A 120036-nucleotide genomic window follows, 5' to 3' on the forward strand; every position below is an offset into this window, starting at 1 on the left:
ATTATTTGTTATTTAATTAACCCAAGAACAGGGTTCCAACAGACACTGCCACGAAACTCCTCTTTGTTCAGAGTGTAGCCATACTGCTGAAGTGGCATTTGGCAATGTATATGAAACAACTCAAAGGATATTATTCTGAAAATATAAAGGTACTAGTGTAACCCGGCCTTCGGCCGGGATTTCACTGCCGCAGTTAAAAGGGGTAGGAGTAAATACCCGCTGGGTCAAAACCCGCATTAGGTGACCACATAGTATCCAACCAATAATTTTATAATCAGTTCATCTCGTGGATAATTAAGTCATAATTAGGCACCACATTCCATGATCATAAAGTCAGAACACCGACTAGGGGGGGGGGGGGGGGGGGTAATGACTACTTTTGGGGACTTGGGGAATTACGTCAACGATTTTACCCCGAGTCCCCATGATTTTTAGTCCCCAAAAGTCTCCATTAGTCCCCATTTAGATGATTTTTAGTCCCCATTAGTCCCCAAAAGTCTCCATTAGTCCCCATTTAGATTTATCCTACTCCTATCTTGGACAAAACATCTCGATCGTATCGTTATTAAACTAACTTGAAAACCATAAATAACTGTCAAAAATTCTGGGGACTTATGGGGACAAATGGTGAATTACGTCAACGAGTTGACCTCTAGTCCCCATGATTTTTAATCCCCATTAGTCCCCAAAAGTCTCCATTGGTAGTCATTACCCCCCCCCCCCCCCCACCGACTATTACACCTCATTACTCCCGACTTGAACCGCTTTCCATTTTTTCCCGATCCATGACTCAAAGTGCCGAAGGCACAAAAGAGTCAAGTACAAGGGTTAGCGAACGAGGTTTTTTTTTGATATGGTAGCTTTGCGACCGTGCGACCGTGCGTGCCTGCGTGCCTACATGCATGACATACATGCCCGCGCGCCAATATGTCGCCCACGTTTCTGCCTGCGCAAAGTTATTTTGCGAGATATTTTGAATTAAATAATTGTTGTCGCGCGGCGCTAAACTGACCAATTAAATTGTTAATTTCACCATGATATGTACGTACGTATCCCACTAGGCACTAATTTATAGCATATTGTTATCATTGTTAGTATCACTATTTTGCACAGATAAGAGCCGTGTCTGGTTGCATAAACAATGAAGCATATGGTTACACGATTTTCAACTTCAAGTTCAATATGGAATTAACTGGGCAGTGCTCCGCCTGTCACTCCGCTATATCTGTATACTTATAAACAGCAAAGACTGGGGACCCAGCTTATATTGAATATAATAAAATAAGCCATCACGGATCGGGAAATTGAGCGGCCGTCCACAAAAGAAAAGCGGCCGCATTTCTTGTTATTTAAATCGTTTTAGAAATTAACCCTTGTTAACTCCGCACCACACCCACCTATTACATTTGAAAACACGCATAACATTTTCGTATGAAAGTATGAACTCTCTCTGCAGTCCAAACAGACCCCTAAACACTAACAGTGCCCCCTCCCTAATAAGCTTATGGTATAACATTACAGCGAATCTTCCCGGGCTAACTAAATTATGCAGCTATAACATATAAATATACAGAAATGGGAAAAAGAGCGAGACCCGTAACTTTTACCATTCTGCTTAAGCCATTTTATTTAACATTTGTCATGTGGAACAAAACCATGCTATCAATTAAACCATTTACCACATACCGATTAAAAAACCCTTTACCCATTACCATTTGACTTCCTAATAGTTTTGTTGGCACTATACCGAAAAAAACCATCCCCGTAACTGTTACCGTTTTCTTGATTAAGCCGCTCGGAAATTACATACGCACGCACGCACACACAGAAAACACACATCTTGAAAATATTATTATATAAATATAGATTCGATTTAACGCTTGATTTTCATCATTTATACAACGCGCGGTATAAACAATAAACATGAACAATAAAATTGTAAAAACATATGGAATACGCGAGCTGTTGCTTTATCCAGATTCACTTATAAACCATGTACTTTCGCGCCACTGCAGGCGCGCTTGTTTCACAAAAGCAACTATCCAGAGCCCTTGCGTTTGCAGTGGGCCATTGTTAGCTATAGCCCCAAGCGTTTTGGTCCCTCATTCCTGCCACTCAGCATTGCCTACTGTAAAGTAGACATTTTTCTACGACAATAGAGAAACTGACCCTGTCTCACTAAATTCACCTAAATTCAACTTGTATCACGTACGTGGTGACCCCCACGGTCGTTTCACTATAGCGTCTTCGACGCTACAGGGGGAGCCGCGCACTTCGTGCGCGGCGGGTCATACAACGTATGACAAAATTCAACCACTTACCATAATAAAAATACTAACAACCAAATAAAGTTGTTTAAATAAAGAATATTTCCTCAAGTTTACGTCTAGCTAACTAATTCGTGGTTTAAGCTTTTATTTTATTTATAATTAAAGGAATGTAAAATAAAACTTTTCGTTTCATTGCGCGCCCGCCTCCCGGCGAATATAATGAAACTTGTCATACGTTGTATGACCCGCCGCGCACGAGTGCGCGGCTCCCCCAGCCCCCTGTATCGTCGAAACTCTACAGTGTGAAGCGACCGTGGGGGTCACCACGTGATACAAAATGAAACATGACAAGCGCGCCCGCAATGGAGCAAAAGAACATAGTTAGGTGAACGTGAGCTGCGTTGTAGGTTTATAACCTACCAGGGCGCGCGGCTAATATTAAATACTAGTGGACTCTATGCAGCTCCCCCAGACTACCTAATTTTACTGATCTGGAGGTCACATTTTATTGAGCCAGTACATGCTAATATTAAATACTAGTGGACTCTATGCAGCTCTCCAAGCGCACCTAATTTTACTGATCTGGAGGTCACATTTTATTGAGCCAGTACAGGCTAATATTAAATACTAGTGGACTCTATGCAGCTCCCCCAGAGTACCTAATTTCACTGATCATATCTGGAGGTCACATTTTATTGAGCCAGTACAGGGCTACAGGCTAATATTAAATACAAGTGGACTCTATATGAATAATTCTGCTGTCAAAATTTGTTCTCTCATCTGAAAACATATTAAAAAAGATGTAATAAAATTTTATTTGTTGTTACAAAAATATAGACGTTTGTTTGTTATTGTTTTATTTCGAGACGTGAGGCGCGGCGACATAATAAATTGCAGTAATTTAGATTAGATTAGATTAGATTAAGACTAATGACATAAACATCATCACTAGTTTTAAACATTTTGTCTGATTTCCTCATTATCAGAACTGTGAACATTTCACAGCCTTTGTCATTAAAAAACAAACAAATTCTATAATTAACATAATTGTCATAATTTGTTTACATATATAAAAGTTTAAAAACCGTTAAAAACCGTTAATTTTAATTTAAAAAATAAATAAATAAAAACAAATTCATGCGATATTTATTTCCTTTCTCTTGGCAACACACGGATTTTTATAAAAATATTGGACTTGTTGCTTCTTCTTTTCGATATAATTTACACCCTCTATTTTTGCCAAAACTATATTTGACACTTCCCAAAAGTTGCCTGTGTCTACGTACTAAATTATTAGTCTTTTTAAATTCTTCTAGATTAATTTTAAAATCAATAACAGACACTGAATTTCTAACAAAAGTAATGCCCGCGCATTTCGATGGAGCCGCGCAGTTTTGCCGCGGCTCCACTAGTATTTAACGGTTACCAGGGCGCGCGCCGAGTTGGACTCGTCGACGGTAATATTTTGTATCACGTGGTGACCCCCACGGTCGCTTCACTATAGTATCGTCTTCGACGATACAGGGGGAGTCGCGCACTTCGTGCGTGGCGGGTCATACAACGTATGACAAGTAATATTTGGAACAAATACATTTTTCGAGTATCACCCGTTAAAAAAAGTTCCACTACCGTGGTGCGTGGATTTTGGGTCGCGATTAGGCAAATGGCGAGGTGAAATACATTATGATCCTAGAATATGGACAACTCCACTCCATCACCGGAGGGATCCAGGATAGCAAACAAAAGAATGCATTCGTAATTTTAAACATTGGATGAAATAATACAGGTCGAGGGATTTGACAAAGCTCAAAACGGTATACCAATTTTAAATAATTATACTAGACAAAAACTTAAAATTCTACACTGTCAATCGTTATAACCATGTTTAGTCCCACTTTTGTCTTTTTGTACTCACAAACATCGCTTAAAAACCGCAACTCTAACAACAAATAAAATTAAAAAGCATCGAATTTGTTTAAATCCCGAGACTCGCTGGACAGGATCCCCTCAAAACACCAATGTGACACAGAGAGAACCTTTTAGAAAACCTGCTTTGGCAGCTGATGCTCCTATGGTTTTCAGGAGCACCACTCGATGAATGGGACATGGTAGTCACTTTCCAGAGTCTACCATGTCCCATACTCTAGGGGTAGAGTTACTCTGTTTGTAGAGGGTATCTTTGGACATCATACTGCGTGGCCAGCTGACATTCATGATCTTTCTGAGGTGGTTACGGTGACATGCATCTAGTTTGTCCCAGTACGATTTAGGCATTCCCCAGCAACTAGAGTTATACATGAGGATAGATACTACTTGGGCCTCAAAGACCTTCAGCTTCTTCTGTAGGGGGATCTTACTCTGGCACCATACCTTCTTGAAGTTCTGGAATGCTACATTGGCTAACATGATTCTTCTGGTGACATCTTTCCTACTTTCTAGCAGAGAACCCAACAAATTGCTACTGCACCATTCTTCATTCATTCTAAGGGGTTTACCATCATCCATGACCTCATCTTTCCCAGCTATGTAGACGTGTACAAACTCTGTCTTTGATTCATTAATATTCAGATTCCACTCTTTGAACACCTTAGTAGCGATAGGGAGGAGGGCTTCTAGAGCATCTTTGTCTTCACCAAGATAGTCGATGTCATCAGAGTATGCATCTTCTTCAGGCATGCTGCTAGGGCTTATAGGGGGGTTGGTCGCAGCGTCACGGCACGCAGGTGGTAGCAGGCACCAGCTAGAGTGATTGTGAAACAGAGGCCTGAAACACTATCACCTTGGGGTCCTCCATTGGTGCTGATGAATACAAGGGAGGTAGCGTCGTTGACTCGCACCTTGATCTTGAAGTAAAGTAAAATAAAGTAAAAATTATGACATAACATCATCACTAATGTCTACAAAATATCATTGCACTACATGGAAAAATATACAGTAACTATTTCTCCATCAAATTTAAAAGTAATAATTTTTTCAAATATCAATCATGAATAACAACAACATTAAAAAATTTAATTTATTCATACTTCCCAGTGGAGTAAAGATTTATAAAACGTTTCTTTGCTATATAAGGATGAAACCACAGATAATCATTGTGTTTTTCCTTATTACTGATATAACTGGTACCTTCAATTCTTGTTAAAACTTCTTTCGAAACATTCCAAAAATGAAAGTCATTTGCAATACATTTAGAAATCATATTCTTTTTAAAACTTTCCAATCCAATTTTAAAACTCAAAACTGTCAAGCAGTTCTTCACCTCCGAAGGGAGTTTGTTCCAATAAGGAACAACCCGCTCTGGAAGAAAAGAACACTGAAGATTCTTGACCTTTGTCACACTCTTACTACATCTATTGGATGAAACCAGATTAAGACCTGATCTGCTTGGTCTGAACAAGTCTGAACCATAATCAGTCAAGCCATTAATAACCTTAAAAGCTTCAATAAGGTCCCCACGTATTCGCGGCTCTGCCAGCGTTGTCAAATTAATGCTTGGGAATGGATCTCATTCACATTTCCTGTATAAATCATTTCAAGACAGTATACAATTATTGTATGCTTCGTATTCTGAATACATCTACAATAATAAGATACATTTGATCTCAAACCCCTACATCTAGCCATTGCATGAAGACTAGCTTTGGAGTTAATGGGTGGCGTCTCGTCGTTCAGGTTCATTGGTTTTTAAATAATGGTTCACCAGAAAGCTCCCCCCCCCCCCCCCCCACCGACAGGTCTGCTGCGTCTGCATCCACTTCCTCGTCTCCATTCATGTCCTCTACCAGCTTTTGTAGTGTCTCTTTGTGTCTCTGGTTAATTTGTATGTAGCTGAAGGCAGATTGGAATATGGTTATAATCGCTGCAGTCCTTGAGCAGGTAATATTTACGTTGTCCTTAAGCAGTGACATGTGAGGGTTAATGATCCAGTGTTTCTTCTCGTGAGGCCTTCTTTTTTGCTGTCCCCTGGAAGCATTTTTTCGCATTGACTGAATGTTCAAGCGACAGGATAATGTATAAATTCAACTTTCTTTTAAATACTGAAAATTCAGCTTGTCATCTATAATAACACCAAGAAACGTTTGCAGTGATTGTTCCTTATATAGGAGTGCTGTCTATGCTCAGTTCTAAATCAGGTATGGTTTGAGTACTGGATCTAGGTTTAACGCGTATATAGCAACATTAAGCCTTTTTTACGTTATATGTGAATGATCCCTAGAAGTATTTTATTTCCTGACATTTCAATTATATCACAGGCTATGAATTGATGGTAAAGTAGCCGTGAGCCTGAATGTGATGTCAAACGACACATGTGTAACCCTTCAACAATTACTGAATTTTGGTGGCAAATTTGAGCCACATTTGCTCTGGGAACTTCTTCACTCTTTATCTTTTTATCTCAAAACGGCCCTGAAAGGTAAATGATGGTGTGTATTGTAATTGAGTAATTGGTTTGATTCTAAAAGTTGAATCTAAATGATTTAAATTCACTGTGTAAATATGATACAAAACTCTTACTGTATTCAATTTATTGTTGTTTTGATGGAATTCCCACCAGAGAACTGAAATACAGGAATCAGCATGACATTGGAGTAACTAAGATGATCTACTATCTAGTCTTACTATTGCAATAGTGGAAAATCAGCAACTCTTAATAATAAATAAGAGATTAGGTTTGTAGTATGACTTATGACGATGTATTTACTGTTATATAAATTAAATCAAATATAAAACGATATTTTTCAGATCCTGTGTCGTGGCAACAAGGGCCAGTGTTTCTAATTTGTTCCAGTAAAATCAGTTTCTTTGCCGATGGAAATGTGTCCGTTAAACGAGGTTCAATTGGTAAGTGTGCTTCATAATTAATATCCAGTTTTATGCAGTACGATTCTTATCCTTTGAACTTCTGCTTATCTTACAGTTACATACTTCATATATTAACACAATTCTCGATTAATGAGGCATTTTCTTTCCCATAATTTCAACTCCCACTTACATCTGGTTTGTGATTTGTTGTCGTTCATCTCGATGTGAGTGCTAGGAATTTCTTTACCATGCAATCTTATTGTTTAATGTTATTTTCTCGATTTTTAGCAAACCAAAATACTTACATAATTAGTTATTTAGAAGACATTAAATTATTCTTTATTTCGCAATTTAACATACAGACTGAATGTTTGTCATCGAAACTCCGGTACCTAGCACCACTTCCCCTTGTACGTTAACTAATAAATGTAATGTCTGGTGATAGTAGAGGGCACCACTTCCCCCTTGTACGTTAACTAATAAATGTAATGTCTGGTGATAGTAGAGGGCAAACTCCCCTCCTCTATATTACCCAACCTATATTATTAATAACGGGCCAATGGTTTGTTACATCTAATGGGGTAAACTTCCGGGATTCTGTTGAATATGTTGACCTTACAAGCCCACTATTGGTCAGCTTGCACACCATTTTGTGTGACTTGTCCATTATTGTGGCCGGTGTTTGTTATTTGGCAGGAAGTTTTGGTTGTTGGTATGCTCTATAAGTTCGTCCTTATGCTTGTTACCACTGTAAGATCAGCATACTTAGCTCGTTATGCTGGAACTTGCATATTGTTCCAATGTTATACAAAAATCTTACATTAAATAGCTCATAATAAGTTATCATGTTGTATCATAATTAAATCCTTGCCCTTATATTACTATTTCACCCATTTTAGGGGAATACAACGACAGTCTGTATGTAGCACCGGAATACTACAGCTCAGAGACCAAGTTAGCCTCCCCAACTGCTACAGAACAGATATACGTCTACTGTCTGGGTATGACTGTGTACTCCGCTGCAGAGTTCGACTGTGAGGAGGTATGTTTTCTCTTGTCACTCAATTGGAACATTTTCATAGTCCTGAACTGTTATTATATCTTCGGGTACAGCTACAATATTTAGGAATAATATAGATAATAATAATAATATATATAATATAGATGATACAAGCCCACCAATTCTTTTAAGTGAGCTGAGATAGATTGTTTGGTATTGGTGCAATTAGGCGCATACCGAGAGGACGTGGGTAAATGAATACCGAACGCACAACCACGAATCTTGCAATGACGGTTTCATGGCTACTTAGCCAAAGAGATTATCTGCTTGTTATTTTCATTATGTGATTACATTACCTGTACTGGTATTATCTTGATATTATAATTACTAAAACTGGCTGGCAAATTATTGATATAAATAGAAGGAATATCCAAATGGAAGGAAGTTGGCTTGTTGCCATGGATAATGGATATTTAAGAAGAGATTAGGTAACTTCATGTTTTTCGTCCATGTTCATTGTTCAAACACATGTTGCAAAGTGAACCCCGTACAGTTGAAACTATACTACCATACTTGGGTTTTCCTCAGAAAGTGCTCTAAACAGGTTCGCTACAGTTAGCTGCTTTATAAAACTACTAGAAAGCCCGTGGTCACAGGGAGGAAGCTAATAGTTTTCTATTTCTTTGGCGGTCAGTTTAAATCGCGTCAAAAAATATCCTACACAACCGAAGATACAGCCTATAAAAATGTTGCTTCAACCCTCGTTAGTCGTTACCATGGTTACTTTGCAACCTTTTGCTTTTTACCTAATTTGCACGTGGGCGGTCATACAGTGTACAGAAATAATTCTTTGAATTATAGTAGAGATAAATAGTGATTAGACCATCCAATGTAAAAATATCGTACAAATGAAAAAGAAGGCTGCTAGAGGAGTCAAGCCAGCCTCTGTCCATAGAGACATGTAGATAGAATTTATTGATTCGTCGTTATTGACATGTTATTGACAAAGTCGTATCTACTAGATAAGACCTTGTCAATAATCTAGAAAATTCTACAATGATATCATCAATAAACCCAATACACATCTGCAATCTACAAGTGATATTTCATACCTGTCTGAAAATGTACAGGAATCCAATTTCACTTTTATACTGGAACCTATTTTAACTTACTTAGTAACCATGTTAAGAAGTGTTCTGGTTCTAGATCAGGTATTAAGTTTCATATTAGAACGGTCAAATTACCACAATATCGTTCGCTATTTTATGAGGAGGCTGTAAATCACAATTTACGAACCAATACTTAACAATCTATAAATACTGCCCCTAGCCTAAGTAAACCTCTATTTCCCTACAACTGAACATTCTGTCAGGAAGTTGAGTTACCAGAGGTGCTAGAAGAGGTGCTGATAAACATGGTTAACGAGGTGGCTGCTTTACGAACTAACCTCGCTGTTATTTCACAGGTCTGTTTAATCTCTAGTCTTACTTGATTTAAACAGGGTTTCATCTAACATTACTACCTATTCTTAATCATTGTTCATTGTTCCTGAATAATTTGTTCCGTAGGCGTGCCAAGCAAACATCCCAATGTCCAAGAAAAGTGCTCTCAAAGAACTCATACAGAGTTACTTCAAAAAAGTAAGTTTGATTTGGTCATTCTTTATTGTCATGATTATGACGTCACCAACATCAGATATTGCTTCAGCTAATCTTGTCTTACATTTACGTAATTCTTTTGAGTAGCAGTAAGTAGTTATTTAACGCGTCTATGCCTCATTATATAGCTCTAGACTGTGTTACTTACATTTGTGTCATAATATGTTGGGGGGGGGGGGGGGTGTCACGTCCGTCTATGTCCGCTTGTCTCATAGAATCCAAAAAGGACAGGACATAGGCGGACATAGGCGGACATAGGCGGACATAGGCGGACATAGACGGACATAGGCGGACATAGGCGGACATAGACGGACATTAGCGGACATTAATGGACACCTAAATTGCTAAATAAAATGTTCAATTTTTGCTGTTATAGGGGGATCATGTTTTTTGTCCTTTCGGAACCCATATTTTCAAAACAGACAAAAAATAGAGCGGACAAAAATGGACAAAAACGGACAAAAATGGAAATAACATTTAGATGCTTCCTCCTCCTACTCTTCCTCCTCCTCTTCCTGGGTCTTCCTGATCTTCCTCAGTCCTTTTCCTCCTCCCCTCCTCAGTCCTCCTCCTACTCCTCCTCCTCGTCCTCAGTCCTCCTCATCAGTCCTCAACAGTCCTCCTCCCCAGTCCTCCTCCTCCTCCTGAGTCCTCCTCCTGGGTCCTCCTCCTCCTCTTCATCCTCCTCCTCTTCCTCCTCAGTCCTCCTCAGTCCCCCTCCTCATCCTTCTCCTCAGTCCTCCATCCTCCTCCTCAGTCCTCCCCCAGTCCCCCTCCTCCTCCTATTCAGTCCTCCTCCTCCTCCTCCTCCTCCTCAGTCCTCCTCCTTCTCAGTCCTCCTCAGTCCTCCTCCTCCTGAGTCCTACTCCTCCTCCTCCTCTTCCCTCTCAGTCATCCTCCTCAGCCATCGTCCTCAGTCCTCCTCCTGGGTCCTCCTCCTCCTCTTCATCCTCCTCCTCTTCCTCCTCAGTCCTCAGTCCTCCTCCTCAGTCCTCCTCCTCAGTCCTCCTCCTCATCCTTCTCATCAGTCCTCCTCCTCCTCAGTCCTCTCCCAGTCCCCCCTATTTCTCCTCCTCCTATTCACTATTCAGTCCTCCTCCTCCTCCTCCTCCTCAGTTCTCCTCAGTCCTCCTTCTCATTTCTCCTAAGTCCTCCTCCTGAGTCCTCCGGTAATCACACTATATAATGACAACACTATATAATGACAAGCACTTTATAATGACAGCTGATCTTTGTCATTATATAGTCTGCAAAACGCACTATATAATGACAACACTATATAGTTTATCTTATATCGACTTTTCCTTACTTTTCTTTAATTCTACTTTTAGAATATTACTAAAGCAAATAATCTTATTTAAGTAAAATGTATAACTGTGATAGAAATAGAGTCCTTCTCCTCCTCAGTCATCCTCCTCAGTTCTCCTCCTCCTCCACCTAGGTCCTCCTTCTGGGTCCTCCTCCTCCTCCTGGGTCTTCCTGATCCTTCTCCTCTCTCTCAGTCATCCTCCTCAGTCATCCTCCTCAGTCATCCTCCTCAGCCATCCTCCTCAGCCATCCTCCTCAGCCATCCTCCTCAGTACTCTTCAGTGCTCTTCAGTCCTCCTCCTTCTCAGTCCTCCTGAGTCCTCCTCCTGAGTCCTCCTCTTCCTGAGTCATCCTCCTCAGTCCTCCTCCTCCTCCTCCAGGCTCCTCCTCCTGGGTCCTCCTCCTGGGTCTTCCTGATCCTCCCCAGTCCTCTTCCTCCTCCCCTCCTCAGTCCTCCTCCTACTCCTCCTCTTCGTCCTCAGTCCTCCTCATCAGTCCTCAACAGTCCTCCTCCTCCCCAGTCCTCCTCCTCCTCCTACTCCTCCTGGGGCCTTTTCCTGGGTCCCTATATAATTTGATATAATAAGTTAAAGCTATTAATAGCTTTAGTGTGATTAATAAGTCGTTTGTTTTGTACAAAATTATAATACATAGAAGTTGCGAAAATTTCTCAAAATGTTTGTCCGCTAATGTCCACCAATGTCCGCTAATGTCCACCAATGTCCGTCCGAGTCCGCCAATGTCCGTCCGGGTCTGCAAATGTCCGTCCGAGTCCACCAATGTCCGTCCGAGTCCGCCAATGTCCGTCCGTGTCCGCCAATGTCCCAAAAAACACGTCCGTTGTCTCATAGAATCCAAAAAGGACAGGACATAGGCGGACATAGACGGACATGACACCCCCCCCTATGTTACTGCTTTACTGTTAGTTGGCCTCCGTTTATTGTCACGGTTTCGATGGCTAATATTGATCGTTATTGTCAACTGGCAGATAGCTTACTCGTTACAGTAAAACCCCGATTTACCGCGGAGTTTGGGAAAAGGAAACATCCGCGGTAAATCGAGGTTTTGTTTGTTTACATTTTACATGTTGGGGGAAAGGAAATGGCCGCGATAAATCGGGGTTTGCGGTAAATCGGGCGCGTTAAATCGGGGTTTTACTGTATAATATGGGAATATGGATGCATACGTTATATTATTTTTATGTCAGAGATGTCTGGTGATCGAACAATGGTGGTTTGAAATTTGTGATTTAGCTGTTATGTATATGGTAAATTCGTCAGCAACATATTAAGTGAGGGACGAAAACATAGGGATTTGTTGAACGATTCTCAAATTTGTTACCATATAAAGTTTATATTATAAACTACAGGATCGCCTAGTGTAACTTTTTGCCTTATCTCTTTTTTACTGCAATAATTGAGATTATTTAAACAAATAATTAAGAAGGTTTCTATTTGTGAAATTTAGGAGAATTCAAAGAAAAACGTCCCAAACGTGACCTAGTCACCAAATCTTTCTTTAATAAAAATAAATTTAGCCTTGTATTAATAACTTACGCTAACTATTTAATATCTTCAGTGTGCGTCATCCGTTTAAAACGGCTTTCACTTGTCTGCATATTTACCATATTTACATGACTTATGTTAATATTTTCACGTGTCGCTGTAAAAGTAAAATAAGTTCTAGGTTAAACACAAGCCGTACTAGGTGAAGAGGTTGATCTCCGGTTTATGATATTTTATTTTATTTGTTATGTTGTCCAAATCAGATCTTCTGTAAATGTGCACTCTGGGTTAGCAAATAATTTGTTCACTCAAGCTACTCCTCAAAACATTTTGCTTCACTGCCTATCTCTTAAAAACGGGTTTAATTACAATGGGCCTGTAAGCAGTTCCTTAACTAAACTGCTTGCCCTGGTAGCCGGTAGGGGCTCATTTTTAATAGATGTGGGGTAGTGACTTTAGTTGCTTTATACCATTCGAAGTTTCCTTGGAATGTAAAAACGTTATCAGTTATCAGCTATCAGCTAATCGTTCTTCACAAGAAGTCTAGTTCTTCTTGAAGAAGAACTATTCGAACATAAAGGTGGACCAAATTTTTTGACACGTGACTGTGCTTCTGTGTTCTGATTGGTTTGTATGATTGCTAAAATCTGATTGGTTATTCACTGTCACAGGTCTTCATACACGAGTATTTCCATCGCTCTATAGTCTATATGCAAATAAGTCGAACTAGCTGGAGCTGAAGATGGGTTCTTGGGGTGTCTGCGAAAGTAGAAAGAGCAAGAATGAGAGAGAATGTCTTCCATTTGATCTAGAATATACATATTTGTAGAGACTACATTCTAACAAGAGCTCATTAGCTACGGGGTGATCCAGTCTATCTAATAATACCTCGAGATTGCTGTCCCTATACTGGTAAGAATGTGAATGTATAGGAGAAACTGAAGATAATTAGTGATTGTATTTGTATAATGAGCATACTATACTACCAAGGATCATGTTCATTGTTCCCTCGTGGCATACATCACACAGCTACAAATGAACTGATCCTGACATCTTCTTAGCTTGATAGGAATTAGGACATCAAGAACGATGGTAATTGGTACGATAAATTTCTAGGACTGGTAATTCTCTGGGAATGAAGGAAAAATGTGAAAGTCAGAATCCCTGCAAAGTCCTTGGCAAACTTGCAAATACCAGCGTCTAGGGTGGAATCTTTTGAAATTACCCACCTAGAACGGGTGTCAGCGTTAAACTTGCGTCAAACTAACTATGAGGAAGAATTATCAAGATTAAACTTATTATAGATAGAGTAATGAAGTATTAAACATGATGTAACCAAGATAAGATTGTAAAGTAGTGATTGTATTGTATCCCTATTCCCTATCTACAATCTACATCCTACCCTAAACTAACACGATAATGAATCAAATTCATTTTGTATTGGCTCCAATTCTGGAGTAGTCCCCTTCCGGTCAGGCGGATCATTAACAGTTTCCTAGTTTCGATCTCGTACATTCTGTGAGCAGTTATCAGCCCGCCCTGGAGGGAAGCTTGGGCCCTCTGTAGATCTTCTTCGTTCTGATTTGCTTCCTATTTCCACGCTACTGTCAGGGCAACTGTCACGATGGTTTGTCTGTAGCACTGGGTAGTATTTTATGACCGGAGAACTTCAGGTCGCTCCACAAGATCTTGTAGCCAAGTGTTAATAACTGTCTCGTATCACTGTAGCCGCCCTCACGTCTGAACACTCTTACCCACTCTAACAGTGGAGGGTGGATAACAGTGTGTACCATCTAACAAACTGTTGTAAGTGTAGTCTTCAGTATATGTCGGGGAAACTACCAAGTTACTCTTCTTTATAGTAATCCACATGTTGTTACAGTACTTTAGTAGCAGTTTACTGTGTGCAATAGTAATAGTTGTGTTGTTACTACTCTAATAGCAGTTTACTGTGTGCAATAGTAATAGTTATGTTGTTACTACTCTAATAGCAGTTTACTATGTGCAATAGTAATAGTTTAGCCCGGGTGTATCGCTATAGTGACTACGTAGTGTATTTTATAGGCTGGACAATAATGTTGTCTCAATTAACCTACTCTTATGATTGGAGTAATATTTAGACTGGGATAGACTTTCTGGTGATCATATTCTGCTCTCTGTCTAATAAAGGGTTATATTAACTATGGAGCCTTTGTACAGTTTATACACAGCAGAGCCTGCGGATTGACTCACACGGGCGCTGGGCAGGCACACGAGGAATCAGTATGGTAATGAATAACTGTGACGAAGTTTAGTACATGAATAGTCGCACCTCTCAGTAGTGAGTACTCTAAATCTTCTCAAACAGTTCTCGAATGTTCTCTCTTAGCCCGGCTAGATAGTTGGGCTAGATATTTGTACAGTGTGCAGAGTTTGAGGAGATTCAATCTTAACTTCCTCGTGGTAATGATGGATTATGTAGCATATCTTATATTTAAACTATTGTGTGTGTGAGTATGTGTGAGTGGTAGCTCTCCTATCTCGCTCCCTATAATGCTATAACGATCCAATTATTTCACTTTGTAGTAGAGAGGTGTACCTTGCTCTTGTGTGTCCGTGTGTATTACCGGTTATATACACTATACAATGTATATTGTATAGTGTATACTGATCTGTTAGGGGGTTGATCCCTGTTTTAGTCAATAGTTTTCTGTGGCGTTGCAAGGCTGGTTAGGTAGACGTATTAATTCTCAGTATACCATTACCAAGATTGATATCTGGTGCCCATCGATTTAGAAAAGATGTTCATTTTGCTGTTATACTATGGATATGACTATAAACAATGCGAAAACTCGTTTTTAGTCTATCTGACGAGAAATTGTACATTACACTGCCGAGTGGTATATTTTCCTCTACGTGAATATTATGTTTATTAGTTTATTTGTTTATTGAATACATCACGTTGTGGTACACTTTCAAGTAGACTGTTGTTATTCTGATTTCGTTAAGAGACGGTTTCATTCTTCATTTTGTAAGTCAAACTATGAGACCCGTGTTTGTTTTTAAATTTTTTGCTCCGATGAGGAGAGAATGTTTTTGAGGAGATCAGCTCAGACATGGGCACCCTATTGTGCAAATTATTTAGTTATCTTATGACTTATACGATATCTTTGTCGCATTGGAGCGGGGTACTAAGTTTCGTTTCGTTTTGTTTCTTTCTCAATAAATGTTTGAATGTCTCCTGTTTGTTTGTTTGTACTGAGACAAATGCAGCTATCACATGAAATTTAGCCACATCTGACAGAATAAAAGCTCGATCAGAATAAGCGAAATTAGATGAAACTAAGTATGGTACTGACTACTGATGTAACGATTGTGAGGGATTTTTATTAAGTCCTGCCCTATTGGCCCTTGCACCTATCATATGCTTGAATAGGAATGCCATGCAATATTGTTGCGTAAAAAGTATTTTAAATAACACTCCAGACTTACAGAGAAGAATATTTACTATCCATCTTAGATTAAGCGTTTTGTAAATGAGCGTTTCTGGAGAAAGACTGTACAGAAAGCCCAATTCTCCCGAATTGACGAAATTAAATATCTGTAAATTAATTCCCCAGAGAGGTGCTGTCATACCATTAGCTGAGTCTCGTGCTCACAAGTTTCCTGTATTGATCAAAAATGGGTAGTCGTATTGTGTAGTCACTGTTACCTGGCAACGGTCCGTAAAAACTAAACTTGTCATTTATCTAACTTATAGGTCATAGGAGTTTTTGTGGAGTAGTATTTAGTGTACAATATGCGTTTCATCGCCAAAATATATTGATCCATTCTGAAAGTAGGAATAGTTGAAGGGTAGCTTCCTCGCATTATGCAATTTTATGGACGTAGGTAATAGTGGGGAAGTGCAAGTTTTTTTGACACATGACAGTACTTGGAGAATTTAATTAGTCGATGTTGATTAATCGCTGTCACGCGAGAAAACAATCTTCCAACGCTTTCCAACTTTTCTCCACTTCCAACCATTCTCCACGTCTTTTGCGCAAAGAATGTTTAATCATGATTACCTTACCTAAGCAAAGCTACTATTGAGTTTATAAACTTAATAGCAGTTTTGCAATAAATATCAACATAATTTATAGTAATAAATAATTTATTGTTTCACAACCGTTTAAATAGGGCCCCTAAATAGTTGCTTTTATATATCATTTATCGCATCTGTCAACCCCAGAACTCGATGGATGCAGTAAAACGTCCACTTAGAGGCGGCAAGGCTCTAGTTCTACCCACTCCCCCTCTTCCTCCTCCTCTTCCTCCAAGTTTTGATACCATCCCCAACACTGGCTACAGCAAATCTCAGAGCAGTTCCAGCAACATCTCCAGGAGTAGCCCTGCCAAGGAGACCACGTCTGATATCGAGAGGTTTGTTTTGTTGCCAGAATTAAGTTTTTGTTAATTAGTAGGATGGTGCAATTGTTCGATATAATGAGTTTTCATTGGTGGGTATTGGATAATCATCAATTTGTTGCCCATCAGCAATCAACATACTTCTGCTTATTATGAATCATATCCGTATTTTATTAGCAGCTATTAGGTTTCATATACACAGTTTGACAGTTGAATCTAGGTAGGGCACTTTAAGGTCTCAAGGTTTACATTTTGGCTGAGTTTGTAACCCAATCCATAGCAACGATAGCGTATGACGCGCATAAATTGAGTCATCATTCGCTTAATTAGTTCATTCGAAGAGCATTATCGATTCCATAGGATTTCCGAAACATAAAAACAGTCAAATCAAACATATCACTATGTCACCTACTACTGAAATTTTAATTAAAATATGGAACATTCAGGAACGGTGTAGTAAGCGTGGCTAGTGGTGAAGTTCAGTGAGTAATAAGTTGTAACATGATAACCTATCATTCAATTATAGTCTGAAAAGACGAAAGAACCGATGGCCAGAAAAGTTGAATATCGTTACAATTTCCATTATACATATGCATATATTTATATACAACATTATGTATATGATATTCTTGAACTAAAAGAGTGAAACCCAGTGAAATGAATAACGAAGAAGAGGAAATTAACCCGTACAGTACATATGAAGATATGGGGGTAGAAGTGGATCCTTACTCTACAAACGAAATCACAAATAGCCCAGCTAGGTATGTGGGACAAACATGGTTTGCTATGTGTGGGAAAAATGTAAAGATTCCGTTACAATTATTACAAAAAGTGTGGCTTATACCTTTACACGTTTCGATCTAATTTTACAAGGTGTCGTGCAATAGCCACTGCAACACAGGACATGATAGTAGATTACTTTATCAGGAGTAAATCAGAACAACAGGAAGATTGTAATTATTCCAACGCTAATGAGATGGATCTTGAGAACAGGAGGTTAATAAGTTTCAAAATACAATTTTATCTGAATAAACAGCTTGCACGTCATGAACACTTCGTACGCTTTAAATAAGAGTAATAATAAATTAAAATTGTACTTACTGATAACGTCCCAGACCGAAAACAGACAGCAGGGGTACTTCTCCTCTGGCTGTATCTATTAGTCCTAGTATTGATGATACGTACTCTACTGCTGACGACCTTGATCTTCAAACCAAGTATGTCAAGTTCAAAGCATCAATTTTTTTAAACGTTATAGTTCAGTAACGTCACATGTAATAAAATCAATTTTTTTATCGATTAAATTGACAGTTAAGATTAGACTATTTATAGCTAATCTAATGTAGGGTACCACATGGTATTCAAATTGCAACGTTGGAACAAACAACTCATTGTATTTAATAGGAAATCCGATCCAGTAAAAGCTCCAGTTCGTGATTCAAGTATATCAAGTTCGGAACCAGATAACCCATACGGGACTGCTAAATCCAGATGTAAGACAGGGTGTGCTGCTGGTAAATGTATTCATACTCCTACTGACCTGGATCGCATGTACACTACTGTCCAGAAGATACGGACCGGGTTAGTTTAGCTTCTTTAATTTTAATCTCAATTCAAAACTAGTGTCATTATTGGTACCGAGTTGGACTTTCTGTTCCGTATGTTCCGCGGAACAATATTTGACGAAAGTCGATTATCTTGAGATCCTACTGATAAATTTTCTTTAAACTTTCCAGATAGTTGTATGGCTATGAGACGGATATTCTGTGCGATTTTGGGCGAATTTCTATGTGCCAAACCTGAGATATGACTTCAAACACAAGAAAATATCTCAAATTGGCGCGTTCTAGCGGAATGCAGGCTAATATTTCGAGATCCTACTGATCAATTTTCTTTAAACTTTCCAGATAGTTGTATGGCTATGAGACGGATATTCTGTGCGATTTTGGGCGAATTTCTATGTGCCAAACCTGAGATATGACTTCAAACACAAGAAAATATCTCAAATTGGTGCGTTCTAGCGGAACGCAGGCTAATATTTCGAGATCCTACTGATCAATTTTCTTTAAACTTTCCAGATAGTTGTATGGCTATGAGACGGATATTATGTGCGATTTTGGGCGAATTTCTATGTGCCAAACTTGAGATATGACTTCAAACACAAGAAAATATCTCAAAATGGCGGTTTCTAGCGGAACGCAGGCACATATTTCGAGATCCTACTGATAAATTTCCTTTAAACTTTTCAGATAGTTGTATGGCTATGAGACGGATATTCTGTGCGATTTTGGGCGAATTTCTATGTGCCAAACTTGAGATATGACTTCAAACACAAGAAAATATCTCAAATTGGCGGTTTCGGAACAATATTTGACGAAAGTCGATTATTTTGAGATGCTACTGATAAATTTTCTTTAAACTTTCCAGATAGTTGTATGGCTATGAGACAGATAATCTGAGCAAGTTTGGGCGAATTTCTATGTGCCAAACTTGAGATATGACTTCAAACACAAGAAAATATCTCAAATTGGCGCGTTCTAGCGGAACGCAGGCTAATATTTCGAGATCCTACTGATCAATTTTCTTTAAACTTTCCAGATAGTTGTATGACTGTGAGACAGATATTATGTGCGATTTTGGGCGAATTTCTATGTGCCAAACCTGAGATATGACTTCAAACACAAGAAAAAATCTCAAACTGGCGGTTTTGGTACAATATTTGACGAAAGTCGATTATCTTGAGATCCTACTGATAAATTTTCTTTTAACTTTCCTGATAGTTGTATGGCTATGAGACGGATAATTTAAGCAAGTTTGGGCGAATTTCTATGTGCCAAACTTGAGATATGACTTCAAACTCATGAAAACATCTCAAATTGGCGGTTTCGGAACGATATTTGACGAAAGTCGATTATTTTGAGATCCTACTGATAAATTTTCTTTAAACTTTCCAGATAGATGTATGGCTATGGAACGGATATTCTGTGCGATTTTGGGCGAATTTCTATCTGCCAAACCTGAGATATGACTTCAAACACAAGAAAATATCTCAAAATGGCGGTTTCTAGCGGAACGCATGCACATATTTCGTGATCCTACTGATAAATTTTCTTTAAACTTTCCAGATAGTTGTATGGCTATGAGACCGATATTCTGTGCGATTTTGGGCGAATTTCTATGTGCCAAACCTGAGATATGACTTCAAACACATGAAAATATCTCAAATTGGCGCGTTCTAGCGGAACGCAGGCACATATTTCAAGATCCTACTGATAAATTTTCTTTAAACTTTCCAGATAGTAGTATGGCTATGAGACAGATAATCTGAGCAAGTTTGGGCGAATTTCTATGTGCCAAACCTGAGATATGACTTCAAACACAAGAAAATATCTCAAAATGGCGGTTTCTAGTGGAACGCAGGCACATATTTCGAGATCCTACTGATAAATTTTCCAGATAGTTGTATGGCTATGAGACAGATAATCTGAGCAAGTTTGGGAGAATTTCTATGTGCCAAACTTGAGATATGACTTCAAACTCATGAAAACATCTCAAATTGGCGGTTTCGGAACAATATTTCACGAAAGTCGATTATCTTGAGATCCTACTAATAAATTTTCTTTAAACTTTCCAGCTAGTTGTATGGCTATGAGACGAATATTCTGTGCGATTTTGGGCGAATTTCTATGTGCCAAACCTGATATATGACTTCAAACACAAGAAAATATCTCAAAATGGCCGTTTCTAGCGGAACGCAGGCACATATTTCGAGATCCTACTGATACATTTTCTTTAAACTTTCCAGATAGTTGTATGGCTGTGAGACGGATATTCTGTGCGATTTTGGGCGAATTTCTATGTGCCAAACCTGAGATATGACTTCAAACACAAGAAAATATCTCAAATTGGCGCATTGTAGCAGAATGCAGGCACATATTTCGAGATCCTACTGATAAATTTTCTTAAAATTTTCCAGATAGTTGTATGGCTATGAGACAAATAATCTGAGCAAGTTTGGGCGAATTTCTATGTGCCAAACCTGAGATATGACTTCAAACACAAGAAAATATCTCAAAATGGCGGTTTCTAGCGGAATGCAGGCACATATTTCGAGATCCTACTGATAAATTTTCTTTAAACTTTCCAGATAGTTGCATAGCTGTGAGACAGATATTCTGTGCGATTTTGGGCGAATTTCTATCTGTTAAACCTGAGATATGACTTCAAACACAAGAAAATATCTCAAAATGGCGGTTTCTAGCGGAACGCAGGCACATATGTTCGAGATCCTACTGTAAATTTTCTTTAAACTTTCTAGATAGTTAAATAGTTACATGGCTATAAGACGGATAATCTGAGCGAGTTTGGGCGAATTTCTATGTGTCAAACTCGAGATATGACTTTAAACACAAGAAAATATCTTAAATTGGCGCGTTCTCTTCCTCCTCCTCAGTCTTCCTCCTCCTAAGTCATACTCCTCCTCGTCCTCCTCATCAGTCCTCCTCCTCCTCATCAGTCCTCCTCCTCCTCATCAGTCCTCCTCCTCCACCTCATCCTCCTCTTTCTCATCCTCCTCATCCACCTCCTCTTCCTCATCTTCCTCCTCCTCTCCCTCCCCTCATCCCCTCCTCCTCCTCCTCAGTTCTCCTCATCATCATCCTCCTCCTCCTCCTGAGTCCTCCTCCTCTTGAGTATCCCTGAGTCCTCCTCCTCCTGAGTTCACCTCCTCCTGAGTCCTCTTCCTCATCCACCTCTTCCTCCTGAGTCCTCCTCTTCCTGAGTCCTCCTCCTCCACCTTATCTCCCACCTCCCCCTCATCCCAGTCCTCCTTTTCCTCCTCCTCCTCCTCCTCCTGATTCATCCTCCTCCTCCTTCTCCTTAGTCCTCCACCTCCTCCTTCTCCTTAGTCCTCCTCCTCGTCAGTCCTCCTCCTCCTCCTCATCAGTCCTCCTGCCCCACCTCCTCCTTATCCTCCTCCTCCTTCCCCTCCTCTCCTTCCTCCCCCTCATCCCCTCCTCCTCCTCCTCCTCAGTCCTCCTCCTCCTCTTCAGTCCTCCTCCTCCACCTCCTTCTCCTCCTCCACTTCCTTCTCCTCCTCCTCCTCCTCCTCCTCCTCCACCTCCTTCTTCTCCTCTTCCCCCTCATTCCCTCCTCATCCTCCTCTTCAGTCCTCCTCCTCTTCCTTTCCCTCCTGAATCCTCCTCCTCCTGAGTCCCCCTGAGTCCTCCTCCCCCACCTCCTTCTCCTCCTCCTCCTCTCCCTCGTCCCCCTCATCCCTTCCTCGTCCTCCTCATCAGTCCTCCTCCTCGTCCACCTCCTTCTCCTCCTTCTCTTCCTCCTCCTCATCCTCCTCAGTCCTCCTCCTCCTCCTCAGTCCTTCTCCTCCTCCTGGCTCCTCATCAGTCGTCTTCTCCTCCTCCTCCCCCTCATCCCCTCCTCCTCCTCCTCCTCCTCAGTCCTCCTTCTCATCCTCAGTCTTTCTTTTCCTCCTCAGTCTTCCTCATCCTCATCTTCCTCCTCCTCCTGAGTCCTCCTCCTCCTGAGTCCTCCTCCTGAGTCCTTATCCTCCTCCTGAGACCTGAGTCTTCCTCCTCCTGAGTCCTCCTCCTCCTGAGTCCTCCTCCTCCTGAGTCCTCTTCCTCCTCCACCTCCTCCTCCTCCTCTTCCTCAGTCCTCCTAAGTCCCCATCCTCCTCCTCCTCCTGAGTCCTCCTCCTCCTGAGTCCACACTCCACATCCTCCTCAGTCCTCTTCCTCCTCCACCTCTTTCTCCTCCTCCTCCTCCTCCTTCTCCTCAGTCCTCCTCCTTCTAAGTCCACCTCCTCCTGAGTCCTCTTCCCCCTACACCTCCTCCTGCATATATGCCTGCGTTCCGCTAGAACGGGCCAATTTGAGATATTTTCTTGTGTTTGAAGTCATATCTCAAGTTTGGCACATAGAAATTCGCCCAAACTCGCTCAGATTATCCGTCTTATAGCCATGTAACTATCTGGAAAGTTTAAAGAAATGTTATTATTCAGATCTCGAAATATATGCCTGCGTTCCGCTAGAATGCGCCAATTTGAGATATTTTCTTGTGTTTGAAGTCATATCTCAAGTTTGGCACATAAAAATTCGCCCAAACTCGCTCAGATTATCCGTATTATAGCCATGTAACAATCTGGAAAGTTTTAAAAAATTCTATCATTCAGATCTCGAGATATATGACTTTTTTCCGCTAGAAATCGCCAATTTGGAGATATTTTCTTGTGTTTGAAGTCACATCTCAAATTTGGCACATAGAAACTCGCCCAAAATCGCACAGATTATCTGTCTTATAGCCATACAACTATCTGGAAAGTTTAAAGAAAATTTATCGGTAGGATCTTGAAATATGTGCCTGCGTTCCGCTAGAAACCGCCATTTTGAGATATTTTCTTGTGTTTGAAGTCATATCTCCATTTTGGCACATAGAAATTCTCCCAAACTGTCACACATTATCTGTCATATAGCCATGTAACTATCTGGAAAGTTTAAAGAAAATCTATCAGTCAGATCTTGAGAAAATCAAAATTATATTCTAAGTTATTCACTAAAACACTCGATTTTCGATCTTTTTATTTGGAACAGATTTGTCGAAAGTCCTTCTGTTGGTACCGTACGCGGATTTGTTTTACGTAACGCGCATGGACTGATTGCTGTGCCCAATAAATGTGGTTAAATATATAATAAATAATGGCACGCGCGTTTATATTTTATTCTTGAAGCAATTTAAGTTTTGCCGCCAGCACGATGGTACAGCACCCGTTCACAGTGGTAAAACGGCCAAATCGCTCGGTAAGCATTGAATTTACTTCTTTGAGGAGAACTTAAATACTAAATTTCAGCGACAAGGCTAGATCTATGAAGAAAAGCGTGAGTACACGATAACTCTTCTACATACCATTTACTATTCATATCTAGTGTTTACCAAATTCATCAGGCCATATTAGTTCTCACTCATGACAGTTCATTTCTATTCTCTGGTTCTTGATTTTTCTCTTGGTTTCGCGAAATTGGATGCACAGTTTATTTCATACCCAGGGTTTGAACTGTGTCACTTCCTTCTACTCCCAGGTGTATTCAAATCCCCATGGATGGTAATATAATGTGCACATTTTTTTTGGACTTTCTAGTAATTGCTAGTTCTTACTCACATTAGTAATGGGACCATATTATACTCTCAAAGCGATCAGCGTCATTAGTCGTTCTAATACGTTATAAGCGTGTGTCATCAATTGAGCTGAGTGAACTTTGCATGTTGGCCAGCATTTTGAAGCTTCCTACGTCATTATTTTTCATTTTGAGCTATATTTTGGGGAAATATCTTTGCTTAATCTGTTCTTTTTATTTAAAATTCGTTGGATTTATTTTAGTTGAAATTATGAGTTTTACGAGCATCACTACATGGCAGAGTGAAGATGTAAGTTCATAATATGTATTATCTGTTTGTAAGTTTTATTGTGATACCTTTTACCATCCCATCACATTTCCCAGCAATAATTACCTAAGTTAATTCATTTTGAACAGAAATATTCAAATAAGTTAGTTTGAGGATATCTACAACATGTTTTTAAAACCATAGAGATTTCAATGACTTTTAATTTCTGCTGCTTCTAAAAGGGTTGTGGTTTTATTTAGTCTCCGGGAATCTTTATCATTGTAGTAGGATAAATATAAAGATGAGTAACAGATAAAACCTTATCCTGAATGTAAAAAACCCCACAAAAATTTCACCAAATATCCTGCTACTGTTCGTGCAGACAGCTCGATACTGTCAATACAGCGTTATGATATTCCCTCTTTTTTTGGAATAACCGCTATTGACTTCCAAGAACTGCTTAATTGAACTCATTTTGTCTCTTCATTGTGTCCTTAAAGGAGTCCCTGCCTGGACCCATTAGACTATGTTGGGTATATAAAATAAATCGACCCCTCGTAAATCGTAATAGAAGGGGCTGACCGCCAGACCAGCATTAGATTCTATGCCCACCCTTTCATTGCTATGTTTCAAAGGTGTTGATATTTTTTCTTCTCAACTCTCCGGCCCACTCGAAATGTCTGCCCCCCCACAACGACACCAATGCTACAATTACTGTAAAACATCGAATTTTAGATCATAACTATTTTTCAAATTCGTTTTGTCCAGCCACCCACAACGACATCAAGGTTACACTTAGAACATCGAATTTTATCATATATTTATACAGATTCCTCCAATATCGATTGATTATGTAAATTTAACTCAATTTTAAAGTGTTGCTGCATATCAATTATCAAATAATATGTGAATATCAAATTCCAAACATTGATCAAATCAAAACATAATATCAGTATCTTGCATATTCTAACCGACATTTGTTTCAGTCGAGTTCAGGTCGAGTAGATGGGTTCAGACTAGATACTTCTATATCTGCCACCAGCTCGGAATCTAGCCAGCCAGTTCAGGTGAGCTTCTTCCTGATCCTCCTCCTTCTGAAAACACTACTCCATTTATTTATTGCGTCAATACAAGCATCTAATTACCAAACGAGCACTGATTTTTTCGTTTTATTCTCAACGGCATATGGAAATGCCGAAAAATAAATTGCTAGGTACCGCGAAATAATTGGTGTAGATGGTTCGAGAATTGATGTCGAGCAGTAACGGTAATCGTACTAGGGCACTGAAACCTGGAAATTGCATATTATATATAGTGTTATCTGTGATAAATAAATCGCTGTCCGATGTTTATGGCGTCACCACATATGGTGTCAAGTCTGTACTACCGTTCACTTAAACCTACTCTTTACTTACGCCAATCACATTTGTTATTTATAACTAGGAGCCGTTTCTCAATCTCGTGCCTCTGGACTGATCGCCTCCAGATATCATATATCGGAGATATTATGTGTTAAATGTACGGCGTATCCTCGCACAGCACACTTACAAAGGAATTTGGTGTGTCATTGATTGCATTTGCTGCTATACCCCACATAGAAAATAACACAACACCCACACGACCCATCACAGATCGCGCTTGTTTGTTTATATTAACTCTGCAAATGTGTTGATACAATTGGTCGTTAACACTATCTTGTAATTATTTTTATTATACTATAATTACCACAAATACAGTTGGTATTATGAGTGCTAACTTTGATTCCCCGTACCTTCTTACACCGGTGAAGAAGCCTCCCCGAAAACTCCATGACTTGCCAAGTCCAGTTATTGTTGATCCTGAGGTCTGTTGAGTTTTATTATGAACGGAAATTTTGCAATCTGTTTACATCTGCATGCACGTGTCATGTGATTGGAAATTGTAGACGGCCGACCTGGTGCCCGTTTTTCATCGAATTATCACAGCTTTATTCCTTAAAAGGGCACAAAACTATAACCCTTAGCTATCGTTTAGGGTTTCACAACAGCGTCTGTATCTTATAAAACGTAAATTTGCTTGTTTTCAGCTTCAGACGATGAGGCGCACTGGTAAACCCGTTATCATACAGTTTCCCTCCAATAAACGCTTCCAGATCCCAGCTCAGGTGAAATTTTAACCTCTTTAATCGTGTGTTAACCGTTTTTTAACCGTTTTTTAACCGCTTGTTAACCGTGTGTTAACCGTGTGTTAACCGTGTGTTAACCGTGTGTTAACCGTGTGTTAACCGTGTGTTAATCGTGTGTTAACCGTGTGTTAACCGTGTGTTAACCGTGTGTTAACAGTGTCTTCTAACCGTGTATTCCACTGATTATGTAGGTTTAGATAATACTAACTGTACATTCCTACCTTGAGTTTTCAGGCCGGTTTACTCTGTTTTCATGATGGTTGTAATACACTACTTAGTTGCACTATTCTCCGCTTTTAAAATCATCTTCCAACTTCAGCGGGACGACACGATAAAGTCAGTATTCTCTACCGTTATCAAGCGTCTAGCAATAGAAGATGGCTCCTTATTCGGGCTCCTTTACTCCCCCGCTAAGGGAGTGTTTGAGTTCGTACCTTCCGACCACAAACTCAAGTTATACGCTCCTGACAAGTGGAAATCAGACGCTCCGACTTCTCCTGCTGTCACCCTGAAGTTAGCTGTAAAGTTTTACCCTCCCTCTCCCCATAAGTTTGTTAACCAAGTTACACGGTTACAGTTCTTTCTACACATCAGAAACCTCATACTTGAGGGTAAGTTGTGTGCCCAACTCCTAGTCCTACTCTAGATAGTAAACTTTTGGTTAATAAAACAATTATTTAATAAAACAAATGTAACAAATTGTAACAAGCGACGGTCACGGTAGTGAAGAGTCGCTTATTAAATAAAACTTTTAAACAAATCGGTTTGTTACAATTCCCTGTCAGTTGTCACCCAATAACAAAACTACGGAATCTCACTCTTTTAAGAGGAACCAATATATCACTTACTTCAAGATAATTTTAAACTCGAACTAAACCTAATTGGTTGATTTAGAAACTTTGAACTCCCTCCCTTGAGTATTTCAGCGAAGCAGTGCCTCCTCAACATAACAGCACTTGCTCGAAATAACGTACTGTAGTCCGACGACCGACATGTACTAAAGTTCGTCAGAAATCACCACTGTCGAACTCCGGTACGTGTCGAACTAGAGTCCAGGTAGCGTTCGACACAATTGTTCCCTCCATTTTCTGCTTGTGATCCAACGACTCACATTATGTGGTGTTAAACTTAATGGGGACCGATTTTTCTTGTTCTTTCATGATCCCATGGCACGCACTGGTGCACCTCTGTTGCTGCACGCTATCGGCTCACATTGGCATCTGATCGGGATAACATACTCGCACGTTGCAGTGGTATATATTATATAAGCCCATGAAGGTACAATAGTAGCATCGATACAGCAGTTACAGCTACTGCCTGGAAAAGTGTGATGAGAATTCCTACAGGAAATGTGTCATTAAACTTTGCTGCGGAAAGTGTTTTTCTAATTTCTCTTATAAACGACTCTACTGTCCGGAGCACTATACCCCATTCGGCCATTCTCACCCTACTCAGTTTACTCTGATAAGCTGAACATGCAACGGAACGTTTACGACACTGACATGCTTTGGGGTCGAACCTCAATCTGTGATGAGTGATTAACGCTGTCGAACTGTCGAAGTCACCTGGGCAGTGGCCCACTGCAACCAAGAGATGATGCTTCATCTATCACGAGCAGGCCCTCTGGCGGAACCTGGCGAGACACGAACTTGGTTCAGCTTCCAAATTTCATAGCTTTGTGGTCCTCCTTCGTTTGGGATACTTGGCACCATGAGTTAGCAATTAACTGTATAACTACTATTGTTTCAACTTGCCCTAATTGTTAAATAACTGCAGACCAGTGGAGACTTGAGGTGAAACTGAATAATAATTAGCTTGTATTAGGGTTGAGGTCAATTAATAAAGGGCTAGGATTTTGGTCGTCAGAACCACACAGAATAGGTGTTCAAGGGTTATTAGGATTATTAGGGTTTGGTTAATGCTTATTGCTTGGGTTAAGGTTGTGGTCAGAATAGACGGCTAGGGTTTTGGATCGCCCGTTAGACTGTCAGATCCACATAGAAAACATGTTGGTCACGTGATAACGAGTATCGACTGATTAAATTCGTCCTTTCAAAGAAGACGTACCAGTTCTTTCAAACTTGAATTTGTTTTCTTTCAAAGTTGCTCGTCCCTACCAGTATAAAAGATACGAGATACCTCTTTTCTACGAAACAAAATGTTATCCTCAACCCTTCTAAGAGATTTAATCGTTATCAAGCAACTTGGAGCAGGAGGTAATGGTACAGTGTACCTTACACAGCACAACATATCCCTCAACAGATACGTGGTCAAGATATTCAGAGATCATCCAGACCTTCCTATGGTTTATCAGGACGGGACAGAACTACCACTAGAAATAGCGACACTAAGATCACTACATCACCCCAATGTAGTGAAGTATAAAACCCACTTCCTCTTTAAGGGAGAATGGTATCTGCTGATGGAATACGAGCCAGGATTCAGTGATCTGCACACCTTGACTCGAAAGTGCAAACTTACCGAGAAGACCGTACTGAACATAGCAGAGCAGCTGTACACAGTTGTGGATTACTGTCTTCAGAACAACATCGACCACGGAGACATCAAGGAAGAGAATATCCTCTACAATCCCAAGACAAACCAACTCAAATTGATAGACTTCGGTACTGCTCTACCTCTTTCGAAACACCCTCTCAACTTTCTCAGAGGCACCACTGCATGTCTGCCTCCTGAAGCGTTCTCCAAACCTCAGTACTTCCCACTTCAAGCCAGTGTCTGGGCTATCGGGTGTGTTCTGTACGGCTGTATGACGGGCAGACCTGCATTCTCAGACACTTCTGATATCCTTAATAAGAGAGCGAAAGTTCCACTACACACGAGGAAGTTCTACTCCAGGAGACTGGTCAGCCTGGCGGAGCGCTGTTTGGAACCTTGCCGAGTTTTGAGGATTATGTGGTCGGAGTTGGGGAGACAATTATGACCTGCTTACTGTTACGGGACTTTGTTTTGAATTCTGTGAATGCTATGAGATATATTTTATAATGTTTTTTGTAACTTAATGATGCTATTTTATTTGACATTTCGATAATTTTGGGTTTGAATTTAGAGTACACCAAAACAAATTATCAGAACCAAAAACTAAAAGCGCTATGACAGTTTGAGTCAACCCAACTGAACAAAGCAGTACAGTAACATAACCAAAAGAAAAATGGTCAATGGTAACAAATTAACCACCACACAATTTATATTATATATGGAAGAACAGGTCCTACAAAATCAGTTACAAGAAACAAGCATGGACCATCGGTCTGTTTTTATATTTAATTATATTGTGCACGCCTTAATCAGAGCAACTTTCCACAATTTATTCGTGCACTTGATCAGTGCGTGCTTTGTCAGACGCTACCCGACCCCATCTCATCGGAGCCAGGACGGTGGAGGGGGTGTATGCGAAGCTGTACAATCTGTGAGTGACAATTTTTGGTAAATTTAACCGCTGATAACCGTATTTCAGCGAAAGGTGAATTTTATTATACAAACGTCATCTAATAATTATTATGTTAGCTTTCACCGGTGAAATTGAAGTAGCTCAGAAAATCAAGAAAAAATCGATATAAATTATGCAGAACTAAGAATCAGCAGAAAAGTAGAAACTATTAAAACCTGTTGGATGGATCAAAAAGGTTATTGAAAAGTGATATTATCCATGTACCTCCTATTTGATCTACCGATGACATTACATAGTATGGGCCAACTTAGTCACGTGATAGTTCAGTGTAGAGTGATTTATAATACCATTCGAAACTACTCAATATTAGGAACAATATTATTAGAAGGTATTACGACTGGTTCTCATGTTGATCTTCAAGAGGGGAAGTTGGAAACTGTTGGCATCTCGGGAATTTGTATGATCTTTGATTGTTATTGTCCATTAGCTGTATGGTTTGACTGCCGATTACATACATTTTAAAAATTCCTCAATTCCTCGAGTCTCCTCTGGTCTGCTGGTATTTAACGACTGTGTAAGACTGTTGTTTCTCAATTCCTCAAGTCTCCTCTGATCTGCAACTTTTCGAGTTGGACAAGTAGAAACAATAGCGGCAGTCAATAAAGAATTCTTCACCTCAATTTTTCAACTTCCAAGTCTCCTCTGGTCTGCAACTATTTAACAAGGGCAAGTAGAAACAATAGCAGTTATACAGATATTGTTCACTCATGGTGCCAATTACCTCAAACAAAGGAGGGCCACAAAGCCGCGGAATTTTGAACTTTTGCCAGCAAGTGATGTTATGATGCAAGTTATGTTATGTTGATGAGGCACACTGATTATCTGTAGATCTCTAGAGCACATTTATAATATTATACTGATTGGCTGATTTGCTTAAATCAGATATTGTTCCTAGGGCACGTATGATATCGGACTGACATCGTAAAACAGTGACATTATAACTTAATAGTGTTCAAACACAAGAAAATGTTTTCAAAATAGTATTCAGGTATGCTAAATCGCGGGCATGGCGGCGCGAAGCTCCTCCAGCTACTGTCGACACATTACTAACTGATACCCTCTTAAACACTAGGCTCCACTAACAGCTCAAGAGTCAAGTAGTTTTGTCACTGGAGGGGGGGGGGGGGGGGTCTCTCGCTCGATCACTCACACTTCCCCTCCGTCAGAGAGATACCAGATCACTAAAGAGGTAGCGTTTGACCTGGCGGCTCTGGCTCTACAAGCGGACATGGGGGACTATTACGACCGAACTGGTAACCAGTACTTCGACCCTTACAGCTACGTTCCCCCTGATGTGAGTTGGGTGGTGTGCTCTACACTACAACTTACAGTTATCATCTTCAATTCTATTGATCATTTTCACAAATCTTTGATTCTGATCAAAATGATTCTTCAATAATTCGTCCACAAATTCCCGTAAAATCTGACCCGCTTGATCTTGTCAGGTGATGTCGACTTTATCCTACATGTATGCTAGTAAGGAGATACCGATGTTGCACAGCAAGCTAGATGACATGAGTCAGAACGAAGCAGTGCTCCGGTACCTTCAGATCGTGTCCAAGCAGCCTGGTTACGGAGTTCACTTCTTCCAGGTGAGTTCATCTCTTAAACTGGGTCAAATACTCAATAGTATTGTAGTTATGAGTTGAGGTGGCTAAGCTGAAAGTTTCTTTGTGCATAAAATTAAATATGGCGTGTGGCGTCAGTTTTCTGAGAAAACTTTTCTGGCACAAAATCTTTTTGGCAATTTTTATTTCCTAGAAGACGAGTTGATCATAAAAGTTATGTACCATATTCTAAATCTAAATAGGTTTTGACAAAATCGGTAAATTAGTTCAGTGTTCTCACCGATGTAAATTCGCTAAACGCCTTCGCCGACAAGCCTGCAATCTATTTATAGAATATCTCTGTCAGCTCATTTGCCAACTCTTACCCGAGTTAAATTATAAATGCCAGTTATTATAACAGTTCATATCGTTATCAGGTAAATGAAAGGAATCCTTACGAAGTGGAACACAGCTATATCGGAATTTCTCTTCAAGCTGTTATTTTGTATGAGAAACCTAATGATTCTGCAATAAAACGTGGCACACCTTACAAGTAAGAGACAAAATCTTTTTTTGACGAACTTTCTCAAGTTGTTAAAATGTTTGATATATTTTGCGGTTCTGACCGTATTTCCCGACCTTATTATATGGTGTTAGTGACTCATTACTTTTTTTCCTAGATACTCTTGGGGTCAAATCGCAAACCTATCCTACAAAAACAAGACATTCATACTTGATGTCACTGTTGGTAACACTGGAAGAAAGAACAAAAACGAGCGCAGATACAACTTCGAAACTGGTAAAAAGAAGTTTTATTTTCTCCTATTTCCTAGATTGAATCGTATTTGAGTAATCTTCACGTACCAAACTATTACAAATGATCTTACCGATTTGCTATTCTTCTTTCTCCTACAGAGAGCACGAAGATATCCAGGATTATCATGACGCTATGTGCAGATACTCACAAGTTCTACATAAAACTGAAAAACATGTTGCCTCCTGAAACTGAGGAGGTTGAACCGACTTTTTCAGTAAGGGACTACACTCCGTCACCAAGATCCGTCATCACTAACAATAATGTGAGTCCAGGGTTTTCTTTTGATTCAGTTGGAAGTGAACTGAATACTTAAAAACCGTCCATAATATTCTGATCTGTCCAGATGGTTGATTCATACGAATGGGCTGCAGCTAAAAAACTTAAATTTAAAAGATTTATCATTAACTAATAACTATACTTCCAGAGTCCCGAAGAGCCTGACACAGTGGACGCCGTCGTAGCTAAGCCACCGAAAAAGGTTACTAAAACTCACACAGACGACATTCAGACGAACACAGAGACAGACCCCATTAATCTGGTCGAAAACGAGTTTGAGTTTCTCTACGACAATGCTAACAATACAAACCGACAGAAAGACTTACCTTACAATACGCTAAATAGATTTGTGATTAATCGTGAGCAAGTGTTTGAAGTTTTTGGGGAGGCTGACGAGATTGAACGGTCTCTTGGTGAAACCGATGACACGGTTGATATCCCTGAGAAACTCACAAGGGGAATTTCTTCTGGTATTGAGAAACCTAGGGAAGAAGTTTTGGAAACACCAAGCATACCGTCGAGCATGCGAATTGGAAGTCTGAGCAATTTTGTGGCCTCAAAAAGTAGCGATATTCAACCTAAACCACCCTCTAAGAACGAACAAGATTCTGATAAAGAATCGACAGATATTCGTAGAGCAGCGGAAGCTCTCGTACTTTTTCATGAGAGCAGTTCTAATCCTCGTAGTTTGAGTGCGGATGAGCAGTTTCCCACTCCCAGTCCTGAACATCCCTTGGCAGACGATAGAACCAACTCTGATAAATTCGCCTTTTCCTTCAAAACCAAAGGGAATTTCAGGGATTATAAAGCAGCGAAGAAGCGATCACAAGAGAAGAAAACAAAGAAAAAGAGCAACTCATTCTTTACTCTTCGTAGATCCAAGAGCACAACTGATGTTCCAGACGTTAAGGACTCCCAACGCTCTGTGGGACTAGAAGATCTCAGAGCAGAAAGCAAAATCTCTAACTCTAAGGAAAAAAACGGACTGAAGAGATCGCAGAGTGGGGTAGTTGAGATGCCATCAGCTTACTTTCGACTTGACGAGGAGCTACGACCAGGTCTTGTGATGAAAGAGAAAGCAAAAGAGAGGAAGAAGAGGAAAAGACTGAAACTGCTGAGTCGGGCACAACGGTTAAAGAAGAAAGGGAGCTCGACTAAGATCTCTGTAGATGACTACATGACAGGAAGTGAGCACGAGACTGATGACGAAGAATGCTGGATAGAGTCACCCGGCTATCGGGTCACATCAGCACCTTCCCAACTTGATATAAACTTACTTACTGAAGAACAGCCAAAAACGCCCACAAACTCACCAAACTTTTCTGAAGAATGTCATACTTTTGAAGCAGAAGAGACGTCGAAAATTGTCAGAAGAGTGTCATTTCATGAGACAGCAATGGAGATACCCTATTCATTGACTGTCAGTGCATGTTCAGACCCGCAAATACAGGCTGCATCACCAGAATTACCGCCCCCTCCTTCCTTTCTTATCCCAGAAAGCTGGGACCCTGATTTGAGCTCATCCAACTCTTCTCAAGACAGTCTCACTACTCGAACCAGAAGTCCTGAGATGGCCTCTGTTAGTAGTCCCGGTAACCTTAATATAGCTTACCGTATTACCTACAATGAAGATGAGCCTTTTGAGGAGAGAATATCACTGAAAATGGAAGTAGATCCTGGGACAACTCATTTCGATGTCGATACTCTGGAACCATTTTCAGCTGACATTGGGGTTCAGACATCCGTGAAAACTGTGTCATTTGGTTGCGGGGAGAGTCGAGTTGATTCTGTTAGTTCTAGTTTGGAATTATTAGATGGTGATGTTTCACCGATTTGCGAGACTGCAAGGCATAAAAATAAAAACAGAGGGAAAAACGGCAGGCTATTTTGAACAGATATTAATTTTGTTGTCTTTGTCGAGTATGAAATCGGTGTAAGTCATCATCCGTTTCTAATAGGAATTTTCTTCCGATTTGTTTGACCGTGTACTTGGGATTTGTTTATGTTTTGTATGATTAAAATGTAAGCCTTCATTTTGTTTTATTTTTCTTTACGACTATCAGAACCTTTTCCGTTTAATAAAACATTGGACGACATGACGACAAGCGACAAGCAACAAATATAATTTATAACCAAACTCAGCCCCGAACTTTGTGTTTTGTTTTTGTTAACTACGTATCCTTCAACAACTGGTGCTCCTTTCAGAGTTTGGATAGACAAGAGTCCACGGTGTCTATATCTAAACGTCCTCCTCCCAACAGCCAGGTATTTAATTTATCTAACAAAAATCTCTTATAAAAAGATAAAAGTCCCTCTAAGTCTAATAAAATTATAAAACATGGTATATGCTGAGACCTGAAAGTCGCAGCCCTCTTGTTTAACCGGCTGTCCCACAGTTAGTGCAAAAGTACGTATGTCTGACGAAAGCGGACAGTTTACAAAGTTTAGGGCTGACTATAGTGGGTGGTGATGGCAGTGAGGGTATCTATGTTGATAAGCTAGCTACTGGTGGTCTAGCACATCTAGATGGCAGAATACGGAAAGGTTGGTGTGGTGATTATTTAAACTTTGGATTCTGGTCAGTCTGTACAGTGTAAGGATTGATAGAGTCAACATTTTGGGGATTTACTTGAAGGGAATTAAATGTGATTATCAGTTAATTGGGAAGGACGCCAGGTAAATAATCTATGACCGTGTTAACAGTTTAGCGTGATGTCTTCATCTCCAGGTGATATGTTGCTGTCAGTGAATGGTATGAGTCTGAAGGACATGTCCCACCATGACGCTGTAAGTCTCATAACCAAACAGTCAAAGAGGGTTGAGCTGGAGCTGGTGGAGGTTGCTGGAGATATTCCTTATCAGCTGACCGGGGAGGACAGGGCTGACTCTGGATCTGATCACAGCCATTCTATTGGTGGGTGTCTGCTGATGTAATGTCTCTTTATCAAATAATTCCTTACGATCGATTATGACATCTAGAACGTGAAAATAAGCTTATGTCTAGCTTAATAAACTAGGTTACTTATCATATATGATCACGGCTGCTATCTCAGTAACTCTCGCACAGTTCACTTCGATGATACCTTATCTATCCCCTTATCTATCCTTGTTTCAGACTTGGATACATCTCTGATGAGTAAGAAACGGTTGGGTGCCAGCAAGTCAACCCCAGTAACAGGATCAACCCAGGGACCTTGGTTTGCCCGTTCATCTGTTAGCAGTAACACTTTACCTACTAAAAACACAAGGGTGTCTAATAACAAGACACTGTCTAATAACAATATCTCATCACTGCCCGAATCCCTTCAGAATAGGATCGCTATGCAGGAGAGGTTGGTTCAAAGAATTGATATTTATAGTGACCTACAATTTTCTAATCCATAGTCTGTTAAATGCTATCATGAAACTCAAGGCAAAACCCCCCTTAATTGTTGGTTATTTGTAGGTACAATCTAGTCCGACAACCTCAGCCCTCCACCCAAGCCCCCATCTCTAGAGCCCATACCACTCCTGTTATCAACCGTTACCCCTCTCTTAGTGTGAGTGGAAATGAGAAATGTTTTTAATTTCTGGATCATCATAACATTGATATTCTTATCTTCACTGTCAAGATAATAGTGGAGATTAAAATTACGTTTAGATCTGGATATTGATTTGGAGAATTGGAGATGAACCATGTTTGTTTTGTCACATTACAATGAGTTTGAGATTTAATTAGGCAATGCTGGATCGTTCCCATTGCTGTGTGTGTACCTAGATATTCACGAACATTCAATAAGATTACTAACATGGTAATATGTAGGCTTCAGGTCGTTCCAAAACAGCCGGTCTCTCGTTTGATGAAGATGTTATAATACCAATGAACGGGTGAGTTAAATTCAATAAATATTGATGAATTTCTAACATGATATTTCGATTTACGGCTGAAACGTGGTGAAGAAATTAAATTACAATCAGTTATTCTAGCATTTGCAACAATTTTAATTGCTCTCTTATCAGTTGTTTTATCTTTACATCGACACGCCAGCTACTCAGCTTGCCTTTGCTTTGTACAATGGAATTCACTGTGGAAAATTTGAACAGACTCGAAAAAGAGTTATCAGTGGCGTTGTATGACATTTTGAAACTCTCGAAAACTCAAACCGTTACAGAGCTGAATCATTCGAGATTAATGGCCATTACGAAAGACCCCTTGGCTAATGCTGTCGAAAAACTTTCTAAATTGATGACAGGCAATATTGAATTATGTAAATCTGCGGCCAGTACGATAGACAGACTGAAATCAGACCAGCTTAATTATCAGAAGGATCTTATCAAACAGCAACAGAAAGAGCTCGACTCTGTCCAGCAAACTGTACAAACTGAGATGAAAAAAACATGGTGCGACATCGTGAAGGAGAACTGTGAAACAACTACCAGTGCTCCGTCGATTGACAGTATAAAGACAGCTGTGAAAACTGTAGTTGAAGATGACGTCCGCAATAAGAATTTCATTGTTTACGGTGTGCCAGAGAATTACGGCAGTGATCCACATATAGTGGCAGAAGAAGTGATTACCGAAATTTGGGAATCATCGGGGTGTGATCCTCAAGTGGTGGCAGCAAGTTTGATCGGGATTAAAAAACCTGCAGATAGTGGTAAACCAAGACCGTTAAAAGTGACATTGGCTTGCACGGAATCAGTCAAAATGGTTCTTGCTCGAGCAAGAAATCTGAAGAAATCTAATTATGTAGCGTACCACACATGGTACATCACACCTGACAGAAATAGGGAGGAGAAAGCAGTTCACCAGAAACTTGTTGTAAAAATGAAGGAAATGATTGCTGCTCAGCCAACAAAGTATTATTATATCAGAGACGGCAAGATTTTAAGTGTAGATAAGGTCAAGATGTAACATAATATAGTGTTTTTGATATCCATATTTCTTCGATTTAAGTGTACTATAAGGCTCTTATCTATGGCTGTTGCGTGTATTTGTTGATTTCGGCGTGTATTTGTTGATTTCGGCCGATAACGAGAAACTTTTAATTGTGAGTTATAAAACTGCAACCGTGATTGTAACTCAGGTATGTGATGACTTGTAGAGCACACATCGCTGAATAGCAATCGCAATGCAGGTCTCACCCAGGCCAGGTTTATCTATAGGGCTCTTTTCTGAGGATACACTGCCAGTTGTTTATGTATTGTGTTGTGTGCTAAGGTGCATCGTTTCATTTTTGGATATTTTGGTACGTCCTAAGCAAAGGGAATTTATATTTATCTAATTTTATGTAATTGTAATACTTTAATATTATAGTAAACATTAACCAGTGTACCAAAAGCTGGTCCCCAATCAATCAATTTACTTAATGAGTTTGAAATCGCTCATGAAACACACAATGAATGAAATTCCACTGAGTTGTCTCTGATCCCGTTAGCGACACCTGTGGATAATCTGTAATAATGACCACTATGACCAGTAATCAAGCTCTGCAATGTCTCAGGTCAGCAAGTGGAGCCCAACTAAAACGGAACCTAACCAGAGGGAGCTCAGAGCAGATCCCTCTACCAGATAAAGAGTTATCAGAGAACGACTCCTTCTGCTCGGACTACTCCCCAGGGCAGATGCTCCACAACCGATCCGACAGCAGGTTTAATTTATCAGCATTATTTGTATACTTTTCAACGTTTAATTTATTATGTCACGTCTTGGTGTTATATAAGATGTACAAGAAAAACTGAGTGGTTAAGTTTGCTCAATAGCATTTTATTAACATGATTTTACTGTGATTTTACTGAGTAAGAGAATAGTGTCTAGCAGATGGCGGCTTTAGCGATGTTCAGGAGCCTAGCTGGGACATCAAATGGGATCTCTCCGTAGCAGAGGACAGTCTTGCCCAGACCAATCAGTTGTGCAATGATGATATTGTCAGCCCAACCCTGGAGTTTCATATTCTCCATGATATCCTCTAAATGTTCGTCATCTTCCACCAGGTTCTGGGTCCTGCAAGTTAATTTTAGTTTAAAAGAGACAAGACAGTGTCTTCCACAATCGTTTGATAGGTAATCAGGAATACGATAAATAAACAAGGCTTTCCTCGAACAATAATTGTACATTAAAAAAAGCCAAATGGGCCAGATTTAAAGATACAGTTATTGGTTATGATTAATGTTGAGGGCCAAGGGTTACTTACGCAAAAGCGACAGCGAGACACGCTAGGATTACAAAGATCTTCATTGTGAGTTGGTTGGATTACAGTTGAAAGACTATCGGTTATCAGATAAAATTGTGATATCTTTAAAATAATCTGCGGTCCCTTTTATACGGATACCTCTTATTCGGCTACCAGATGGGCAGAGTGATATCCTTTGACTCATTGGCACCTTCCTTTGTGTGACAAGAGATGTGAAAGTTTGTTTTAATGGCTTTTTTGTCCTGGTTGTAGGTCGGATCTCTTGTGACAGCTTTACTCCAGCGAGGTGAGAAGTTGAGGTGGAGTTCACAATTGATCCGTTGAACTGAACTATTTCGGGACTTGTTAGCCAGTATCTCGGCTAGTTGCGAACTGTAGATCCAACTCCTACTTATAATACTTAGGTGCTAATTTACCAGTGGCTCTTTTAATGGCCATTATTCGTGAGATCGCAAAAGGATTTCAATTTATTTCATTTTACAAATTGTTATCTCGTTCACAGGGCGTGTCAGTACTATTGAAACAGCTGTTCATGTTCTGTTCACAAATTGATAATGTACGATAAGTGTTATACTGGAGATAAATCTAACTTAATTTTCCTTCAGTATGGTGAAGAGTGATGGAGAACGGACAGAAGCTTCTAACAGTTCTAGTCACAAGGTCCCCTTGTCAAGGTAAATCAGCCACTTTCGGTCGATATCAACTAAGCCACAGTTTATGTAAATGAACTTGGAATAACTTGCTGATATAAATAAATGACGTATTACTCATTGCATAAAATAACAAAATATTTACCGGACCGTCGTTCAGTCTCTTCTTCCGCAGGGACCCATTTTCCCGAATATTCACGGTATATCTGACCAAACAAAGAGGAAGCCTGGGGATGAGCATAAGAGTGGACAAGGGCTCCACTTATGTTAGGGACATGTTTCCCAACGGACCGGCTGCAGCTTCTGGCATGGTTGAAAAAGGTCAGTAATCAGTATGACCATTTTCAGTTGATATTCTACATTTTGAAGCGTTTGATTCTGGCTCCACTTAATTAACGGGTGTGAATGAATTGACTTGATATCAGTGTCCTCAAAGCTCGTAGTCTTAGGTAACATAAGTAGGTAACTTACTTTCTATTTTAGCTTAAGTTCACGTGAAGTTCCAGCTCCACTACCCCTCATATCACCAGGAGATGCAGTGTTGAGTGTGAACGGGGTGGACTTGTCAGGTCTCACCAACCAGGAAGTAGTGAACGTTCTGCAACAAGCTCCGAATAATGTGACTCTGGTAATGAGCTGGGGTACTGGCAGTCTTAATTCTAAAGGTAAATCACTGAATACAAGGGCAATTTTTTGTGAACAATTTCGTATACGGCTTATCTTAAGATTCACGTACGAGAGTTAAAAAATATTTCTTGTTTCAGGTTCTGAGTCCAACAGGTCTGGAATGCAGTTCCAAGTCACCTTGAACCGGAGCCCGTCTGGGTTCGGATTCTCTACCCGGAACACTTACATGGGGAACGAGAGTTTTATCAGGATAAAAACAGTTCATCCTGGTGGCCCTGCCTCACTTAATGGATGGTACTGTTAAACACTCTTACTTCTTATCAATTTCCAACATTCCTACACCTTTTTATCTTAAAACCTATAATTACAGTCAAGGAGATATTCTAATGACTCTGTTATATCCCTAGTTTAGAAGAAGGGGATATCCTAATGAGCGTGGGAGGGTACTCTCTGGAGAACCTAAACGACCGAGTCCTCTCCAACATCCTCGCTTCTATCGACTGTCCTGCTCTTTTCACGGTCTACAGACCCGACACTATCAGGACATTTAACCCCAGAAAGTTTGAAACTGGTACCATTCTTCCTCTGTCCCTGCAGGAGAGCGAAGATTTGTTGGGGTTCATCCTCTGTGCTGGCTATCCTTGTAAGTATTGTGTGGTGTGGCTGCCACACTGTGACATTGGTAGAGCTTTGCGACTAATAATATTACATCAAATTTAAGTTCAGTTAAGTTTTTGTATGATATAATACTAACAACATTATATAATACTAATAACTGAATAATTTATTTTTAAAACAGAGTTTCCCACGGTATCTACTTTCCTGTTGTAAATGCTCGTTTAAAAAAAACCCGGCTATGTATATGCTTATTTGGTAATATTTTGAAGTGACCCGAATAATTTCATTAGATTATCGAAATACGGACGAAAGTGGGAATCTGCATCAAAATGACCGCTTGTTACGAGTAAGGATAAAGCTATTATATAAACATTTAACAATTACGTAATCAATTATATTAATGAACATTGCATTTTTTGATTTTATCTCGGCTTTTACGATGAGTTGATGAGTGATGATGCAATTTTTTATATTTTCAATGCATTTAAGTATTTTTAGTCGTTTAACTTCTATGATTATCCTTCAGATCGGTTCTACTTGTTGTCAAGGAATCAAGTCTCCTCAACTGGAAGCGTTAATTAAAGAATCATCCGTCGTTGAAACACAGATATTCAGGCCCTCTGGCGAACAGTAAGTTGTTTTACAGATCTTATTTCTCGACGTTGTGCCTGTAGAGTGTAGCCACCAAAACGTCTCGTAATGTCATCTTCAAGCAAGAATGTAGACGTATTATTATGACTAACACAAATGGCGGACTAAAGTAGTGGATGACCTTGCTGTACGGCAAGTTAAACAAGGATCTGAAACACCAGGTTCCGTACAGACTCAACTCTGCACCCGTGTCAATATGTTCATTATATGCAAGCCTCTTGATTTATAATCACCGAGTCTAGTAATTGTTTAAGAGAGTTCTCTGGCAGTTACGAAACTCGAGAGACTGTGGGATACTGAAGGGAAAGGAAGCAGTTCTAACGAGCTCTTCTCAAACACAAGGATATATCTTGTGAACTTGGCTAGTATATATGAAACATTTGATATGGAGTTGTAGAGGGAGTTATGTGCCTCGCCGGGCTAAAGTAGTGGATGACCTTACTGTACGGCAAGTTAAACAAGGATCTAAAACTACTAGGTTCCGTACAGACTCAACTCTGCACCCGTGTCAATATGTTCATTATATGCAAGCCTCTTGATTTATAATGCTATTTAACCGCATATACACTAAACAGTTTCCAATTTCTGGTGATACTACAGTACAACCTTTATATACCGTGCCTCTCTATATAATACCTTGCTATGTACCTCAATATACCGTGCCTCTTCTTCCGTTAACAAAATCAAGCCACTTGCTCGTGGTTACATTTATAGAAGCAGAAGAAGCTCCCTTCTTCTCTGGTTAGTGTCTTGTGTAGAATTCGACATGAAAAGCAACATAATTTAGCTTACAGCACCTTTTCCCTCCCAGAATTATAGTCTATGCCACTCTCCTCTTTATGAGATTTTAACTTTGACTGGCTAATTATATGTAGGATCATAATTTAACCGTATTTCCTGCTTTACGTTCGTTTCTTTGATAATGAACCTCTTGGCCTCTCGCTTAGGACATATATCACCTTTTGACATAATGGTCTTTGTTAACTTTCATACTTGATACTGTATGAAATATGAATGCACTTCAGAAAGAATTCAGGCGCGCGCAGAGTCGTTAGTTGACTTATAATATTATAATTCAGACTAGCTAGATATATAGATCAAGGATGGGCGTGACGCGCAAAAATTAGTGCAGTTTTTGTAGCAGTCATGTTTTCGCGCGCTACGTCTTTCGGTCTCGGTTTTCGCGGGTAGATGAGATTATCTACGCTCTCCACTTATTCATAGAGTCCCGTACGATCCAACACCCGACGAACTTTAATCCAATCGGACATATATTCTCGATGTCGTCATGTTGTGACGCTTTTCACACAGCATACAATTGATTGTAGGGCTTCGTTATACTTACCTTTGCTTTAGTCACCGTTAATTTCATCAAAACAGGAATTTTAACTTTGTTTTTGTAATACAGTACGTAATTCTAAACTGAAACCCCTATTTCAGGACTAATTTGTTACAGGTCGTGTAAAACAAGACTTAATATTGTTAAAAATTTTTGTGCAAAACTTGATAATTGTACGGCACATTTTCATTAACATTACTCAATTTTCCGGCAGCATTAATTATGTTTTTAAACATAGCTACTTTACAATGCGTATATATTATGGAGTCTGGAGACTGCAACCTTAACCAGGTCACATACAAATGAACTTAGTAGACATGGATCAGGTTACTGCACTATACCATGTAGAGTGGGTAGAGTTAAGGTGTTTATGACGCTAATGAAATCTAAAAGTAGTATCACCGGCCTAGGTTTTATTTGTGACATAATTCCAGACAGTTTTGTGTAAATACGTCCAGCTCCAGTATGACTTAAACTTGAACCTTTCTACCTGATTATACTAATTTCTCTCCTTAAACCCCTCAAAGACAGTCTATTAAAATTACAACACGAATGGATTTAAACCACTGAACCTATATAAAATCGTCTTGGAAGGCGAATTTGATTTTTTATTCCGAGGGAATGGAATCTGAAACTACCTGCCGTATTAATTATATAATTTTAGAACCCCCAGTACTGTCTTTACAAACTTTACAGGCCCTAATATCTTTACAAAATACTTCCCACATAATTTTATGACTCGCCTATATAATTGATCTGCGGAAGAAGTAAACTTGAAATTAGAATGAGGCGGGTATTGTACTGCACAATAAAAGGTTGCCAGCACACAGTATTGTATAGAACTTACCCACAATAGTAATTTGGACATCCTGTTCGCCGTGCACAAGCTGAGAAATTAGTGTTAATAAAAGGTGGTTGTAGCTTGTAGGGACGATGGTTACGGATCCACGGCCTAATTCTATTATTGTGTACACTTTGTACAGACCTCTCAATAGTGGTTAACTGAGCTGTAATAAAGTCTGAGGAATTGTACATGTATGTAGATTTATATTTCCTTGTGTAACGAAGACAAATTGTCGCACGTAATTCTTCAGAAAGTAAAAGGGATTCTAATTACCAAATTACGTACTTACCATGTACATCTAATTATTCGCATGGAGAATTGGCTGGAACCAATTTCCAGAGCATTTACACTGCAAAGAGTTACACTGAATATTTGATGCATTCCACATCACACTACACACTTCCCTTCGTTATTAAATCTTCTGCTTTCCTGCTTTCTGATTGGCTGTGTATTGTCACGTGATCACCAGGCTCTTCTCTGATAGACAGACTAAATATGAAAAACATGCCTTCCCTGTGACATTATGCGATAGTAATATGAGGGCAAGATGTTTGATTGGAAGTGTATATCTTTCACCAGTAGAGGCGGCTTCTTTTAATTATTTTGATAAATCAAACGCTTCAAAATTAACACTACACAATAGAAGTATTACGTTCAAAGAAACATGTAAATGTAATATCAAGTTGCCATTTATCAGATTTGTCAGATTAATTTGTCAGATTCTGGTTATAATATAATATTCGATTGATTGTTCCTTCTATATTTGGATTAATTACACAAATGATAATTCAGAAGAATGTTCATTTTCTCTACAAAATAGAGGTCATATTTAATATCATAGTTTTAAACACAACTATGGACCATTCACACTCTTATTCAGGTCTAGAAGCGAAGACAAGCTCAGTAACAGTAAGTATTTCGGTGGATCTAGATTTTTAAAACTACCTGCATTTATGTGTTCTATTCTGCATACTTCAAACAATATAACCGCTTTTATTTTTAAAATCTACTTGATAGTAGCTAAATTGTTTGAATTTTCAGCTAAATAGTTTGAATTTCACTGCCATATTTAATGTATCTTGACAATTTGTCTTTTCATAACTATTTTAACTGCTGTTAATGAGTTATAAGTGGCACACGGAAATACATTGTACATTCAGATGTTGACAAACAGATGACAGAGATGAGTATAACAGATGCAGTCAACCCAATCGACAAACTCATGGTAAGTTTTCTGCTGATTTCTAGTCGAATTCCTTAGCGACAACAACAACGAAATTCTAGTTTTACGTGATAAAGTCACGGGCCATGTGATCATTCATCATGCTTGTTTAAATGTTTAAACATAGAGTTTTGTTATTTATCGCGCATCTCAGTCCGAGATGTTGCATGATGAGCAAAAATAAATTAATCAATGCATTGTACACAGGGCTGGCCACGGTATATTAAGTGCAAGCAAAGTATCCAACCTCACAATAAGAAGTGATATCATTCCATACATATTTGTTAGTGTCTATAACATTCCCTGATACTAGTGAGTGTAAATTAAGCTATCTGATATGTAATGAGGCCAAGAAGTGCAGGAATTTATTTAGATTAAAATCAGTAGACTGTAACATTAGCGCGGGATGGTGCATATAGACTATTATAGAAGTGTTGGATTGAGATCCGGAGACCAGTGCAGTGTTGTGAATTTTAACTGATCCCCGCTTTGAAAAGCCTTTCAACCTCTTTTGTCCATAAACCTTCATACTGAAGACTAGATAATACTGAGGTATTCCTGGTTGAACTTTAAATGAAATGAATTATTGCAGGATTAGCTGTTAACAGTATATCTAGTACTTATAGGAATAGTGCAGTCTATTCGCAAACTGCAGACTTTTCATCAGCACTTTCAGTGTTATGTGAAAAATGTAGTTAGATTGTAGCTAGAATAACTAGATCTATAAGATATTTATATGGCATTTTCCGGAACTGCTTAATTATATCATAAAATTGCTTTATCATATTGTTCAGCCCGACATTCTTAAGATTCCGTGAAATATCAATTAAGAACAGAAACTCAACATTTTCCCTCAAACTTGAAACTAGACAGATCTATCTCCACTCCTAATATGGCTGCGCTAGTAATTAAAGTTCTCACCTCCCCCTGTATATTGCTACTGAAAGTAGTTTCCCCTCTAAATATTACACATTTATAAGTTTACAACACACGTACTACAGAACAAACATTGTACAGATTCCGTCATATTAGATAACATCTTATTAACATTCCATCTCATCGATGAGAAAACTGACAATTCTGTAAATCCATAATATAATAGTGTGACATGTCCTCTTATTGGATCAGATCAGCGTCTAATGAAGTGAGATATGTGGCTAATGAGTAATTTTCATTCCCAATCGTAGGCCAGTTCTCATGACCGCATCAGACGACATCGTAATAATTCCACTCTGTCACATACACTTGATTCTGTATGTTCTCACATTAGCTTCTCAGGAGAGAGCGGAGACGATCATCTTACACAAGGAAGAGGCTGGACTGGGCTTCAGTCTACTCGGGCAACACGATGGAAAACGAATAGTTCATGTGAGTATTTAGTATTTAACACTTGTCACTTGTAGTGAGAATCTCAAGCGGATTCTGGTTAGACTCAAGTGAGGCTCGAGAGTGTAATCAGAATACGTTATAATTTCTCAATACGAGATCATGCAATGAGACACAATAACATTTTACAGTTTACTGTTTACGGGTACATCAGATTACTTAACACCTGTCTAAATTTAAAGTTTCTTGTATCATATTACACACAAATTAATCTTCAAAATTGGATTTAGGTGGAAAATGTTAAATCATTTCCCTTGCTCGTTCTTAAATATTCACATGTGACCGGCACCATAATAATCTCACAACCAAACAATGACAGTAATAATAATACCCGATATAATATACCCACATTACAACATATAATTACAACATTACAACATATAATTACAACATTACAACGTGTAATTACACAATACACACTGATCTCAGGGTGTCACGGTTAAGACAGTGTTAAAAGTTGGGGCCGCCTTTGAGGAGGGCAGACTTAAACCTGGCGATCTAATCATCATGGTAAGACATGATTTATAAGTTGGGTGTTTTATTAAATGTTTTTTGTAGATTGTAATTTTCACATTCATGTAATTATTCGCATCGTATTATGTGTAAAATTATGTAATTTACTGACATCTTTAAATGTTGGGTACACACATATATATACGTAAGCGGTCTGAAGAACATTGAACACTTTCTGACAAGCGATAATTATCGAGGAATACATTTCGTCCTATTTTTAGAAAGTGTTTTTAACAGAAGTCATTACAACAAACATTACACTCCAATATCAGATAATATTCTCATTAGACGTTATACGCTGGTTAGTCGCAAGGCGTTTTATGAACTTGTTTATTATTATGTCAACGATAGCACATTTAAAACACCGCAGATGAGATAACATCTTCTGAAGCAGGTGGTATCGGCGCGAAAATAATTAGTGTTAATTATAAACTATGAGCTCATATTACAATTGCGTGTTTGTAGCAGCAGTGACCGCGTCCCTGCTTCCACTAAACTTGTAATATCGGTTATTATTAATAAGTAATTAAGTTGACACATCTCACGACTGACCCTCCCATCACCTCTCTCTCTCTGGTTACGTTTACTTACAAATGTATTATTATATAATCAAATGATAACATAACCTCTCTATTACTCCCAACACATCTGACTGTATTTGTAGCCGTCCCAATCAGAACCAATCTGGTAGTTGGTTGAGGTGTCTAATGTCTTGTAGGGTTTCTCGCGCTCCCTCCCTCTCTCTCTCTCGCTCTCTCTCTCCTAGCTCTTGTCATCTAGCTAATAGGCAGCAACGATGCTATTTTGTTGCGTATTTAACTGGTATTATATACATTCTGCACTGCAGAACGTTGCTCTGCTGCTGCAGTGTGGAAAAAGAGCGAATACAAGTATTTCTGAGAGCCACTCTGTAGAGCTGATCATTTCTCTGTAAACCGTGGCCCCACTACTACAGTATTCCGGGACAGGGGAGGGTAATTACCGGGGAGGGTGAACTAGTTAATTAGGGTAATTACACCCTCTAATTACCTGATAACATGTTTAATACCTTCTGGGATATATAATTGTATTTGACCCGAGAGAGGAATGAGATCACTGAGAGCGGATGTTAATCAATAAATATCCTGATTGTACATCACACAGGATATTCTCTGTTATTGTTATATATACACACGGAATAGATCGGGTTAGCCGGCTAGGAGGTCAGTGTTGTATCACACTACACAGCAAATTAAGATATAATATTCAGCGTAGCAGTCACATCTGTAGTAGTAGTAGTCGGGTTTGTAGCAAGTACACGGTGTTATTACACTCGGTGAAATGTGTGGATATCACCCTACTTCATCTAATTAAAATATCTCACACTACCCTCCGTTCTAACATCCTGTCCAGAGAGATGTTTAAATAACTCACAGAGAAGAAGGAGGAGGGGAAGCCTTTACAAACACACAGGAGTCAGGACATTAGGACAGGCAGATTTAACCCTGTTTCCAGGTCACTACAGCTCTAACATGACATGTGACCAGGTCACTACAGCTCTAACATGACATGTGACCAGGTCACTACAGCTCTAACATGACATGTGACCAGGTCACTACAGCTCTAACATGACATGTGACCAGGTCAATACAGCTCTAACATGACATGTGACCAGGTCACTACAGCTCTAACATGACATGTGACCAGGTCACTACAGCTCTAACATGACATGTGACCAGGTCACTACAGCTCTAACATGACATGTGACCAGGTCATTACAGCTCTAACATGACATGTGACCAGGTCACTACAGCTCTAACATGACATGTGACCAGGTCACTACAGCTCTAACATGACATGTGACCAGGTCACTACAGCTCTAACATGACATGTGACCAGGTCACTACAGCTCTAACATGACATGTGACCAGGTCACTACAGCTCTAACATGACATGTGACCAGGTCACTACAGAGCTCCAACATGAGCTCTACCTGAGCAGCTATGTAAGGAATCCAGTCTAGTCACACTGATTTTGCTGTGATGAGATCACGTTTATCCCGTCGATTCTTCTCAACGTAACTCAGTAGAAAGTACTAATAGATCGCTTTCCAAACAGTGAAGTGACGCAGTTGTGGTCAGTCAGTGAGGGGAGTATGGTTTCGCTGGCTCTGTCAACTAGCAGCTGACACAGTGCCAGACTTTACTGCTATAGTAGACTATATAGAACAGTGTACACCAGTAGTAGTAAAGCCAGAGACACTAGATACTAGATACTATATAGATTGTATATTCGTACTTGGGGAGAATGTTCCCACGGTCAATCCTTCTATAAACAAAAAAATGTTTGTATCTGGAATTATTATTAGATTATTTAAACAAGAGGGGACAGTTGATATTTGGTATTTTCCACTGTTTTCCAACACTCAACAGGATACACAGATACTTCAGAGATCTGACCACATTATTAAACTGCAACACGTTCTGTATCGTAATCTTTACCAACATAATACACTAAACACTGTCCAGTGAAGGTGGCAAACCACAACACATTCACAGCAAGTAGATCACTGATCACACAGCACACAATTGTTGAAGGTGACATGCACACCAGTGTTTTGTCGCCTGTGAGAGAGAGAGAGAGAGAGAGAGAGAGAGAGAGAGAGAGAGAGAGAGAGAGAGAGAGAGAGAGAGAGAGAGAGAGAGAGAGAGAGAGAGAGAGAGAGAGAGAGAGAGAGAGAGAGATTGCGCCGTGTGTGTTAAACTGGGAGCAGTTCCTGCTGCATTTACGTGTACAACTCGCACTGCCAGTATTTTATCACATCTGGATAGCATGGCTATATAATTCATCAAGTCTCCGCATTGAGTAAGTCTTTACATTTCACAGTGGGACAGTTGTGAAGGTGAGATGATCATACGTATTAAGTGACGGCTTAACAGACGTTTTATAGGTGGAGACTATCCCAAAACAGCGTAAAAAGACTCTATTACCTTAAACTTAACAGACGAGGTGTCTATTAGTTTATTGTTTTACTGCGACACGCAAATACGGGAGATATGCAGGCCACATTCCTCAGCTCAATTTAACAGCTCAATACTTGTTTAACAGCGCAACAGTTGCTGATGAGTCTCATCACGTTGAGACGTTTAGATCATTATCATCAGGAAAACTGCATGTTTAGTACAAAACATTTACCGATTAGACCACCTCCAAAAATGTGAAAGTCGTAAATTTCTACTTATGACTGTGCTGGGCTGTCATAGCTTATATCAGTCATACGCCCAACCGTCAACACAGGTCATATCTCTATAAATAACAAAAGACAAAAGCAATTTACAAGCAGGCAAATGTTTTAAATGTTGTAGAAAAAATTTCCCATATTCGGTAAAAGTCAGCTGTTGCTTATAAATCTTACATTCTCACAATTCGGGGCTGGGTTGGATTTCACAAATCAATGGATATAACTGAACGTCATCCAGACTTCACCGGAAAATAGGTATACTAGAGACTAGAGTACTAGTACTAAGGAATACTACTAGTAGCCTGGAAGGTAGCTTCACATACGTCGTACTATAACACGGTCTTTAGTACAATTAGTAAAAGACCTGCTAAAACTAACTCTCTTTTTTGCTCAGGTAAACGGAAGATCAATGGTAGGGATCACACAGAGTAAAGCTCTGAGTACGATCAGAAAGAGTAGCGGAGAAGTGGTACTGACAGTGGTACCCGGACACAGACGAGATCACAATGACATCACCCCCACTGAGAGGAAACTTATCGGACACCATCACTTCGAGAAGACTACTGATATGTGACGTCATCACCGACAAAGTGACGTCATCACCGACAAAGTGACGTCATCACCGACAAAGTGACGTCATCACTACTGACATGTGACGTCATCACTTTTCGACTTTCGTGGGGTGTGAATTAACTTGGATCATGGATATTTCTAAGCGGACGTTTACCCGTTCATCGAATGATCTGTATTTTTATGATTAAGTTACTGATGTTTTTAATGTGGAAAGTAGTATCGACATACCATGTGGCATGTGAATACAATTAAGTTAAATAACAGAGCTCAAGAGTGGCGAAATGTAATACTTTTTAATTTACTTTCTGACAGGTTTATTTTGAGGTTATTACGATTCTGAGTTAACCGAATTCAGACAATTTAACTAAAGTTTTAAATTTACTTAATTATAACTTGGCAATACAATACTATGACAGGTGCATGAAAGAGACAGCTCCGAAACTTGTACAGTTGATTTACTTTTTATAGAACCGCTGATTTAAACAAAAGTGTAATTTTCTTTGTCAATAAAATATATATTTAACTCTGGACACTCTTCCTGCAATTGTGGCCTAGTTTTCGTGTATCAGACTCAGGGATTAGTATTCAAAGTATGTACACTGATCATATTAAAATCTCACTTTGAGTAGTTGAGGTCATGATAATCTGAAAATGTCACACTGGGGCTCAACTTTTACACTCATAACCACCAGTGTTTCACCTCCCTTGGCATTCGGCCAAGGGAGTTTTGAAAAAAAAAGAGAAAACCTTGTTACAAACCACAAAAGGTCTGATGATCGAGAAGGGAGACAGATTACACATGCATAAGTTTATAAACAGTCACATTAGTGATGGCCAGCGAGAAAATTCATTTTCCTACATTTTGAACCACAACTCCATATTAATACGAAACTGCTAAGTTTAAAGATCGTATTACCAGTCACCCCCCCCCCCCCCCCCTCTCCAGTCATAATTGCAACCTTTTACTGCTGTTGGTGCCTCGCTAAAACGACCAGTCCTGACTACTGATAAATAGACTAGTTTATTATTATTTCGTAACATTATTATTATATATATTATACTATTATCATAACATACTATGATTACATTGCTTTGAATTTGTATATTGAATTATATTGTATTTCAGTGCTATGTAACCAGGCGGCAAATTTGAAATGGGTTATGATGGGGTCCGTAGTCCCCACACATAGTATAATGTCCTTGTTTTACTGACTACTTCAATGAAGAACGTACATACTATGCTATTATGACTGGAGATAATTATTTCAGCTACAATAGTAAGATGTCTAACAGTAAATCATCATTAGATCACAACATTTTAAAGCTTTTGACAAAAAAGCCGCTTATCAATAGTTTAATTAACTGAATCAGCATGTAAATTACAATCATGTGTCAAATATTAAAGGATCTGTTGTCCTACGATTTAACTTCTTGTACATTTATAAGTTGAGTTGACAATATTACATATTATTATGCTTGTTTAATGTTTACCACTCAGAAATGATATGTTTATGCAAGGCAGGACTACCATAAGTAGTTTAATGAAAACCCGTCCAATATCTCCCAAACAATCTATAAATAGCTCTAAATTGCTCTAATCCGGATATTACCAAGTCTGCTTACCAGGTTATATTGTGCAATATAAACAGGAATATTAACTAGAGGGCCTAGACGGAACCACAAGAGGGTCTCTGTTTGGAGTGTAAGAGTGTGAGTCACAGAGGGGTCTGAGTGTAACTAATTAAGCTGTCAGGTCGGGTTACAATAATAATATAGCCCCTGTAACAGGAGGGTGAGGAGGGTATTATGGAGAGGAGAATGACAAATCACAGGCCACCTGATGTCTGACTAACTGCTATAATATGAGCATCATGTACCGGCCGAGCATGACAATTAATGTGACATGGTGTCCCGTGACTTGCGGTGTAGTGTGGTTCTGTTAGAACTGCTGAATTGTGTTTTGTTATGCAATAGAGGGATTATGGGCAGAAAAAGGTGCCTCGCTTTAAAAAGGGCAGTTAAATTGTGATTCACCCTAGTAGACCTGTTGAACTTAATTTTGTATGGTCATTGTTAGGATGTTTGTTTAATATGTCTAACACGTGATAACGATACTGTAGAAGTTTGTGTAAAAGTTTAACTGTTTCAACAACAAAGCCCCGAAAAACCTCAACTTTCGTCTCCAGCTATTATTATCACGAGGCTTATAATGCAGCTTTCAAAATGTACAAACATTCACACTCAACTCCGCTGAAATAATCTATAAATATATATACCCAAAGTGTGAAAGTGTAACAAGCTTTCCTCGGAGTCTTTCCGTTGTGCAGGAATAATACAACCCATTTTCCTGCAATATCTGATAAATTTGTTAACTCCAAGCTCAATAGTAGGTCTTCATTGCGTAGCTTGGCATTTTAGCAAACCAACTCCTTCTCTCCCACTAATTTCTCTTCTGACGTGTCCGAAATTAATAGACTTTTAAAAGCATGCCATGTACATTTTATATGTGCCCAGAATGTTGTAGTATATTGCCAGAAAATACATTGAATTAATCTGCATGCTGTATTGAGATGTCCAAAAGCGGGGAGAAACATGTATTAAAGCTTGTGTGAGCAGTGAGCACCGAGCAGTGTAGTGTTGTGGCTCTGATGTATAAAACTGGGCACTAAAGTTGGGATCAGTCAGTAATCCGGCTCAACATGTCAACACTCGTGTTGTTCTGGCTAAGTTTCAACATCGACAAACTCCGTTCAACTTCACTCTTTTTTACGAGGTTTTAATTCCTTGGCACGTCATGAAACAACACAGGAAACTAACTTATAGACCTGCTAATAGATTACCAAACCTCAGATCATCAAATTAAATCATTGCCAAGCTTAGGAAGTGCAACCTTCTACTAACGACCTCGTAACTTATTTTAGTATTGTTCTGGCATGGAAGCTAAGAACTTACTAGGCGTGTAAGACGTAAGTTGTGTTGTCATGACAACGTCAATGAGTAGGTGTAAGTCAGAGCTGCCAAACCTTGGGGATATAATAGAGAAAGTTGTCTAAGTGTTGTAAATAGAAAGAGAAACAGAAAGAGAAACAGAAAGTGAACTGTTTAATTGTTGACCATCCTGACCTGGCCTGACGTAGTAACGTTAATACCCGTGGCCGTGTTTCACTCAGCTCTCAGCATGTACCCCTTTACCTGGACCAGTCACAGGTTTAATTCTTCTGGATATGTTTCAATTATATTGGGTTACTCAACATGGTATTTCACTTGACTGACCTCAATGCGTCAAATTACAAGAAATTAATATGTGAGGTATTTTCTATATTTACTCCAGAGCAGTATCGGTGACGGCATTTTCTCCTCGCATTCCTTGGCAAACTTTTCGAAATTATTATTAGATTGACCATTATCAAGTATTAAATAACATGTTCACAGGTCACAACTCACAACCAAGGGAAAAGCGAGTTTTTTGAAACTTTAAGAGTAAAATTCTACTACTAAATCCAGGATTAACGTTAAAAACAGTATGGATATACAAATTCAACAAAACTCATTAAAGTAGAGCAATGTTACAATTGAGGAAAAGACTGCCTATTTATTCTACGTTTATATTTTAACCTTTTGTATAACCGTTTGACACACTTGTATCAAAATTTACATGAACATTACCATTTGCATTGACGTAAACGTCGTACATCGAAAATTCATTAGATTTTACAAATAATTCGACCTTTAACACTTTAATAAAAACAAATCCCACAATTGCAAAAAATCGCAAACATTTTACCACTATTTTGATTTGATTAGAAATTGTACTAATACTTGGCCGAGATATGAATATTATTTTAAATTAATACATTAGCAACATTGAGATAAATTCAATAAGCTGATAAACTAATCAACAATAGTAATATTAATAGGCTCTTACGCCACTGATGATAAAATATATTATCACAATTAGGTGTCTCAAATTTATTCAAACATCTGGAATTTCAAATCCCACAAAATGCCATTCCAATACCAAGACGCATGCAAGGAAACCGTAAAAAGTTATCAAATTCACTCTGCGTCATGCTGATTTCAGGTGTAATCATGTCCTAATTCGTACTCATGATCTCTTAAAAGTAGGCACTGTGAATCTTGAATTTCCATTAAATTGTTAGTTTAGAATAAAAAATATCAAAAAAGTAAGTATATACGATGTACGGATTATTGTGATATTTTCAGCTAAGAATACACTAAACATGATAATATAGCGTAATAACTAACTTCCAGCTTATACTACCAGCCCCGTCAAGACGTGACATATTGTTAAAGTTATACAAACAAAACAACAAATCTTCTTGCATTACTTTGTACAAACAGTTTTTAAAGAAAACTGCATACATATTGGCGTACGTAATGATTATAGTTAGTTAGAGTCAATACTGATTAAACATAGTAATTTATCGTATGAATTTTGGTGTCTTCTCGTTTGGATAGCACTCGCTTGGGCCAGTGCAGACTGAATCTATAAATTGACAAATAAATAACGGGTATGAAGGCGTGGTTTGGACGGTCACCTCAGATAGGTCTATTAACACGTTAGTCATTTCATCACAGCGTCATCTCATTGCACCTCCAAAACAACAAACTCTCTCCACTTGAAATAAACAAACAAATCATATTAGTAGAGGAGATTTACATCCATGTTGTGTTGATGTTTTCGCGACTGCCGGTGCCGTTTCGCTTCACTGTATACTGATGGTCGTTGAGGGCGCGACGGGACGCGCACCCGCTAAACACTGCGACTAACGTGAGTACACCTGCAAAACAAGACGGTTAATTTACTATTTATATCTTAATTATAATATGACGCAGTGAAGTACAAGGTGCAGTCAGTCTGAATCATGTGTGTGTCAGTTTGTCTGCAAATCAACTAGCTCTGTCAGTCAAGATGTGACGTCACCACTGCAAGTAGTGACGTCATCACAGTCAAGATGTATATCCCGGGATCAGCACGTGACATGTAAAAAGTCAGTTTCTGTGAAATTGGCTGATTACACACACTTAGACACCACACACAAAGATATGCCATATTACTCAGCACAAGCACTTAAAGAGTGTTAAAGACTGACAACCTTCCAATACTAGAGCAAGGATTCAGTAGCTAGCATACGTCAAACAAATTAAACATTTCATAAGTAAACACTCAAGAACAGGCCACAAGTCGGTGAACACAGAGGACATTTTTGTGATAAACTAGCAAGAACGATGATAATTTAATTTATATCCTTAAGGAGAGGTTTATGTTTTATTGAGAAAAAGACGAAATAAAATCCCATGTCATGGTTTCTGCTGCCTGCTTGAACTGTGATTGTATAATATCAAAATTTCCTAATAAGTAATACACGTTAGTAGCGTAGTATTCAACAATTTTTTTGACTTTAATCCGATTCACTGATTATAATGCAGAAATTTTCTGTAAAAGTAGGGAGAGTCCTCCCATATTTTTTGATTTTGTAGTTACACTTTACAGTTTGGCTTTGAACTGAGCAAGTTATACTCACATCAGATCCTATTCAGAGTTAAACTCTTGCTTATAGTCCAATAGACTTTCTCCTCTACAGCTGAAAGCTGTGCCCCTAAGGGCAATATAACATTGTAAAAGTTCACTATATACCTCTGAAAAAGCAGAAAATATTTTCTTGTGTTTGACCAAAGCAACAAATAACGCATCGCTATTATACCATATTCGGCTGTCACAGAGAATTTGTACAAAGTGACCCACCCCAAGTGATGGTTTGTGACTGCTTGAACCAAAAAATTTATTTTCTTGAACATTCTTAATATCTATCGCAAGGTTGTTAAATACGTATTAGGAGGGAATACGCATTGGAATACGAATACGTATTAATCCTCGAAAATTGACGTATTACGAAAATTTCGATAAGCTTTATCCATGAAATTTGATTACACATTTAAGTTATCATGTATAACTGCACTCCTTTAATGCATGATCGATGATGAGGGTGGCGCGCAGCTGTAATGTTTAATTTGGACAAATAAGCGTATTACGGCGTATTATGGCGTATTCGTGGACGTATTTAACAATCCATAGAAATTACCGTATTACGGCGTATTACGACGTATTCTTTATTAGAACCGAATACGTCGTATTCTTTCACGAAAATTTGACGTATTTAACAACCTTGATCTATCGAACATAACTCACGAATTTTCTGCAAAAGTAGGGAGAGTTCTCCCCTATTTTTTGATTTTGTAATGATCCTTTACAATTTCTTAATCAACGTTTACTGGGTGGGAAACTTCATCCTCACACCAGATATCTGTTCAGAGTTGACAACTCTTGCTTATAGTCCAGTAGACTCTCTTTTACAGTTCCGATAGCTTTTCTAAAGCATATCAACTTAACATTACAGTGCATTGTCTGCAACTGTGCCCCGAAGGGCAATCTTACGACGCAAAAGTTTGATATATACCTCAGAGAAAGCAAAGAATATTTTCTTGTGTTTGACATGAGCTACAAATTAAGCATCGCTATTATACTATATTTGGCTGTCACAAAGGATTTGTACTAGAGAGTATGAGTTACCGTGTATGATGTAATCACGAGCTGAAAACGTGTTGAAATGGCATGTCCGTAGGCCTCTTTGTCCTAAAATTAGATCACCCTACACTCGAAAGGCTTTACCAGTTTTAGGTCACCAGAACGACTGTGTGAACTTGTTGTTGTTCCCGATATCATGAGGTAGCTAGCTGTGTGTCTGGTCAGTCAAGTCTGTCAAACTTTTATCGTACGGATAAACTAGGCTATTAATTTGGTAAGGGCGTGACTTGAACCTATACTGCTATGCTATTGGACGTAACTCTACTGCTATTTTATAATGCTGTCCATGTCGAGCGCTTTGTGAGTGTAAGAAATATGAGTTAAATGGCAAATACATGCAACTACAGAATAGAGTACAATCATTATGAATACACGACATGCAGTTTATTATGAGCCATGAATTTTGGCAAGCATTATAAAATTAAACAATTGGGCAAAATAATAATCTATTAGGCATGTAGAAGAGGGAAAAGTGGGGCTTTCGTAATTAAAAGAAAAATACATGCAGATTGCACAACTGTCATTCGTCCTGTAAGCATTTAGACATTTTAATGTCTATTGTTCTAAGAGAAATACAGACAACATAATGTGCACAAATTACGTAGGCAATTATTATTTTTAGAGCAGGCCCCAACAGTGTGGGAACTTGGGCATATTACAAGGAATGACATGTGAAGTCAGCTGGTAGTGAGTCTGGGTGTACAGGGAGTTACACTAGATGATATCCTGTATCTCGTACCTATGTGATAGTGGGGCAGGGAGAGCACACTACATGTGTCTAAAGGCTGCATCCCGTCTCTGACTCTTGGCTTGGTAAGCCGCAATGATATTCAGTCCGGTAACAAAGATCACAATACCTGGTAATAAAAGGGGTTCCAGTTCATTTCACGCCATTTTGATCTAAAAATAGGCAAATTTATACAGAACTTTATTATTGTTATTTATATACATGTTGACTGCTCACTGCCGTCCAACGAAACCCGCCAATTATTGACACTCTCCTGGGCAATTGATTTTCTTCTTCTCACAAAGCAAATCGAGGAAACATAACACCACTCGACCAATAACAATTTACAGCAGCACAAACATGGCCAATTATATCGTCTACTCATTTCGTAATCAGGTTTCATGAAAATCACCAAATCAGTGCTTTCCCCAGAGTACATTAAATCTTGAGTTTCACCTCACATGCGTGCTTCATCCCGTTAAATGAAACGTCAAGAAATGATCCAAGTGTGACAGCGATTAATCAACGTAACAGTATTTTTAGTTTGAGAAACTTTAAGTCTCATATAAACTAATCACATATAATGTCATTTTGAGAAAGGGCACTTGACATCATAACGTTTATTTGGACAGCGTACCACAATTTCTCACAGACTGATCCATGGAGTTTCCAGCCCGACAGTAAGTTATAGAATCACTCAACCAAATACGAATTTGGCAAAAAAATCGAGGTTAGATTACTTGTGCTCAAAGGATCATGAAAAAAAAAACAAATCACTAAAGAGAGCAGATATGAGATCAGCTGAGATTAAGTTTAGCCAGTACACCTCACACAACAGGAATCATGCTGCTAACTAAGCCGCCGCGCTCAACACAGCATTCTCTCCCAGGGCTACTCACATGCGGTGGCGACTGCCCCGTACAGAGCCCAAGAGAGCTTGCAGATGCCCAAACTGAAGGCTTTGAACTCGGTGCCTTCGCCTTCGTTTTTGCAGAATTTTTTGAGGTCATCGTTGTTGTGCCATGTTGCGCAGTACATGATCACTGCCGCACCAATGCACAGAGCTGAGTGGAGAGAAGTTTAAGTTAGAGTTTCCAAAAAATGAACAGCGGCTTCATGATGAATTTTCAAAGTACAATATATGGCTGTTTTAAATGCTGGACCATAGTTCAATGAAAGTAAAATGAGTGATATGATAACTCACCAGCTAGGATGTCCCAAACAACCATCATGATGAGCATGGTACTCTGGTTCTTGATTGGGACACACTCTGTGATGGCAATGTTCCACAGCGAGATCAGAATGAATAGCATGCCTGAACGATAAGTTTGCTTAATTATATTCATTTTATGATGATGTTTCCAGAAGTGGCTTTTCATATTCAGAAAAATAATTCGGATTAAAAATGTTGAAACATCATATTATTTTAACTCGGAACTTACCAACTGCATAGACAATCATGACAGTTTGGTCTTCTAATTTAGACCACTGACTCCAGCTATCGTTAAATCTCCACACATATTTCGATGTTTCTATCCTGAAAATTAAGGAGGAATCATTACGACAGATTCTAACTAAGTTCATAATATATAAATCCAACTTACAAGAAAAAAATCAGGAATATCAGTTTGATAATGAAACGTATTTATACTTACACTTCCCCTTCTAAATTTTCCTTAGCTTTGTACACTCCACCACTACTAAGGACACCAAATGAATATGTTTCATAGTCTTTGAAATCAGCATCTCTTAACTCTGCCTGCAATTAAATGATATTACAATTACATCAATACAATAAGGTTAGAACTTGCAGTTTTTGGGAAACAACGTATAATATTCTAGAAAGAATATTTAACACCTTCAGTTGTACAATGTCATGAAACCACTAAAACTATTACTTACCGACTGGATATTCCTTTCGAGCCAGGCTGGTGCCATGAAAGATAGGACCCCCATCAGAAAGGCAAGGAAGGTTAAGATGCCTATGGTGAATCTCAAGCATGGAAAATACCGACAACAGCCTCCACAACCCATAATTGCTAGGACTGAGCAAAGAGTTAGCTTTCTTCAAATTGAAACATTTAAATGAATAAATAAAATGAATTCTGGGCCAATCTTAAATTAAGCATCATATATAGATGAGTAACTTTCTATTTCACTGCAGCAAAAGTGTTGAAACAAACGTTTGATGAAGGTGATATTGTATCAATTGCACATAACAATTTTGATAATTCAACATAAACACAAGCTAAATAATAATGTACAAATTTTGACTCAAAAACCATTAAAATAAATCCCATAAAATATTTCACGAAACATGCTGTAAATAACTGTAAATAACTGTAAAAAATAATAATAAATTACTTAAAAACTGATGTATCATAAAATGTATAATATAATAATATACAGTTAAAACCAAGATTTACCACAGTCAATTTGGGGTTTTACTGTATCATCTAATTAATTTTAAAAATCTTTTTTTTTTATTTGATCCATGAAAGCACAATTGCATCCAAATCTGCCCTTCAATCTGCCCTTTAAGACATTTCATTCCAAACTGTTGGAGCAGTCAATACCAACATCTGCCATGATAGCTGTAAGCTTCTTTTTCTGAGAGGAATCAAGAGGCTGAATGGGAGACCTACAAGGTCCTCCGTACAAGCCCACACTGTCACAAACAAACTTAAGACCAGCAACACCAAAAGTTGCAGTAACAGCATTATTTGGTGCAATTAGCTTGTGTTGCAACTCAAGACAGTCTTGTTTTGCACTTATCATATCATGCAATCGACACACCTCATCACCCATAACATTAGCCAAAGCAGCAACAGTCCCAACTGCTCCAACACTGTACGAAGGAAGCATAAAGCTTGCTGAGCCAGCAACTATCTGGAAATCAAAATCCTTCGTTTTGTGAGCTATGCTGCCGATTCTTACCACATTTCCACCACTTTCTTTAATACCGACAATGTTTTCATGCTCTGCCAAAGTAAGAACAACTTCAATTGGTAAATCTAAGCCAGTGTTAGCAGGAACGTTGTATAGAATCACTGGTATGGGAGAAGATTCGGCAATGTTTGTAAAATGGTTAACATAAGCAGAGGCAGACATCGAACCTCGGTAGAAGCAAGGGGCATAGATAAGAGCAAAATCCCCGCCAGCTTTACTTAGCAAAGAAACATACTCTTGAGTAATTTTAGTACTTTCATGCCCTGCACCCACAATAATCTTTTTATCAGGGTCTTCTGATTTTACTGTTTCAACAATCTTAACTTTCTCATCAATGGTGAGGTACTGGAACTCTCCGTTGCTCCCCAAAACAGTATATCCTTTAAAGCCTTTTGTCTTCCAAATGCCAACATTGTGACGAAGTTTTTCAAGAGCAAGCTCTTCACTACTATGGAAAGGTGTGACAATAGGCGGGAAGACACCAGCAAGATCAACACTCGAAGATAAACACCGTAAATTAGCTTTCAGGTTAGATTTGAGTAATCCCCTCAGCATCGTTCTGTCAGCTTTCACTACCAATAACAAGTTGTCAAGTTAATATGATGTTCACTACACTATGATAGGGTTAAACTGAACAGGGTCTTTAAAAAAGGCCCTAATGCAATACTATTATAAATAGCACTAACGTGTGTCATGTAACAAATAAAATGCTTGGGCTGCAACAACCGTACCCAAGCTCTCCTTGAGCCAATTCTGGTAAGTTACCATATTAACAATTTGTTTAAAATTGCATTTGTAAGACCAAGGACATGAACTCCTTTTTTGTTTAAATACGGTAGTCCAATTTAAATGCGGAATATATGAATTTTCTAAATCTATGCAGTCCCATTACATGATGAACTCGGCTGAATAAGTGAATCTAGTCAGAGTACCTTTCTTCAGTACACACTACACATATCAATTTAGTCATGAAACGAATTGTACCTATGGTCGTATGAATATTACAGACCACATTTAATTTATTAACTTATTATTACTTAGTATTTATTTTTGGTGACTGTATCACCCAGTACAGTTTTAACATTTGATAATTGTACAGTTTATTGACGACACATTGACCGAATGTTATTTTATATTCTAATTTATATACTAGATATTTTATTTATTTTCCAACAGACGACAACTTCCTGTTTTTTTCCTTCTATATTAGTTACTCATATCTCTTGTACAGACTGTTCTACAAGGACATTGACAGATGATACTCATATTAGGCATTCATTATTGCATCTAAATTATTTCACTTGCATTAGGTTTAGAAATTTATTCTCTGGTTAACAGATTTCAAATGTTTAATTAATTTGTAGTATGACAGTATATAAGAAGTTATTTAATTTTGCTTGGACTGTTGTGTTGACTGTTGGGGTTTAGTGGTGGTATGGAATTTGAATTTTATATAAATTTACACTATGAGGTTGGGGCATTTTGCATAGTAAATATGGTTTTGCATAGTAAATATGGTTTTGCATAGTAAATATTAATACTTTCAACACTACTATATAACAAATAATTTGAGGACCCCGAAACTCCTGAGTTACACATTTTACAAGATTTTCTTCTGTCTCCATCCTCCTAAAAGAATGGCAGACGTTGATCAAAACTCAGGGGGCTGGACTCCTCAAATAATGTCTTACAGGGGCAACATGACAATGGTAATGATAAGGACAGTGGTGAAAGTGGTGAAAATGCCAGCCCCCCTTGTTTTGCTGTGAACGATCCTCGTATGCTGAACACTGATGGAATCTGCAGAAACTGCTCAGCTGAAACCAAAGGAGAAGTGGTATGTTGTTATGAATGTAAAAACAATTTTCACGCAACTTGTCATGAATTTAAGAATGGTAAACGTGCTAACCACTCCGATAATGTATGCTCTCCATCTTTTTTAGTGTCTTTCAACAAAAACACTGAATCAAAACAGAAGAGCAAATGTTCCGGAATGTTTTTCTTCCATTGTGAATCCTGTGTTACTCGTGAAAACTTTAAAAACGCAGCAGATGTCAAAACACATGTACATGCCCTTGAAACCAAGATGACAAGTATGGAATCTGATATTGTCACCATTAAAAATCTTTTACTTGCTGCTAACACAGGAAACACATCTTCTGTCATGAGCAAATCTGCAGATTTTTCTGCGGCCTCATCAACCCTTCCCTCTACTAATAATGTCTCTGATAATCCATGGCGTGACAGCAAAAGAGTTGAAAAACTCAGACACCCAGCTGCTGTAATTGTCTGCGAAGATGGGGAAGCTGTCCCTAAGCCTGACCTCGAAACTATTATTACAGAAAATAATATCATTGTGGATAATACCTTCACAAACAGGAAGGGTGAAACCGTTATCACTACATCTAGTCAAGCTGACCGTGTCAAGTTAGTTGAGGCCCTCTCCCAAAATTTCCCTCATTCTAATCTTAAGCAACCTAAAGAAAAATTGCCTACAATATCCATATCAGGAATCAGAGAGGACGTCTCACCTGAAAATCTCTCTGCTTCCATTATGAAACTTTATCCTGAAATCAAGTCCCTCACTGATTCTGGCGAGACATTCTCTGTTATCTCTGTGCGCAAACAACGAAATCATAATGATGAAAACCCGCTGTTCCAGGCTTCTGTTAGAGTGAGTAACTCTATACGAAAGCTAATAGAGAACCGGGACAACTACCTCTCGATAGGACTCTACCGCTGCAAAGTGTATGACCATTTTTACGTCAAAAGATGTAATAAATGCCAACTTTTCGGGCATTACATTGCCCATTGTAAAGCATCTCATCCCGTTTGTGCGCTTTGCTCTGACGAGCATGAAACTAACTCATGTCCAAACAAGAGTTCACCATCCTTTAAGCCTTCCTGTGTAAATTGCAAGAAATCTAAGAGAACTGATGAGCAATACACACACTCAGCTACAGACAGAACATGCCCTACCTATGTGTCTGAACAACATAAGCTTAAGAAATCAATTTCATATTACACTTCAAAAAACTGGTGAAGAACAAGACTGGAGTTAAAATCCTAAGTATGAAGTGTGCAAGCTGGAATGTACGCTCCCTCAACAACAAAGTCGAGCATGTTATGAACTTTTTAGAAGATAACGACATTTCTCTTTTCTTTGTTACAGAAACATGGCTGACTGATGCAAACAACAACACCACTGCAAAAATAAAAGACCACGGGTATAAACTTTACCAAATGCATCGCAAGAATAAATCAGGTGGAGGTGTTGCCATAATCTACAAATCATGTGTTCGGCTAGTCAAAGTTTTTGCCAACAATGATGGATCATTTGAGGCAATTAACGCAAAACTGAAACTGTTTGATGGGTCTGTCGTTTTCTGCTCCTGCATCTATCGTCCACCTGGGCCCTTGGGAAGGTTCCTGTCTGATTTTGAAGACTTCTTGACTGAAGTATTTTCAAAATACAAGCATTTCTTGCTATGTGGAGATGTTAATATGCACCTAGATAGAATCTCTGCCCATGTGAGTGAGTGGAACACCATACTCTCATCTTTTGGACTCCATCAACTTGTCTCCTCGCCAACACATAAAAAAGGTCACATTCTTGATCCTGTCATTTCTTCACACAAGGTAGTAGATCATAATTCTGTTGAGGTGATACAAAACATGGTCAAAAGTTTCCCATCTTGTGACCACTATCCAATTTTATTTCAGCTTCATAAGCCTCCAGACATTGACAAATGTGAGAAAATCATACGTTTCAGAAAGATCAGAGACATCGATCAGGAGCTATTTAAAGGTGATTTATCCATTGCTCTTTCTGAGTTGGTCTTCGAAGAAAAGAGCTTCTGTGAAGTTGTTAATCAATTCAATAATGGGTGCCAAAACATTCTCAATTTACATGCTCCAGAATATTCCAAAACCATCAAAGATATTCCCACTGCTCCCTGGTTTGATGGCGAATACAAAGTTGCAAGAGTTGATAGAAGAAAGGCTGAGAAAGCCTGGAAAAAGTCAAGTCTTGAAATTGATCATTCTATCTTTGTTCATTTGCGAGAGCACTGTTCAGAGCTGACTCTCAAAAAGAAAAAACTGTTCTTCTCTAATACTTTCCAAAAATACAAACACTCACAAAAGAGCCTTTACAAATTTGTGGACACTTTCCTGGATAAAGAAAAGAACCTCACATTGCCATCTTCAGAAGATCTCCAGGAAACAGTAAATGCCTTTAACCAGTATTTTACTGAAAAAATTGAGAAAATCAGATCGTCATTTCCCAACACTACTGTGACTAATAGCTCTGCAAACTTCAATGGCCAGGTATTATCTGAATTTAGAAAAGCCACTATTTTTGAAGTAAGAGAATTGATCAAAGAATCTGGCATCAAAACCTCATCAATTGATCCATTACCTAAAGAACTCCTGTCAGAGCACCTTGAACTAATCCTCCCTACTCTCTGTGATATTATCAACGTTTCCCTTTCAACCGGAAGTATGGAGGGAATCAAACTAGCACATCTCACTCCCCTAATCAAAGGTGACTCCCTGGACACTGAGAATTTAAAGAATTATAGGCCCATCTCTAATCTTCCATTCATTGGTAAACTCATAGAGCGCTTTGTATTAAAATGCCTTAATGAACATCTAGCCAAGAACAATTTAGACATTGACCACCAGTCTGGTTACAAAAAGCATCACAGCACAGAAACACTCCTCATTACCATAGTCAATGACCTCCTTGTAGCCAGTAATGAAAATACTGCGACAGTTGTGATGCTTTTAGACCTAAGTGCTGCATTCGACACTGTTGATCACAGAAAATTAATCAACATATTGAAGTGTGAGATTGGGATCGAGGGAACTGCCTTAAAATGGTTTACCAGCTTCATCCATGGTCGTTGTCAAAAAGTAAAGATCGGTGACCTAGAATCTGAAGAAATTGTTATAAAATTTGGTGTCCCACAAGGCTCTGTCCTCGGCCCTGTTTTGTTCAATATCTACATCCGCTCAATCTATTCGACTGTAAAATCAAAGCAATTCCTCATCCATGGCTATGCTGACGATCATCAGATTTACAAGTCATTTTCCACTCCTACAGAATATCACGTCCTGAGCAAAGACCTGCCCTCCTGCTTTCAAGAAATTGAGAGCTGGATGGCGGATCACTTCCTTCTACTAAATCCGACAAAAACTGAGATCATGGTTTTTGGTTCAAAACGTCTTTTGTCGGAGTTGGAAATTGGTGGTGTCTTCCTTAAACCTTCTGTCTGCATAAGACTTGTCAATGTTACTAAAAACCTTGGCTTTACATTGGACTCCACACTAACATTTAATCCTCAAATAAAGAAGCTCAAAGCTGCAAACTGCCACAAGATGCGAATCATTGCAAAAATGAAACCATCCCTCTCTGAAACTCAAATGCAAATCATCGTGCAATCTCTTATCATCAGTTCCCTTGACTACTGTAATGCACTTTACTTTGGAGCTAATCATTCTGTTTTGAAACAGCCACAATCTCTGCAAAACAGAGCATGCCGCTTAGTCAAAGGTCTAAAGAAGAGAGAAGAAGTTGATCCCTACATAAAAGAACTTCATTGGCTCAAGGTACAAGAACGTATTGAATTTAAAATACTCCTGTTAACTTTCAAACTGCTCCATGGGCTAGCACCTTCATACCTGTCAAACCTTGTTAAGTACAATTCCAGTGGTGTAAGAGATGTGTCTCTTCATTGCCCCATAAACAGTCCACCCAGAGCCTTCTCTTCATCTGCTCCAAGATTATGGAACAATCTTCCTCAAGAAATCACGAAATGTGTAAACATCAAGGACTTTAAGGGAAAACTTAAAGCTCACCTGTTTAGAAAGTCCTTTGATTTGTACTGAGTAACTAATCCTTTATTGAAGGTTAAAATTTAATTAAAATGTTTATCTTATAGCAGGTCAATTTCACGCTTTAAATTAAATTATTTTAGGCTATTAGTTTTCAAGGATTTTTGGGCAACATTTAAGATAATAATATTTTTTTTTGCGTTTCACTGTGTCTGCCAACAAAATTGTAGTGTAGGTCGGAAAAGGAGGCTCTATCCTGGGACACCAACATTTTTTGGGTTGGCGCCCGGGAGAAAGCTACCTTATTCTTTGTATTTTGTCTCAAGTACTAGAGCATCTTTTTCTTCTCTTTTTTACTGTCTCTACTTTTATGTTGCCCAGATTGTTTGGTATGACTGTATTGGATTTTCAGATATAATCTTTATCATCAGTTACTGTTCTGCAGTAAACTTCTTCAATCAATTTTTATTGTATATTGGAAACTTCAGATTGTTTGTATATTTGGAGTCTATAGATATTCTATGGATTTTTTAAGGAATTTTTATTGAGTTTTTATAGAATTTCTAATATATCAGGGAATTCCATTTTTATAAACCTGATTTTTAAATTTGTTAGGCTGTTGAGTTTCATACTGCGATTTCTTGTAGTCATTATCCTTTCCTCTAGTCCTCTGTTAGAAAACCTGCTAATTCTTCTTGGATATCTGCTTGTTAGGTGCATCTGCCTTATTTTACAGTTTTTATCGCCTGTTTTCTGAACAGTTTCTTGTTCCACCTCCGTCTAAGGCAAAGATGCACACTCTCGTTAATTTAAGTGTCATTTACAGCTGTGCATAAGGGTTAAATTTAAATTATTTGACCTTTTGGTGCTGTATAAAAATAACATTAATTTATTATTATTATTATTATTACTACTCCTATATATCATATTATTTGATTGGTATTCGATTTCTGATTATTTCCCTAGGAATATGATTATTATATCTCAATTTGGCTTTAGGTAGGGTGCCCCGCTAAAAGAACTGGATTCTTCCAGGAAGCATCCCGTGCACAGAGCTTGGTCTACATCTATATTAAATTATTAACCATTCATTCTGTATGTGCACGAAAATTTATTTCAATCAAATAAACACCCAATTCTGTTACTGGTTACTGACAATCAAAAATATGTAGAATTATTGATTAAAATGCCAATCGGAACCACACCTTCACAGTTTGTGTCTTCGATTCGATTACTTGGATGGACAGCGTCAGCAGTCAGCCTAGCTCTTTCCACCAAATAAGGCACCTTACTGCTTACGAGAGATATTTAATCGAAACAATTAGGATGATGATTAATCACTATACACTCGACTGTCACGTGACTTTTTCAACCCGTTCTCTAGCTGGTCCTAAACGACTATTTTTTAAAAATAAATTGTTTCAAACAGTATACACATAATGTCACAATGACCCTATATAAAAATAACCCTTCAAAAATTCAATATTTTGAAAATCACCCTTGGCCTTGCGGCTCCAAGTTCAAATCTAAATTGTCTATATTGACAAAGTTCTTTCTCGCCCCTTAACAAAAGCATGTGCTCAGTGCTGAAACCCTAACCCCTAACGAGAAATTAGACTAACTTCCTTATACGGTCATATCACGTGATCGAGACAGTTTTTCGCCGATATCTCGTCAGGGAGCATTTTAACCCTATGTCATGGGGGTGTTTAGGAATCAGCGTCCGAAAATACATTGCATCGCATCGATTGACGTTGGTTTCAACAGTCAACTGTCGGAGGCCTTTTTATAACAATCTCGAAGATCGACTGTAAAGTTACTGGGCCGCGCTCAGCCTGTCATTCCGCCAAATCTTTATTCGTTAATGTTAATGTTAACGTTTATGTTAATGAACATAATAGCCTGGGGTCCTCAGGTAACTGTAAAGTGATTTAACACGCTCAAAACAATTAAGGAAAACAACATTTAAATTTTATTGCTATTACAATGGATAATAGTATAAGTATCATGATCACCATAAATAAAAATTAACATGATATGAACATCCGATAATATAAACTATACAAACAATTCCGGTGACCTAAATGATTTGGGAACGAAAATATGAGAATTTTAACCAAAAACCGCCACATTTTGTATAGTTTTCCTAATTAAATTATGTTGACATACGTTGCATGCCACTTTTCGCGCGCGAAGCGCGCGCCGCCGAAGGTATTTGGGGATTTTTTTCGGCTCTTACTATGTACTAATTCGCTCGCCCAACAATTTCACGTGACTTTGGTTTTTATGGTTTTGCAGCCGTACCACGTACAAAACGGTTTTACATAAACTCTAATCCCAACCGGCAACCCTAACCCTAACCATAATAACCCCGAAGCTATACATACAACCCTAACCCTAACCAAAGCCCTAAACAATCGAATTCATGTTTTACTAGCCTGTCACTTGTCATACGTTGTATGACCCGCCGCGCATTACCTGTCATACTGAGGACCCCAGGCTATTATGTTCATTAACAATATAGATTTGGCGGAATGACAGGCTGAGCGCGGCCAAGTAAGCCGCGCACGAAGTGCGCGGCTCCCCTGTATCGTCGAAGACTATAGTGAAGCGACAGTGGGGGTCACCACGTGATACAACCTGTCACGTGACCAAAATATTTTTTGCCCATAACTCTCCAGGGAAGCATTTTAACCTTATGTCATGGGGGGGGGGGGGGGTGATTCGGAATCAGCGTCCAAAAATACACCGACTCAAATTAATTTTATACCCAAAGGGCCTTATCACAAAAATTTGCTTAAAATTTGGACGAGAGATTTAGTAGGAGCGGATTTTTTCATTTTTTCATTTTACAAAAATAAAACCCAATATTTGAGAAAATTAAATACAAATATCATTTTAGACTAGCTCGGAGCCTTTAAATATTAATCTAAACTTAACTTATAATCCTCTAGAGGGTAATTGTTGTCATACGTTGTATGACCCGCCGCGCACGAGTGCGCGGCTCCCCCTGTATCGTAGAAACTCTACACTACAGTGAAACGACGATGGGGTCACGACGTGGTACAAGGTAATATAATAAATTATAATAAATATTGACAGTGTTTTTTATCTTTCACTTGCACTAATCCCGAAATTTCACCGCCTTGGCCAATAAAGTAATAACGTTGTAGGTTTACAACTTACCAGGACGCGCGCCGAGTTGGACTCGTCGACAGAACAGATATTTTACGAGTATCACCCGTAAATAATAACGAAGCTTGCTCATTTTTAAATGGAACACGTCTCCAAATCTGAAATCATTTAAAGAACAATTCATACTCGAATAATTGACTTACCTGAGGACCCCAGGCTATTATGTTCATTAACATAAATAAATAAAGATTTGGCGGAATGACAGGCTGAGCGCGGCCCAGTAAGGCCCAGTAAACTTCGCATCGAAAAATCCAAACTGCAAACGAGTAACATCCGTCAACTAATAGTTATATGTAATAATTGAAAACAAACTTTGCTTGTTTACCTGAAATTAGAATTTTATACAATTAATGTAAGATTGAAGTCGTGTTTTTACCAATTTCCCTACACCATCCGGTAAATTAATTACCCTCAGCCCTTCGTTGTGCCTGTGGGCTGCGCGGTCGTATCGTGGCTTTCGCCACGGTATAGCGGGGGCGAAATGAATTACAAATGAGGATCGCGACGCGTGACTTGTAAGTTTATAACCTACCAGGACGCGCGCCGAGTTGGACTCGTCGACGGTCCTGATTAATATTTGAAGCAAATTTTTTTACGACTACAAGTATCAGTGATACTATCACCCGTTAAAGAAAGGATTGGAAATTGAACTCGCCGGTACGTCGACGGATGATGCTTGTCTAAATTTTTTCGAAGTAACACGAAAAACTTTTTTTTCGAAGCGAAATGTTTGTGTTACTGGGCGGCGCTCAGCCTGTGCCTTTTCAATGTCATTCCGCAACCCACAACCGTTTATCATTTACGAACGAATAAAAAACAACGTCAATATTTTACATGTCACAGTTAGCTGGCAGTACGGCCCAGTTAATAAATTGTGCATCGCGCCGATCAAGAAAAAAACATTATTTGATGCGCTGATCAGTCTTCTAAGACTAATAATATAAAACATCGTTTCTTTTGTCCGTAATTGCCTGTACTGCGTGAAAATTACAAAATAATTACAGCACATTTACAAAATAAGAATAATAAAAAAGGAAACGTGTTTTCTCGTTTATAATTCATAATTATTTTTAGAATAACGCTTTATTGTTAATGCAATCATAGTGGTCAGCTAGTGACATGGCTATGACGCCTTTTTCTTACATGGTTATGACATGGTTATGACATGGTTATGACATGGTTATGACATGGTTATGACATGGTTATGACATGGTTATTGGCTATGACATGGTTACAACCAAAACTCCTTCAGACCAATTTTGAACCATTATGAGCACTTTCAGGATACAATTCATTTCCGTTCATTTCCGTTCATTTTATGAACCTGGGTCATTTTGTGCGACTTTCGAAGCCTAGTTTATGACACTATCTATCATAGAAATCCGAATTGGGGGTTCCCAGCCCTTACGTAATAAGTCTCAAATTTAAATAACACACATGCGCCACCTATTGATTTACATGATAAACCTGCTAGCGCATGTGTGTCAAAAACAAAAGTGACAGACATGCGCTACCAGGTTTATCATGTAAATCAATAGGTGGCGCATGTGTGTCATTTAAATTTGAGACTTATTACGTAAGGGCTGGGAACCCCCAATTCGGTTTTATATGATAGATATTGTCATAAGCTAGGCCTAGGGGTCATCGAAAGTCGCAAAAAATGACCCAGGTTCATAGAATGAACGGAAATGAACGGAAATGAACGGAAATGAATTGTATCCCAAAATTGCTCATAATGGTTCAAAATTGATCTGAAGAGTTTGGTTGGCCCTAGGACCACCCTATGACATGGTTATGACATGGTTATGACATGGTTATGACATGGTTATGACATGGTTATGACATGGTTATGACATGGTCATGACATGGTTATGACATGGTGATGACATGGTTATTGGTTATGACATGGTTACAACCAAAACTCCTTCAGACAAATTTTGAACCATTATGAGCACTTTCAGGATACAATTCATTTCCGTTCATTTCCGTTCATTCTATGAACCTGGGTCATTTTGTGCGACTTTCGATGACCTCTAGGCCTAGCTTTCGATGACCTCTAGGCCTAGCTTATGACAATATCTATCATAGAAAACCGAATTGAGGGTTCCCAGCCCTTACGTAATAAGTCATAACCATGTCATAACCATGTCATAACCATGTCATAACAATGTCATAACCATGTCATAACCATGTCATAGGGTGGTCCTAGGGCCAACCAAACTCTTCAGACCAATTTTGAACCATTATGAACAATTTTGGGATACAATTCATTTCCGTTCATTTCCGTTCATTTCCGTTCATTCTATGAACCTGGGTCATTTTGTGCGACTTTCGATGATCTCTAGGCCTAGCTCATGACACTATCTATCATATAAAACCGAATTGGGGGTTCCCAGCCCTTACGTAATAAGTCTCAAATTGAAATGACACACATGCGCCACCTATTGATTTACATTATAAACCTGGTAGCGCATGTCTGTCACTTTTGTTTTTGACACACATGCGCTAGCAGGTTTATCATGTAAATCAATATGTGGCGCATGTGTGTCATTTAAATTTGAGACTTATTACGTAAGGGCTGGGAACCCCCAATTCGGTTTTCTATGATAGATAGTGTCATAAGCTAGGCCTAGAGGTCATCGAAAGTCGCACAAAATGACCCAGGTTCATAGAATGAACGGAAATGAACGGAAATGAATTGTATCATGAAAGTGCTCATAATGGTTCAAAATTGGACTGAAGGAGTTTTGGTTGTAACCATGTCATAACCAATAACCATGTCATCACCATGTCATAACCATGTCATAACCATGTCATAACCATGTCATAACCATATCATAACCATGTCATAACCATGTCATAACCATGTCATAACCATGTCATAGGGTGGTCCTAGGGCCAACCAAACTCTTCAGACCAATTTTGAACCATTATGAACAATTTTGGGATACAATTCATTTCCGTTCATTTCCGTTCATTTCCGTTCATTCTATGAACCTGGGTCATTTTGTGCGACTTTCGATGATCTCTAGGCCTAGCTCATGACACTATCTATCATATAAAACCGAATTGGGGGTTCCCAGCCCTTACGTAATAAGTCTCAAATTGAAATGACACACATGCGCCACCTATTGATTTACATTATAAACCTGGTAGCGCATGTCTGTCACTTTTGTTTTTGACACACATGCGCTAGCAGGTTAATTGACGATGTCAATTCATGGCAGCTCGGCGCGGCACAGTAGCGCATCTCGCCGATCTAGCCAGGAATTGAGGAATTCCAGCAAGATACGCGCCAAAAGACGCGCAGTTGCGGAGTGATGTCAACGATTACTTTACACACTGATATCATTATAATTTGGCGTGACACACGTGTAACAGTAGAAATTACTAAGCAAGCAGTATACTTTTACAGGATTGACTTCGTGCACACTTTCAAGACGCTAATCACATTCGACTAAAAGAACTTGTAATAGATTCATGATACTTTTGAAATAGACCATTGATAACAGTTTTTTAATCAAAAGATGTACACATGAGATAGCGGACATTAACCTTACACAAGTTAGTGCAATACATCAAGTTTTACCTAAATAAATTGAAATTTCTATGAGCATACCCGGGCCCAAAATAAATATATGCTTTGACGTTTAAATGGCGTTCGAACTTGTGTGGATAATAAAATATAAAATGATACAGATAAACTTTTAACAATCTAAAGATTAATATAGTCGATTTAATCGTTGACGAATTAGCCGAATACTCTAGAAATCGTGAGGATTAAATGAGGAGCTGTGCATGATCAATACAGCGAAGTTTCGGGCGAAGAAAGTGTGGCATAACACCTTAACCGTCGCTGGCCTTAGTACTTGATCCTTCAAAATTGTTACTGGTATTTGGTAGCATCATAGCAAACAATAATCACTCTATAAAGACTGAAGCTTATGTAAGTTGGGAGACTGAGGGCTATAATTTGAAGTTCGAGTGGAACTAACGTCATTCAGCATTTTTGGGTGAAGCAGTCTGTTAATTAGAATTAGAAGAGGAATGTATCCGATGATAAATCTTGCACGATTTTTTTATTAGTAGAATTGCTCGAAGTAGGACCGTAATACGAATATAGTTGTTTCTGTTGCTGGTCCAAGATGATTCTTATAGATTTGATTCAGCTCAGCAGTACAGCCAATGTCTTCAAATAAAGATAGTCCCAGTGCTGCAGTCTCAGATGTTCTCGTCCAGCCTCGAAGAGGATCAACCTGAAGAGATACGTGTATATTAGGAATAAGGATAAACACAGTACAGAGTTAAACAACAATTTTAAATTATCGATATGAGTCAGACCTAAATTCCCTGAACGTTTCGTAAAACTCCATCAATAACAGTAGGAGTGGCCCCTCAGAACTCACAATTAAGTTGAATGTTTTATCTATATCTGTTTGTTTTTAGCCAGCTGAAGTTGGTTTGCAAATTCCTTCTGAACAAAAATTTTGTATCACTTTCATGTTTAAATAATCCCCCTCCAATCCAGGTTGATTCAACGTAATGCAAGTAGCATTGTATAGCGTAGTCGATGTGGCGACGATAGTCTACCAGCAGGCAGCAGCTCCCTGTACATACAGACAAGTACTAAGTAGTTTTTAGATTATTAATATTTGTTAAATTATCATATATTTAGAAAGATGCAGGAATGATATAACAAGAGATATAAACAAGAGTACATGTACAGACCATGACCACTCGAATGATTGAGGAGACATAATGAAGTACAAGTAAGTAAACTGCAGGCATAAATATGTCGTATATTAAACACTTCTAACAGTATTTAATAATAATATAGACTACTCAGTAGCAATGATCCGTATTTTAATTTTTGTAATTATTTATAATTTAAATGAAACACTTCTACACAGCAAAAATGATTAGTTGATTCCGTTCAAGAATAATTACTCATAACTTTCTATATCGTTGTATAATTGATATGGCCACACCTTCCAAGCACTTCCCAGTTCCATTCCAGAAGATAATAATAATGAATAAATGTAAAAGATTTGTATCGTTGATAGCCTATTTTAGTACACAGATCACATTAAGGGTGTGTGTAACAAAGGCCAAGGGGCTTAGACGCTATTTTATTTATAGAGTTGTGTGCGACGTGGTGTCTCGGTAGTTTATGTTGAATATCACGAGCGCGCCACGTGATTTCACAAGGTAAGGTCATATCGCGTTATTACAAATTACCGTGTGAAACAATTTGAAGTCATCGGTGAATTCCGCTCACTATATAACAAGCTAGTTTCTATTTTGTTGATCTAAAGTTTACCGTGCACGGATTTAAATTTTTGTTGTCAGTCCTACATTACTTGTAATTAAGCATCGTGTGTCTGCTTATATTACATCTATAGGGAATCCTATTCACGACCCCTAGCCTCTGCTGTTATACACTAGTTTCGAGCAGTTAATTTATTTTATTTATTTAATTTCTACATTCATGTTTATTAAAATCGTTCATCGCCTTTAAGTTAATATATATTATTAATCTCATAAAATAAATAATTACAGGATATGATGCAAATATTTTTTATGATCATTGTGGGACCATGTTCCGGTTTAGTGACGGATAACTGCACTAGGTGCGTTACCGTCACTAACCGGGGCATGGACCCAGCAATGTTCAAGAACTTTCAGAACATTATTGAGAGTAAGTAATGATTATTGTTTATTCATCTAATCTGAGATTCGCTTATACAGACCTAAACACATTAGAAGATACTGACTGATATTATGAATAGACGGTTGTGCTTTAGCCGCCACGTTCAATTATTAAATTGTAAATTATATTTATAGATGATGATTCTGGTGGGGAGGTAAAGCATATTGTTTAACCCTTTTTTAGGGTTTATTTAGAGTCTAAATGAAATAAAATAGACAATCCAATAATGGGTACTAATTAATAATCTTCTGCTACGTGTCAAAAAGTTTGCTCCAGCCAGCCCCACCAGATTCAGCATCAATAAATATATCAACAGTATATAAATATCATTTGATTAACCATACAATGATTTTCAGGGTGTTACAATGTGGCAGGAAGAGGAACATCAGGAACTGAAAAACTGTAAGTAATACTACAATAACAAACATTCTTGTTCAAATGTGTTTTCTCTTGAATATCTTAAAAAATCCATAACATAGAACGGACTTGAAGTATCGATTTGTTTGCAGAACAAAGAATGGATACGACTTAAATCGTCAGACAACATGTCCCATGGAGGAACCAACACCAACACCAACGCCTGAACATGGTAAATATTGTACTATACATCATGCGAGAAGATAAACTGGGCCAAAAGAAACTGTCAACACGCAATAATTTCTTAATTCACGTTAATCAATTCCAAATTGCAAAGATTAACAATACGGGGGAAATTCGGCTTGATTACAGTTGGTTCTGCTCGACGCTCCCTCTTTCTCATTTAAAATAAAATGAGAACAATATAAGTTGGGTTATATCCGGTCCAACCAATCGATGAATCAGTGTTGCTTTTAAATATCTTAGTATCTTATATCAGTTCTCAATATGTAGTTTGTTCCAGAAGCTAGGTACTTATAATACGACCTAGTATTTAAGTTTAATTTACTCTAAAAAGGTGACTTAACGGAAGACTAGTGATTATTGTCACTTTTGAATGTACCAGAACGTTTGCCAATACTCATCTACTCCGATTTCAATTCGTCAGTATGCTCATCAGAAACAGCCTCAAAATCGGACATATAATTTTGAATAAAAACCATGAACCTGTTATTATATAATATATATATATTATAATATATAATATATATTATATTATATATGTATGTAATAAATATAGAACTATAATACAAATAGAAACGACCAGTTGAGTCCGTTCGAACTATAAATCTATAATATATATTTATTTATAATAAATAGTTGTTGCTTGGTTTCCCAAATAGAGTGCTCGACTGCAGTTATAAGCAGGAGCATTATAATTCGAACAATTGAAACAAATCAAATTGGAGGGCAAACGATTCGCTTTGTGATATGTATAAAACAATACCAATCATCAGTGCCCTGATTTCAATTGTTCGAATTATATTGAATTTATATATATATACATGGGGGGCATTATCCATAAGTATAAGCACCTTCTCAACCTTGATCCGGCCCTGAAGAAGCTGGTACGTGCGGACAGTGTATTCGTGAGTCATCGAAAGAATCAAACTATCGGTGGCATGCTTGTACACAATAAGTACCGTGCCAGTGGAACTTTAAACTGTGATAATGAGAGAGAAACAACTGCAAGCCAGATCCAGGAACCAGACTCCGAAAGTCTAAGGGCGGTTCCCGGGGCTGTCGACCCAGGGTGCCATGCTTGTGGTAAATGTTATGTTTGTAAGCAAAATTTCCTGTCCCCCTGTTCCAATTTTAGTAGTCACCATTCTAAACAAGTTTTCCCTATAACTAAGTATATATCTTGTCAGAGTTATAACCTCATTTATTTAATGGAGTGTAAGACTTGTAAACAGTCGTATGTCGGTTATACTACCTCAAATCTCCCTAAGAGATTCTCTAACCATAAGAGTCACATAAAGAAAGGTATAAGAAGTTGTAAATTAGTTAACCATTTTTTAGATATTGATCATGATTTAGATTTTAGTACCATAGCCTGCTATAATTCCTCACTTAGTAAGCACCTTTCTGTCATTATAGTAGACGCTTTAGTATTTGAGCCTAATATTAGTAAAGCAGACAAAGAAAAGGCTATGGAAGCTAGAGAGGGGTTCTACCAGACCCAATTGAAAACCCTTGAACGGTTTGGGGGTATGAACACCCTTGATAGTAACCATCTACTTTTTAAATCTGCCGGAGCTTAGTTTTAGTTTTAGTATATTTTGTAGATTTTATTTAGTTATACCATTATTCCAGAGACGTGCATATTACATTTTTTACTTAAGTATAAATTTTACAGGTTTTCGTTGTGATTTTAAGTGATTTTCCGAGAATCAGTTATCAGTATTTAGATAAGAGATAAGATAAGAGTACATTTTTAACGGCTTTCAGTTTCTTTTTTAAATTTCAGTTCATCAGATTTTCCCACTGCTTTTAGTTTGTATTTATTCTCAATTGTATATGATTCGTATTTGTTGTAGTTACTTTAATGATATAATTTCTCAGAATTGATGTAAATAAACGATGCAAAGACTTTCGAAGATCTAATCACAACCGCTTTCTTTTATTGTGTAGAAGTCCAGCCATGAAATATATATATATATATAATAGATTGAACTGCGTTGACTCCTGCCATTAACTCATTTTAAGAACTTTACATGATGACACTATTAATTTGTTATCGGGCTATTTAAGTTTTAACAATTCTGGAAATTAGCCTCAAAAATGATTTTTACCGTATAATCTATCTATACAGCCAGCGAAGAAAAGAATGGCTGGGAGGACAAAATAATAGGAGTAATCGGTGGGTTGGCTGCGCTCAGTTTTGGGATTCTGTTTGTCTATGTAAGTTTTAAATTCTTGTATACACATCTTATTTAAGTATAAAGTATAATATTTGCCTATTTGTAATTTGAAATCACTATCTACTGAATAGCTTTTAAACCTAATAACACTTAATATTTTACAGTGCTGTTTTGGACAGTTGAAAGAGGCAGCAAAGTGTTTCTGGGACCACCTAAAGGTATTAAAGTGACCAAATGTACTTGTAAGGGAGCGTTCACATATTATGACGTCAGTAAAATTTCGGCCGATTTAACTTCTTATCTCCCGTCAGGGGAGATAGGAAGTAAAATCGGGGAGTCCCCTGTCGGCAACTGTCAGCATTGAGCGATCCCCCACCCCCTTACCTAATACATACCCCTCCCGTCAGTAAGCGAGGGGTATAGTAATGCTGATTGCTGACGAAGTGTACGCAGGGAAAATCAGTGTACATGACTGGTCAACAGAGTTCACTTCACCAAAGTACTAATATGAAGGAAATTAGCGAAGTTTTATTGCTAATAAAATAGATTTGAAACAACAATTTTTGCGGCGTCGAGGATCGTCAGCATTTCCAAACCCCTCTCCCCCTCAGCTGCTAACGTCATATGTAAACGCTCCCTAATCTCTTAGACCATAATCTTTTAGCACTATACTATTAATGTCATACTCTTACGGTACACATTTTTACATTTTCAGAAACGACCAAGACCAGTTGCACCGATTGAAGAGGATTTATAAACGATTGATTTAATTTTAAAAAACTATTTTTAGTGTTTATTTTTGTTTTAAGGTAACGAAACTGGTCGAAGCATTAGTAATACTAAAAGTGTACATTGTAATTTTGCATTATCCTGTCATTTGTCATACGTATGAAAAGTAGTCAGCACGAAAGAATTTAAACAAAAAATTAATAAAATTCAGGATCCCGGCCTTGCAGTTTAAATATAACTGCGGCAGTGAGAATTGTTGGTGCCCTAGGCCCGCGCCCCGCCATGCAAAGTGAAAATTGAATTTAAATTACGTTGCCTCAGCTACATGAAGTCAGTCGAGACTAACGCTCAACGCCCCAGCTTCCTGAGTTCATGTTTATTGTCAACCCCGCACGGTGCAGTGATTGCGCCAAGCTTCTGGAATCATTTCCAGGCCTCACTGACCCCAGAGATAATTTGGGATGCCAATCGAAGAATACAACTAGTGTCTCCTAACCAGTTTGAGTTAAAGTCAGCAAACTTTTAGCCCAAAATCTTGGAACTTAGACCCTCGCTAAACAGTTCGTGACGCGTTACGTAATCGATCATGTCATGTTTAGCTAGGACCAAATACACCATCACGTAAAGGGCCATCTACTTAAGACGTCTGGCAAATAGGGAGGGGGTGGTCTTGGAATTTCGGATAAATCCGGACAGGGGGAGGGGGTGGTTTCTAAAAATCCTGACGTCCGAAAATTTTGGCAGAATTAACGAAAAGTTCAATTTATTTAAACTTTTTGACACAATTAACCATGAATTTGGGCAGATTTTATTTGTACTGAAAAGTAGCTGGAAATCCGGAAGTCCGGACGAGGGGTCGGTTTTAAATTTGGACACACCCGGTCTAGGGGAGGAGGTCAGGAGGAGGAGGCGGTCTAAAAATCTGCGTTAGGGGCCATTTCCTAAGTAAAAGGCCCCTAACGCAGCTGCTGAAGACGATTTACACGAGTATTTTGAAAGTTCCTTCTATAAATAAATCTTTCGTATCACTTATATGAGTATTGCTGAAAGCACAGTGTAAGGCCTACACGGACCGCCTCTAACTAGCCAATCCCTGTTTACATGCCGTGTTTTAAACAATCCACCTCCAGGCTTAACGCATTACGTCACGTCTAGCTACAACAAATACTCGATCACGTAACGCATAAGTATTCAGTATCACGTGATGAGTCTCATACCACCTTGTCTAACTGTTAAACACATTAACGGAAATTTCCGGACACCAGGTCCAGCTCCGGCGAATTTTATAGTCATTTCGGCAGTTGTAGTTCTACATCAAAAGTTGGAAATGAAATTAAATACAATATAATCAGGATAATCTTATTGCAAACAGCTGCACAGTCATGTATTGAATTAGTTAACTTACAAACCGAAATGCAGTTTTCTGCTTGGGTATTGTCAAGCTTGTGACGTGGTGAAGATAAGAACGATGACGAGGAGATAATAGAATATAAGACGAAGGTGACGCAGCCGAGAGATTACATGGAACGATGACGAGGAGATAATAGAAGATAAGAAGAAGCTGACGCAGCTAGGAGATTGAATGGAACGATGACCTTATGGCAGACTATATATATGTGAAAATTTATTGAAGTGTTCACTTTTTATTGTACATGTTTTTACCCTTATTGTCATTCTACAATTTATACATATCATTTATTAAACACCAAAATTAACTTGTCTAACGTGTTTTGATCTCCGAGTAATACCATCACATCTTATTTATTTGTGCCTGCCTTAACAGTATTTTCAGCATAAACATTCTTTTTCGCCGTTATTTTAATATAAGTTCATTGCTGTATTGTTTGGTGAAATTTTCAAATAAAATCAACACCATGAACGTTTTACGTTGTTTTACCTGTGCGACACATACCCCAGTGCGAAACCTTCAAGATCGACACTGTCGCACTAGAGTACGCTTCCTGGATCGTAGTGCGACAATTGTACTGTAGTATAAGAGAATTTTCGCAACTAAACGATCCATGTCTTCCGCAGTGCCAAACAGGGAAGATCTTCTTCTCTCTGTAGAGTAGGTTTCACGCTTGTTTGTTCTGTCAGGAGTTAGGACAGGATCAGCCAAAGAGAGAGGAGCAACAGGACTCCAACGAGCTCAAACAAGTACTCATGTTTCCACATGAGTACTTAGGTCACATCCTTTCCACAGCTTGCCATAAAATATTTGAGATGACGGATCAGCTAGTTATGATCTGTAGCACGTTCGATGTTACGCGACCTTACCATTTGAAGGCATGGGTCACATCCGTTTAGGTAAATTTGCAGCCGTCTCACATGTCACTATATAGTGTGCAAAACGCACTTTATAGTGACAGGACTATATAATAGTGACATGTCACTATAAAGTTCTTGTCACTATATAATGTTGTCACTATATATAGTGCGGGAATCAACATTGGCCGCTTTTCACTGTACAATTACCCAGATGATGGATATCTTTATGTATTTGGAGGCTCACCACGCCGCTATCTGGATTTTTATGTTAGCTGGACTACTGTTTTCCTTCATCGCCGGTCAGTATAATATCAGTCAGAATCTTTAACATAATTTCAAGCTTTTAAGCTATTCCTAGCCTATTCGTATTTAGATTCGAAATAATAAGTTACTGATATGGATGAAATATATTATGGTATATTTGACTAATAGATTCATAATGTATATAATATGTTTCAGGGGCCTACTTTTGTATCTACGCACAGTTTCGAATTTTGTTTCTACAACGTTACCTACAAAGCTTAAAAGAAAGTGTCCCCGCAACTGACCTAGAAGATGTATGGTAACTAGTTATAAAATACAAATGAACCATTCAATTACTACGTAAGAATAAAAAGCGCTATCAGCAAGGTTCGATATTATGCATGCATCTTCTATTTTGATATTTACTTGGATAAGAAGTAAGCCAATTATATGCATGAATGTTAGTGACTCTTGCTGTGCTAAGGATTCATGGTATTTTAATGATAAATTCTTACTGCTGTTCTCCTAAAAGTAAATCTGCGCCCTGTAATATTTAATAGCTATACCGATTACCGAACCATTAATTGCATGGTTCAATGGATGATCAATATTTTAGGTCTGTCGCAAATTTAGAAGATCGTGATCAGACCGTGTATTTCACTTGCAAAATTAACACGGTTAAAAATTTTCACGAAATAAGTCTCTATTTACTGCATTTAACAAAATAAATTAATACAGGGACTACAAAAAATAATTTTTCAACAGTCATGGAAACAATGCTTCTGGCCGTTCGTGAGTCGACTCAAGAACTGTGAATAACTGACTTCGTGGAGGAAGCATTAAACTGGAATCAATTCCAGGGTTTTGACGTTAGCGCACCCGAAAATGCGATGGTACGACTTTCAACACCTCCACTAATGACAACCAAATCTAAGGAGCCTAGACGGTTATCCAAAGTAAGCTTAGATATCTATATATAAGTTACGTTTAAACCCACATTTTTACCGTTACGATTACATATGACTAATAAGTTCATGCGCAGAGTCATCAAGTTTTCTACTAATCGTAATTACAGGGTTTTGACGTCAGTACACCCGAAGATGTGGTAGAGCTTTTCACACCTCCACCAATCACAAACAAGCATGAGAAGCCAAGACGGTCATTAAAAGTAAGTTAGTGGCTCAAGTTATACTATTATTATATTATAGTTTAAGTCTAAAATGTTTTACATTGAACTTTTTACAGGCCAGCTTGAAATAGGGTTCAATGGGGTTAAATCATTACGCTCATGTAATTTTTACACAATAGCTTTTTTTAAATGTTAAAGTAAAAATTATTACGAAGGGGATGGATTGACAACAAGTGATTGCGTTATAACTGCAGTTTTAAGAAACTGCAGTTAGAGGTAGTGGCTGATGCACATGTATTTATATATGTGCATCAGCCACTACCTCTAACTGCAGTTTCTTAAAACTGAGCTCAATTATTGTTCACCCTAGGACGACGTAGACGTCGAATTATTACAAGCTGGAGCCAACAATAAAACGGACTCACCAGAAATCACGGTCCGGGATAACCACCCGGAAGATGATATTGAAATAGGCTCACCAGAAATCACGGTCCGGGATAACCACCCGGAAGATGATATTGAAATAAGCTCACCAGAAATCACGGTCCGGGATAACCTCCCGGAAGATGATATTGAAATAAGCTCACCAGAAATCACGGTCCGGGTTAACCTCCCGGAAGATGACCAACCTGGGACTGCTGCTTCACAAGGTAAGAATCTATTTTAAATACAAAATCGCAGCCGATACTTGAATCGTGTGTTGCACTTAAAAGTATTCAAGCAAATTGAGACGAGTTTTAAAATTTGTTTGGCATACGATAAAATATTATTCTGATTGATTCATTGACGAATAACGAGTTAACGAATACCATGACCAGAGGGAACTGCCACGAAGAGTGTTAAGAAGACAATTAGGAAACGTAGTTCCGTAGATGGGAATCGACATTGTAAATTGTGTGATCAAGATCTGTCTCTTCCACAATCCAGTTACGTCGCTGTGTACAGTGATTCTTCGAAAAACACGTCAGCTCTTTCTAAAACAACTTTTGAGAGTATAGTCTCCATTCTGAAGGGAAACTTTCCCGGTGAAAAGATAATTCTCTGTAAAAAAGATTACAGGGCCATAAATACACTCCGTTCTAAAAATTTCAAGGTGAAATCATGTTGATGATATATTGATATACTATATTTCGTAAAACATAAAGTATGCAATGTTTAATTTGTAAGTATACATTCCTAAACGTCAACTATTCAACTTCAATAGAAGAAGTATCTCGGTATATATTTGGGAACGCTATCTAGAGTTTAGGTTCAATCCTGTTCAAAAATTTGCGTTCTTGATTCATTAAACCAAATTGTCAGGTCAATGAGCAATTAAAAGAGTTGACAGACAAATTGGGAGGCTTTGACTGCAGTCCTATGAAAAGGTCAAGAGCAGAATATGTAGGGGATCAAGAAACGAGACTCAAAATATTTACGGTATGGATTAATAAATGATCAATCAGCTTAAAAATCCAGCCACGTGGCCATTAATTATGGTTCATCTAACAAGTAGTACGCAAACCTAATGTGAAAACAGTTATTTGTAATTAGTGAGATGTTTATATGAAATTTAAAATAATAGCTGGTGGAATACTGAATTTTCGCTTATTTCAGAGCACTTTTACCATGACAGATGAACAGGAGAAAGAACATGTAAGTCAAGAAGAGTTGCTTCGTACGACGGTACGACTGCTGAAAGGCGAAAGGAAATGCTTGGTTTCAAAGCTTCGTCCGTCGGTTCTAAGAGGAACAAAATCGGGTAAATTTTAATGAGTTTTAATACGTTTAGCCTTATACTGGTTAACCTTTGTATATAAAGGATTGGAGGGTGGGGGGGGGGGGGGGTCCTATGAGTATTTTGAGAGTCCCGACGAAAATGGCCAAATTCTCATTCTCAAAATTATTCTCGAGTTTCTTTGGAGAACAGTTTACAAGAGAGGCGAAAAACTTATTCTCAAGAATTGACTTTGAGTATTTTTCGACCACATTACACTGATATGAAGAATGATTTGGTATATCGCTATTAAAGTGGACAATTTTTGAGAAAATGAGAAATCCATGGTCATAATCTCAGATTCAAAAATTCCCAAAATAATTATGGCACGCCGCAACGGCATTTCAGCATGTGTAGTGTGTACCTAAGATATTTCCAGGATCTAAATGCAATCACCGAGATATAATATCGACTACACCTCTGGACATAACGAAAGACATGATAATGAAGGATTGTGATATACTATACACATTTATGAAGGTACTCCTAAAAAAAGAAATGGATTCTGACGACGACACAGATCGAAGGGTCGGTATTGCTGCATCGGTGTTGCTGAATTTATCGAATCAAGACCTAAACATATACGCTGAAAAAATAGCTGTTATGCTAGTTGCCTCTGGTAAATAATAATTGATTTAATGAGAAATTGTGATATAAATGGGATTTCATTTAATAAATTGCTTAAAACATAATATGATTAAAATGAATATTCGCCAAATACGGAAGTAGAACACCAGTTCAATTTATCTCCCCCTCCCTCCCTTATAGATGTTTAAATAGCATCTTGGCCTCAGTTTCAAAGTTTAAAATAGGCCTAACAAAATCTATATAACAGGTATTTCAAATAGTGTCTTGGATATACTCGGCTCAATGGGGATCACTTGCTGTAGAAAAACTGCAAAAGATATTATCAAAGCAGCAGGAAATGACTGTAGCATGCTTATAAAGAAAGTAGTTGAGTTTGGAGAAGCCACACATGACGACGCAGTAGAGGATGCGCTGACTCTTTTAGATGAACTTATGGATGAGCAATACTTATACATGGGAAGAAACAATCTTCCACACAGAATGATTTATAACGGTAAATTTGTTCACAGTAATCTCTTACTGTGAAATATAAAACAAGTTAAGACTTCTCAAGACTTCAGTCAAGACTTCCCAATTTAATCATAAAAGCAAGTAAAACCATTTCAGAGACTGGAGGAGTTAGTATAGTATATGAGCAGGAAGCTGAGACGTTGGCCAACACAACGAACCCTCAACAGCCAGCTGTAGACTTGATTGGCGATAACTTCAACCGGGAAATAGGAAATGCTCGATGGGGAAAAAATGAGTCAATCGATGTATTCCACATAGCAGGAATATGCCGTCAAGTTAGAGCACCCACAAATCTATCACGTACCGATCCAGAAATACAACTTGACCAAATGGAAGGTGGGTACAATTTTGCACCCCAAGTCTATTTATACCGTACAAATAGTTATATTAATAGTTAATAGTTAATAGTAATATGTTTACAGTATGCACTGAAGGGGTATCCTAGGAAGTTTCTTGAACTTTTAACAAGTACCCCTCCTCATTTAACCCTCAATTAAGTTTCCTATCATTCGGCTGAGTCGACCGAGGAGATTACATAGATCCAATGGATCCTTAGCTACTCCCTAGACTAGGTGACACTGGGATTCGAACCCTGAACCTTCTGCGCAGAAGGCGGATGCTCTAACCACTAGGCCACCTAGTACACCTAATACAAGCTGGCAGTATGAATTGGAATTATGCACGACATTAAGGATTGAAATTGTAGTTTTTATTTTTGGTCCGGACATTTGATATTATATAATACTAGAAAACCCGTGGTCACAGGGAGGAACCTAATAGTATTCTTTGGAAGTCACTTTTAATCGTGTCAAAAAGTATTCATCCCCACCGAAGATACAGCCAAATAAAATGTTGCTCGTACTAAACACAGCGTAATATCAACAAAACCGATTAAAATGACATCAAAACAATCGTTGCACGTGCACGTGCGTGTAACAATCCTCGTTACTATGGTTATTATGCAACTACCTATTTCTTATCTATTTGCACGTGGGCGGTCGTACAGTGTACATACAACAAAAAGAATTTTTTGAATTATAGTAGAGATTACCGTTCAATGCTTAAAGTTAAACACAAACCAAAGTTCAGTAAAACCCCAATTTACCGCGGAGCTACTTGAGAAAGAAACTTCCGCGGTAAATCTCGGTTTGCCATAAATCTAGATCGGGATCGGGGTTCTACAGTATTTAATAGTTTAAAACGGTAGAGAATTTTTTTCTAGATTACAATATTTGTTTATCATTTCAGTGAAACATCTCTGTCCATCTTCTAGCGACCTAAACAAGTTTTCAGAGCAAGCAGTGGATCTAGTCATGATAGTCTTATCACGTAGAGATGATGATCTTTCGTTTTGCCGAGGGTGGATAGATCCCCATATAAAGCATCCACTAAGGAAGACTATGGACCAAGCGACTGTGACTGTCCCGTTGGGAATCATTCCTGAAAATCAGACAAGTACCGCTGCTAACGTCCGAATATTGAACGAATGTGAGCAATACATGAACAAGAAGAACGTGAGTAAATTGTCAATTCTCCTTGCCTCTATGAGTAGCGTGTCTTATGTATCAAATATTTGGCATGTACTGTCCATGGATAATCAAATAAACCACATAACAGTATAAGTGCAGGATGAAATACAAATTGAATGTCATAATATCTAAATAATGGGTTTCAGCTGACTTTTTTTTACGGTGACTACCTAACACGTGAAAGACTTCAAGGCGCAAAAATAAGTCTTTCGAGTGTGCCGGACTTACTCTTACACAGTACGGTAGAGGCTGACGGCAATTTTCATACCCTGATTGTGTTGTTGACGGTAAGAACGAAGATAAATACCTTATCTCCTAATACATATATATATGAATAAACTATGTCACATAATTTCGTAACTGTTTAGCACTTGTATTTATCAGGGAAGAGCTGTTTCCCTATGTATCCCCCCCCCCCCCCCCCCCCCCCATTTATCCATTAGCAATTAGCATACACGTAACAATTACAAATTTCAGAGTATTATGAAGCTTATTCATTCGGAAGAAAGTAAGCTTGAAAAGGCAACATTCACCGGGACATGTTACTCTTTAGGCAACTCAAAGGCTGCAACAACTAATGTAAAGGCGAGCTACATAAAAACCAGAAATGCTTTTATGATATACTTTGAAGCGGTGCTTCATTCAGCGTGGTTGAAGATGCTCGAAGACTACCCTATCATAAAAGAAGAGTTGGAGTCGGCAAGAAAAACTGGCAGGATCGCCTTTCTCGAAAGATTTAGGTACGAGAAATAGATACAAAAGTTATACACAACACAATCCGGTAGAATTTGTAATATTATGCGTAAACTGGACTCCCGAAATTCTAAGCACATGGATGTTTCACTAAATGTTATACAATCGCTATCTCAGATCAGATGTGACCAAATTGTTAAAACGCTTGTTACAATTTGATGAGAAACATTGGATTGATAATCGGAAACCGCTTCCTTGCAGATTTTGTCAGGTAACCAACCCCATATTGCACATTTTTCATACCTAATTGTTAACTGCAAAAAGGTTTATCGTGTTCCAATTTTTGGGTTTACAATGCTTGAACAACAATAGGATAAGTTTACAAATAGAGGGCTGATAAGGAGACACTTAATGGAGAAACACTGCGATACTGAAAAAGCAGCAGAGACAATCATTAAAGGAGATTTTGGACATCTATTTGAGGATGATGAAATGTGAGTTTATACTTGATATAGTCTTGAATCATATTGATATAGTCTTGAATCATATTGATAGGTATATACCTCGAATAAAGTTGTTTGCTAGCCGCTTACTTGAAACTAACTAACTATGATAGATTAAGTATTTGAACATTTTATCTCGACATACACTGAATATCGTCACACATGTTGTATCGCTCTGAATAACGGTGTGATTACCATATACGGCTGAATACTTAACTTATCACTGTGCATTGTGTGCGATACAATCGCTACCGGTATCATAGATGAAGCATATTATAATGAACAGAAGTCTGTTTAGAGGCAACGATTAGATATAAAATGTATGCGAGGCTGTGTCTGCATTAAGCCGAATGAAACATCAAATAGGCGATAACAAGCTATATCATTAGAAAATGTACGTGTAAGTTTGTCATCCAGACAATGCTGAAAAAGTAGATTTTACTTATTATAAAATCAATGCCCGCACCATAACCAACGATATTGTGACTGGCATACACAAATTATTATCGTAGTAATGTGCAGTTTCCATAACAACCGAATTTATATCGGAAGATCAATTAGCAAAGGTATAATATCAGAGCATCAAAATATGGCAATTTCACAGCAACACATAAACACATTCCAGCGATCGCATTATGTGCGTGTGTAAGAATGTAGGTCGCTGTAGTATAGGACAGGAGTCGCTGCGTGTGGGCAGTTACTTTTGGGCCACCCTGTATTGTAAAACATTAGGTTTACATTCATATAATAATAGCTATAAAGGGTGGCCTATAATAATTAACTGCACCTTAGCAGCTCGCTTCATTTGTCTCAGAGTTACACAAACATTTGAGAGATTATAGAACTGCAGCTGTGTCAAGCTAAGATTTTCTAACGTTTCGTACAAACATTTATCTATCACAAAGGGTATGGCACGCCATGGCATGATAGTAATGAATATCAATATTCACCGTTTTAGGTTCAACTATGGACGATTAGTGATCTACTTGGGACTACTTTTCACCAATTTAGAGAAATCGATTTCATATGGGGATGGTGAACGAGAAACACTTTGTCTCAAGCTGACGATACCCATCTTTAGACGAATGGGTAGGACTAAATATGCCCACTCTATGGTCAGGCGTGTTGTGATGCTAAAAAGTTTGCTCTCTGAAGCAGAAGCATACGAGTACCGTCACAATACAACAGTTGGTGTGTGATAATTTTCTTTATCTTTTTAGCTCACACTGTTGATTATAAGTGTACAATGTACAATGTACGTACATCTCACACTGTTGATTATAAGTGTACAATGTACATCCATCTCACACTGTTGATTATAAGTGTACAATGTACAATGTACGTACATCTCACACTGTTGATTATAAGTGTACAATGTACAATGTACATCCATCTCACACTGTTGATTATAAGTGTACAATGTACGTACAGCTCACACTGTTGATTATAAGTGTACAATGTACAATGTACATACAGCTCACACTGTTGATTATAAGTGTACAATGTACAATGTACATACATCTCACACTGTTGATTATAAGTGTACAATGTACAATGTGCATACATCTCACACTGTTGATTATAAGTGTACAATGTACAATGTACATACATCTCACACTGTTGAATATAAGTGTACAATGTACAATGTACGTACAGCCCACACTGTTGATTATAAGTGTAAAATGTACATACATCTCACACTGTTGATCATAAGTGTACAATGTACAATGTACATACAGCTCACACTGTTGATTATAAGTGTACAATGTACAATGTACATATAGCTCACACTGTTGATTATAAGTGTACAATGTACGTACAGCTCACACTGTTGATTATAAGTGTACAATGTACGTACAGCTCACACTATTGATTATAAGTGTACAATGTACAATGTACATACAGCTCACACTGTTGATCATAAGTGTACAATGTACAATGTACATACAGCTCACACTGTTGATTATAAGTGTACAATGTACAATGTACATACAGCTCACACTGTTGATTATAAGTGTACAATGTACATACAGCTCACGCTGTTGATTATAAGTGTACAATGTACAATGTACACCAGAACAAAATTATTTTTCACTTCTTCATTAGTTCAGTCCTTATAACTTAAAATTCGATGTCAATTATTATCGTCGCTCATATAAAGTATTTTAGGGCTAGGAGTAGGACCGGGCAAGCGAAAATCAGCAGATTATTACATGGAGCTTCTTAATAACATTCTTTCTACGATGATGGGCAAGAATTTTACCCTAGAAACGATGTCAACCACGGCTAATGCTTTGGCATATCTGTATACCATCAAAAAGACTGTAGAAGACGAAATAAGAGGTAAAGTTTAATCCACTGCTCAATATAAATTGTTGTTAAATTTATATCAATATGCATGATTGATTAGAATATAATGTCGCTAGTGTTAAACGTATTTCAGGAATCAAAAGAAAAAAAAACAAAAAGGCTGAGATCACTGGAACCTATGAAAAGGTTCTTGGTCAAGTGAAATGGGGAGCATTTTTCAAATTCACACCAGATAGAAAATCTCCGGCGGGCTTATCTATCAAGAAAAACATACATTATGATAATAAGAGCAAAAAGACCTTGACAAACTGGCTGGGCGACAGTGAGTTTTCAACTATTTACCTTTAATTTAATAAAAGTTGTATTGCTGGACGTTTTCAGTACCATAAACAACAAACATGAAACATGGGTTTGCTTTTTTAGAAAGAAAAATTGGTTATGGGATGTATTAGTAATTCGGTATCGGAGGACGTGCAGTATAAAATATAAATTATAAATGTACAGTATTCATTATGATCGCACTTTTAACAATGCTTTAGACAGATAATGGTCGTTTAGTTGCAATAGGAATATTAGGTACTTAACATTGAAGCTGGTAACTTTTAATGAACAATGAACATGGCGAGAAATCTGCATCAAAAATGGTAACTGTAAGTAAAATTTGAGAGGAAGGTAGATTTAAGAACTAGTAACTTTCGGTGAACATGGCGAGTAAGGTACATTGAAACTGAGATCTTGCAGTTTAATGGTATCTTCGTATAGTACCAGAATACACATTTCGTATTTAAAATTAACATTTCGAAATTAATATTCTAATCTAATGGTGAAGCATTGAGCTAAGTGGTGAATGATTTTTATGGTGAATAGAGTTAAATTTCACCATTTTTCACTATCAGAATCAGGCCTCCCACTCTAAAATTCCTAAAATATATAATAAACCAATAGGAAATCAATACAGAATGTTCACAGCAGTTGATAACACACTTAGTTATAATATGTAATATTTTGATTTTAAAACATTGAACAAATTAAGATTAAAGATGGCAAGTTTTTAAAGTTATTTCGGATATCTCCAGTCCATTGGGATTGCTCAAAACATAAATGAGGGGACTGAGGGCCACAACTGTGATTTTAAGCAAGAAAACTGCGAAATTTTTTGTGGAAATTCAAGGTTTTCAAGGTTTTTGATTTAAAATAGCAGAATTCAAGGTTTAGAAGGTTTTCGAGGATGGCTGGGAGGCTTGATTGGAATCAACCCCCACCCCCCCCCCCCCCTTCCCCGTTCAGTATTTATGCCCGTTGTTCCTAATTAGGTGGCAAGTAATGGGAAAATAAAACACAATGTTCATTTTTCAACGATAATATCAGAACCTTTTCAGGCCTCACACGATACCAGAAAACCTACAGTAAATTCAAAACCTGTGCTGAAATTAACCTGATCGACCCAATTGACGACCCAGATGAGGATGTTGATGAGGTAGTTTCATCACCACCGGAGGGTGAAGAAGATAAAAGCGATGATGATGATGACAATTTAGAAGAGAGGGAGGAGTTTTTGGTTCAGTTTGCAGATTTTGTCAGCAGTGTTAGCGAAACTGGTTAAATCAAAACATTTCGTAGAATTATATATATAATGTATTGCTGAAAAAAAATTGCCGTCAAAAACTTGGTTCCACGAACACCTAAGTAGCTTTTTCAATGGGTACGGCGTTTTATTAATAGCGGGCAATTTGCCTTTAAACATTTTAAATCTCTTATAGTTGTAGAGCTTTTTTAATTAAAGAGAGGCTGGACTTATAGGACCCGAAAATAAAAAGAGAATCGCTTGACAAGTACATTTAATTATGACAAAAATCAACTCTGTTAAGGCTCAAAAATTAACTATTGTTCTTCAATTAACTATGTATCTAAACTATAATAATTGCTTTTGAGACAGGACATAAATTATTCATATTCTTAGCTAAGATGAACGGGTTCTATACATTTCAATGGCTCTGCATCGTTCTGATCGGATCAGTGCCTCTGATTGACGACCAACATGGCTTAGTTCTTTTGGTTGATAAACCAGTTTCAAGTAAGATCAATTGTTCAAGAGGTTCATTCTTTCACAAGTCTTGAAGCTTTTGAAGAGCTACCTTTTAATTATCTTCTGGAAACTTCACGTTGCAGCCTAGCTGGAGATGTTTCAAGTTTAATTTTGACATTTTCATAGCCTCATGTGAGAAATATCTGTTATAAGATCCGAATGGAGTCCAACATTTACAACCTCTTAATGCAGATAACGGGCTCTGCTTGTTTTCCACATGAAAAAAGGTGTTACGATGAAATGCGTTGTAACGGCAACAAAAATGTATGTTTCATAGTGATATTGTATAGAGGGTACACTTTGAAACGTACGGACATTTATAAGTTTTTATAGTTAACTATTTCAGTGTTTACTGAAGTGGATATGGTTGTTATCGAGGTAACCAAGACACGGCCTGTAGTAAAGATTCCCGAACTGATTCAACAGTTGAAGACAGCAGCTGACGAAAATGGTGATCCAAAAGAATTTGAAGACATCTACATGTAAGATTAAACTAATTATTGATTTAATATCACTTAAAACTGCAGTGTGCCATTATGGATTACGGAACAAACCAAAGTGTTGTCGTCATTGAAACATTTCGTGTAAAACACACTTCTATCAGATGCTACGATAGCTGGAACGAAACCGTAGTAGAGTTGGAGACCAGGCTCAATTATTTAGAAACTTCGGTCAGCGACGATTATGAAAGCGACTTAACTCTCCGTATGTTACAAAAATAATGAATTACTGTTAAATGATTGTGGTTCAAAGCAATGTTCATAAAATTATAGATAGATGCATAATCTCTTTAGAAATGAAAGCAGAACCATAACTTGGCATTTGCTGCAGTCTAAGTCTGACAAATAATCCAGCCAATTATCCAAAAAATCGGTCCGCTTGAAGTTGCATTTCATAAACTACTGGGGCGTCATATTTATTTCCTTCATTACCCTTCATTAAGGAAATTTTGGTAAATAACTACCAAATCATTTATATTGTCTCTGTAATTGTTGCCATATTCGCAACGAAAATATTACGTACAATTTTGCTCATGGAGTTCTTTTACCTAGTATCCACTATTCATCAGATATTGAAATATATCTTTTGTATAAAGTTAGTCTCAATCAAAAATATTAAAGTTTGATCGTATTTACTATTTAATTTTGGGTAAAAGCGAATTTGGGCAAAAGTGTATGCCCAAATATGGGCATATGGTTTAAGCTCATAACTCAGCCAATTGTTGACCAAACTGGACGTAAATTCATGTACTAGTCCAAAAACAGGCTTATCTTGCAAATCTAAGCAGAGAATATAGTTCGAATAATTTTAGGTATATTAAAGTATATAAATTACTTTTAGAATTATAATCTGTTTGGCTGTCGACTGAACTATATTAATAATATGGTTCATATTAATGTAAGGGTTAATCGATCTTCTTACATTTCAGAGGATGTCATGAATCCTAGCGAACCTAAGAGATCGGTGAAAAAAAGGTCTATACTAACGTCAATAAAAGACGGTATCGTAAACGAAGTGAACTCGTTGTTATTTACGGATAAAGGTAAATTGATAATTTTTAAAGTCGAAACTTCACATCATATTTGATGATAATGAGTAATGACAGATGGCGCCACTGCTGTTAACTGTTATGCGATTTTATTATATCTATAAGTAAAACGTTTTTTAAATTTGTTCCTAACATTTAAAGGTTTTAGCGTAGGGCAGTGGGGTGGGCGACAATTGACCCCCCCCCCCCCCCGACAATTGACCCCCCCGACAATTAACCCCCGTCATTGACCCCCGACAATTGAACCCAGTGTAATTACATAGGGGGTCAATTTTCGGGGGGTCAATTGTCGGGGGGTCAATTGTCGGGGGTCAATTGTCGGGAGGTCAATTGTCGGGGGTCAATTGTCGTACTAAGCCCTAGATTTCGCGACAATTGACCCCAGTGTAATTACATAGGGGGTCAATTGTCGGGGGGTCAATTGTCGGGGGGTCAATTATCGTACTAAACCCTAGATTTCGCGACAATTGACCCCAGTGTAATTACATAGGGGGTCAATTGTCGGGGGGGGGGGGTCAATTGTCGGGGGGTCAATTGTCGCGGTACCGGGCAGTGACCGAATCTGCCCATTTTCCCACGGTTTGTCGACTATTGTCACATATTGTCATATCTCGTCATATATTGTGAAATCTTGAATTTGTGTCGTATTGTCACATATTGTCATATCTCGTCATATATTGTGAAATCTTGAATTTGTGTCGTATTGTCAAATCTTGTCGTATATTGTTGAAGTAAATTGTCGTATATTGTCACATATTGTCATATATTGTCAAATATTGTCTGAATATTTTGTCATGTATTGTCATAATATATTGTCATATCTAGTCATATATTGTCATATATTGTCAAATCTTGTCATAATACAATGTCATAATATATTTCATTATATATTGTCATAATATTTTGTCATATATTGGCACATATTGTCGAAAAACTGTCATGGCACTCTCGGCTCCTGCCCAGTGTAGATACTAAAATAGACTTTCGATGTTGACGAGAAATATAGAAATATTCCCAATAGTATCATAAATAAAGCCACTAATACTATGTGTTGACATGGATAGGACATCAGTGCCTCAAAATATTCTAAAATGGTCGGCGTTTAATTCTTGACACCATCTAAGAAGCCCACTGGTGACCGGCGGTATCACGCGCGAGGGTTCTTGTTACTGGTTATAAGTAATTATTTTTATTTCAGAACAAGATCAAAGATCAGATGCAAGAAAATTAATAAATGGACAAGTGCCTCAAGTTAGAAAGGGTTTTAAAGGACAGGTAAATAAATATAAAAGTCTATAGCGCAATTATCCATCAAGATTCAAGTTAAATATTGACGAAATACATATAATGAATAATTTGATAAGCAAAAATGACGATGTTGATTTTACAAGGTGAAGATTGATGATACGGTCTTACATCAAATAACTACAGTAAAAAACTTTGTGGACGAGTTAGCCAGAGTAGAAACATGCGAAATAGACGTTTTAAAGTTTCAAGCTAAAAAGGTAAATATATTCACAGTTCCGCTAATAATACCTTATTACAGTCCTAACAGGAAGAACTTTTATCATCCTAAACAAGTTATGAGCAAAATTAGTCTAATTTTTGCCGTGGATTAATGAACGTTTCAAATGTATTTTTGGGATATTAAGAGATAGGGTTACAACCTGGAGTAAACCAAAAATAATTCATACATTGCACATTCGTATCTAGGTAAGTAGGTATAAAGAAGTTGGTGTACGTATGTGCTCAGTGCTGTAGAGTGCAGATGTTAAGGAATGAATATCAAGAAATAAATAAATAAAAAGGAATTGTACCAATTAAAGATAAATGTTAGGTCGGTCATAGACTGGAACCCAGTCATGATATGGTTATGACATGGTTTTGGCATGGTTATGACATGGTTATGACACGGTTATACCATTGGGAATCTTATCTATTCTATGACAAAATTGTTAAACTCAAATTAATTTTTTACAGTAATATGTTCTCAGGGATTAAACATCGAACAGTACGGGAGAGACTTGGAGAGTTTGGCCAATGTTGACGCTGCTGGTATGCTTCATCGTCTACCTCGTAGCCTAACGAACATCAAAACTCTTGAAGCGATAGCCAGTCTTCCTAGGTTTAATGGCACTATCTACGAGACTGAGCCCAGGTTACTAAAGTCGTATATGCAGCTCCATCTGGAAAAGCTACATCTTGATGATGCGGGGGCGACGTTTTATTATACTCTAACGTACCCAGTGCTAACAAGATCATCGCTGATCCCAACTTTCCGGGTGGAACAAACTGGGTTTATTGTTAACGGCCGTCATATGATGCTAGACTTGCCAAATCAGTTAGCACTCATTGATGGTCGTTACCATGAATATGATTGTGGGCAAAAGATATTCGATCTCTGTCGAATTAACACGACGACCATTAAGCCGTCGTGTCTGCAGGGATCCTTGACTGATGAATTGTGTTCCACGATTCCCTCAGATTGTGGAGAGATGTGCAGCATCAACACAAGGAGTGGATTGTTGTTGACCACAAGTCATGCTATCCATGCCTTTTTAGGTAGAGATAGCAAAGACAAACAGATGGTGACTGTTTCACCTGTCGCCATGTCTGCACATTTCCTACCGTGGGTGAATTACTCTTCCGTTGTTGTGATGGGAAATGGACGGGTGATTGAACCTCCGGTGGACCAGGACTACGAGTTCAACATACTGATAAACTCAGATTATGTTAACTACACAACCCCCATCTTTAACAACGTGATTAGTGTTGATGAATCTGGATTGGAAGTATTGCAAGCGCAAATAGAGCAACATAAGAAAATGATAGCTAACATAACACTACTCTATGAAACGGCAAAAACTGAAAGGAGTAATGATGGTGACTCTCTTTGGTCGAACTTATCGTTGTATCTGCATTTCGGACAAACAATATTTTTGCTCTATTTACTGGCACAATTTATTAATTGTGTAAGAAATATGAAACTTGGATCCGTTGACTAATTTCAACAATCAACATGCTGTAAACTACCTTAAGAACGACAAATTTAGTCTATCATAAATTTAGTCAAACTTTTGACTAAAATTGTTGAAAACCAAATTTCATTTGACTAAATTTTTCGGCGACTAATATTGAACTTGAAGTAGACCAACATTTTAGTAGAGTATATATGAATTAAATTTTATTGTGCTTACATTCTTTATCATATGTTTATGACAAACAGTTAAATATCGCTAACTGTACACAGGTCCCTACTGCGTGTAATAAGAAATTGTATGCTATGATATGTAACTAATTTATGTAATGTTGGCTCGTCGTTGGAATGTTCCCAGATCGAGAATATTCCTCCTTACCAAAATAATGACGTATAGTGTAAGTACCAAAATACGGGCGTATAGTTACAGGATCAAGAGGTTAATAATTTGTCCATGTGACCGTTTGTCGCGCAGTGTGCAGGTGGGCCCATGGGAAATTTCTAATACATGTGTTCCGTTGTCTGTACTAGTTCACTATAAAGTATGACTTTAAATGGGAAATTGGAAAAAAAACTAAGTAATAATGTAAAATCAAATAAATGGAATGGAAAATGATCTCGAAAAGTCAAAAAATTCGACTAAAATTGTTGTAGACTAAAAATTTGCGAAATTTGTGCCCAAAATTATGGTAACTAAAATTATAGTAACCAAATTTATTGTGGCCCACCCAAATTTGTTGGCCCTAAGGTAGCTATTGATTTTATATTGCTTATTCACTGTTTTATGACATAGACCGTTTCCCTTTCACATAATGTCATTGTAATTTTATATTCTTATATTTCAATTAACTAAGCTAATTTAACTGTTTGAAGAGATAAAAGTATATTAAATCAATATGAAAATTGTTGAATTGGTTAGTTACATGAATTTAGATAGCAAATGATATGATTTGATTACACAATATCGATATACAGAATAACATCGAGATGATCAAAATAATAATGACATTGATTATGATAATAACGCAATATACTAAATAGGGTGATATTACAATATGCAACCGGACAAATGGCCATTCACAGTTGAAGGTAAGACTGTAGAAAAAACAAATTTACATCACTCTTAGTGATTGCTACGTCCTTGTCTCATATTCTTAACACAATCTTGAACCGCATTTGAGTAATTAAATTTTTTAACTGTTTCAAAAACCGTCGCCTTTTCAGAATGCAAAGCAGACATAATGGGAGCTACGGGATACAGTATGACGGAGGACCAGGAAAGGGCCATCAGTGCCATTCTTAATGGGTTAGACGTGGTGGTATGCTTACCAACAGGAGCTGGAAAGTCGCTTATCTTCCAAGCCCTAGCGCTTAGTTGCAAGATAAGAAAACTTGACTATGTGGTCATCATCGTGACACCACTAAAATCTATCTCGTTTACTCATATACATAGTTTTAAAAAGGTTAGTACCATAGGATTTACGTAGCGTTGAGATCCTAAGGCACAATTTTATAGGAGAGCAGAAAGCCATTAACCCTCTTCCTGTAACTACTACAAGTTAAGCACAAGGGTCATAATATGAAATAATGTTTCCACTTTTCAGTTGAACGTGGGCTGCTTAGATGCCAATACAGACTCTATCGAGTTATTTTCTTCCACTGAATATAATGCTGTTGTAGCTAACCCGGAGGTGTTCTTCAGTCAGAAGGGGGAACAAGTTCGTAATATAAAAAAATACTTATTGATTTATTGAGTTACACTCCAATAAGGTCCTTGTTCTTGTATAATTAAAGGATATTGAAGTGAGCCCCTAAAATACCGTATTTGATTTCAAGTTAAAGATGAAAAATGTATCATCAGGTATTAAGAGAAATACAGGGAAGGTGCCGTTTATTTGTAATAGACGAGGCGCACTGCCTAAAGACATGGGGAGAAGGGGCAACAAAACGAGATAAACCCTTCAGAAAGCGATTTAAGGAATTGGCGAACGTCATAGCAAAATTAAAGGTTAACGTTATGCAATATTGATGTAAATAAATAGGGACATGAAACTTGGTATCCTTAAAATATCGTGATGTAGAATATTAACAACTGCTCCTTTATAAATGTCTTAATCATCTTTCAAAAATGTCGCAATGTATAATTGAATCCTTCGGCTTCCTGTAATTGGCTGGTTACACTTGTGTAACAATGTGGCTGTTGGAATAAGAGATTACGTGGTACACCCTGTGTGGTCTATGTAATTTCAAACTAATCACAAACAACGGCTAATTTAATCGATATTCCAATTAAAAAGGGTACAATTTCAGAATAGGCCGAGAATATTATGTATGTCCGCTACGATGCGAGAAGTTACGGATAAATGTACCAGACAGAGTCTCGGGATTTCTTCTTTTTTGGAGATAAAGAGGAACCCCATAAACCCACGTATAAGCTTTATTAACGCCAAGGGAAAACTCAATGTTAATAACCTTGCCCAAATGCTAGAGAAAGGAAAACAATGCCCGAGAATTCTCATATTTGAGAAAAGTTTAGTGGATTGTGGCCTTCTTTATCTCTCGATTAAAAAGGTATCTCGTGTTTGTAAAATTCCTGTAATGTATCACGAGTGCGCTGTTATCTATGTTTGCAACATAATTTTGGGCAAATGTTATTTTCCACTAGCAGTCGGTCAGTTGAAAAAAAGTGCGACTTTTTACAATAATTTCGTTCAATAGACCGTGTGCTTTTCAACACAGAACAGAATGCAATATAGTATTAAAAATAAATACTATATAACTACAAAAAATAGGCTTTGAAGAGTGATAAGTTGACTATAAACCTTGTAACTTTTATGAAAAGATGTATGATACATGGTATATGCGACAGGCACTAGAAGAGAAGGGGCGCACAACAGCAGGTCTGGAAGTTTATCACTCACAGATACCAGCAAAAAAACAAGAGATGATTTCAAGAAGCTTAATGCTGGAGGACGGCGATGTAAGAATAGTCATAGCTACTAGCGCCTTGTCAATGGGTTTCGACGCTGTGGGTAAGCAATGTTAATTTAATGACTTGAACGATTTTTTTTAAATTTCGTCTGTGTCAACGGAGTTTGGATCTCCACGATCAGTTCCCTGATAAATGTAACTATAACATTCGTATTATATCAATATGTATACATAAGATTGCGGACCAATATAAATAACGAATAAATTTTCAGGTATATGCTATGTTGTACACTTACAAATGCCTAGACGATTGGAAGACTTTGTCCAAATGACTGGTAGATGTGGTCGAAAAGACGGCATAAAAGCTATCTGCCTCCTGTTCATTGACATTAAACCCAAGGATCTAGAAGACTTCTGTAATGATTACAGGCTACAGAATGAAGAATGCAGACATTCGAACTTGGTTAAACGTTTTACAGGTAATTTTGTGGCTTTCTTTAATCTTATGAGATTTTTAAAATATTGAATATTGTAGGGTCAGTGAATACTTGAGTTGGTACAAATACCAATATGCAATAACCAATGTACGAGCTGCCATTGCCCAGCCTCGTGGAATAGATTTTATATGCCAAATGCAATACGAAGTGTGTCGATAAAATAATACTTTATATATCATTTATTCAGTTATTCCTATTATTTTATTATATTTAAAATTCACGAACTTCGCGGAGAAAATTAACAAAGTTGTTAACTTTAAGACAGTGAAAACCAGAAAAGTGAAATACAAATTCGCATATCATCAGGAGTTGTGGTGGCGAACAACTTGACTGTTAATGATACATGCTGCGACATTTGTGGTCCTACCCAGGACGAAGTTTTGATAAATCTTATTTCCCTTGAGGAGGAGGGAAACGTCGCTCAATCTTTAGCAGGTAAGTTTAAGGCATATGTTTTCTAAAACGGAAGAAAGACTGATTGTTTTAGTTCCATCCAGTTTAACCCAGTTGTCAATCGACAAAAGATTTACGAATGTCACTAGAACCTGGTGTCCCTATGTAGACGGGATTATTTGTGAATTATTTTTATGACTATGATCATTTCCTTAGACAGACATCCGGTAACAACTGTCAAAAGGGACAATTTTGAAAAAGCGTTGAAAGACCTCATGGATCAAATCAGCTTTGGATCAATGCCGTTTCTCGATAATGACTTGACAGAGGGTATTATCAAATTGATTGTACAGGAGTGCCACAAAATCTGCTGTCCACAAGATTTGGATGCCTTGGTGTCGGGGTTGAGTGAGTCAACTAAATTGGACATCATGGAAATCTTTTACGATATTTTTAAATTGAAGAAGGTCGACGGGAGTTCTTATAACAGTCGCTAATACAGTTACTTTTAGTCTGGGCTGTAAGGGGAATCTGCTGGCAATGAACATTCAAATTTCACACTAGAAGTTATCTTCGAACTACGGAGAAGTGTCTCCATAATTACATAATTATCAGTTAGCAAAATTGGATTCAGCAGTTGGCCACAATAAGTTTTTTTCAATCAATTTTTTCGCTAAGAAATCCATTTGAACTTTCCGTGCCAACGAACCTTAAAAATCGACTCTTTCGTACATCACTGATAATCCCAACGCATGCAATGACCGTATTCAATTCAAATTTAGAGATAATGTGTGTGGATTATTAGTATAATGATTGATGGCTCGTATGTCGCCTCTGCATTTGACATAATATTAAAGATTAATTCATTGTTCTATATGTATTTGCGTTTATCATTATTTGAGAAATCGTGTTTAAATTCAGTTGATTATAATGCTATCGGGGGGGGGGGGGGGGGGGACACGCACCCCCTTTTTCCGGCTATTGTGGTACTAACTGTTGAGAAATCACAGTACTAACTGTGTCTTGGTATATAACATAGGATACCCACCCATAAACAGCTCATTAAACATTGGAAAATGGGCAAATTATACCCACTATTTAGTAGGGGTTGTGTTTTCAATGTAGTTCGAATTAGATAAAAAGTTAAATATACAGGAAAAAAATTCTAAAAAACCCAAAAAAAAACTCTAAACCACGTTCCCAAAATTGAAATTTGTGGTAAAATGGGTTTTTTGGGGTTGGAAAATGTACCATATACTAACTGGAAGATATGACCCCCCCCCCCCCCCCCCCCCCCCCGATGCTATCATGATTGCATAGAATAATGTACTGTGAATATGTTAGATTTCAGCATTACCAAGTATAATTAGTTCACAGTCCACGCCCTACCTACCAACCTGCTACACAACATGAAGGCTTTGATTTGCTTTTAATTTAAGAGCTATAATGTGTATGAAAAAAATCAACTATAACAGGTTTAGATGTTTACCTGAATTCTGCATCGTTCGATAGCAACTCCATTTATACATCTAGTCAGCAAGCCATTACTGTACGTGTATTCCACCAGTACTTGCGATCTTGGTTGCAGCTTTCACATGTTTTATGGGTCCAACTTTCGCAGTTAATGGCTTCTACCTTGCGAGTTCGTAGAAGGTAGACCATTTCTTGCTGTCACGGGCTAACTAAATGGCATAGGAACATTTAGGAGCGACCAAAGCAGCCTCATTCAGTGCTTTCTTCTTCGTCCTCTTCGTCAGTCCAAAGTAGTTGAGTAGAGCTGGTAAGTATGGTACCCAATCTCTACCGTAAAGAGCTGAGCTTTCCAAACGCACCTGTCGATGCCAGCTCTCTGTTGTACCGTACTTATTTACGCACGACTTGGTCACTGAAATTACTCTCGTCACCACAAGTCAGTTCAATCAGAACCACTTCTCTCTACGATGTCAGGTCTCTCGGATGTGTTGTAGATGTGTTGTAGAACTGGGCAGGTATCGTGTCCTCGTCCCAGATCAGCATCCAGTCTTTCGCCCTCTCGAACGGCATCTCCTTCCTCAACTTCAGCTTATCATAGCTCCCATCCTCCAACTTGAACCGTAACGATTATTTGTCGAAGGGCGTGGAAAATGCGGAATTGTACGTCTTGAGTTGGTCTAGCAAGGCTCCAGCTATGACACGCAGAACGTTGTCATGCCCCCAGTTGTATCTCTTGGAGTTTCTTGCTACACTACAGACACTAGACAGCCAGGATCTGGTTGATGTTACACGTCTTCCAAAAGTTTCCTGTGCTCGAATAGTTTCACAGCTTCATATATTAGCAGGGGTATTAGCCACATCCTTTTGTCGAGTTTAGATGGAATTTAAGGAGAGCTGGGATCATCTTGTAGTTGTAGATGAGGTTGTTCCAATAAAGTCTAATTGCGTTGTGTCTCCCATGTCAAGAACCTGCCCTGTACTACCTTGTTCACCAGGGTGACTAGCATGTTTACATCTGAGTCCTCCTTGGTCTTTAGTTACTACTCCAAACAGCTCCTGGAAGTAGAGATCTCGCTCCCTAGCAGTCAGCTCCGTCGTATACGACCATTTTGAGCTGTTATTGTAGGCTTGTTATGTAAGGCTTCTATTCATTTAGTGTTATCACTGTTCTTTAAGGCGTGTCCCTTTGATACCTGAAGAGACTTGTATTAAACTAAATTGATAATTCATTGCGACTTTGATTCAAACTTTGATGAACCTATTAATTATATAGTATTATGATTATTATATAGTGCAATGAGAGTTTCTACCTTTTTAACCCTGCACTAAGCTAAAATATATTAATTTAATCTGAAAATCACTTAAATTCTTACCTAACAATTGCAGTCTAGCCTGATTGCGACATCATTAGAAGAGAAAAATAATTGAAATCCAATTCAGCAACAGACAAGAAACCATACTTCCTGCAAATTTGGTAGTTGTAAAGTCATGTCAACCTAGGAAATTGTTTCAGAGTATTTCTCTGATTCTGTCGTGTTGATCATCATTTCACAATGCCTCAGCCATACTAAAACAAAACCTACGATTTAAAAGGGCTCCCATATGTTTGTTTTATGTGGGAAACATTGTAGAATACACACGCTACACACTATGGTTTCAGAGCGGATACTAATCTCATGCTGCAGTGTTAATAAGCATGAAAGTACAGAATTAGAAGGTAACAAAATCTTATCGACCACACAAATTCAGGTTATTAAATGATAAAACAACTTCTTATCTACTCCACCCCTAATGTCATAACTGATCACATATTATCTCACCACCTCCCTATATTTACAATATTTGACTGGGAAATTAGCAAGACCAAAAATATTCACAAGCACACTCAATATTATGACTATTATAAATCAAACACTGATCAATTTGCTGAAGTCTTGGGTAACAAACTAGACAAGAGAAAGTGTGTCAAACAGTATTATATATGTACATTTAATTAAATCAAGTGATGCAATACAAACTAGACAATGAACCAATTATAGATTTTACTAACTTTCATGATATCTTTAAAAACAGCATTGACGAAACCTGCAAACTAGCTGTACCCAAAACCACTAAGCGCACTATCCAGAACAAACCCTGGATTTCTAGGGGGATTATAGCCTCAGTAAACCACTGCAATGGACTGTATGATAACTGGGCGAAAGTCAGGAAAGTTAAGTGTAAACAAGGCGAAACTGACACAAAAGGGGGCACATGCCTGTGTTCTATCTGCTGTAATAAAAGATACCATTATCATGATGACTACAAAGAATATAGAAAGGCTCTAAAAAATGTTCGTCAAAAGGCTGTATCTGAATATTATTCTGACAAGTTTCTTGAAACTCAGGGAAACTCCAAGAAAACCTGGGAACTGATAAATAAAATTCGTGGCAAACAGAAACGTGATATCAGACCTATATTTACCATTGACAATGAAAAGATAACTGATCGCAGAGTTATAGCTAATGAATTCAATAGTATTTTGTATTCCTAGCATCTAACCTTAATGCAGCCTACACAGAACTAGGAGAGATACAAATAAATCAGCTTCCAAGTTTCTGTGACTTCTTACCTAAATCGAATACAGCTAATATATATCTACATGACTGCTCACCTGAGGAGGCTAATATAATGTAACTTGCCCAAGCGATAATCATGTTATTGCATGACTCCTACGCTACATTTAGGCTGTGATTAAGAGGTAAATAGGGGTGTGATAACCTAAGACTAGGAGGGTACAAGATTACGGCCACGGTCCTTTTAAGTTTCAATTGTTTAATATTTAGCTGAAAATACGACTTAGACTCTTAGTAAGACTGGACTAAGACACTGATAATAATTAAATACCGATTAAACGATTGGTATTGGTCAATATTTGGTTGTGATATTGTGATTATTGAAGTTAACACTCTTCCTTGGGGAGGAATAACATTAAGAAATACGTACTAGTGTACTGATACGAAAATCAGCTGGTTCATAAGATTAATGAAGAAGATTCGCATACAAGATTTAAAATAGAAGTAACAACGTATTGAACGTAAGCGAAAGACAAAATGAACAAATGAGGATTTCGTCTTGAAACGAGCTATATATAGGGGTATAACGTAGCGCTCGACTCCAAATCAAATTCAAATAAAAATGCGCTCCGGCAGTTTCAACTCCCAGCAGCTGGGAGTTGGAAAATTGGGATTCCCGTTACTGTCGCTGTGAGAAGCCTTATTAAGTGCGCGGCGCGGCACAGTAACGCATCGCGCTACAAGCTAGCAGGTTTATCATGTAAATCAATATGTGGCGCATGTGTGTCATTTAAATTTGAGACTTATTACGTAAGGGCTGGGAACCCCCAATTCGGTTTTCTATGATAGATAGTGTCATAAGCTAGGCCTAGAGGTCATCGAAAGTCGCACAAAATGACCCAGGTTCATAGAATGAACGGAAATGAACGGAAATGAATTGTATCATGAAAGTGCTCATAATGGTTCGAAATTGGACTGAAGGAGTTTTGGTTGTAACCATGTCATAACCAATAACCATGTCATAACCATGTCATAACCATGTCATAACCATGTCATAACCATGTCATAACCATGTCATAACCATGTCATAACCATGTCATAACCATGTCATAACCATGTCATAACCATGTCATAACCATGTCATAACCATGTCATAACCATGTCATAGGGTGGTCCTAGGGCCAACCAAACTCTTCAGACCAATTTTGAACCATTATGAGCAATTTTGGGATACAATTCATTTCCGTTCATTTCCGTTCATTTCTGTTCATTCTATGAACCTGGGTCATTTTGTGCGACTTTCGATGATCTCTAGGCCTAGCTCATGACACTATCTATCATATAAAACCGAATTGGGGGTTCCCAGCCCTTACGTAATAAGTCTCAAATTTAAATGACACACATGCGCCTCCTTTTGATTTACATGATAAACCTGGTAGCGCATGTGTGTCAAAAACAAAAGTGACAGACATGCGCTACCAGGTTTATCATGTAAATCAATAGGTGGCGCATGTGTGTCATTTAAATTTGAGACTTATTACGTAAGGGCTGGGAACCCCCAATTCGGTTTTCTATGATAGATAGTGTCATAAGCTAGGCCTATAGGTCATCGAAAGTCGCACAAAATGACCCAGGTTCATTGAATGAACGGAAATGAACGGAAATGAATTGTATCATGAAAGTGCTCATAATGGTTCAAAATTGGACTGAAGGAGTTTTGGTTGTAACCATGTCATAACCAATAACCATGTCATCACCATGTCATAACCATGTCATAACCATGTCATAACCATGTCATAACCATGTCATAACCATGTCATAACCATGTCATAACCATGTCATAGGGTGGTCCTAGGGCCAACCAAACTCTTCAGACCAATTTTGAACCATTATGAGCAATTTTGGGATACAATTCATTTCTGTTCATTTCCGTTCATTCTATGAACCTGGGTCATTTTGTGCGACTTTCGATGACCTCTAGGCCTAGCTTATGACAATATCTATCATATAAAACCGAATTGGGGGTTCCCAGCCCTTACGTAATAAGTCTCAAATTGAAATGACACACATGCGCCACCTATTGATTTACATGATAAACCTGGTAGCGCATGTCTGTCACTTTTGTTTTTGACACACATGCGCTAGCAGGTTTATCATGTAAATCAATATGTGGCGCATGTGTGTCATTTAAATTTGAGACTTATTACGTAAGGGCTGAGAACCCCCAATTCGGATTTCTATGATAGATAGTGTCATAAACTAGGCTTCGAAAGTCGCACAAAATGACCCAGGTTCATAAAATGAACGGAAATGAACGGAAATGAATTGTATCCTGAAAGTGCTCATAATGGTTCAAAATTGGTCTGAAGGAGTTTTGGTTGTAACCATGTCATAGCCAATAACCATGTCATAACCATGTCATAACCATGTCATAACCATGTCATAACCATGTCATAACCATGTCATAACCATGTAAGAAAAAGGCGTCATAGCCATGTCACTAGCTGACCACTATGATTGCATTAACAATAAAGCGTTATTCTAAAAATAATTATGAATTATAAACGAGAAAACACGTTTCCTTTTTTATTATTCTTATTTTGTAAATGTGCTGTAATTATTTTGTAATTTTCACGCAGTACAGGCAATTACGGACAAAAGAAACGATGTTTTATATTATTAGTCTTAGAAGACTGATCAGCGCATCAAATAATGTTTTTTTTCTTGATCGGCGCGATGCACAATTTATTAACTGGGCCGTACTGCCAGCTAACTGTGACATGTAAAATATTGACGTTGTTTTTTATTCGTTCGTAAATGATAAACGGTTGTGGGTTGCGGAATGACATTGAAAAGGCACAGGCTGAGCGCCGCCCAGTAACACAAACATTTCGCTTCGAAAAAAAAGTTTTTCGTGTTACTTCGAAAAAATTTAGACAAGCATCATCCGTCGACGTACCGGCGAGTTCAATTTCCAATCCTTTCTTTAACGGGTGATAGTATCACTGATACTTGTAGTCGTAAAATATTTGCTTCAAATATTAATCAGGACCGTCGACGAGTCCAACTCGGCGCGCGTCCTGGTAGGTTATAAACTTACAAGTCACGCGTCGCGATCCTCATTTGTAATTCATTTCGCCCCCGCTATACCGTGGCGAAAGCCACGATACGACCGCGCAGCCCACAGGCACAACGAAGGGCTGAGGGTAATTAATTTACCGGATGGTGTAGGGAAATTGGTAAAAACACGACTTCAATCTTACATTAATTGTATAAAATTCTAATTTCAGGTAAACAAGCAAAGTTTGTTTTCAATTATTACATATAACTATTAGTTGACGGATGTTACTCGTTTGGATTTTTCGATGCGAAGTTTACTGGGCCGCGCTCAGCCTCAAGTCTGTCATTCCGCCGAATTTATATGATTATGAACATATAATACAAAAATTAAGTGCAAGTAAGTAAGTAAATATTTCATGCTAGGCATGTAGCACCCATCACGGTATGGGTAATCACTAATATAACCATCCATTGAGTCTTTGCTTTTTCGCTTTGCATAGCAGCTCAGCGAGGTCCGCAGGGCACAGGCAACAGGGGTGCTGGGTGCATTTTGCCTATATCTAACGACAAACAAGGTGGCCTTACAACGAGAAGCATTATTAGATCGATGCGCGGCAAGCTTGCTAGTTGCTACGAAGTATCCCGAAACGGGTTAGTCCATTATCATTTCTAACAATAAACACATTGTTGGCACTTGGCAGTTGGCTTGATACACGAATAATTGCATTTCGATCTTCGCGCACGAAACCAAGACACAGGAGCTTGCCTGTCATGCGTCGGCGTACACGCTTCAATATGCAATTCTTGGTAGCTGTCATGCTACTAGGGGGTGCACCATAAAAATAAACTTGCTCGGATTTTCAAAATTTTTTTACCATTGTTTTCTAGAGACTGTGAGAATTTTCACAATACCAAATTTGTTATACCTTTTTGGAAAGATCAGTGAGTTTCGCCTATGTGCCATATTTGATGGTGCGCGGCTTTTGGAGCAAAATTAGCTGCAAAAGTCGCGTAATGTGACCAAATTTGACCGAATTCGTTGATTTTTGTCGTATTATTTGGATATATTTTCAGTTCCTTGCATGAGATCATTCTGAAAATTGGCGACGACCTTTCAATAGGGCTTTCACAACTGTCCGAAAAATTTGATGGATATCGGAGTTGATATAGTGATCAAAATGGGGCAAAATACGCTGCTTTTAGCTGTAACATAATGTCTGATGGTTGGATATGCTTTAAACTTTTCGGACACTTTCCTTGTAAGTCTATGAGTAAGCTTACCAATTTTTGTTGCAATCGGATGTCGGGAAGGATACTTAATATCTATTTGTTTGAAGAAAATTGTGCTGGCCTAAATAAGCGCTAAAAAACCATCCTACAGTCGGCACGCGCGGCTCACTGTCGATGGCGCACTACCTAATGCTACGCGCAGCAGGCAGCTTCATTCCTCCATAGCTCCATTCTCCAATGAGTATGTTTATAAATATTATAGCTTGTAGCACGATGCGCTACTGTGCCGCGCCGCGCATTCAATTATTGATTATTCTTCTTGCAACGCTAATTCGGTGAAATGTGCCTTGCCGAGCTGCGATGAATTGACATCGTCAGTTAACATTATAGCCTGTGCAGCAACAGTACACGCGCTTTGACCTAACCATGTGCTTTCGCGCCACTGCAGCGTGCAGGCGCGCTCGTTTCACACGGGAGGCGATCGGCGGAGAGGAGTTTAAAGATAAAATAGAGATAAGGATAAAATACATATATAAATAGATCAAGATAGCGATTAGAATATTGAATAGAGATTTTACAGCAATTTTACAAAAATGACACACATGGGCCACATAATGATTTACATGATAAACCTGCTAGCGCATGTGTATCAATAAAATTTTTGACATGCACATACGCTACCTAGGAAGCGCATGTGTATCATTATTTTTTTGACACACATGCGCTTCCATAGTGCGCCATCGACAATAAGACGCGCGCGCTGACCATTGAATGGTTTTTAGCTCTTATTTCGGCCAGCACATTATTTTGGAAACAATCAAAAAGTTATAATACTTCCCATATAACAATTTTGTTGAAATTTGGTCAGCTTACGTAAACACTTATGTTCTACTGAACCTAATTTAGTTTGAGCAATTTTGATGCTCAGAATTTGAGTTATCAACGAATTTATACCTATTTTGTCATTTTTAGATCAAGGCCAATCTCTCCCAACTAAATTAGGTTCGGTAGTTAAGTATAATTGGAAGGTTCTGACAAATTTTCAGCATGATTCATGTTCAGGGACCGAAGATATAACAGAATAATACGACAAAAATCAACGAATTTCGTCAAATTGCGCGACTTTTACACTTGTAGCGCGATGCACTACTGGGTTGCGCGCGCATCAAATAATGCTTCTCGCCGTATGCAGATCGGCGAGATGCGAAGGATTGACATCGTGAATCAACTTTTACACCTAATTTTGCTCCAAAAGCCGCGCACCATCAAATATGGCACCTAGGCGAAACTCACTGATCATTCCAAAATAAGTATATTAAAAAGGTATATTAAATTTGGTACTGTGAAAATTCTCACAGTCTCTAGAAAATGATGGTACACAAATTTTGAAAATCCGAGCAAGTTTATTTTTATCGTGCACCGCCTAGTATATATGTTTTTTGAAAAAGTATATATGATATATATTTTTTAAAAGCATATATTTTCTTCGTAAGGCCCCTTTTCGTACACCGTAGGGACCCTTGTGTTCAGATTAAAAACTTTTGAAAAAAATCCTTTAAATCTTAAAATATTAGTACTAAAAGTTTTGTCTCAATGAGTTGATTACGATAGCATAATAACTACGTGATAATAATTGAAAAATGTGAAAGTTATAGGCCAAAAACTAAAAATTTGCGCGAAAAAAGCACGCGCGCCGAACAAGCGCCGTGTAGCATTTTTAGCGAAAATTGCTACATAACGCGGTGGATTTTTTATTCACATTTTTAAACAACTTTTGGTACCAAATTTATCGAAATCGGAGAAAAAATTCTGTGCTCGCGCTTATTAGTATTACACTGACTATACTAGGGATTGGAGGTAACGTTACTTTTACAAGGCGAACATTTTGCAAAAAACCGGAAGTCTCTAGCTCTTTTACTTTCGAAGTTAGGCCCCAGCCGCGATAAGGTTTCCTGGGAAGGTATCGTTACCTGAGGACTCCAGGCTTTTGATTCACGATGTCAATCCTTCGCATCTCGCCGATCTGCATACGGATTGATGCATTCCAACAAGACACGCGCTAAAGACGCGCAGTTTACTGAGTGATGCCAACGATTTCTTTAGACACATTGATGTCATTATAATTTAGCGTGACCGGTAATAGTCTGGAAATCAGAAGGAGACAACACATGTATAAATTACTAAAAAAGGAGTATCAGTTTATAGGATTGACTTCGAATAATATTAGGTAGGAAATTAATAACTCTCGTGTCAACTTTAGAGACGGTAACCACATTAAACTGATTAGGCGACATCTGTCCGACTCAGAAAATAGGTTATTCTGTATTCGGACAGTAGTTTATTCGTATCCTACTGTACGATTTTCTTGAAACTTTCCATAAAGTATGGTGGTTTTAGAACGGATAAGCTGTGTAAGTTTAAGCAAGTTTCTATGTGCCAAATTTGAGACATCACTTCAAACACAAGAAAATAGTACTGTCGGACAGATGTCGTGTTACCTAAATTAAGAGGACGTGTAATATATTCATTATCATATTAACTCATGACCTATATCTCCTTCGTATAAGTTTTCCTAATCAAATCCTCGTTTACGCACGAGACTGCGAGACAATTTAACTTATGTAGGTTAGTATGATATCTACAATTAGTGAACTGACAAATAATCCAATGGATGAACAATACATAAACTTGGACAACACAGACACGTAGCAGACTTTTCTCTTTTACCACAAACTTATCGAGCAACAGAATTAAACTTCCCGGTTCATATGCAGTGTTGCTGGTCATTTATTCCCATGTGTAGCAATGTCACGGTCGTGTTTTACCCAGGTGTATCTATAACTCAGAATTTACTTTTTAATACATCATTTAAATAATTTATCTAAAAAAATATGAATCATACTTATACCGATCTCGGTAACCCAACGGATTATTATTATGTTGAGTGAATGAGAAAGATATAGTGTCTTGCTAACACACCCATACCCCTATCATTGGGGTGAATATCCCACTTCTTCGAGTATAGACTATACTTAGGAAATAACTGGTAGTTCCTGTCGCCCCATGAACTAAGGAAACTACTAAAGACATCAAGGTAAAATAATTTAAATTTGGAACAAAGACTAAAGAGTAATTTGTTCATAGAGACCACATTTTGTTCTCCTTTGGGGTTACCATTAGCAGGTATACGGAGGAGGGACTGGACAAAGATATTTGCTGAGGGAGCTAAGGTTTTAATTTTGGACATAAAGTTCTGCAGAGGGCTTTTAAGGTGTATAATGCCAGTCTGACAGTATCGTATGTCGAAAGTCCCTACACACACAATCTCTTTCTTAATCTCTAAATCAGGGTGGTCTCTCACAAATTGCTCGATTTAGTGTAATACAGCATCAATCTTGCGACCACCCTTTATAGCGACTTTGAAAACTGTCTGTTTACCCGGGTTTTTCTATTTCCAGTCGCTCAAAGTATCTCCAGCGAGGAGTATGATCTTCTTCTTAGGGGGGCCAGTGTTAGGAGGGGGAGGATGATGAGGAGAAGGAGGAGAAGAGGTAGGAGTGGTCAGTGGTGTGGGTCAGTTAGGTTCCTAAAGGAAAGACCATGTATCTAACACCACTCTCAGGGCCCGGAGGAACTATATGCAGTAGTCTGGATTGACAACCAGCCTTCATAATATTGAGAGACTGGTCTGTCGCTGGTACAGAGAATTCTGGGGAGAAGGGGTACCTTTCCTGCCTGAAGGGTTGTTGTCGTTCCTTATGAAGTCCAGTTTTCTTGCTGCACCGAACGACACCGTACAAATGTTACTGTCCTGATCAATCAATGGTTCGTTGTCGTCATGGTAGTTCAGGTTAGCTCCTTTACAGGACATACAGCTGACAAGACAGGCTGTCATGTTTCCAGAGGTGGCCTTATTGTTGTTAACAAGGCGATTGTTAACAATTTTGGGGAACTCGTTGATCGGCTTGGGCTAGTTGACCACACTTATACGAATCATTGAGGGGACTCAGCCACAAGGTCTTTACTTTCTTTACTGTTGTGCGGTCTTCATCGTTATAAGTTCTTTCAATACCCCATCAACCAGGGGCTCTGGAAGGTCAAGCTGGATGTGATTCACAAGATCCGAAAAATGCTTAGGCTCAGGAGAAGTTGACGGTGATATAGGTTTGGGAGTGATAAAGGACTCTGTAGAGGGAGTGATAAGGGGCTCTGTCGGATGATCTTCCAGAAGGATTTCAATGGCATCTTTGAAGTCTTCTCCATTGTCATTAATGAGGGAGAGAATGTGATTTTCCTGCTCAGCTTGGGAGGCACTGAGAAGAAATTCAGTGATGAAGGTAGGTAGAAGTGGGGTTGGGTTAGCTTGCATCAATGGACAAAGTTACACCAAATGATCAGGATGGCAATCAGGGTACTAGGCAGCAGTCATCAGACACTCCCCGTAAAATGGCCTGAAAATAAAGACGGGCAGAGGGGAGTAAAACTTGTCTGGGGGTAAATTAAGTACCAATAAAGATCAGAGGGAGAGAAGGGATCAATGATAAAAATATAAAGTTTTAAGGTAAAATGTGAATCTAAAATGGAATATATTCAATTACTAGCCTGATTGAGAAGTTTAGGACCCCAGACAAGCTGGGGGATGCTAGGAGAGCTGCCGCTGCCTACCCTTTATGTCAACTTCACAACCCCGGGACTTCGGCTGGCTTTTACTCTGACGTCGGCTGAATTCCGTTGCCATAGTTTTTAAATTATGTTCCTGATCGAAGTTGCAATGATGCTAATAGATTTGATACAGCTCAGCAGTCACTGTATTCAAATAAAGATTGTTCCAGTTCTGCAGTCTCAAATGTTTTCGCCCAGCTTTTCTATTCATCGTGGTTATAGAAGACAGACCTGAAGAAATACTTGTATTAATATACTACTTGTATTAATATACTATGATAATATAGGTAACATGCCCAGAATGATTAAAATTGTATTATCGGAAAATTTACCTATATTATATAAGTCAGTTCAATGAACCTACCTTATTTACCTATGGAAATTTTTTTGCTTGTGATGAAGTAGTCCTCTCAATATATGTTTGTAGTTTGTTAAAAGAGTAGGATTGTAGACAGTAGTCATAGTCCATGTATAGCGACGGTAGTTTACCAGCAGCTCCCTGTACAAACAGAAATATGGTTATTATATAATATCACTTGTTAAATTATTGAGTACAATGCAGGAATACACTAACGTGTCTTATATTAACACCTAATAGTCGTATAATATGTACTCATAAACAATGATAGTCCCAATTGTTTGTAATTGCTTATAATTTAAACCTTCTTATTAACTCATTTTGATGACTGTGTCTGACCTAAAATTGCACGAGAAATAGATAAAATTATGCGTCAGACAGGGCTCGTCCAGGATACCGGCGCAGCCGGAATACCCGCTGGTATTTGACTGACTAATTGATTGCGGGTCAGAAATTCGGTCAAAACTGTAAAATTTCGGCCCTGGAAATTTCAGCTTCAAAAACCGAAAATGGGACAGAGTATGGGACAGTCTGATTTTTCAATTATTTTCGAAATTTTGACTACCAGTACCTCAATTTGGTTTCATATCATCATTAATTAACTGACTAATTGGTTTGTGGGCAAAAATTTCATCCAATCTAGATTAATCTGTCAATTGTGGGTTCACAAATTTTCAAATCTGAAAATGGGACAGAGTTTTGAAAATACAACTTTTCGTTTTGTTAAGATTTCTGCTGTGAGCTTCCTCCGACCCAAATCAAAATTCCAGCACCCCAATCGTGTCATTTTCTATCCATAGTTGACTGACTAATTGGTTGCAGGTCAGAAATTCGGTCAAAACTGTGAAATTTCGGCCCTGGAAATTTCAGCTTCAAAAACCGAAAATGGGACAGAGTATGGGAAAGTCTGATTTTTCAATTATTTTCGAAATTTTGACTACCAGTACCTCAATTTGGTTTCATATCATCATTAATTAACTGACTAATTGGTTTGTGGGCAAAAATTTCATCCAATCTCGATTAATCTGTCAATTGTGGGTTCACAAATTTTCAAATCTGAAAATGGGACAGAGTTTTGAAAATACAACTTTTCGTTTTGTTAAGATTTCTGCTGTGAGCTTCCTCCGACCCAAATCAAAATTCCAGCACCCCAATCGTGTCATTTTCTATCCATAGTTGACTGACTAATTGGTTGCAGGTCAGAAATTCGGTCAAAACTGTGAAATTTCGGCCCTGGAAATTTCAGCTTCAAAAACCGAAAATGGGACAGAGTATGGGACAGTCTGATTTTTCAATTATTTTCGAAATTTTGACTACCAGTACCTCAATTTGGTTTCATATCATCATTAATTAACTGACTAATTGGTTTTTGGGCAAAAGTTTCATCCAATCTGTCAATTGTTGGTTCACAAATTTTAAAATCTGAAAATGGGACAGAGTTTTGAAAATACAACTTTTCGTTTTGTTAAGATTTCTGCTGTGAGCTTCCACCCACCTAAATCAAAATTCCAGCACCCCAATCGTGTCATTTGCTATCTTTAGTTGACTGACTAATTGGTTGCGGGTCAGAAATTCGGTCGAAACTGTAAAATTTCGGCCCTGGAAATTTCAGCTTCAAAAACCGAAAATGGGACAGAGTATGGGACAGTATGATTTTTCAATTCTTTTCGAAATTATGACTATCAGTACCTCAATTTGGTTTCATATCATCATTAATTAACTGACTAATTGGTTTGTGGGCAAAAATTTCATCCAATCTGTCAATTGTGGGTTCACAAATTTTCAAATCTGAAAATGGGACAGAGTTTTGAAAATACAACTTTTCGTTTTGTTAAGATTTCTGCTGTGAGCTTCCTCCGACCCAAATCAAAATTCTAGCACCCCAATCATGTCATTTTCTATCCATAGTTGACTGACTAATTGGTTGCGGGTCAGAAATTCGGTCAAAACTGTGAAATTTCGGCCCTGGAAATTTCAGCTTCAAAAACCGAAAATGGGACAGAGTATGGGACAGTATGATTTTTCAATTCTTTTCGCATTGAGCTATACTTATCGTGAGTAATAAATGAGATATGGGCAGTATCGAGATAGCCCGACCACGGTCCGCGGACCACGGTCCGCGGACCAGTGGTCCGCGGACCACTGTCTACCAGATCATATTACTGTATAATAACAGTATCCCCTGAATCAAGCAACAGGTGTTTGTGAATAGTTGATTGGTTACCAGATCATATGAATGGTATGTATGGTATCTTGGATGCAATTAGTTACGACTAGCATAATTAATTGTAGCGTAGTAAATTACTGGATCAAACTATTGATTACGATTCAAATGTGGTCTCTCGGATATAATTAGTTACGAATAATATTGATTGCTCAATGAAATAAATGATTACGATTAAAATGTGGTATATAAGTCGTTCGTTTTTGGTGAAGTATTATCAGTTGCCATCATCAACAACAACAACTATTCCAATTCCTGACATGGTACTCTTCTGTCTAATGGACGAAATTAATGGACCCACCGCCTCCCTAGAGAATGCTCGAGACTTCCTATTCCAGAAAAACCTCCTAAAGAGCTCCATGTCCTGTCCTGGGTGTAATGCATCTATGTCCCTGGTTCCCTGCTCGTCCTCGAAGTCTCCAGATGGACTGATATGGCGCTGCTCCCCCTGCAAGAAGTACAAGAATATTAGAACAGACAGCATCCTCTCTGGACAGAAGCTCGCTCTCAAGACCTTCATACAACTGCTGTTCTGTTTGAGTATAAAAGGACTAGCTGGCATTGCGGTATCACAGATGACTGGACTTTCTGAAAACGCGGTGTCTGACTGGAAGATATTCATCCACACTCGAATCGCTGATTGGCTGCTTGCAAACCCTTGTCCTCTTGGTGGTCCTGGAGTAATTGTCGAATTAGACGAAGCTAAGTTCGGAAAGAGAAAATACAACAAAGGTGGATACAGAGAGGGTATGTGGGTACTTGGTGGAGTTGACCGAAACACAGGACAATGCTTCCTGTTCCCTTGTCCGAACAACAAACGTTGGGAGTTGATGCTCAGGACAAAGCTTTGTTATCTTTTTTGTAGTAGAATGTAGGATCCCATCGAGGACTGAAGATTCTCGGTGGACATTCACAACAACGCAGTTGTTACATTTGGAGCGGACACGAGGAGCATGAGCAGAGGAGTTAGCAAGACCTCCGGCATCAGAAGATGCTACAGGGTCATGAACAGTGCATGATATACCAGCATGCCTCTTGTTGCAGAAAACACAGAAGCTTGGGTTGGCTCTGGAGACGATGAGGGTTTTACCAGCTTGAGTCCACTTGTCGAGAGGTGAGATAGGTTTGCAGATAGGGTCGCAGGGTAGGGCTGAGTTCATCCGTTTCGTTTTCTCTGAGACCATAGTTGTAGTTGTTCAAGAAGGAGTTGATGATAGAAATGATTGATGCAGTCTGATAGTAGTTATTCTTTATATATTGCATGATGTGAACTGATCTCGTAAGGTTGCTTAATCGTTTAATAAGCCTTGACACCACCGCTGATTGGAATTCGCGTGCGATGATGTGAACCCTGCTTGACTCAGGGGATGATGTGAACCCTGCTTGATTCAGGGGATACTGTTATTATACAGTAATATGACAGTGGTCCGCGGACCACGGTCCGCAGACAGTGGTCCGCGGACCACTGGTCCGCGGACCGTGGTCCGCGGACCGTGGTCGGGCTATCTCGATACTGCCGAGATATGCAAGCTAAATTAAGAAATAAAACAACTACCATTCATTGCATGTAATTATAAAACTAAATTAAAGACTAAAGAGATACAATAAAAGAGATACAATAAAAGAGATACAAAAAAGATACAATAACAATTTTTGTCGTAATATTTTTGAAAAAAAAAATAGTTGTCTCTTGAATCTTGATTTACAAAAGTATTTAGTCGGAAAGCTTTTGGGGAACATGTCGGAAAATGTAGGCACATATTATACTTGGTAAACATCCCAGTTAAAGATAAAGGGTGATTCAAAAGTCTGGCAAGGACGTTTCTTTTCTTTATCTAAAATATCATACAGTTTGGGCAATTCCAGTCCGAATCCTGGATACATGACATAAAAGATTCGTTTTCACTTGTTTGCATGAAAAGCATTAATACATCAAATAAAATATTATTTCTAGATAATATTGGTCTTTCATTTGGTCGATATGAGAAGAAATGCCCTAAATTTACCTCGGTTGCTAGGGGACTGATTGCGGTTTCTATGGTGGTCATGGTAACGTAAAAACTTTAGAAGTCACCATTAAACCTTAGAACTTCCAATAATTTTTTACAGAATGAAGTTTAGACAAATGGTTATCCAAAAAGCACATCCTTGCCAGACTTTTGAAACACCATGTAGTCACTGCATCCATATAATAATAATAAATTGAAGTTTAATAACACCACTATTAAGATAAAACACAACAGTGTTTAATCTAACCATCCCAGAAATATACTTGAATAAGAGATAAGATTAAGGACTCTTAACGTATGCTTGAAAATATATCGTTCAATCTAATGACAGAAAATTAAACTTAAGGGGGGGGGGGGGGGGGGGGGGGGGGGGTTTTTTTTTGTGAAACTTGGTTTCGAGATAGCAGTTGACCAACAAACTAGGACCGGTGACCAAACTTTTGAGGGGGTCCCGGACCCCAGCCGCCGAACGGTACCCGCGGGGCAGCCACGCCCATATTTTGTCCAAATTAGGCCCAATTTAGCCAAATACCCTCAAATTGCCCGAAACCCAGGTTTTAGGTGCTCTACTTGTAGCTAGTGGTCTCCTGAACTCGTATATGAAATTTCATCAAGATCAAACAAAAAATGACTGAGTTATGAGCCAAAAACCATATGACCATATTTGGGCATACGCACCAAATTTGATCGATTTTCGCCCATAAATTGGTCAAATATCAATATTTTTGAATGAAACCAACTTTATATGGAAGGTAAGCTTATACTACACATTCTCTATGATTATCAGCTCAGTATCTACCTAACTGTGGATTCTATCTTCAAATAATCACAAAAAATGAACAAAATTGCCCATATCTCAGTTCGTGATATTTGCAAAACTGACTTCGCTCAAAACAATAGAACTCAATAGGGTTTCAATATTTTATTATTATTATTAAATACAAACAACATGGTATCTCTATAAAGAGATAGGCAAATTCATAAACTCTACCAATATAATATAGGTCCCTAAACAACCCTTGAATTGAAATAAAATAAAAACAACATGGTATCTCTATAAATAGATAGATAAATCCATAAACTCTACCAATATCAAAATCAGTTTCAACTAACAACTTTTCAAAAGTTAACAAATGTAAACTTTGAATTGCAAAAATCTCCCAGCCTGTCGAGTCAATTAAAGTTTAAACCTATATTATACATAGGCCATAGCACGTAGCAGAATTCAATAATAGAGGTATCACATTGCTCGCAAAGACCGTTGGTTAAAATATGGATTCTGTGAAGGATTTAGAAAAGTGCAACACTTATACAGTCGAGTAACTTCCACGAGGACTCAATCAAAGATTTCATAATTATCAGTAATAATATAATAATAAATTGAGGTTTGATAACACCACTATTAAGAAAAAAACTTATACTCAGCAGTGTTAATCTAAACATCCCAGAAATGTACTCGGATAAAGGGGATCATGTTTTTTGTCCATTTTTGTCCATACGATTTTGTCCAACCTCAGAAAATAGGGACCGCATGGACAAAAATGGACATAA

At 38.2% G+C, this 120036-nt stretch overlaps 5 protein-coding genes and 1 long non-coding RNA gene across 8 annotated transcripts; 2 read left to right on the forward strand and 4 right to left on the reverse strand.

Moving 5' to 3' along the window:
- Positions 1–4382: 4382 nt before the first annotated feature.
- Positions 4383–4946, reverse strand: LOC134814800 (uncharacterized). The gene has a single exon (XM_063823109.1). It carries the CDS (start codon positions 4944–4946, stop codon positions 4383–4385), a length of 564 nt encoding a protein of 187 aa, XP_063679179.1.
- A 1559-nt stretch (positions 4947–6505) lies between these two features.
- On the forward strand, positions 6506–51058 carry LOC134811649 (tyrosine-protein phosphatase non-receptor type 13-like). The gene is made up of 40 exons (XM_063818670.1): positions 6506–6684; positions 7014–7112; positions 7973–8115; positions 9446–9538; positions 9642–9713; positions 16755–16945; positions 17377–17412; positions 17584–17691; positions 17858–17926; positions 18046–18147; positions 18335–18511; positions 23796–23823; positions 25315–25395; positions 26394–26471; positions 26812–27103; positions 31128–31255; positions 31407–31553; positions 31946–32061; positions 32189–32307; positions 32424–32587; positions 32750–32803; positions 34807–34866; positions 34998–35145; positions 35330–35515; positions 35717–35933; positions 36047–36140; positions 36404–36468; positions 38085–38231; positions 39380–39448; positions 39600–39745; positions 39955–40089; positions 40189–40345; positions 40459–40694; positions 40960–41015; positions 41196–41299; positions 44384–44412; positions 44664–44728; positions 46004–46093; positions 46541–46621; positions 50239–51058. The coding sequence occupies exons 1-40, from the start codon at positions 6564–6566 to the stop codon at positions 50416–50418; spliced, it is 4683 nt and encodes a 1560-aa protein (XP_063674740.1). The 5' UTR covers positions 6506–6563; the 3' UTR covers positions 50419–51058.
- A 2998-nt stretch (positions 51059–54056) lies between these two features.
- On the reverse strand, positions 54057–59799 carry LOC134813149 (uncharacterized). 2 transcript variants are annotated; one of them, XM_063820844.1, is made up of 7 exons: positions 59654–59799; positions 59407–59510; positions 59194–59288; positions 58956–59066; positions 58651–58815; positions 57764–57881; positions 54057–55219 (listed from the first exon to the last, which is right to left on the reverse strand). In XM_063820844.1, the coding sequence occupies exons 1-6, from the start codon at positions 59783–59785 to the stop codon at positions 57793–57795; spliced, it is 696 nt and encodes a 231-aa protein (XP_063676914.1). In that variant the 5' UTR covers positions 59786–59799; the 3' UTR covers positions 54057–55219; positions 57764–57792. The 2 variants fall into 2 exon arrangements, with proteins under 2 accessions (XP_063676914.1, XP_063676908.1); XM_063820838.1 differs by lacking the exon at positions 57764–57881.
- A 145-nt stretch (positions 59800–59944) lies between these two features.
- On the reverse strand, positions 59945–61296 carry LOC134821913 (4-hydroxy-2-oxoglutarate aldolase, mitochondrial-like). Its single transcript, XM_063832746.1, has one exon. The coding sequence runs from the start codon at positions 61253–61255 to the stop codon at positions 60299–60301; it is 957 nt and encodes a 318-aa protein (XP_063688816.1). The 5' UTR covers positions 61256–61296; the 3' UTR covers positions 59945–60298.
- Positions 61297–73145: 11849 nt separating this feature from the next.
- Positions 73146–103885, reverse strand: LOC134819547 (uncharacterized). The gene is made up of 3 exons (XR_010160781.1): positions 103761–103885; positions 102404–103580; positions 73146–73989 (listed from the first exon to the last, which is right to left on the reverse strand). It is a non-coding gene; the product is annotated as an uncharacterized LOC134819547 (long non-coding RNA).
- On the forward strand, positions 84533–92095 carry LOC134818601 (uncharacterized). 2 transcript variants are annotated; one of them, XM_063828248.1, is made up of 11 exons: positions 84533–85429; positions 85543–85782; positions 86695–86960; positions 87122–87262; positions 87453–87715; positions 87846–87939; positions 88041–88162; positions 89130–89362; positions 90341–90514; positions 90615–90803; positions 91861–92095. In XM_063828248.1, the coding sequence occupies exons 1-11, from the start codon at positions 85219–85221 to the stop codon at positions 92082–92084; spliced, it is 2157 nt and encodes a 718-aa protein (XP_063684318.1). In that variant the 5' UTR covers positions 84533–85218; the 3' UTR covers positions 92085–92095. The 2 variants fall into 2 exon arrangements, with proteins under 2 accessions (XP_063684318.1, XP_063684324.1); XM_063828254.1 differs by having other exon boundaries at positions 90440–90514.
- Positions 103886–120036: the final 16151 nt, after the last annotated feature.

The sequence above is a fragment of the Bolinopsis microptera genome, chromosome 1 (assembly GCF_026151205.1).
Source record: "Bolinopsis microptera isolate Bmic1 chromosome 1, MBARI_Bmic_1.0, whole genome shotgun sequence".
Classification (NCBI taxonomy): Eukaryota; Metazoa; Ctenophora; class Tentaculata; order Lobata; family Bolinopsidae; genus Bolinopsis; species Bolinopsis microptera.

Coding starts and splice junctions, on each gene's coding strand:
- LOC134814800 (XM_063823109.1), bottom strand. CDS start 4,946: ATGCCTGAAGAAGATGCATACTCTGATGACATCGACTATCTTGGTGAA.
- LOC134811649 (XM_063818670.1), top strand. CDS start 6,564: ATGTCAAACGACACATGTGTAACCCTTCAACAATTACTGAATTTTGGT. Junction 7,113..7,972: donor CGTTAAACGAGGTTCAATTG/GTAAGTGTGCTT, acceptor CACCCATTTTAG/GGGAATACAACGACAGTCTG. Junction 40,090..40,188: donor TGGCAGTCTTAATTCTAAAG/GTAAATCACTGA, acceptor TTCTTGTTTCAG/GTTCTGAGTCCAACAGGTCT.
- LOC134813149 (XM_063820838.1), bottom strand. CDS start 59,785: ATGGGTTGTGGAGGCTGTTGTCGGTATTTTCCATGCTTGAGATTCACC. Junction 59,289..59,406: donor GAAAATTTAGAAGGGGAAGT/GTAAGTATAAAT, acceptor CTTAATTTTCAG/GATAGAAACATCGAAATATG. Junction 55,220..58,650: donor CGGGGCAGTCGCCACCGCAT/GTGAGTAGCCCT, acceptor CTTGTTTTGCAG/GTGTACTCACGTTAGTCGCA.
- LOC134821913 (XM_063832746.1), bottom strand. CDS start 61,255: ATGCTGAGGGGATTACTCAAATCTAACCTGAAAGCTAATTTACGGTGT.
- LOC134818601 (XM_063828248.1), top strand. CDS start 85,219: ATGGGGATCACTTGCTGTAGAAAAACTGCAAAAGATATTATCAAAGCA. Junction 86,961..87,121: donor AATACATGAACAAGAAGAAC/GTGAGTAAATTG, acceptor AATGGGTTTCAG/CTGACTTTTTTTTACGGTGA. Junction 90,515..90,614: donor TGTAGAAGACGAAATAAGAG/GTAAAGTTTAAT, acceptor AACGTATTTCAG/GAATCAAAAGAAAAAAAAAC.